The sequence below is a fragment of the Gopherus evgoodei genome, chromosome 3 (assembly GCF_007399415.2).
Source record: "Gopherus evgoodei ecotype Sinaloan lineage chromosome 3, rGopEvg1_v1.p, whole genome shotgun sequence".
In the NCBI taxonomy this organism is placed as follows: domain Eukaryota; kingdom Metazoa; phylum Chordata; order Testudines; family Testudinidae; genus Gopherus; species Gopherus evgoodei.
The window spans coordinates 17,300,092-17,401,165 of NC_044324.1; the positions used below are offsets into that span (position 1 = coordinate 17,300,092).

Below are 101,074 nucleotides of genomic sequence, written 5' to 3' on the forward strand. Positions count from 1 at the left end.
ATGGGAATCAGGCAATCTGGGATCATCTAGTGCCCCGGTTGGGCCTGGCTGTGTGACTTTGCAAGCGTCATTCACTATTGCTACACCTCACTTTACCCATGTGTCAAAGAGGGCTGATAAGGATAATAATAATACTCACTCCTTAGGGGTGAGGTGAGGCCTAGTGTAATAACTCTGAGACCCTCACACGAAAGATGAACAAAGTATTAGTATTCCTCACTCCCATCAATCGGAATTCATCTCTAGAAGCCTCAGGGCTGTTAAAATCTGCCCTCTAGAGGTTCATGATGGGTCCTTGTCCAAGACTCATTATCGCCAACTCCGGCGATTATGGGTGTTTCTGTCCATCTCATGAAATCTGATGAAAGGCCCTGCTGTACAAATATTCCCATATTCAAAATGGCCACTGGCCCCTATTACTATCAATGGGACTAAAGCCAGCAAATGGCCGCTGTTTCCCTACAGCCTATCTGCACATGCAGGCAGTCCTTGCTAGTGCTGGCTGCCACCTCCCACTGTTTTCGGTGAGAGTGAAGCCAGGCCCAGAGATGAAGGCTGCCACACTATGGTTCAAGGGCCTGGACAGGACACAGGGAGTGTGAGCAGCAGTAGAGATGTTGTGAAAGGGGGATGGGAGAGTGGGGGGGGGGCAGGAGGCAGATTTAGAGGCTGCAGGGAGATGTGGGGGGGCAGGTGAGAGGCTGAGGGCTGAGAGATGTGAGGATAGCAGGGAGGCTAAGGGGCGCAGTAAGATGTAGGAGGGAGGCTGAGGCACCTACAGGAGAATGGGGGGAAGGAGGGAGGCTGAGGGGGTGCAGAGGACAGTGATGGGGTGGGAGAAGAGGGGATGGAATGGCTGCTCCTCCAGCTTGGGATTGTGGTAGGGAAGGAGACTCCCCTCCAAGCAGCCAGAGGAAGACAGCATTGACAACTCTCCTGAACAGATCGCAAGTCACAGGATTTTGGCACTGTCATGGTATAATTCCCCACTCTGAACCTTAGCATCCAAAAGATGGGGTACCAGCATGAATTCCTCTAAGCTCAATTACCCGCTTAGAACCTGTAGCGCTGCCACCAACCAGGAATTCCAGTGCCTGGTACACTCTGGTCCCCCTAAAACCTTGCCCGGGGACCCCCAAGACCCAGTCCCTCTGGATCTTAACACAAGGAAAGTAAACCCTTTCCCTCACTGTTGCCTCTCCCAGGCTTCCTCTCCCTGGATTACCCTGGAAAATTACTGTGATTTAAACTCCTTGAATCTTGAAACAGAGAGGAAAATCCACCTTCCCCCTCCTTCTCTCTCCCCCTCCCAGACTCTCCCTGAGAGAGAAAGTAATCCTAGCACAGAGAGAATATAACCTTTCTCTCCCCGTTCCCTCCTTTCACCCCACCAATACCCTGGTGGATCCAGACCCAGTCCCCTGGGGTCTCACCAGAATAAAAAAACAACCAGGTTCTTAAACAAGAAAAGCTTTTAATTAAAGAGGGAAAAACAGTAAAAATTATCTTTGTAAATTTAAGATGGAATATGTTACAGGGTCTTTCAGCTATAGACACTGGGAATACCCTCCCAGCCTAAGTATACAAGTACAAATTAAAATCCTTCCAGTCAAATACACATTTGAACTCCTTCCAGCCAAATACACATTTGCAAATAAAGAAAACAAACACAAGCCTAACTCGCCTTATCTACCTAGTACTCACTATTCTGGACATATAAGAGCCTGTATCTGAGAGATTGGAGAGAAACCTAGTTGCACGTCTGGTCACTCTCAGAACCCAGAGTGAACAACCACCAAAAACTAACAGCACACACAAAAACTTCCCTCCCTCAAGATTTGAAAGTATCCTGTCCTCTGATTGGTCCTCTGGTCAGGTGACAGCCAGGCTCACTAAACTTGTTAACCCTTTACAGGCAAAAGAGACATGAAGTACTGCTGTTCTATTAACCCTTAACTATCTGTTTATGACAGGGACCTCCCCAAGAAGCAGCAGTTAGGTTGATGGAAGAATTCTTCTGGCGACCTAGGGCTGTCTACATGGGGATCTGGGTTGGTCTAACTAGGCCACTCAGGTGGGGAGTGAAGTTTTCACACCCCTGACTGACGTACTTAAACTGACCTAATTTTCTAATGCTGACCAGACCTGCTTTTGCAACCTGAAGCTATCACAGAGACATTGGCAGAGGACTAGAGGGGAGTCAACATGGCAAAACACAGATTAAAAAACATGGTTTGGCTTTTTAAGAAAAATCTCATGATTTTAGGGTGATGTCGTGTTTTTTGAGCTCACGCGCTTGGTAATACTTATGACTGGGACCCGGAGGTGCTACAGCCATACAAAGAATAGAGTAACAGCATTAGGTGGAGCACAGAAGTCAGTCATGGGGGCATGTGGACTAAGGTAGCTGTGAGACACCTTTGTGCCCCTCCTGAGTCTGGGCTGCTGGAGAGGCCTCTGGTGTGACTTAGAAACCTCTGGGGGCCTGTCTACATTACAGCAGCCGCCTGGGACTGAAGCATTGCCCAGAATCTGCATAGTGATGCATGCAGCCACAGCATACCCCCAGGCCACCTCCCGGCCTGCCCCCTACTCCTGCCCTTGCAAGGCAGTACCCAGGAAGCAGCCTTATAGGTGTTGTTCACGTGTGTGGGGGTATGTATCTACACTGCAATAAAAGACCTACAGTGGCTAACCTGGATTAGCTGACTCAGTCCTGTGGGCTCGATCTGCAGGGCTTTAAAACTGCAGTGCAGATTTCAGGCTAGGGCTGAGTGCCAGGCTTTGAGGCCCCTTGCGAGGGGAGAGGGTCTCAGAGCCCGGGCTCCATTTTACAGACAGGGAGGTAAGTCACAGACGGTATGTCTACACTGCAGCTGGGAGTGAGCCTCTCAGCCTGGATGGACAGACTCGCGCAAGCTCTGATCAAGTTTTGGCTGAAACATTCCAAAAAATTCAGACTGTGGCAGACACCCAGTATGGGAAATTTCAGGCCAAATTGTTAAAAGTTTGGCAAAATTATCAGCAATTGAAAATAGGGTCTTATAATGGAAAATGTCAGGTAACCTTAATAATAGGCGGGGCCATAGGCGCTGACTCTGTGCTTGCTCTGGGGCTAGAGGACCCACAGCAAAAAAACAGGATTGCCCAGAGGGGGGGCAAGTGGGGCAATTTGCCCTGGGCCCCACAGGGGCCCCCACGAGAGTTTTTCAGGGTCTCTGGAGAGGGGTCCTTCACTTGCTCCAGGTGCCCCGGAAAACTCTCTTGGGGCCCGGGCCGCTGGAGCTACTTCCGCTCTGGGTCTTCGCCAGCAATTCAGCGGCGGGGAGTCCTTCCACTCCAGGACCCGCCGCCGAAGTGCCCTGAAGACCCACGGCGGGGGGTCCTTCCGCCCCGGGACCCGCCGCCGAAGTGCCGGGTCTTTGGTGGCAATTCGGCGGCAGGTACCCCCCACCGCTGAAGACCCCAGGCCCCCTAAATCCTCTGGACGGCCCTGGAAAAAACAGTGGTCACTCAGCACCCACTTGTGAGTCCTGCAAATTAGCTCCTCCCTCTCCCCCAGTGCCTCCCACCCACTACTGATCAGCTGTCTGTTCAGCGGCGGGCAGGAGGCGCTGCAGGGAGGGGGAGGAGCGAGGGCAGGAAGAGGCGGAGCAAAGGCAGGGCACACTCGGAAGGGGGTGGAAGGAGGTGAGAAGAGAGGGGTGGGGTGGAAAGAGGTGGAATGGGGGCAGGAAGAGGGGGGGCTTGGGGAAAGGAACAGAGTGGGGGCAGGGCCTGGTGGGGTGCAGGAGTCGAGCGCTCCTGGGGAAAAGAGAAAGTCGGCACCTGTGAGTGGTGCTTCCAGTGCCACCTATAATTATATCTCTGAGTATAATGTTATAATTTCCTATTTTCCCATGTTTTATGGTTAGTTCTTTAAGTTTTACCTGGACTTGTTTCCTGGCTTTCCAACGGTTTTAACCCCCTTCCCCCCGCACCCAATTTAGTTATTGATACGTATTTATAGCCTCTAAGTATTAGCTTAATGTTTTGTTGTCACTGAATAACAATAATACTTCCTCCTTTGATAGCACCTTTCATCCAAGAATCTCTAAGAGCTTTAAGAATATTACTTAAACAAACAAACGAATCAAACCTCCCAGCATCTCAGTGACGCAGACATCATCCCACGCAACATATGTGGGGTGAACTGAGGCCTGGAGACATGCCCTTGGTCACCCAGACAGTAAGTGGCAGAGCTGGGATTCCTGACTCCTGCTGTAACCTGTAGCCCCAACGTCTTCCATTGTTCATTTGGAGAAAATGTTCTACTGTCAATCAGTGCCAGAAACAAATCTGAACTCCACACAATGGAAGGGATTTCATGGCACGTCTCAGCAGACGTGTGGTCTGGATTGTAACAGCCTCGGTTCGCCTGGTACTGTATGACGCCTGAGAAAACAAGGATAGAACAGGCTATGGAGAATTAAATGTCTCTTCTTCCCAGGAGCTGGTCCCTCCAGGTCCGGGCTTCAGGACATTAGGGATCTGATCCAAAGCCTGCTGCAGTCAGTGGCCTCAACGGATTTCGAATCAGGATTCAAAGGCAGAGAGGGGAAGCTTGTCTTGCTACTACCCAAATTGCACCTGAGCTGTGGCTACCGCAAGGACTTCCCTCTGCAGAGACTGTACATCTAGCACTTTTCACCTGCAGGAAATTCACAGGGAAACATTAACCACATTTTTGAAGATCTCAGGGCAGGAAGATGGGAGCGAAAACCAGATTTTAGGGCCAGGTATGTGAAGAAGGGAGGCATTGCCAAGCTGTTCCCTAGGGGCCCTGCCACCCCTGGATGTGTGCTCCCGACAGCCAGCCCGGCAGCAAGGCGAGTCAGAATCTGCCACCTCCATTGGTGTTTGGTCAGCAGCCTCCCCTGCTGCCTGGGATCCTAGGGAAGGAGCGGATAGAAATCTGACTAACCCTGTCACATGGGCAGCTTTCCTTCCTGAGTGCACAGACTGTGTCTGATGTTTTGTTAGCTCTGAAGCTCTCGGGGCTGAGTGACACGGCAGGCGCACGGGGGCCTGCAAAGGAGAGCAAATAACAACAGGGCAGGGCTGAGCTGGGCCAGGGAGTGTCTCTTAGCAATGGTGGCTGGGACGGGCTAGCGGAAGAGCGTGTGGCGTGCGTGGGTGTATGGGCTGCAGGCAGTTCAAAGCTCCATCCTGATGCTTTAAAAACCCTCATTCTTCACCACAACCCTATGTCCAGCAGCTTGACTGCTATTCGGCTGCACATTACCTGCCACACATGCCTCCCAAATCCACAGAACTCCCCCCGCACCTGGGATGGTGTCCATGGAGATCCCCCTCACCCCAAGCTGTGACTGAGAATGGAGAATGCTGTGGAGCTGTCCCTCTTCAAGGCCATTTCATCTCCTTTCTTCTGGCTCCTCTCTGTGCCCCACAATGGGTGAGGGGGGAGATCTCTGCCTCTCTCTCCCCCCGCCCCCGGGTTAAAGTAAGAACATAAGAACGGCCCTACTGGGTCAGACCAAGGGTCCATCTAGCCCACTATCCTGTCTTCCAACAGTGGCCAATGCCAGGTGCCCCAGAGGGAATGATTAGAGCAGGTAATCATCAAGTGATCCGTTCTCTGCCATCCATTCCCAGCTTCTGGCAAACAGAGGCTAGGGACATCATTCCTGCCCACCCTGGCTAATAGCCATTGATGGACCTATCCTCCATGAATTTATCTAGTTCTTTTTTGAATCCTGTTATGGTCTTGGCCTTCACAACATCCTCTGGCAAGGAGTTCCACAGGTTGACTGTGCATTGTGTGAAGAAATACTTCCTTTTATTTGTTTTGACCCTGCTACCTATTCATTTCATTTGGTGAGCCCTAGGTCTTGTGTTATGAGATGTAGTAAACAACTCTTCCTTATCTACTTTCGCTGCACCAGTCATGATTTTATAGACCTCAATCATATCTCCACTTAGCTGTTTCTTTTCCAAGCTGAAAAGTCCCAGTTTTATTAATCTCTCCTCAGACGGAAGCCATTCCAGACCCCTAATCATTTTGTTGCCCTTTTCTGAATATTTTCCAATTCCTATATATCTTTTTTGAGATGGGACGACCACATCTGCATGCACTATTCAAGATGTGGGTGTGATGGATTTATATAAAGGCAACATGATATTTTCTGTCCTATTATCTATCCCTTTCTTAATGATTCTAAGCATTCTGCTGGCTTTTTTGACTGCTGCTGCACATTGAGCAGACGTTTTCAGTGAACTACCCACAATGACTCCACGATCTCTTTGTTGAGTGGTAACAGCTAATTTAGACCCCATCATTTTATACGTATAGTTGGGATTATGCTTTACTTTGCATTTATCAACAATAAATTTCATCTGCCATTTTGTTGCCCAATCACCCAGTTCTGAGAGATCCTTTTGTAGCTCTTCACAGTCTGCCTGGATCTTAACTATCTTTATGTGTGTTGAAATGTTCCACCTGTCCACCAAAGACAGGCTTCCCGGATCATTGTTCTGATCTTACAGCTTCCCGGAGCAGCTCTGTACAACTGAAAACACTTAGGGTGAAATCCAGGCTACTCTGAAGTCCACAGCAACACTCCCATTGATTCCAGTGGGTCCAGGATTTCACCCTTTCAGGACACGCAGCATGGGACAATGCAAGTGACTGGGTTCCACCTCCAGCTCTGGAATCATAGAACCATAGAATATTAGGGTTGGAAGGGACCTCAGGAGGTCATCTAGTCCAACTCCCTGCTCAAAGCAGGACCAACCCCAACTAAATCATCCCAGCCAGGGCTTTGTCAAGCTGGGCCTTAAAAACCTCTAAGGATGGAGATTCCACCACCTCCCTAGGTAACCCAGTTCAGTGCTTCACCACCCTTTTACTGAAATGACTTGGTTATGTGATCTCAGGCAGGTCCGTGCCCCTCAGCTTCCCCACCTGTGAAGTAGGGTTAAGGAGACTGCTCACCTCTGCAAAGCATGCTGAGATCCAGAGTGGAAGCCTGAAGGACTGTCACCATAACGGGCTTTGCCACACGCGCTGCTTTATCAATGACACCGAGGCCCTTCACCGTGCATACTCTATCTACTAGGAAGAACGTCATTTCACGTCCATCTAGGAATGGCAGAAGTGTCATTCTGCTTTTCACAGCACTGTCTTGTTCTGGAGCCCAGCCCTGCTGCATAAAAGAGAGAGGGAGGCAGCACAAAAGGCTCAATTACAAATAAAAAAGAGGTCCCAGCCTGGGCTGGTGTTTACAGATTTTTAGAGAAATTATGGTATTTGCCTACTGAGTTGGGTGCCATTCCCTCTCCACCCACCAGCTGGCTTCCCCTGCTTAAAACCTCCCAGACAAGTGTTCCCCACTCACCATTCCTCAACAATGCTTCTGTCACCCACTCTCATCTTGCTTATTAGTCACTGAGGTCCTTTATCTCAGAGATGGGCCTGAAGCCAATTTCCAGCCCTGGATCTGGGTTGGGATCAGCATTCACAGCCTAAGCCTCTCTCTGCAACAGAATCTGAACTCCAAATGTGAACACTGTGATTGCTGGGAAAGTTCCCATTGGAATCTGTGCGTTCAGGAGTCATCAGACTTGAGTGCTTGTTTCACCCTATTATAAAGGGATGGGGGCAGATCACACTCTCTGTTAACATGGGGGGCACTCCAGAGTAACTCAACTGATTTCAGTGAAGTGACTCCAGTTTTACACCAGAGTAACTGAGTACAGAGTCCGGCCCACTGCATTCAGATCCACACTCTTGTTCTGCCCGACTTCTGCTTCATAACAGACATGAGGGAGTAGGGTGACCAGATGTCCCAATTTTATAGGGACAGTCCCAATTTTGGAGTCTTTTTCCTATATAGGCTCCTATTACCCGCCACCTCCTGCCCCGACTTTTCACATTTGCTGTCTGGTCACCCTATGAGGGAGGGGCCCACCATTTGCACATTTCAAGGAGCGCCTCTGTGCTTTCCTCCATTGGCACCCAGCTCCTGCTTTGTGCCTTTGAGCCTGTTTTCATTTTCCCAGCATTTTGTCCCGGGGAGGTGAGAGGGAGCTAGCAAGGGAAAACTTGGGAGTTCCAGAATTGTATGGAGGGAGAAGTTATTTTTTCTTGACATAAACAGCCAGGTTTTCCCTCGGTCCTTTACTTGAATCGTGAAGGTAGGACCCGGACTCATAACATCCGGCAGGAGGGGCTGGCGTTATCAGGCAGGAAACACTCAGCTCTGGGCACATCCTCCCCGCACTCCCTGCAGCTCCCATTGGCAGCGCTCAGCAGGAAAAGACTCAGCAGCTTGTCTCATTCCCTCCTCTTAATCAAGGGAGGGCCTGAGCCTGATGTCCTAACTCAGGGAGAAAACTCTCATTGTCCAGACCGGGAGAGCTCCCGGAGTAAGGGCTTGCTGGGCTGGTATGGGACAGGCAGGGCCAGTGCAAGGATCTTTTGTGCCCTAGGCGAAACTTCCACCTTGCATCACCCCCCACCTCCCCCTCTCAGAGCATCGTTTATTATATATAAACTTTCAAAAATGAATACAGTAGTGTAAAAAATATGGGGGACACTGCTTTTTGGCACCTCCAAATCTTGGTGCCCTTGGTGGCTGCCTAGTTCACCTAGTGGTTACACCGGCCCCGAAGGGAGGTGTGGCCCCACAATAAGGAGCGAGAGAAAATCTTCCTGTTACGAGTTCTATTCCCCCACCAAAACTCCACTCCGAGTGAAAGGAGAAAACAACCCCACCTCATTGTATTCACAGCATTCAGCGGGTCCAATAAAGCAGGGCCTGTGGCTGGGAACCAGAAGATCAGGGGTCTCCACCACTGACTCACAGTGCAAGTTCAGGCAAGTCCCTTCATCTCTCTATGCCTCCATTTCCATACCTGTAATACAGGGACAATGATATCCCCACTCCCTTGTAAAGGACTCAGAACTCTAAGGACCCTGGACGGGTTTGTACACGGGGCAGCAAACCCAGCCCACCAACCATACAGCTGCAGCCAAACTGCTATTTTTAGCATAGGTAAGTCTACTTCAGCTGGGAATTGCACCTCCAGTTCAAGTGTAGACATACCCATAGTAAGAGACAATCCTTGCCCCAAAGAGCTTAGCGTAAGGCCATACCTGTGCTACAGAGCCATACTGGCACAGCTATGTCGCTGTAGCCTCAGCCTGCACCAGCAGACAGGGAACACCACTACCCCAAACAAAATTAGCCCTGTTGCCACAAGCAGTCTCCTGTCAACCTAGCTGTGCCTGCACGGGGGGAGGGGAGTGTCAGCAAAGCTGTGTCAGGGCAGGTGGGTTTTTTTTGTACCCCTGACCAACATATTTTTTCAGTGTAGACCAGGCTTCAATAGAGAACACAGACAAAGGGATCATTCTTATCCCCATTTTATAGATGGGGAAACTGAGGCACAGAGAGGTGAAGTAACTTGCCTGGGGTCACCCAGAAAGTCTGTGGCAGCACTGGGATATCATAGATTATTAGGGTTGGAAGGGACCTCAGGAGATCATCTAGTTCAACCCGCTGCTCAAAGCAGGACCAATCCCCAAATGGCCCCCTCAAGGATTGAACTCAAAACCCTGGATTTAGCAGGCTAATGCTCAAACATCTGAGCTATCCCTCCCCACCAACGCAGAAGCAGATAGCTAAAAAACTACTGCCAAAACCCATTTCCTGCTGTTGAAAAGCTGGCGTGTACAATATGTACCTAGTTCTCCTTGACCACAGCACCAGCCTTCTTTCCAAATGATAGGACTGCTGCGATGAGAGCCTCTCCCACCCGTGAGGGCGTTGCCTATGCTTGACTGATTTTGCTATCCAGGCTGCTGTTGCCACTTGCAAATCATAGAATCATAGAATGTCAGAGTTGGAAGGGACCTCAGGAAGTCATCTAGTCCAACCCCCTGCTCAAAGCAGGACCAACCCCAACTAAATCATCCCAGCCAGGGCTTTGTCAAGCCTGACCTTAAAAATCCTCTCCTCCTGTGACAAATGGTCACTCCCCACCTCGAATTAAGCCAACTGGGGTTCCACTGAAAATATCCACCCCCAACTTGGGATTCGGTGAGCAACAGCAACCCAGCATATGGTGCTTCTGAACTGTCGGGTCCCGCTTTAGAATCTAGTCTCCTTGGGGCTGGACTGTGCCACGTCCACACTAAACACACAGGATGCAAGACAGCGAGGCCATGTTACACCAGCTGGGCCTACTGACTACTCAATAAATGACCCCCCACATAGCTAGGTTGATTCTCACTCAACCTTCTCTCCTCTGACATCTCGGACAAAATGAGATCTGGTCAGACGTCAATCAAAGAGGCACAGAAAAGGGTTGGTGGCCCCTCCTTCCCCATAGGGGCTGAGTTAGGACAGATTCAGCTTCAGCAATTCTGGCCTCAGTGACTGAGAAGAATCACCACCTGTTCTGTGCATTTAAAGGAAATTGGTTCTCCTGGGAGGCCAGGCGTATGACACACACTAACTCCCAGACGGACTGAATTCCAGGGCTATCCGGGAAGGGTGAGGTCATGATTGCTCAGAGTTACTCACAGTGCAACTTGCACAACAAAAATATTGACTGCAGCTTGAATGTAGTGTAGAAAACCGCTGCCCTGCTGGTTCAAACAGTGGTCTTTGAGGCCCCAGCCCAAGGCTATAGGTGACTTTTCCAATTCTCCTCCTCCTCCCTTCCATCCCTGCCCTGGATCCATGCCAAAAACCTGCAGTAGAGATAGGGTTTGAATTCCCCCTGGGCTTATTTTCATTTTCACTTCCCACCCAGTGCAACCCGGAGGAGACGCCCGACGCATCTTAGGAGCAGGAGATGGAGAATCATTGCCAGCCTGGTGCAAAGATGAAGCCTCACGCTAGGTCGTTCTGGGGAGAGTGGCCAACTGCTGCAGGGGAAAGACAGACCCGCATAGGGTATCAATGTGGAACAAGCTGAGCTCTGAGATGGCCACATCACAAAAGCCGCCACCACAGTAGGCTCGTACTGGGCTCTCCTTGGTATTTGCAGCACAGGCCAAGGACTGAGTGGACCTAGAGATGGCAGGATGTTCCTTACCATGTCAGATGGCTATTTATTTATTTGCCAGTAGCCCCCATCTCAGATTGGAGCCCTATTCTGCAACGTGCTGTACCTACACAGAGTGAGGGATTGAGAGTCCCTGCCCCACAGAGGGGAAATGGTCCCTGCAGGTCTGATTTGAGAAACGTTGTTGGAGGACTGAGTGGGAGGCTACCACTTGCTCATGCCCTGTTTGGCGAGTAAATAAGGGACTGTGCCTTCCAGGGTGCCATTCCGGCACCACTGAAACCCTACAGCTAGAAATAAATTCCCAAGAGTGCTGACTTTGCAGAGTTAGCTACCTAGGACGAAAACAGAAAACTCAGTTTTGCTGTGACTATTAAGACGGTCAGGAGATGGGTTGATGGCACTGATCACGAATTTTTCTGCTGCAGAAACCACCCCCGTGACCAGGCTCTGATACAGAAACAGATTTCCCCAAAGTACGGGTGTGCCCAATGTGCCAGTTTTGTCTATTATAGAGTCAAACCCAGCGTTCGAATTCAGATCCAAATTCTCCCAGCATCCAAGGTTTTCGATTCAGCCCAGCTCTGCTACAAGTAAGGTGTGTGGGAGACTCACACTGCTTTTCCTCGCGTTATTCTGTTTTAAAGAAGGGGGCACAAAGTCATCCCTTCCATAACGTCACAGAAGTCAGCCGAGTTAAATCAAGGATTAAGCTAGCTTCTGCCCTGCAAGATGGATTAGAGGGCTTAAAAAATACCTGTTACATCTTCAGACCAATAGGTAAGTTGCACCGGATGTGATTTTTCTGAGGTGCTGAGCACCCATTGCTCCACGTGACGTCAATGGGAACTGGGCGGCCCAGAAAATTAGATCCAATATCTGCATTAGATACAAATAATGTAATACCTGGTTATAACTTACCCAGAGACTCATGATGGGAGCTTTGTTGGCTTGTTACAAGCCCCAAGCTCTAATTTCCTTGTGAGGCTTTGGTGCATGTCTGTTGTTTGTACCGTTGCTGGGCTGGGAGACCGATTGGTTTGGATAAAAGAGCAGTTTGCATCCTTGCACTCACCAGGAATCCAGACTGCCTTCAGGGGGCGCTGCTATCCTTACCTCCTTAGACAGATCTACTCCTAACGTAGGCCGCTGGTGAGATGCTCCTCGGTGGTCATTACATAATCTCTGTTCAGGAAACAAGACTCTGCCTATGAGATGGGAGGAGAAATCAGGCTGCTTCTTTACTATCAAATCAGATTGCAGGCTGTTTGGGACAGGGAACACGTCTGTCTCTGTGCTTTAAGCCCCTAGCTCAATGAGGCCCAATACTGATTGGGGTATGGGTTAGGGTGACCAGGTGTCCTGATTTTATAGCTACAGTCCCAATTTTTGGGTCTATAGGCTCCTATTACCCCCCACCTCCTGTCCTGATTTTTCACATTTGCTGTCTGGTCACTCTAGTATGGGTTCTACTATAACCAACCCTGCTCGGTCTGTTTGCAGCATTTAAACCTGCAATCTCCAGATCTACATGCATGAGCCCTCACTACTTCAGCTGAAAGACTACATGGGGGATTTTCAAAAGCACTTAGGTGACTTAGAAGTACAAAACCCACTGACTTTCAATGGGGCTAGTGGGGTAGGATTTGCAGAAGCACCAATCTGACCCAGGAACAGAAGTCACCTTACAAGTCAATGGAAATCTTGTTTTTGAAAATCTCACCCTACATTTTGAATTTTGCATGCACCCTCTTCTCTTTCCCAGGAGCTGACTAGAACTCCTGAATCAAAGAAGCCCCAAAAGCTGGGGTATTCGAAAACTAAATCCAGATTGGATTTTGCAGCTTGAGTTCACTTCCAAGCTACCCTATGAATTTGGAATCTATCCCACATTTGATAAAGGAGACTTCCTTTTATGGCTCTGATGCTCTCTTGCTTTGAAGTCATCCCTATCATCTGAGTGTCAGCCTGGTATTGTGGTTGGAGCATGGAAATAGGAGTCTGGAGGTGTAGGACCCAGTACTGACTCTGCTCCTAACTCGCTATGTGACCTTGGGCCAATTACTTAATTCCTCTATGCCTCAGTTTCCCAACTTGTAAAATGGGGTTAGGAATATCGACTCTGCAGGATTGTGAGGGTTAATTCACTCATGATTGCAAAACATCTTGCAAAGTGCTCCTTCTGGTATAGTTCTCTCAAACCACATGCAGAGAGTTTGAGCGTAGTATATTGTGTCCCTAATACTTATCAAAACTCACTTGAACAATACAGACGCATCATAGCCACAGAAGTGTGTATGCTGAGGAGCAGAAACCAAAGAAGAGGCTGTGTCAGTGAGCAATGGATTTCTAGGTAGCTTTCCTTAGTGTCGGTCACCCTTCTGGCCTTGTTGTATAGATATTAGGGTATCATGAGAATGCTTGGTCTGGAGCATATAAAGCCGGTGAAATTGATTAGTTTGGACTCCCCCAAGACTCACTCCTCTCAGAATTCATAGTCACCCATCACAAGATGTCTCGGAAAATTGGCTCCTGACCCATGGATCTGAGGGGAAGAAAGAGGCCTTACAGACGTATATGAGTCCATGGACCCGATTTCAAAGTCCTTACAAGGCAAAGCTTCAAGTAAAGTTTTGCATGGATGGGCTGTAGGTTTGGCCTGCAGGATCAGGTGAGGGATAAGGGCTAAACTCTCGTCTGTTACACTAGTTGAGTAGAGAGCGATCTGGCTCTGTCTGTAGAGCTCTTCACCCACTATGTCTCAGAGTTACAATTTGAAACCCATCCATCACACACCCCTGCGTTTCTTACCTCCCCTCTTTCACACTTCTTACATTTCACACCCACAACTTCACCTTTGGAGACTATTCGCCCTGATTCTCCAAGGCCCCTTTACATCACTCTGGCAATGTAAAGGAAGGCTCATAAGGGGTGTAAATGTTTAGTGTAAAGTGTCCTTAGTGCAAATAAGAATCGTGCCCTATAGACTCATATTATATTCAGCAAAACAGTCTACATATTTTGAGGTCCACTCCTATGCCAAGTCAATGGCAAATTCCCCATTAACTTCAGTGGACCCCCAAATTGTGCCTGGATTGGATCCTGCAATCCTCACCTACACAAAACTCTGATATCGAAGGGTGCTTTGGGTAAGCAGGAATGCACAATCAGGTCCCTTAATGAGACTTCCACTGATACATTGGAAAGGGAAAAAATATTTCAAATTGTGACTTAAATTAGTCCCGGATCACACAATTTTTAAAGATGGCCACAGGCCCCTTTTATTAAAAACAAACAAACAAACAAACCAAAACAAAAAAAGAAGAAAAGTTTAGCTGAAAATTAAAAAAAACCCAAAGCACCATCGAGCACAATAAATGCTTTCCCTTTGAGCAGTTTTGTCCAGCAATCTAAATGACAAAACAGTCATTGTATAAAAACATATTTATTTAAATTAAATATTTTATGCGAACTCATATCTACACGCATTCAAAATGCATAAGAGTCACACACAAAAAAGATGGAAAGTGTTAGCTTAAAAGTTGTGGTTTTTTAAAGTATTATTTGCAATTATATTATCATTTGCAATTAATTACGCACTCAGGATTGAAACCAGAAAATCATAACCATGCTACTAACTAATCATAACCAAATGTCATACAGTAACCCTAAGATTAATCATGATACATAACTGATTTAAAATAAAATGTCATCTTTATGAAAAAAGAGCAATACAAAATACGACGGAGAAATAATGGAACATACAAATCAATGTACAGTTATATTACAACCAATAATATACTGATGTAAAGAGTGGGCATTTCATTTCTAAACATTAAGTATTTGCCTTCAAATGATGCTTGATACAAATGTGTCTGCTCCGTATCACCTCTTTTCCAAAGTGCTCATCACAATAAATTCTTTCCAGCTGTAGCCTCAGGTAAAGGGGACATGATGGGATATTACTCAGGTTCTTGGCCTTAAGAGTAGCTATTACGAAGGCCACCCATGGCTACGTACATGGGAAATTACTTGTAGTGACTCAGGCAGGGACCGATCTTGCTCCCATTTAACTCAGTGAAAGCAGGATCAGAGCTCAGGGAAACTCTGTTTAAAGAAAAGTCAAGCTGAATTTTATAGAGTGCGCAAAATTCAGCTTCAAACAGAAGCTGAGCCACAACCTTAGGACTGGAGCAGCTAGCAGTCAGTCTATTGTCACAAGATCATGTTGTGTCACTGCACCACAGTTCCAGTTATTGTGAACCTCCTCTCCCACTCAAGTTGTTCAGGGGGGTGGGGTGGGAATGACATCAGGGTTCCACCCTGGGTCAGACCTTTCTTTCTTTGGGTCTGATCTTTCCTTCCATACATCCTCAGAGTTCCACTGAAATCCACAAAAAGTTTCAGGAGCCAAAGGGACACAGAGCAGGGCTATGTGGGCGCAACAGATTAGATTAGATTCCTTTGCATACACAGGACCAAATACACTGCTGGCACTAGGGACTGTAAGTCCAGTGACTTCACCGGAATTGCATTCCTTATGCTAGTGCGCACTCGAAAACTCCCGGCCACTTCCGGGAGTACATAGGGAATGCAAGACCAGGCCAACAGAAAACACACATGGCTATGAATGAAAGCCTCAGAGCTGTCTCTGGTTAAAGCTCTTCACAGAGGGTAATTACGGGAGAACAGGACATTCACGATCACCTGGTCGTATTCTCACTGTACAGCAATAGCTGGTTGTGACAGTCACCATCTTAGCCAATACTGGGACCGGAATTGGAAACCTGCATTACTGAAGTAGCGACTACAGCTTGAAGAGCCAGGTTCTGTAGGTAGGGACAGTAAAGGAGTCACGCCTGCAGGCCCAGAAGGCGGCACACACTGACCAGAGGGTTACATTAACTCCTTTGCCATGTCTTTGCTTTTCCCCCATCCCTACCACAAAGGCATAGTGCGACACAGAACAAGAGGCAGGGGCTGATTTTTCAGAGGAGCTGAGAATCTGCAGCCTCCATGGGATCCAGCTGGAATTGAGGGAGCTCTGGGCTAGATCCCTGGAAATTAGAAGCCTAAATACCTTTACGGAGCTGGGCCTCGGTGCCACTGAAAAATCAGACCCACCATCCAAAGACTTGCCATGCTTATACAATAAATTGGTTGGAGGACTGTAGCCAGTGACCAGCTGGCTTGGAAAAGGGACTTGACCACAGACCTTTTCTGAAGCAGAATATCAAATACCTTTTAAAGCAGGATATTTAATATTGATGCCAGTGGATGTCCGAGAAGCAAAATCCATTACCTAGGACAGAAAGGAGGCCCCCAAACCGTTTCAGTTCTGATTTGGCAACCCTGAGGTGAGGAGCGAGGTGTCCACCAGCTGTTGTGTACATGGAGCCATGTCAGTAATACTGTAGGGTCTGTCCTCAGCCAGTCCACAGGCCCTGCTCCTTCTGGCCTAAGAGACGCTGTAGTTGTTGTAGTAAGTAGCAGTGGCATCTGCTAGGACGGAGATGAGGCTAGTCTCTGTAGAGGGTGAGCCACCTGCAACCTGAGACACCTGGACGTGTCCATTGATTATCACCCCGCTGTGGTCTGAGTGGCCGGGAGTGTTGAGATACTGGTCAAACTCATTGCGGTCCATCTCCCCCAGAAGTTCTGCCTGGCTCAGCTGGTCCAGGCTGTCAAAGCCATGGTGTTCAGGGGGTGGGGAGAGCTGACCAAGATGGGCATGGAGGGTGGGGGGGTGGATAGGGTGGAATGCTGGCGTGTAGTAGGTGGGAGGAGGAGGAGGGGGGCAGCTGGGGATTGGGGGGATCATGGAGGTGCTGGGTTGAGGGATGGACATGGGGCCAAGGGGATGGTGGTTACACTGGAGGGGGCTGGGGGAGTACTCTGGAGAGTAAGGGGCCCCAGTCATATCGGGGTGGTGATGCTCCTCCGGGCACGGGGAGGAGAAGAAGCTCTGCTCAGGGTCTATCACATCCAAAGGGGACATCTCAGGCGGGGTGGGCAACCCGTAGGGGTAGGTGTCCATGTTGGTGCTGCTGCTGCGGCTGGCCTGGGCCTCCCTGTAGCCCCTGATGCTCTGCAATACTGGGCCAGGCGAGTACTCACCCTGCCCCTCCTTTTCCCCCACTGTCCTGCCGCAGGCCCCCTTCTCCGGCACCGAGTTCTGATCCCTGGAGAGGTTCCCCAGCAGAAAGCCTGGATCCACTCGCTTGCAGATCCGCTTGACCTGCTTCTTCCTCCTGGGCCGGTATTTGTAGTTGGGGTAATCTTGCATGTGCTGCACCCTCAGTCTTTCCGCTTCCTCCACGTAAGGTCTCTTCTGGGAAGGGCTCAGAGATTTCCAGGACTTGCCTGCAACAAGGAAGGAACAAAAATCTGCTTAGAATCCACAGCTGTGGCATCTGCGCTGGGCATGGAGGGCCTGTTTCCCTAAGCACCCAGAGCGCACTGGCTGGGACCAAGGGACAGAGCCTAGTCTTGTACAAACAATAGTCAAACACCCTCTGAATCCAAATGAAGTGGGATTTGGCCTCAAGGCAGGATATGACCCTATACAAAATGTTGGGTAGGGGACTGCACGAATCCTACAGCTCTAGGGAGTGGGCACCCCCAGGAGAACAAAAAATTAAGAGGTTGGAGAGGGAGGGCGAGAGCCACGTGTGGCTGGTGTCCCCTTTAAACAACCACTTTGATCAGATGCTCGCGCCCTTAAACTAAATCACAGCCCTGCCCAAGCTGCGGGGAAAGCCCCTGGCTCTGGAATCAGACCAAGCCGAGTTCCTGCAAAGCGGGCAGCTCGTTTCGTGCCCTCCAGCCCCCGAGTCTGACCACGAAATAAAAGGAAACAGACCCAAACGCTGGTGGCAGTTTCCAAGGGGAAAGATGGAAATAATCTGCCCCTTCCCCCCAGAGCCTGCGGGGCTGGACACACATAGACAAACAAACCCAATGAAGGAAAGTTAGTTACACCCTGGGAAGCCACCCGGGCCAATGAAGGGCTGCGGGCAGTTCGGGAAGGGCATTTCCCCCCGAGCACACAACTGGAGAAAGGGAAAAGAAAAGACCGAATAAATCCCTGGTTTTGTTTTAGGATTAAACCCCCATGGCCCCGAAGATCCGCTTCCCCTGGGTCAGGCAGTGTCTCTGGGCCCCCTGGGGCTAACGAACGGGGCGGATTGAAGAGTTCGCAAAACTAACCCAACGTGACAACTTCAATAAGGCGCCTCGGGGACTTCTTTCTGCCCCCTGTGCTCCGGGCCCGGAGTCGGAGCGGGGTCGCCCAAACCCGGCCAGGATCCGGGACACAAAGCGCAGAACCGGGGCCGGGAGTCGCTCCGCCCGGGCTGTTGTGTCTGGGCCAGGCGAGCACCTGGGAGTCCAGCCCGGCAGGGGAGGTCACGGGGGGCGAGCCCAGTGCAGAAGCGTGGGGTCCCCCCCCTCCCCGCAGGTCTGACCCTGGTCCCTGCGGGGCCACCGGGGCGCGGATCCGGGCCGCCAGCCCCGCGGGCAGCCCGCGGGCTCCGGCTCACCGAGCATCTTGCTGAGCTCCGCGTTGTGCAGGTCCGGGTTCTGCACCGCCAGCCGCTTCCTCTCGTCCTTCGCCCACACCATGAAGGCGTTCATGGGTCTCCGGATGCGGGGCTCCGAGCCCTTCTCCCCCGCGGAGCGGTGCGCGGCCGGCGGGGAGAGCCCCTCCGGGAGCTCCGCAGCCAGGCCGGGGCACTCCAGGCTCTCGGACCACGGGCAGGAGCCCAGCAGGGAAGCCATGGCCGGGACACCCCCCGGGGCCCCTAGCGCGCCCCGCCGCCTGGCTCCGGCCCCGCTGCAGCGCCCGGGGCTCCCTGGCTGCCCCCTCCGGCACCGTAATCCAGGGCCCCCGGCCGAGCTGCACCCCGCAGCCCGGGCTCGGTATTTATGAGCTCCTCGGAGAAGCTTCCTCCAATGACACCGAAGGTGCCTGCGGCTCCTCCTTGTTTTCAAACTCCGGCGCCCCAGCCAGGAGGCCTGTGAGCAACTTCTCCCTGCGACCTGCCCGCAGCGGAGGGGCTGGCTCAGCCCCCGGGGGGGAGCCCCCCCCCAGCCCTCCTCCAGCTGCTTCTCCCACCTCGGATCGCTGGGGCGCCCTTCTCCTGCCCCCAGGGGACAATGCAACCAAGCGAGCAAGGCTCCAACTCCGCCTGCCATTCACAGAGCAAGTCTGGTGCTGGGGGCGCGGGGGGGGGGGGGGGGGGGACAAGCGTCCAGGTTCAACATCCAGCCACCTGCCTACTCCAGCCTGCAGGAAGGTGCCCGAGGGAAGAGCCAGGGCATAAAAGCAGCGACGCGTGGCCCCACTGGGCAGCTCTGCTTGAAAGAGGGAAGAAAAGAAGACGCGGAGCTTTCAAAAAGATCTGAATTCTCCCGCCTTAGTCTGACTGCAAATTCAGAATAGAAGGACAAAGGCTTGGTGTGTGTGCACACACACACACGCTCTCTCTCTCTCCCACACTTCTCTCGGAGTCCAGGATCTCACGGCCCTCTGCAAAGCGGAGAGCTCACGTTACCCTTTACTTGCAATATAGGTAAACTGAGGCACGTGGACGCGACGTGGCTTGACCAAGGCCCAGTCGCCAATCAGCTGCAGAACCAGTCATGCCCTGGTCCCCGCTGCCCCAGCCACCAGCCAGTGCGGCCGGTTGTCTGACAGTGCTTGTTTCTGACGGGTCGGGCGGGCCCCAGACCCCAGGAAATCTCCGCGGTGTGGATGCCTGGGGGCCGCAGCCCAACAGAAATCAGCTGAAGGCACCTGCCAGCTTTATGGGGACCTTTAACTAGACCGAGACCGACTTGCCACCCAGCTGTTTATAGACTTTGCTTGAGCTTCACATTCGCCATGCAAATAATGAATCCAAGGGGCCCTGAAGGCGACCTGGCTTTTGCTACCCACAAAGACCCAAGCAAAGTCCAGGCTCCTGCTTTCCCAAGACACTGGGAGCTAGGGGTGACCAGACAGCAACTGTGAAAAATCCAGAAGGGGGATGGGAGGTAATAGGAGCCTATATAAGAAAAAGACCCCGAAATCGGGACTGTCCCTATAAAATCGGGACATCTGGTCACCGGACTGGGAAAACCTCACAAGAAGCGCCTCCCAGGGAGGCAGGAAAAGCCAAGCCTGCAAAAATAAACGAGGACACACCCTGGTCCCCCAGCCCTACAGATCCCCCCTTCTCTCTCCAGAAGCATGAATTTGCCCTCTACAATCCAGCCGCTGTCACCCCCCACCTCAGGTGTAAGATTTTGTCTCTTTGACAACCCCCCGGGTATTTTGCACCCCTGCACATCCCTGCTTGGAAATCCAGGATGTCTCAAGTGAAAACAGCATCACCCCAAACCTGTCGCTTAACAACAAACCAACCAAGAGCCAACAGCAGGTGCTGCTTGTGGGAAAGAGAACTGGGGATGAGTTTTAAGAATTGTTTGGAAAGTTTCACCCAGAAATGTGGGGTGTAAATACCGCCCCCCCCATGCACCAGAGACCGAGGTGCAGCCAACCCCAGCCTGCAAAGGAATCGGAAATCCTCCTCGGGGGCTAGGCTGTGGCAAGAGAACTAAAAGCCAGCGCCTCTGCCGCGCTGAGAGGGTTCTGGTTAGACCCTGGGTCCCTGTATGACTCTGACCCCCTGACACGATTTGCAGCACTTGAGCGGCTCCCGGTTGAAAGCTGGAGGATTTCCTATGCGTGCTGCCAGCGGCCAGGCCCCGAGCTGGGGAGGCATTTCCTTCAGCCGGGGGTCAGAGGCGTTTCAAAGGGTCGGGAGCCCCCTTGGCTGCTCTGCACGGAGAGTCCCAGCTAGCCCGGCGGGGTGGACAGGCGGGCCGCAGACAGGGCGATTTCAGACACGTGTCTCGGGTTCTGCGGACACTTGCCAGGTTACAGGTGATCTAACTGGTGGCGTGTAAACGTATTGCGCGGGCCCAAGATCCGGCGCAGCTTCCTGAGCCCTCGACACTCCTGTGTGCATCCTCTGCAAGTAGTTCGAGCGGGTAAACTAGGAATTTTATTACGACGATGGGGGCAGAATTGCTGGAGAAACGGGGGGGAGTTATTTAACACCCTACAAAAACAACCGCTGTTACGAGGCTCTCTCGGTAACCAGACTTTGAAAACTGCGCAGAAACATCAACATTTTCCAAGGGAAACTGATTAAATCTAGTTATTTACGAGTGGGTTTGATCTCAGTCTCTGTTATCGGAGAACACAACAGGAAGGCAACTTCTCTGAAGTCTAAAAGGCCCAGGAGATTTCCTGGATGTCAAGACAGATTTTTAAATTCCTTTAAAAAACAATCAAGGAGGTAGTTAGTCCCCCAGTCGGCGTTTTGGAGGTCTGGTCTAGAAAGAGCAGCAGCAGCAAACTTCCGGGGAGGAATCCTACCCGTGCAGCCTGTAACTCCCGGTAGCGATTGGGCTCGCAATTCAAATATGCCCCGGACTCATTTACCTGACTCTTATCTGTCTCCAGGCTACAGTGCACGTGTGCAGTTAGTGCCTTCAGAGTAATCCAACAGGGAATATGCATAGCTCTCACGGATGCAGTTTGCCCACTGCAGTTGCTACAGAGGGACTTGATCTGAGATGCTTCAGTTTTTATATGTGGCCATTGGGAACCATTAGGAAAGGGATAATAGACAGAATATCACAATGCTACAGTATAAATCCACCGTACTCCCACACTTTGAATACATCGTGCAGTCCCGGTCACTCCATTTTTTAAAAAAGAGATATTAGAATTGGGGAAAATTACAGGGCAGGCTACAAAAATGATTAGGGGATGGAATGGTTTCTATGTGAGGCGAGATTAAAAAGACTGGGACAGGTCAGTTTAGACAAGTGATGATTGGGAGGGATATGACAGAGATGTATACATTAAAAATGGTGGAGAAATTGCAATTATTTGTCCCTTCACATAACACAAGAACCAGGCCTCACTGAATGAAATTAACAGGCAGCAGGTTTAAAGCGCACATAAGATAACGTTTCGTCACACAATGCAGTCAATCTGTGGAACTCATTGCCAGGGGATGTTGTGAAGTCCAAAATTATAACCGGGTTCAAAACGGAACTAGATACGCTCCTGGAAGATAGGTCCATCAATGGCTATTAGCAAGGATGGGTAGAGATGCAACCCTGTGCTCTGGCATCCCTAAACTTCCCACTGCTAGAAGCTGGAACTGGATGACAGGGGATGGGCTCACTGGCTAAATTTCCCTGTTCCGTTCATTCCCTCTATTGCATCTTGCATTGGCTGCTCCCAGAAGACAGGGGCCTGGACTAGACGGACTACTGATTTCACACACTATTCCATGCTTCTGTTCCAACTTTAAGCCAGCAGTTTTGTCACCCCTAAGAGGAGAGTGAACTGTAGCTAACAGAGTTCTAAGCCAATTTCAGAGAAAATTCAGTGCCTGCCTTTCAAACAGATAAGCCTCAGCGCCTGCAACCTTGAGCAGGGCATGTTATAGATGTGGGGTGCCGTTGGCCACAGTTCACTCAAGATGCCCTCACACTTCTCCACGCACAGGGACTAAATGGGGCAGCCACAGTGCCTCTGCTCTTATCTGCAGGGACTCACCTCCCAGGAGTGGCTTGATTGACAGGTCCCTTTCTGGCTGAAACCAAGTGCAGGACCTCAGCCACCTGCCTGCCCTCTGCTCCAAACACTGTAAAAAAGGCAGGAGCATTTTTGCCAAGTCTAAAGACTTAAGCCAGAGAAACTACTGTAAATGTACTTTATTACCTTCACTGCCATTCTGGTCAATTCCACATCCTTAGGATTTGAAAATTGGTCAATTTCATATTTTCAGATGTTTACACCTGAAATTTCAGGGTGTTGTGACTGTGGGGGTCCTGACCCAAAAAGGGTTTCGGGGGCCCCAAAGCTGCTGTATGTGAGGGGGAGGGGTTCGGTGTGCAGGATTGCCACCCTCAGTTCTGTGCTGCCTTCAGAGCTGGGCTCCAAATGCAGCAGCTGCAGAGCTTCCTGTAGCAGGAGGCTCCCAGGTAGATCCAATCTCCTCCTTGCTAGGATGCCCCACCAAGGGGCTCCTAGCTGCTAGCCATGGCCAGTAGCAGATTAACTGTGCCCAGGAGCTCCAGCCAATTTGGGGGGCCCTAGAAAAATGGGCACCCCAATGCCAGGCTGTAACCACAGGGGACAAAGCCCTGAGCCCAAGCGCCCCGAGTGGGCCATATGGGGTGGAAGCCCCAAGCTAGGGTGCCCTGAGCCCTGGCAGGAGCTGCAGGGAGCAGAAGCCCTGAGCACCAGAAGAAGCTGCGGGGGACTCAAGCCTCAAGCCCAGGTAGCCCAAGCCCTGGCAGATGCCATAGGGTGCCCAGATGCTGACAGAAGCTACACGGATGGAAGCTCTAAGCCCAGCTCCAGGGCTGCTGCCACCCTCACTGCTGCCTCTGGAGGTAGCTCCAATTTCCCCATTGAAAGTAGTGGTGCAAGGGAAGGACAAGTCCTATCCCTCCCCAGCCCAGCCTGGAATAGCAGTTAGGAGCCAGCTGGGACACTCCCAGCAGCATGGGGAGATGAGATTTCATGGGCAAGTGCTTAGTTCATGGTCCACATCTTTACATGGCCATTGAATTGGTAGAGCCTTAGTCATATAAGCAGATAGATCTAGGTTTGTATAGTGCACAGTGGGGTCCTGGTCCATGGGAGCAACTCCTAAGTGCCACGATAATGTAAAGGAATAACTACTACTGAGATATGGAATTTCTTCCGCAATCTTCCTCTCTGTCTCTACCACATTTGAGGGGCTTCGCAAGGATACACGAGAAGGAAGGAAAACATTGCATCTCTGATTTTTTTTGTTGTCAGACAATTTGATTGCCTTTGAGAGATAAGTTCCATCCCGCACCCTGTTTAAACCTGCCCTGTGGGAACATGTAACTTTCTGAGTTACATCAAGGCAACTATGGCCATGTGAAAATGTCACTTTTCATGGTGACCATGGCAGTATGATCAGTAGCAGTCTGGAAAGCCAGCACCACATTTTAATAGCTACCGCCTTGATTCTGGCACTGTGCTCTGCGGGAGCAGAACCCTGCACTCACATGGGGCCCCACTGACTTCAACAGGACACTGCACTGCATCTATGTTGCTAGCTACCTAACTGCCCCTGGAAATTAGGTAGATTGGGGCGTAAGTTCTAAGAGCATTTGCATCAGCAGTTAATTATAAAACAAACAGCAAAATACAAAACTATACTTGCAAAAATGGAGGCCAGTTAGAGAACACCTTTTTCAAAAGGCTTTCTCCACTTCTGGACCATTGTTAAAGAAATATTCCTCTTCATGACAACCCAGATTTACTTCAGCTTTGTAGGACTTTCTAGTATGTAAAATTGCACACTCTTCCTGGGTTAGTATGAAATTTACACTTCTTCTTGTACAAGCAGAGAATCTTTGGGCCAGATTTTAATTTCAGTTACATTATATTTAACTGCTGTAAATTCACTGCCTTAAAAAGAAGTTACTCCTGATTTTACACTTGTTTTGACTGAGATTAGAATCTGGCCTTTTGTGTCTCCAGAAACGTTAGTATCTCAGTGAAGTCCAATACAGAGAACAAAAGATCAAAGTTAATTGGGGAAAAAAACATTCATTTAATAGCATCTTTGAGTTTTAATTCATCCACGATAAATGCAGTAACACTCAGCCAATGCAGAAATCAAAATCAAGGTCAAAGGTCAGATTTTGGCCCTCAATAGGCAGCACTCCTATTGGGAGCAGTAAATTGCCTGTGCCATTCTGCTTTGCTGCTCAGAAGTAGGCCCACACCACTTAAAATGCTCACGCCGCAAATCACAGCATGTTTAGCTGGCCCCTTTCACTGAGAAAAATGACTCTTTTTTCTGCCTCAGGTCTGCAGTTTATTTGGAGTTCTGTAGTAGACTCACATTGTGTAAGTGACATGTTGCTTATGAAAGCCATGTAGCAGCACCAGCCATAGCAGCATCATGATGGCCAATATTTGCATAGCGCTGAAAAGTAAATGTTACAGGGATTAAAAGGCAAACAGTACAGTGTGGAACGTAGAGGTAGCCAAAGTCTGCTTTTCTATTGATGTAAATCTGGAGTAATCCCACAGCAGGAAATGGCTATGACCAGATGGACAAAGAGGCTGCATTTTTCAATTGTGTTAGCTTGACACAATTGCAAAGGCCCAGTGAGATGAAGGTTAACAGGTCTGAAGCAATGTTAATGGGCCGTGTTGCAGCACAGGCTTCTTTCAGGCTACAGCACGGCCAGCTAATGCAGGTTCATACACGTTAGCCTGCACCTCAGTGGGGTTTTCAATCATGTTACACTAACACAATAAAAAAAACAAGCCCTCCCCTTTTCTCTGTCAGGACAAGGCCAGTGGAGTTACTCCAGATTTAAAAAGTGGTGATATAAAGAGAGACTGGCCCAGACTCAAATGCACAGCTGCAATAAAACAATATTAAAAGCCAAGCTATACCTGGTTACACTGACTGAAATCCAGAGTAACTCTCCGGACTTCAGTGGAGTTCCTTCCTGGTGTAAATGAAATCAGAATCAGGCTCAAGGTTTGTAAAAGGGTCCAAGGGAAAATGCTTCTTTAGGCCCTGATTCTGCCACCCTAACTCCAGTATCTCTTGGCGATGCCATCACTCTATCTGAGTAAGTGCACCGGAATCTGGTCCTCAACATTTACACTTGTGTACAAAACTGCTCCATGGGAGTCGTGTGTCTCAACATTAGCTGTCCTCTATTTCAAATGAATAGCCAGTTTAAAAAGAATAAATTTAAACAGCTAAATTGTACTAATCAATTAGGTTTTCCTTGTACAAATGGCAACTCCTTCCCTCAATGCATGTGAACAGCTGCATTTGTTTACATTTTTTTGCTAACAGGTATGCCACATACAAAGCTTCTCAGGTGTGACATTCTGAACACGGAATGGGTCAATGTAAATACCAGAATTGCGGCCTGAAACTCAAAGTTAAGCTACATGGACGAGGCTACTAAAAAGAATTCTTGTGTAGCTCTGTAACAACATAATACCTACCTGGCAATAGTTAACTACTGGCTAGGGAACAAAAGGAACTATTTCATTCCATTCTCCTGCACTGACACATGGGCATAATCCTTTAATTAGAGCAGGCATTTTAAGAGGAAGCAAAATTCATTTTAGCTGCAAAAGGAAATCAGTGAAAAGGTTCTACACATCTATATGGCACATGCTCAGACTCACAGAAGGCAACTGCACTGGCACAAAAGAAACCGGGTGATAAAAAAATGCAACAGAATTAAATTTTTGCATGGCTGGGAAGAGGGCAGTGGATGGGGTAGTGATCTGCAGGCATTTTTTATTAGAACACAGTCCTGTTCTTTTCTCACAGTAGCAACTGGTGACTGACTTCAGTGAAATGATACCAGTGTAAGCGAGAGTAGATTTAGGTGACTGTGCTAAAGTATAGCTCTTGCTGGTGTGTGTGTGAGGGGGGGTGGGGATGTGGATTACTCGAGCACAGGCAGAGCCTAACTACATGTATGAACTGTTGTCCAACAGTTAATAGCATGCTTCATCCCCACCTATGACGAGACAATGTATTCCCGCCCTGCCAACAAGCGCTGTGTTTAAAGAGTCAGTACTGACAGAGTGCGCTACACATGGGATGAACTACATTTTGATGTCTGGCTAGCATTTATAGAAGGCTTCATATTCAACATGTCGACCTCTAACTAATTCTGAAGTCCAAGATGGTGCTAAGTTAACTCAAATGTTTCTTCTTTTTTCTCTGCATTCCATCGACATACTCAGCTGCCTCTTTTTTCTGCTTTTTGTGTTTTTTCTTATATGGTTTCTTTTGCTTTATCTCAGAGTCTTCTTCACCAAGATTTTTCCTGTCAGATGTTCCAAGGTAAATTTCTCCACTCCCCGGGAAAACACAGGAATTTCCATCACAACTGACATCTTCACCTTTGCGTGGATCTTTAGCTTTCTTTTTCTTTTTCCTTGATTGGTATTCGGTGTTTGCTGTCTCCAGTTCTTCTTCCCACAAGCCATCTGTTCTGGAGCGTTTCACCTTTGGTTCTTCATAACTGTCCACGTTCTCTGCCTCAGCATTTTTCCAGCTTTTCTTTTTGGATCTGGTTTTCAGTCCTTGTGAAGACTCTAAGTCTTCAGCCGCAGTCGTGCCAGGATCAGCTAACTCACTCTCTGGTTCTTTCTGGAATTTCTTCAGTTTTGCCATGCGCTTGGCAAAATACTCTTGCACTGTCATGGTGCTGGTCACTGTATTACTATGGTCCACTGGGTTGGGCATCCCACGGTCTTCTTTTCTGTCCTCTTCCGGAGAATCCGCACAGGTGTTGTCCTCCTGGGGGAAATAATTTAAAGGCCATCAGGGAAAAGATTTTCAGCATATGAATTTAAAGGGTTTTTTTTTTTTGCATTTCAACATCTAAAGAGAAAGAAAACAAGAAAAGTATCTCGGGTCAGACCCTAGCCCCTACTCAGAGTCATGGCAGAAGTCCCATGGATTTCAGTGGGAACAGGAACTAGAAATTAGTGCAGTGTGAAGGGGACAGGGAACCAACCAATCCACCTTCTTAAACTGGCAAGGGAAAGGAGAGACCATACTACAGTTTTTGTGAACATTGCCAATGTTTTGGTATCACACAAGGGGGTATATTGAGGAATAAGGAGATAAAATTAAGGCAAGGAACATTTAGAGACTTAAGGGGGCCTGATTCTTTATTGGTTTGCACCATATGCAGTCATCTTCACAAATGCAAAGCATGTTTAAAATGCTCCCAAATCCGAATAGTGTATTACACTCACTTTGCACAGGTACAAATGTCTCCACAAGATGCAAAATAGTGAGGAAAAAATACAGCAAGCTCTATTAATCTGTGGCATAGTCTCCCAAGGGAAGAGGTGGAAACCTCATCCCCAGAAGATACTTAAAGCACTAGAACATATGTTGTAGGGAACACTCCAGCACTGGCAGGAGGAGACTGAAGTAACAAATCTCATCTAACACCTGTGATCATTTGAAAAGTTCTTTCATAACTGTTTCGTATCATTTCCCATCATTTCCCATTTGACCATAGTACCGCACTACTTAATATAGTTCATTAAGGTTGCCGGACGCTTCTCATTATAAGACCATTTTCTGTTTTTTCTAACTTTGCCAGGCTGACATTTTCCATGCCACGTGTCTGCCTCAGGCTGCACATTCTGGGAAGATTTCAGCAAAAATGGCTCACTGCTGATAATGAGGCTGGGGGAAAATAATTTTTTTCAATAATGCTCAAGCAACCTTAATTCTCGCATTTCTTAATTTCTGAGTGCTTGACTTTGCAACCTTAATGTTCCCTTAATATATTACACACACAGCAAAACTATCAGAAGGAACAAACTCCATTATAGGCCAGATTTAGCAAGGCTTTCACACCAAGAACCACTGCTGAACTCAACAGCGGTTCTACACACTCATAGTCTGAGAAGAGATTCTGTATTTAGACAATATACATAAAATAAGAAGCAAATAACCACTGGGTTGAGTAATGAACATACTGGATTAAGAAAAGGATTAACTTTTTAATAAAGCGATAGAAATAAACTGGATTGAAAATACAAAGCATGTTAAGGTGTCCATTATTTACAAACAAGCAAGAAACAGATCTTGGAGTCACTGTGCATAATTCTCTGAAAACATTCACTCAGTGTGCAATGGCAGTAAAAAAAGCTAGCCGAACATTGGGAATTATTAGGAAAGAGATTGATAAGACAGTAAATAGCATAATGCCACTATATAAATCTACGGTATACCTACACCTTGAATACTTTATGCAGTTATGGTCATCCTGTCTCAAAAGAGATATATTAGAATTGGAAAAGGTACAGGGAAGGACAACAAAAATAACAGCTTCCTTTTGAGGAGAGATTAAAAAGACTGGTACTTTTCAGCTTGGAAAGGATACAACAAAGGGGGGATATAACAGAGATCTATAAAATGATGACTAGTGTGGACAAAGTGAATAAGGAAGCGTTATTTACTCCTTCTCACAACATGAAAACCAGGGGCCACCTAAATAAATTAATAGGCAGCCGGTTTAAAACAAAGTTTTTTTGTTTTTTTTTTAAATGGAGATATACTTATCTCATAGAACTGGAAGGGCCCCTGAAAGGTCATTGAGTCCAGCCCCCTGCCTTCACTAGCAGGATGAAGTACTGATTTTGCTCCAGATCCCTTAAGGATTGAACTCACAACCCTAGGTTTAACAGGCCAATGCTCAAATCACTGAGCTATCCCTCCCCCCCAAAAAAACCCTAAAGTATTTCTTCACACAACACACAGTCAACCTGCGGAACTCGTTGCCAGGTGATGTTGTGAAGGCCAAAAGTATAATGGGGTTCAAAAAAGAATTAGATAAGTTCATGGAGGATAGGTCCATCTATGGCTATTAGTTAAGATGGTCATGGATGCAACCCTGTGCTCTGGGGGTCCATAGCCTCTGACAGCCAGAAGCTGTGAGTGGACAGTAGGGGATGGATCACTCAATGATTGTCTGTTCTGTTAATTCCCTCTGGGTCACCTGGCATTGGCCATTGTCGGACGTCAGGATACTGGGCTAGCTGGACCCTTGATCTGACCCAGTATGGCCGTTCTTATCTTGTACCAGCACAAAGTGGGTGTAAAATGCAATCAAATCAGAATGGTAGCTAGCATTTTATAGCCACATCGATTTAAACTGCTGCACAGGGTGAAGGGCAGCAGTGAATGGGGAGAATATAAAACCACTGATCTCAAATACTGTAGTTATTGTTTGGTGGCATACACGAGTGGGCTCAGTCCTCTTCAGGGTATGATATTTAACTGGCTAGCTGAAGTGGGGTTTTCTAAGTTTTGAAGTGAGGATTTCCAGGTACAGATCTTTACTCATGTCAGTAATATTTACTCGTGTGAGCAAGAATTTGCAGGTTTGTGTCATTACCAACGTATCAAGAGTGGCTACTTCCTCATATCTGCTCTCAAGAGAGTTATTCTAGTGGAACGAAAATAATGTTACACTTGAGATTCCAGTAATGTTTGCATGGGCACTTAAAAAAAATTAGGTACTTTTTCCTCTAGGAATACACCTTGTTTAAAAGGGGGAATTTAAGCACACTTAACGCAACTGTAGGACTCTGTTATTAAGAAATGTTATTTAAAGCTGAATTCCTCCTTCTCCCTCCACAATTTTTCTACATTTGATGAGGACAGATGCTGGAAAACCTTGACAAGGCAGAATCCACAGAATAAATTGTTAGATTGTTAGCACAGCCCAGTCTTTGTAACAAGGTACCTTCCAGTTTGAGTCCTATCAAGCAACATTGGTGCAGATCAAAAATAGCTGCCCTGGTAAAGCAAATTTAAACAGGTCACTTTCTTTTCTTTTTCCATCTACCTGCAAGATGATTTTGACAACTTGCTCTACAAAATGACAAATGGTCTCCCAGTTTTCTCTGCAATGGACACAAGCCAAAACTGGCCCTCGCTGATATACAAAATGTCCTCATGGACAGAGTGTCACTAACCCTGGGGCAAACCAGGAAAGGATTTGTTAATTACCTTGGCAAGTTCTGATTCCGACAATTTAATTACTGTAATTGAATGTGAATATTAACTGAACCTTATACATTTATTTCTAAAAATATGGCACAGAAACTTGTTCTTTGGCTAAGCCGATAACTTCAGAAGGCATTTGAGATCCCAGAAAACAAGCACACTCCACAGAAATTCCTGTATTGATAAGAATTTTAATAACCATGGGCCACTGAACACAAAACTAGCAGGGCATGGAGACAGGGAAGGAGGTGCCAACCCTAAAAAAAACCCTTCAGTTTAGGGAAAGCTTATGTAAAATCGTAAATCATCTGGAAGGGCAGTTAAGTGCCAGAAATGTTTCTCCTCCCCTCCTATGTTGTACTTGATTAAGAAACCATGGAAACATCCTAGAACTATACACATGGCTTCTGTCCAACCTCTAGAAAGGTGAGATGCAGAATTACTTAAGTTTTTTGCACTCTAAGAAACATGCTTTGAAGCACTAAGCATTTACTGATATTCAAACTTTTTACTTTTTTTAAAAAACAAAAAGCTGATTTCAATAATAGGTTAGCAGAACAACAACCTTACAGTGTGAAATCCTGGATCCTCTGAAGTCAGTGGCAAAAGGCCAATTGACTTCAGTGGGGTCAGGATTTCCCCCATGTTACCTTATACTTACCTAGCACCTTTCAGCCCAAAGTGAGTTACCAGCTATGTATAGGAAATATTTCACCCACCACTGAAATGCAACCACCTTTGGTAGGGAAAGGGTCAGTTGTTAAAAGACACACAGAAACTTGACAACAGCAGAGGAGTGTAAGAGTTGCGTTAGTGGCACAGAAGTCCAGACAGAAAAAGTGGGTCCCACATGTTTCTAGGAGGGAAAGCAAGGCAGTAATAAATCAATCATCTACAAAATAACTGGTGGTTACTATGTAAATAACAGTGGATCTTGTGTTAGTTCAAACAGGTTCATGAACTCTGAACAAGAGAGAAAGCTGTTCTTAATGCCTTAAGGACAAGATCAGGAGTTAGAAGATCCAGATTCTAGTTCAACCTCTGCCGCTGACTCACTATAACACCTTGGTCAAGTCACTTTACCTCCCCATGTCTCAGCTTCCCTGTTACGTGACTTAACAGGAGTTGTCACTTACATGACTATCAGAATTGCATGGAATAAAAAGTACAGTGGCACTGAGAATGGCATAGTAGAATAAGGCAGAACATATTTTTAATAAGGATTGTCGATTAGTTGCAGTTAACTCATGCGGTTAAAAAAATTAATCATGATTAATTTCAGTTTTAATCACACTGTTAAACAGAAGGCCAACTGACATTTATTAAATATTTTTGGATGTTCTTCTACATTATTAAATATATTGATTTCAGTGACAACACAGAATACAAAGTGTACAATGCTCACTTTATTTTATTTTTATTATAAATATTTGCACTGTAAAAATGATAAACAAAAGAAATAGTATTTTTCAATTCACCTCATACAAGTACTGGAGTGAGATGTTTTATTGTGAAAATGAAACTTACAAATGTAGATATATTTGGTTACATAACTGCATTCAAATACAAAACAAGGTAAAATTTTAGTGCCTTCAAGCCCACTCAGTCCCACTTCTTGTTCGGCCAATCTCTAAAAGACACAATTTTGTTTACATTTACAGAAGATAAATGTTGCCTGCTTCTTATTTACAATGTCACCTGAAAGTGAGAAGCAGAATCAGCATGGCACTTTTGTAGCAGGCATTGGAAGGTATTTACATGCCAGATGTGCTAAACATTCGTATGACCCTTCATGCTTCGGCCACCATTCCAGAGGACATGCTTCCATGCTGATAACACTGATTAAAAAATGTGTGAATTAATTTTGTGACTGAACTCCTTGGGGGACAATGGTATGTCTTCTGCTCAGTTTTACCTGCATTCTGCAATATATTTTGTGTTAAAGTAGTCTCGGATGATGACCCAGCATGTTGTTCTTTTAAAGAACATTTTCACTGCAGATTTGACAAAATGCAAAGAAGGTACCAATATGAAATTTCTAAAGATAGCTACAACACCTGATCCAAGATTTAAGAATCTGAACTACCTTTCAAAATCTGAGAGGAAGGAGGTGTGGACCGTGCTTTCAGACCTCTTAAAAGAGCAACACTGTTGTGCAAACTACAGAACCTGAACTACCAAAAGAGAAAATCAATCTTCCGCTGGTGGCATCTGACTCAGATGATGAAAATTAAGATGCATCAGTCCACACTTGTTGGGATAGAAAAATATTTAAATAAATGATATTCTATTATTGTTTAACAGCGTGATTAATTTTTCAATCATGCTATTAATTGCAATTAATTTTGTTAATTGCTTGATAGCCCTATTTTTAATAGACGCTCTTTTAAACAATAGAAGTTGGGATTGGTGCACAAATTACTGAGTATATCTATGGTCTGTGTTACAAGACATCAGATTGCATGATCATAAGGGCCCTTTCTGGCCTTAAGAACCTATGCATCCTACCTCCTGACTCGTTGCTCTGTCAGAGTGGAGAGGTGATTTCCTTGTTGAGGAACCATACCAATGAGATTTAGAGAATCTGGAGTCATGACTGCTACTTTAGGTCCTCATTGCAGAGATGAGTTTGTACAACTCCTTTGGAAGGAGTAAAACTTGTCAGAAAAAGCTCATGGCTGCCTAATGTCTTTCAACCCCAGGTCCAACGCTGATGTAAAGAAGCACAGCAGACAAACAGATGTGCACAGCACTTTATGGACATTAAAGATGACAAGGTCTCTGCTCCGAGGAGCTTGTAGGATCAGGGTGTAGACTGTAAACACTTGAGGTAGGCATGTGCATAACTGTTTGCAGGATTGGGACCAAACAGACAACACAGCAAGTAATGGTTGTAGTGGTGTTTTTAGTTTAAGCACCGTATTTTTAAAATCTGTTCCCATAGTTCTGTAGCCAATTCTCCCATGTTTAACACTAAATTAGACAGTAACTGGGTTATGCTAACACCTTTGGCCTATATATTCTAGCCACATTAATTCAACAGACCCTATTATCCAGAAGAAAGATCTCAAACATTCAGTCTTTTCTTTCCCTAATATCTTGTTCCTTTTCTGCTATTCATTCAGGGCCGGCGCTTCCATTTAGGCGGCAGAGGCAATCGCCTAGGGCGCCAGGATTATTGGTGGGCGGCACTTTGCCGGAGGGGGCGGCAGGCTGCTCCGGTGGAGCTGCCGCAGTGGTGCCTGTGGAGGGTCCACTGGTCCACGGCTCCAGTGGAGCTACCGCAGTCGTGCCTGCGGACGGTTGGCTGCTCCCACGGCTCCGGTGGACCTCCGCAGGCATCACTGTGGCAGCTCCACCGGAGCCGCGGACCAGCGGACCCTCCACAGGCACGACTGCGGCAGCTCCACCAGAGCCGCGGGACCAGGGTGCGGGGCGGCAAAATTGCCGTGCGCCTAGGGTGCTAAAACCCCTAGCGCTAGTCCTGTATTCATTGTTCTCCTTCATTTCCTCTTGGGCCCTCACATTACATTACAAGGATGTAATGGCATATGTACATTAGTCCTGAACTATAGAATCCACTTATAAGTAATCTTCAAGCATGAAAATTCCATTTATTGTGAAGCAGCATTAGAATCCCGAATGGTGGTGGCATGATTGAAAAGGACTTTAATTCTGGTTACTGCAATCAGTATAGCTTTACTATTTTTCACCCTCCTATAAGCAGATTCTACTGTGCTAGACACCTTGGAAAATACGTTATCCACCAGTTAGACGCTAAAAGCTGCATTCCATAGGCATCTCCTTCTCCCGCCCCTCTGTTCGGACTAAGCAGACAAGGACAGGGGTTCGGGAGTAACCTATGGAAGAAGGGGAAAGGAGGAATCTGACTTCCAGCCTTGATGCAGCTGTTTCCTGCAAGGAGAGAAGAGGAACCAGTTTTGCTACTACTGCTTCAGCTCTGCAAATGGAGAGGGCGAAAAGAGGTGCTGCCACTACTTTTACGGTATAAAAGGTGAGGGATCTTTTCCAGATAGGTCTTTGCCTATTATAGTGAATCCCTGCTTACAAAGCAGTTTTTGGACAAGAAAACAAAAGAGCACTTCACTATAAAAGTACTACTGCATAAATCCAAAATTACTTTGCTTTTAAGTAACTGTTAAAATATGGATTCCAAGACATTATTTAGACACTCCTGCACATTTATCGAACAAATGTCGTATTTATTAAGTCTTTTTTCCTCTTGAATTCAGAAATGAGGCACTTCAGTTAAAAGAGTGTTAAGCATCCCAGGTTGCTTTATAAACTTTCTGTCAAGAGCTTGTGCCAAAGATCTCAGCAAATAGACAATTTCAGCTTTTATTTCTCTTTAAATTCAAATGTGGTTTCAGTTAAAAACAGGAAGATGTCATCTTACTCAACAGATGTGAATCCTACGTATCCAGAATTCTATTTTCTTATTTTAGAAACAACACATTTTTATCGCTGACCACTCCTGTCAGTCCTAAAGAGCGCACACAGCTCCCAGAGACTGAGCTGGATTCTAATCTGCCTCATGCATCATAACTGACTTGCAAGTAAACTCTAAGTGCAGAGCCAAATTTTGCCTTCAACTACACCTGTTCAACCCCACTGAACACAGATGTAACTCATGGCAGAATTTGAAGATGACAGCGTTGCACAGGTGCACCAAATAAAAATTTGGCCAGAATGATTTTAATTACTGGTGATATAACAGCCACAAAGGACAAGCTTTACTTTCAGATACCAAGCTGGGCCAATAGCACTGGCAGTCAGGACAAACAGTTTTTTAATATTTGCTTAGCAAATGTGATAGGGTGCCACAAAAAATTCTTATGGAACCTCATGCTGCCGTTCTTAGAGGAGAACCGCACGTATTGTAGTGTAAACAAACAACGGCATCAGGCAGGATATGTAAACCCAAAGATGAACACAGTGGGAGGAGATAACATGTAACATAACATGATGGGGAAAATGTTCAGGGGATAAGGAGAAGGGAAAAGACGGTAAATTGATGCACTGCTTACAGTAATAACCAAGCTGTGAAAAGGAAAGCAAAGAAACCTAGACATTCTCGTGGCATCCCAATCCACTCTACCTACACAGCTGAGGTCACAAAATTCCTCTTCCTATTCATTTCCTTGTAAATTACAGCTGCGTGTTAGATTTACTAAACAAGGCTAAGGAAGATATTTCCCTTTGGATTCCTCTACTTGTACAATATAGAAATCCAAACAGTGACCTCATCTTCCCTCTTCCAAGGGACTTATTTAGAAGTCTTAATCAGTGTGTTCTCGCCTTGCATAACAATAGAGGAAATATGGTCTGGTAATCAGAGCACAGGACTGGGAGGGCCAGGTCTCCCATACGCCATTCCTAGCTCTGCTATCGACTCACAGTGCAGTCTTGAACAAGAAGTCACTTACTCTATTCTGTGCTTCAGGCTATCCAGCTGTAAAACGGGTCTAATAATCCTTAATTGACTCACAAGGGAGTTGTATGTTTTTCATGAATTAAATGTTTGCAAAGTGCTTTGAGATCCTCAAAGGGAAGAAGGAGAAAGAATTATGGAAATATCAAGACCGTATCTTTATGCAGCCTTAAGTTGGCAAGTTTGAGTGTTCCAAAGATACCCCGGTTAAGGATGACCATGCAGCCTTAGGTCACTCAAGTCCCTTTGTACATAAGCAGTATGATAAGCTTCAATAATATGACCACACATTATTTTTCAAATACAATTAGAACCCTAGATACACACGGCTCACCTCAGATTAATCTTGACATCATTGTACACTTACACTAATTTCAATGCTATAATGGTCCAATATAGCCTTCCAGACAGGGCTAGACAGCCCTGAATTCTTTATTACTCGTATTGCAGTAGCATGCAGAGACCCCAATCAGGATGAAAGACCTCATTGTTACACGTGCTGTACAAACGCATAGAAAGGCATGGCCCCTGCCTTGAAGAGCATACAATCATCTTCTTATACATGCCAAGCACACATTTTCACTACGCTGTAATAATTCACCTCTAGAATTTTCTCCAAGTCTGTGTCCTCATCATATGACTTACAGGAACTGTTTAACTGGCACATACAGTCCTGCAGGTTCACACATATTTGAGTTGCAGATAAACTGGAGGATATATTATTTGGGAAATGTGACCATGCAATTAAAGATTACCATACTACAGTGGCAGAATTATAAAGCAGCCTCAGCTTTTTAATTTCCTGATGTTTAAGTTTGCAATAATGTAGTTTTATTCCCCCAAGGAATTAAAGATGGTAAAGATGAACTGAGAATAGAACCTTCTTCTAGGGGCAATTATGTTACCTGCATGTGATTCTGCAGGAACTGATCAGCTGTACTTGGAATGTGTCTGTTTAGACATAACTGTTAATCCTTTTAGTCAGACTCTAGTACACCAAACCCGCTTCAATTGTTGGTTGAAGAGAAGGATTTCGGTGTGCTCCCCACTGTCAGACACGGCACCGGTTACATGGACTGGATGGGACACGTCAGCGCATTCGGGTAGCCAAACCACAAGCAAGGATATCAGAGGATGGGGGTGTGGGGAGATTTTGTTGAGATAAGCAGTTGGGAGGAATGATGCCGTAATGCACTTGAAAATACCCAAAAGACGGAAAAGATTTCTGCCAAGATTATCAGAGGAAGCCATGTCAACAGCAGGGCTTGGTTTCTAAAGGATGAGGAAAACACATGTATTTTGAAATCTGAAAATAATATGGACCTATGGGAACCTTCACTTGTACCTCTTTGGTCACGTAAAATCAGGAATTAAAGCTCCTTGTAGGATTATAAAAACTGTATTGCCCGATTCTCTAGGGGCTTTTCCTTAAAAAGTCTTTCTATGAAGGAAATACACAGTTGAAATTACTCCGTAAGGGGATAATTAGCTTCGGAGATGATCCATATAACCAGAATCAAGTCAGAGTCCTTGCCCTGGGGATACAGACATTTCCTGTTTTTCAGTGAGTGGCAGCAGAGGAGCTGTTAAGAAAGTCTTTGTCACCTTTTAGTCACATATCTGCTTAACAAACCATCATTGCTAACTAGTTCCTCTCCTTTGCACGGTGCCAAGGTGGCTATCCTCCTGGTTACAGTACGGGACTGCCAATCAGGAGACTGGCAAGCTGCTCAGACAGGGCAAGCAACGGAAACACAATGTACTCCCCACCCAGGAGAGCTTGTAGTCTAGGAGGTACAGAAAGACGAGATGCGTTGGGAGAGCAGGAAACTGAGTGTATATGCAAAATAAAATCATATGCATTCTTACCTTTTTTTGGGGAAGGGGAGATTTGGGGGCCTCATGGACAAAGTGGGTCTTCATAAAGGGTTTGAGTGCAGAAAGGGTTCCAGGCCCAGCTCTGACAAAGACGTGATGTGTGGCCGTGGGAAATTCCCTTGTGAGCTGTAATTCATTTTGTATGTGATTTTCTTGTTCTTGCTTTCAAGGACTTAGATCACACATTCCCTGCCTACATTTCTGACTGGGTCTCCTGGTGACCATCCCAAGTGCTCTGCCAGAGAGATCAGCTGGGACACCTCTTGCCTTTTTTCATAAATGTTTCCATGCTTCTGCAAGCTTCCCCTTATACTTGGGGCACCCTTCCAAAATGACAACCAAATCATGGGCCTCACAGGATTCCAGTCCCTCCGAAAGACACATTTCCACACCAGCACCTACAAAACATGACCGTTTTAAACTTAAAAAACAAATGAACAAAAACCAAGACGTACATATGCCCAGCTGAACATCCACTTAACCAGTGTCCTTCTTTACCCCAACCCTTGTGTACGCTACACCCTCACTTGTCATGTCCATCTCCTGGATTGTAAGCTCTCTGGGGGATGGATCTGTTTTCTCTGAAGCAATCAGCAGACATATGGGCACTATAAATTAACAAATAAACAACAACAGATGTGGGACAGATATGCACAGCATTTTCACATCACCTTTTCTGCAGAGACTCCATACTGCTTAGTGTGGAATAATGCTACCTGGCCAGAACCTCTGGGCACAAGGATCTAGGTCCTGCCCCCGATGATCACTTGGCATTAGCGAATGGCTGCCAGACTAATTGCTGCTGGCCCTGAAAGGACTCCAAACCTCCCTCGCTGGGAGGAGGGGGAAAGCCCTTCCCAGCCCTCAGACCGGAGAATATCTGCTCCCAGCTCTTCAGCCTTTTAGGAATAAAGTGAAGCCACCTCAGTGGTTCCCTGGCTACTCCTAAGCATGGCGCCCACTCCCTCTAGTGCTGCCCCTCTTCATGGTATTGAAAGGAGAGCGACTGGGAGTCATGACCCAAAGCAGCTGTATGGGGTTTCCAATTAATCCCAGCCAGGCTGAGAAAGCTGAGTCTAGACCCTGCCCGGGGGGCAAGTGAGGCACGAGACTGGGAACTGAGGAGGTAGAGAGAAGGGTGCAGAGAGTGGAGGAAGGGAGAGGATGTGTGCCCAGGGTGAGCAGTGGAAGGAAGGCAGTCTGTTCAGAGATTACACTGGGGGAAGATTGTTTTGGGGACTGGGTGTTTCAGAGAAGGAACAGTGGGGGATGGAATGGAACACACACTGCAGTACTGATCACAGATCTGGTGACAGTAGTTCTGGCCTTGAAATAACAGCTTCTAGTGCTCTCTAATGACAGCCCAAACCACGGTCAATGTCAGACTTTTCCCAGCCACCAACTGCATGGCCAACTTGCCAAGAGGAGGTTGCAGCTATTGACATTAGCAGTGACGGGGGTGGGATGGTCTTTGGAGCTCACAGCTCCTAATGAGCCATGCTCCAGTTTGATCTGAGCAGCCTTCCCACTTTGAGCAAAATGGAGCTTGGCATGCTGAGAACGATAGTTTCCATGGGTCATTCCCCAGTAGTAAAGATGATGGGATTCATAAATAAGGGTTGACATCTGTCCCACTGGAAGAACACTGCCCTGTAAAACATACACACTGACGACTGTATACACTTCAGTCCTATAGGGATAAGGGCTGTTATATCAGCCTGTACATATTTGTTTCTTTGGTCTGTTTCACTTCTGAGTATCATACAGACTGTCAGAGACTCGGCTTCTTTGTTTTGGTCAATAAGACTTCAGATATCCATGACACACTGGAACAGATATCCTGAATAAGGGGAGGAGTTCTGATCCCTGTGTAGATTAATTCAAGACCTGTCCTTTATTAGAGCGGAACATATTCCTTTCCCTCACCACTGCTGAAAACCTGTCTCTCTCCTTGCTTCTCTCTCACCTAGATTACTGTACCCTTCTCCTTTCCAGCCTCAACTCTTACTTCCTCCTACTTCAATCTATGCAACAGCCTCACCCACCATTTGGCAGATCACACCTTTAGTCCCTTCACCAGCTCACTGTATCTTTCAGCATCAAATACCCGTACTCTTCCCCTGCCTGATTCTACCTATCCCCCCCTTGTGTCCAATGCTCATTGATTTTAAAGACAGAAGAGACAACTGCAACCGTTTAAGTCTGATCTCCCACTTAGCACAGGCCATAGAATTTAATCATTTGGTCTCCTCCTATTTGCAGACTTCACAATTTTTTTCAGGCTGCCCTTAGGCCAAGGGTAGCCTCTCTCTTCCAGAAGGCCAAGTGCCTTCACTTTCTGCCTCCAATATCCACCTCAAAATTCATTTCCAGGGACTCACTTCTGACAGCTGACAACTGCTCCATTACATTGCGCTTCACTTCCTTATGCCTTATTCTCAAACTTCAATGCGTCACACAAGTTTCAGTTAGTACCTTCTTTCGCAGTTACCCCGGTCCTCACTTCCCTCTGGTACTGTCATTCCCAGAGTTCACCTAATTCAAAATGATCAACTCTTTGCATTTTTTTAAAGTCTATAAAGCGCCAGGCATATGGCATTGCATACATATTTAGTAACAGTGACCAGAAGAGGATGGGGAAATACCAATGCCTATAAACCCAAATAGATGTATTGATCTACCGGGATTTTATTATTACAATTTATATAGTGCATTAAGATGCACACGAGCACAGCTGGCCAATGTGCCTCACAGAGCTCACAAGCTAAAGCCATGAGTGGGTACAGAACAATACAAGTTATTATGATACACAGAAGTGCCACGTAAGCACACCAGTATGGGTGATCCAATGTCTCTTGGTTAGGTTCTTAAACTGTTTCAGGAATAAGCAGCAGCATGAGGAAAGATGCACAGATTTGAAGGGAGATGTCAGGAGTGAGGGCATGATGAAACAGGAGGAAAACCCAATATTTCATCTGTCAGAAATGATTTATTGTAATGAGGCAAGTGTAGATGCTGTCAAGAATTGATGGAGCTTTGTTTTCAAGTTAGTGCAAAAACACAGGAGGTGCTAACTCTCCAATGAGAGACCGAGTAATTTACTTGACTCCCTGTAATTCAGTGTAGCCAGGTAGTTCACCGAGAAGCAGGATCTCACTTAAGAGCAGATGCTAGTTAGAAACATTTTTTATTATATGTTGAGACATTGGTAGGGTGCTTAGCATTGTGGAGAACTCACAGCAGCAGTGTTGCCAACTCTCATGATTTTATCACGAGTCTCATAATTATTGTTTTCCTTAAAGTCCCAGCTCCTGGAGTCAAGTGGATATGTGATTTCAGCCTTCATTCTTAAAGAAAAAGTAAGTTTCTAGCCCTTGTGACTGTGGAGAAAGCTTCAAAATGTGGCCCCATGTGTGCTAAAGGCTCAAAAGACAGAAGACAGACAAAAATCTATTATTTTTACATAATCTCATTATTTTAAAGCCAATCTTATGATTTTAGTGAGCCTGACACGATTTTTTTTTTTTTTTAACATTTGGGGTTGGCAATACTGCAAAAGGAAACTGCCCCTGCCCTGAGAAGTTTACCAGTCTAAACATTAAAGGTTTTTATTAGGGCTGTTGATTAATCGCAGTTAACTTGTGCAATTAACTCAATTTTTTTTCATGATTAATAGCAGTTTTAATCACATTGGTAAACAGAATACCAATTGAAATTTATTAAATATTTTTGGATGTTTTCTACATTTTCAAATATAAAGATTTCAATTACAACACAGAATAGAAGTGTACACTGCTCATTTTATATTATTTATTACAAATATTTGCAGTGTAAAATGATCAAAAGAAATAGTAATTTTCAATTCACCTCATACAAGTACTGTAGTGCAAGCTCTTTATCCTGAAAGTGCAACTTACAGATGTATATATTTTTGTTACATAACTGCTCTCAAAAACAAAACAATGTGAAACTTTAGAGCCTATAAGTCCACTCAGTCCTACTTCTCATTCAGCCAATCGCTAAGACAAACAAGTCCGTTTACATTTACAGGAGATAATGGTGCCCACTTCTTGTTTACAATGTCACCTAAAAGTGAGAACAAGTGCTCTCATGGCACTGTTGTAGCCGGCGTTGCAAGATATTTACATGCCAGATATGCTAAAGATTCATATGTCCCTTCAAGCTTCAACCACCATTCCAGAGGACATGCGTCCATACTGATGATGGGTTCTGCAAGATAACAATCCAAAGCAGTACCGACCGAGGAATGTTCATTTTCATCATCTGACTCGGATGCCACTAGCAGAAGGCTGATTTTCTTTTTTGGTGGTTTGGGTACTCTAGTTTCTGCTTCAGAATGTTGCTTTTTTAAGACTTCTGAAAGACACCGCATCCCTCTCAGATTTTGGAAGGCAATTCAGATTCTTAAACGTTGGGGCGAGTGCTTTAGAAATCTCACATTAGTACCTTCTTTGCATATTGTCAAATCTGCAGCGAAAGTGTTCTTAAAATGAACAACAGGTGCTGAGTCATCATCCAAGACTACTTTAACACGAAATATATGGCAGAATGTGGGTAAACTAGAGCTGGAGACATAATTCTTTCCCAAGGAGTTCCGTCACAAATTTAATTAATGCATTTTTTTTTAAACGAGCATCATCAGCATGGATGCATGTCCTCTGGAATGATGGCTGAAGCATGAATGGGCATATGAATGATCAGCATATCTGGCATGTAAGTATCTTGCGACGCCAGCTACAACGGTGCCATGAGAACACCTGTTCTCACTTTCAGGTGACATTGTAACCAAGAAGCAGGTAGCACTATCTCCTGCAAATGTAAACAAACTTGTTTGTCTGAGCCACTGGCTGAACAAGAAATAGGATTGGGTGGACTTGTAGGCTCTAAAGTTTTGCATTGTTTTATTTTTGAATGCAGTTTTTTTTGTACATAATTCTAAATTTGTAAGTTCAACTTTCATGATAAAGAGATTGCACTACAGTACTTGTATGAAGTGAATTGAAAAATATTATTTATTTTATTTTTTACAGTGTGAATATTTGTAATCAAAAGTGATCACCGTACACTTTTTATTGTATTGTAATTGAAATCAATATTTGAAAATGTAGAAAACATCAAAAATATTTAAATAGTATTCTATTATTAACAGTGCGATTAATTGCACAATTGATTTTTTAAATCACTTGACTACACTAGTATTCACCATAGATTCCAAAGCCAGAATGGAACACTGTAATCATCTAGTTTGACCTCCTGTCTGACACCAGGCCACAGAACCTCCCTCAAAACAATTCCTAGAGCAGGTCTTTCAGAAAAAACATTCAATCTTGATTTAAAAATTATCAGGGATCGAGAATCCATCACAATCCTTGGTAAATTGTTCTAATGGTTACTTACTCTCACCATGAAAAATGTACACCTTCTTTGCAGTCTGAATTTATTTAGCTTCAATTTCCAGCCATTGGATCCTCAAATACCTTTCTCTGCTATGCTGAAGAGAGCCCATTATCAAATATTTGTTCCCCACATAGACACTTACAGCCTGTAATCAAGTCACCCCTTAACTTTCTCTTTGTTAAGCTAAATAGATTAAGTTCTTTCATTCGCTCTCTATAAAACATGTTTTGTAATTCTTTAATCATTCTTGAGGCTCTTCCCTGAACCCTCTCCAATTTATCAATACCCTTCCAGGTCTAGATTAAATAGCCAGACCACCATTAAAAAGCTATTTTTACTTTCATTTTACTATTCTGTCAGTCAACTTTCCTACCCTCCCTCCTCCTTTATAGTAGCAGCTCTTCCATGTCATCCCTGCCCCACCCAGTCAGCTACGACAATGTAAATCTCCTGAGTTGTGTTTTGCCCACACACCTGACAATTCATTTAGATTTAGATCTCTGCAGTGATTCAGCAGTACCAGCTCATTTTTAATTCCTCCCTCAATTACCCCATACTTCATGCCACAAGAAAAGCTGCAGGGTGGGGCTCCTGACCTTTCAAAGAAATCATTTTGCATAGAGATTAAGGTCCTGGATACTTTGAAAGTCAATCTGCACCTCTGACTTAAAAAAGAGAAAAAAAAAGATACATTGCTTATATTGCATAGAGCACTCACACCAAGAAACGTAAGCTTCTTCAAGCTGTGACACCTTGGCCAAGTCATATCTCCTCTCTGTATCTCAGAATTTCTTTTCTGCAAAATGATAATGGGGATGGTAATCCACTTTTTTAAAATGTACAGAAAAAAATAATAATAGAATTAGAATTGCAAGATTTCAGAACATGATCAGGTGCTGTATACACTAGGACAAGGGTGGTCATGTCTAATGGTTAGAGTCCAGCGCCCAGGGTCACAGTCCGGTGCCAAGCCACAGGTCAGAGCTGGAGCCAGTCAAAGCTGGATTCAGTGTCTGGGGTAGGGCGTAGGAGCAGGGACATGAAGTGAGGTGAGGCAGGAAAGCAAGAACCAGAAATAAACGGGGGCCTGGGATAAGGAGGAACAGGTTGGGAGGCAGGAACCAGGAACAGGCAGGGCTCAGGAGTCAGTGAAGTAGGCAGGGTCTGTAGCAGCTGCCAGCCAAGGATTTACCTAGTTGCTTAGACAACTTCCTGAGTTTCTTTCTGGCTTAAGTAGTGTGTCCCAGCCAATCAGGGAAGCTGAACTCCTCCCTCCATTCAGGAGTTTTGTCCCTGCTCCTGCCCTGAAGGGCTTAAAACAGCCCAGGAGAGGGCTGTAGCTGGGGCAAGAAGCATGGGCTGATTGGGGAAAGTAGGCTCACCTGTGGCCATGCCCAAATCAGGCCCAGCTGGCCCCTATAAGAGACTGTGAGCCAGAAGCCCAGGCAGTCTCTCTCTGCATTCAGAGAGAGAAGGGCCTGGCTGTAGGGAGCAAGAGACAGAGTACCTGAGTGGAGCAGGGCTGGGGAAAGGCTGAGGCGCTGGGGAGCTCCAGCCTGGAAAGCCCCAGGCTCCAGCCTAGCAGAAGGCCAACGGGTATTAGGGGTTGCAGAGGGCAGTCCAGGGGTAGGCCAAGGCAGCAGGCCCAAACCCTCCTTGCCAGTGATGAGTGGCTCATACTGCAGTCTGCCCCAGGGCATGGGGCTAGACGATGACTGGCAGTAGCCTTATACTGAGGTGAGGTGGGAATAGTAGGTTGGGGTTCCCCAGGGAGGGGAGACCCTAAGACTGAGGAATTACTGCCAGGGGGCAGCACCCCAGCTAACGGAGCACCAGGGTCCTGGGAGGGACCCGGGGCCAGAGGACAGGTGGATCACCGGCCTGCAGAGAGCACTCCAGAGCTAATTCTCGAGGACAACCAGCAGGAAGCGCCGCAGGGGTGAGTCTGCATGTCTACAGGCCCTTTGTGAGCTAGAGCTTTGCTAGCCCCTTTCTCCAGTGGTTCGGGTGAGCTGCCTGAGGGCCTGGGTTTAAGGCCCACCTTCCCTCACAGGTAGTTCAGCTGGCCCTGAAATAACACACATCTTTGAAATCTAAAATGAGATACACAGTATCAACAGGACTCCTTAATCCATATGGACACAGATACAAAACAAACTTATTTCTGTAGTGTAGATAAAAGGAGTCCGAATTTAACAGCTGGCAAAAATAGTCACACGGTCCGTGCTTACTAGTAATGTAGATTTGTACCACCATTGCCCTGGCTTCCCAGGGATATTCCATCTCTTCCCTGCGAACATGGCCTTCATTAAGAGGCAGGTATTTGCTTGGGGTTGAAGTGAAGTTTATAGCACTGAACCTTAAGCAGTACTAGCTAGTACAAGGTCAATGTCTCGCTGTATATCAGGGCAATTGTTAGGTTTTATTCTGAATAAAAATGCTAGAACTACAGATGCTTCCATCCATGTTACAAATGCAGCACATTGGTCACATTAAAACTGAAGCTACACCACCTAAAATCCATTCTCAAAATCTCCTTCCTGACCAGGGTCTTCCAATTACACAGGTTTAGCCATGGTACCGCAACACCAAAGCAAACTTATTTACTTCCAGCGTGAGAAGGGATTTGCTCCCTTTCAAGAGGTTACACTGTAACACATTCTGAGCAGAATGAAAACTCACCCTGGAATTTAATGCTGAGGGATAAGGGGGGGAAGTGAGGCATAGAGAAGACGGGCATTAAGGGGGAAGCCATAAGTAAAGGAGGAGTGACTAGATGGTAGAGATTTTATTGAAGAAACTGATTCAATAGGACAACAATTTGACTGTGCATCTTCCAAGAGCTACACTATAGTGTTTTTAGAATATGAACTCTTCAGGGAAGACAACTTTAACTTAAAATCATAGAATATAAGGGTTGGAAGGCACCTCAGGAGGTCATCTAGTCCAACCCCCTGCTCAAAGCAGGACCAATCCCCAGACAGATTTTTGCCCCAGATCCCTAAATGGCCCCCCTCAAGGACTGAACTCACAACCCTGGGTTTAGCAGGCCAGCGCTCAAACCACTGAGCTATCCCTCCCAAAAGGTCAGAGCAGTAGTATCTTTCGTACATTACAAATAAATCAACAACAAAGACGGCAAAACCAAACAATTTCTATGGCTTGCTGTGTCTAGTCTCTCTAGAACAAACTGTAAATTATACGGATTCAAACTTTGCTCTGTCTGTCTGTATCTGTTGCGCACATCTGCAGCATTTAATTATTTTAATTATTCAAAACACTTTTATCATTTACATTTCAGTTAGAATGAACTCAGCATTGTGATGCCCACCCACAGCTCCAGGAGTCTCTGATGCACATTTAGAACCACAATAATGTAGAACAGGAGTGGCCAACCTGGGGCTCCGGAGCCGCACGCGACTCTTCAGCAGTCAATATGCGGCTCCTTGTACAGGCACTGACTCCGGGGCTGGAGCTACAGGTGCCAACTTTCCAATGTGCCAGGGGCGGGTGCTCACTGCTCAGCCCCTGGCTCTGCCACAGGCCCTGCCCCCACTCCACCCCTTCCCGCCCCCTCCCTTGAGCCTGCTGTGCCCTCGCTTCCCCCAGCTGAGCCTCCTGCACACCATGGGAAAGTTGATTGGGAGGTGCAGGGAGGGAGGGGGAGGCACTGATTGGCAGGGCTGCTGAGGGGTGGGAGGTGCTGAGAGCGGGATGGGGGCTGCTGACATATTACTGTGGCTCTCAAGCAATGTACGTTGGTAAATTCTGGCTCCTTCTCAGGCTCAGGTTGGCCACCCCGATGTAGGAGGAGGATTAAGTACCCAAAGCAGCAGAGCTCTTCTTCCCACCCTACCACTCATCATATAATCACCAATCAAGAGACCAATACAATTCAAACCTCCTACCACATTCTCCCAACAAACAGAAATCCTGCTCTCAATTGCCTAAGTCAGGGATCGGCAACCCAATGGGGGCTGTAGGAAGTGGCACGGGCCGAGGGATGTGCTGGCCACCACTCCCCGCTGCCCCCATTGGCCTGGAGCGGCGAACCATGGCCAGTGGGAGCCTCCATCAGCTGAACTTGCGGACGCAGCAGGTAAGCAAACCGGCCCACCAGTGTGCTTACCCTGGCAGGCCGCGTGCCAAGGTTGCCCATTCCTGGCCTAAGTCCTCCCATTAATGACCACAAAATGGGCTTTGCTGTATGCCCAATCTTTAAAACACGGTTTTAGGTCTTGGTATTTCTGGAGCAACACAATTGTTAAAAGCTACTTACTAAATGATTAAAGAAACCAACCATCATAATGGTGCTTTTAAATAATTGTGCTATAGCACCTTACATCCTGGTACCCAGATGCCATGGTGAGTGGCATGTTGGAAATGGAGAGGGAGGGATTTCGAAATCTAATTAAAAAGTTTTTAAAAAATTCAGATTTGGTACATCTTCACCTCTGAAAAACTCCTCCACCAGAGTTAATTTTACTGCAATAGTTACAAGAAAAAGCTGCCAATGTTAACATCAGATGGCAGATACTAACAGTTTCTTATGTTTTTTTTTTTTTTTTTTGCCTAGTCAGATGCTTGTATTGCCAGCCAATTAGAAAAGCCAATACAAACACGTTTAAAAGGCCACTTTCTATAGCAACCACTCCTGAAGTAACTAAGGAATTTCCCGACAACACTCCATCTCTAGGAGAGGGATGGGAGACAGAGGAGTTGACTTCCCGCCTTTCTAAAATATCCAGAGGCACGGAAAAGCTGCCGTGACTCATGTAACAACGGTTCATAACATACTGCTAGGCCCAAGTTGTTTGAAAGATAAATGACAGCTTCCCCAAGCTGAGGAACATACATCAGAAATTATCGAAACTAAGGCACAATGTCCTTTGGGATGGAAGCCAAATCAAATCAAACGGTCTATAAATTATAATTCTGGGTCAAGCAGTCTCCTTCTGAGAGGACAGATGTACTTTGGATCACTGAATAATGGCCACGGGATTCTTAGTTAAGACTAGAAAGAGTATGCCAAGTTTCCTTTAACATCTTATATACACAAAAAAATTATGAACATCTAAATAAAATTAACAAACAAGCAACTAATTTGCCTCTTATGTATCCCCGTCTTATAAGAGGATTGCAAGGCACTTTACAAGCATTAATAAGCCTCACAATCCCCTTGTGTAGTAGGAAAATGCGATCGCCTTTTAAGATGAAGAAACTGAGGAACATGCCCAAGGTCAGCCACACTGGGAATGTCTACACTGCAATTAAAAACCCGCAGCTGGCCGTGCTAGCAGACTTGGGCTCATGGGGCTCGGACTAAGGGACTGTTTCATTGCAATGCAGACATTCAGGCTCAGGCTGAAGCCTGGGCTCTAGGACCCCGTGAGATGGTACGGTCCTAGAATTCAGGTTGCAGCCGGAGCCTGAATGTTTAGACAGCAATTAAACAGCCCCTCAGCCCAAGCCCCACCAGCTCAAGTCAGTGGGCATGGGCCAGCCACAGGTGTTTAACTGCAGTGTAGACATACCCTCAGTGGCAGGAATGGCAACTAGAGCCCAGAATTTCTGATTCTATCTTGCACTCAAATTACTAGCCCATGCTTTGTACGTTACGGTTGCCTATGTATCTACGTCAAACTGAGTGATGTTAAAATTCTCCTCCCTTAAATAACCCATTTTGGCCTTAACCCAATCTCCTACTCCCCCACCCAACACTGAGTCAGGATCTGAGCTCAACTCAAAGCTCTCTAAGGTGATGAATGTGAACACTGCTAGATTTGGATACGTTAATATTCGTAGCTCAATTATGAAGCCTTGCCTTCAGGAATTTTCAAATGCTGGGTTCTGGTTTGGGCCCATTCCTAAATTGAACAGAAAAGAGAGAGGGAGGCAGGTGAAAGACAGAAGGAAAGTGGTAATCACAACAAGATTAGTCTACTCTGGTCTCAGGTCCACAGCATCTTTAGAAGCAGATTGTTATTTTTGGCAGCTATTAGTCCTGCATCTTAAATCAGAGCTAAAGCTAATTTAGCAATATTCTGCATCCCTGAGATTCAATATAAAAGTGGGAGAGGAAAGCGTTCCATAACAAAGTCTCCAAGATGATCTTTTAAATACTAGAATGAAAGGCTTTGCATTGTTAATGAAGCTTGATGAGTAGATGACATAATCTGCTATTCACCAGAGGCAGGAGCAGACAGATGAGAGCCCTGTAGAGTGCAGTTCGTGTCTAGTTCACAGGGACTGGAAATGAACCAGAAGATTCAAACTTCAATTTGATCAACTCAGAATTCAAAGGGGAACCCATCTCCATTCCTCGTTATTTAAAGGCCTTCGGAACACTCCTGAACTTAGATACACTCAGGAGAGCATCTCGGGGTTTGTTCGGAGTGAGGAGGTAGCTGATGAAGTGGGGAATAAAGTTTGCTGGCTTTCCAATCAAAGCCAATCTCTGACAAACTTTTTCAGCATGGCAGAGATTCAGGAATGCAGCAAACCTCAAACTCCAGGCTGAGTCTGAGTGGCTTGGAGAGACTGCTAATAATTCATACTGCTCTCACACACATTATTAGGAGTCATGGTTTAAAAGACAGAAGGACAGACAGAAGAGGGAACCGTTCTGCATCAGGTACTGAAACAAAGGGGAACGATGAGATCATACGCTAATACTTCGGCGTTGGTGAGATCTCACTGCCAGTGTGTGAAACATATTATGAGACTCACTCTTCTGCAAGGTGTGCCAGCCAATAACATAGCAATAAATTAAAGTTCAAATAATACTATAAATAAGGCTGCACCTGTAGTTGAGGTGGCAACACACTACACAGCTGTCAAACATGGGTAGCCTGCATAGCAACCATTAGAATTGAGATCTTTCGGTAATTGGAAACCAGGCGCCATGCTCACCTGACATGCTTGATCTACATGGTAGACTTCAGACTGCAGTCACTGTATGGGTGCCCACCTGCCAGCTGGTTAATTAGAACAGAAATACTTTGATCTCATGCAGTAAGCCCTACACCACTATGGAGAAATAGATATTAAGGCTATTTTACAGATGGAAAAATCGAGGCACAGAAAGTGATAAAAAGATTTGCCCAAAATCAGTGGTAGAGTTGGGAGCAGAACCCAGAAGTTCTGATTCCCAGTCCAGTGTTTCAAGCATTAGGATGTACACTCTCTTTCAAGTTGGTCTTAAGGGAAGCTGCATGTTCAGCCCTTGTGCCCAGTATGTATGTGCTGCAGTACTGGCGACAGTTTGTGGGGTGGGGAAAATGAGAAGGGGAAAAAGAGAAGGGGAAAAAGAAGCATAACCAAAATGTACAGGGAATAGCTAAGGTGAGCTTTGCTCATATACTTCTAGGTTCTCTACCCTTCATAACTATACACACATCATTCCCTGAGTTATTTAGTATACCACAACCATAAGAGATCCTGGTTACAGCCTGGCTAATAGTTAAGTCCCATGGGCTCTGTATTTAAGTCTCTGTAACCAAGTTAAAACCCTGAACAGTTCTGGTTTCAGGACACAGTCCCATCTACATTACAACTTTAAACTGGATCCTCCAATTCATTTATATTTCTAGTAAAGACAGTGGTTAAATCAGCCACATGTTCTTTTATTCAGAGATGGGGACAAACAAACTCACTCCCTGTCCAAATATTCCCCCTAACTTGGGAAAAGTTCTGATCTGAACCCGGATCCAAACCTTGCAGCTCACTTGTTATTTTAGTAGAATTGGCTGACTGAAAAAAAGTCAACTCCTTTCTACTTAATTCATCGCCTGGTAAAAGTCTAAACAAACAATCAAGAGTTGTGCTGAATTTATACTTTTCAAATAATATATACAAAGTCGTCTATTGACCCAGCAGTTATCAGAACTTTTCGCTGGCACAAAAACCGCTTTCTAAACAAGCGGTGACCCACTTTCACCTAGCTGGCTTCTGAAGTTGAGAGAAGATTCATACCCTGTAGACGTTACAGCCCCCGTTTGAAGTCGCTACTGTCAGGAGATGGTCAGTTTACGTCTCCTGTCCTAGGACAGGAAAAGGATGCACTCTCAGCTCCATGTGCTGCAGTGAGATAAGCACAAAGATTTCTGTCCTGTGGCCTTATCAGCTTTTCCTGCTACTCTCCGGCACAGACACCACCAAGATTGGCAGTAAAATGCAACTAGCTCAAGACAGACAAGAAAAGAAAAATAAAGAGACTTTAACATTTCTCATAACAGTTTGTACAAAGCCTGGCTGAAGCTACTGCAGGTGGAAATTTCGTGAATCTCTCAAAATATCTTTTGAGGTTGGCAAAAACTAGTTGGAGTTTGAACGTCCCCATCCCCTAATTTAAGCCCATCTCTACTCCTCCCACTCCAAGGATGAGTTAGCATTAAAAACAAAACAAAAACAAAACAGTTCTTAGTAGCTAAATGGCAGTTTGTACTATAGTGAAGAAAAAGTGTCTCCTCCCACCCCCAATGCACACTTGCATGTCCTATATATGGTATTGACTTTTTTTATTAGAACTTCTCTCACACACTCTTCTCTCTGCTTCCTTTTCATTCTTTTATTTTGTTGCTGCATTTCTCACATTATATTACTGCTGTCCCTTTCTTCTCTGCGTCTCTTAAGTGTTTTGCAGTATGGTCCAGTGGATAGGGCACTGGGCTGCAAATCAGAAGCCCTGGGTTTTACTCCAGCTGTACCACTGATATGCTGGGTGAGTGGGGGCAAATCATTTAATCTCTGTGTGCCTAAATTTCCACATCTGTAAAACTGAGCTAGCATTATTCCTTTGTCAAGCATTCTGAGATCTACAGATGAAATGTAAACAATAAATAATAATACCTGGATCTTATAAAGTGGAATGCAACCTCAATAATATCTGAATTTTGAACCACTGGTTAGAACGGATTCAACCTCTGGGAAAATGATTTCACCCCCATACCTAATTTGTACAAAATAGACTGATTGTTTCTAAATCTCCCAAAAAAGTTTATATTAAAATTACTGCAGGATTTTACAATATTACCATCATATTTTCAGAAGGTGTGAGGAGTGCAAGAGAGGTTTCATGCTTCCTCCAGGTCCTCTCAGCAGCCTCAAATGTTCTGGATGGCAGTGACCATCATTCTGGGCAAGAAGTGCAGGAGGTGTGCACGTGTCTGTCTCAAACTATAACCCACTCTCCAGGTATGAAAGCTTATGCTCCAATATGTCTCGTAGTCTATAAGATGCCACAGGACTCTTTGTCGCTTTCTTCAGGTTCTGTGCATTTTGCTTCTGCAATGCTGTCCCAAGAATAAGATCCCCAAGCCCCACACCTGAATGCCAACCCCCCATGCGGCAAGACATTGCACTGATGCCTAGCACCAGACTGACCTGATGTGTCATTTTTAACCAGAGTACCAATTCCGTAGGATGGACTATGGCTCATCATCCTCCGGAAATACCTTTCACCTATGAGAAGATTTAGACGGTAAACACCTCAAGAAAGGGACCACATCTTCAATGTCTCTGGGAAGTGCCACACACACTATTATACAATATATACAAAAGCTATATACAAAAAACATCCCTACTAATAAACAACACTATCATGGTTCCATTCCCTATGTGATATCCACGCAGATACTCACTGTCACATAATACATTTTGGAAAACCAGCCACTGCTCCTACATCATATCCCTGCCCCTTGGATACATCACTATGATAGCTGCCAACAATCTAGCAAAGCCCCTTTGGCAGACACCCAAGTCCAGCCCTATTTAGTCAAAAGGGAGGATTACAACTTCATAACAATTTAGTGACTATATAGTGCTTTACATGTTTAAAGTGCTGTACAAACATTAGGTAGTTCATCATAAAAGCTGTCAAATGGAAACAATACAGCCCAAGGGATATCACTAGAAACTGTGGATGATCTCAGTATCGTAAGGGTTGCCAAACCATGCAAGTGACCACAACAGCAAAGTAAGTTTGAATCTAAGGAGGAGGATGGATGGATTTATGATTCAGGATACTTGAATTCTAGTCCCAGTTTTGTCACAGACTTCCTGTGTGACCACAGACAAAACACTTTGGTGCTTTTAAAAATTTTATCCAAAGGGCCTGAGAGTTTGTCTACATGGGGACACTCAGGAAAATTAATCCAAATTAACTAAAGGTGTGAAATGAAAATAGATTAGTTAAACTCCATTAAAGCACTATGTGGTCACTCTCATTCAGTAGCCTTAATTCAGTTTAGTTTTTACAATAAAAAACATTGAGGCCACACAAGAATTTAAATGAGGTTTGCCTAACACATTTTCAAGTCACACCTTTGGTTAATTCGGATTAATTTTTCTGAGTGTCCCTGTGTAGACAAGCCTTTAGTTACTTCTGAAAATGGGATTTAGGAGACTAAGGGCTTGTCTACATGGGGACAGCCAGCAGAGTTTATTTGGATTAATTTAAGGGGTGAATATGAAGTGGAATATGAACCTCATTAAATCTCTGTATAGACACTGTTAATGAGAATTAAAGGGCTTTAATTCAGTTTAGTTTAATTCACTTTGGAACTTAATTGAGCTAAAATCAAATTAAGGCCACTTTAACTCTGAAAGAAGGTGTTCACAAAGGGGTTTAATGCAGTTTAACTAATCTACTTTCATTTCACCTCTTTAGTTAATTCAGATTAATTTTCCCGGATGTCTCATGTAGACAAGCCTTGTATCTCACTGAAAGTCAACAAGACTAAAGCTTGTCTACATGGTGTAAAATAAGGTGTGTACGTAAACCAATATAATTTTAGGTCAGGTCTCCAATCAAAAAAGTCAATCCAGCTACGTCACTCAAGGGTGTGAAAAATCCACACCCCTGAGGGTCATAGCTAAAATGACCTAACCCCAGTGTAGAGAGAATTCTTTTATCAACCTAGATACTGCCTCTCAGACAGGTGGATTAACTATGGCAACAGGAAAATCCCTCCTATCGCTGAAGTGAGTGTCTACACTGAAATGTGATTATCAGTACAGCTGCAGGTGTGCCACAGTAGCCTTTCTAGTGTAGACAAGCCCATACTGATATAACTCCCCATGTGGACACACACATTTCAGCACGAGTATCTTTTTTTGGCTTAGAATTCCAAAGCCACATAAATTATAATTATAACTGATAAAACCCTCTCATGTAAACAAGCCCGTAAGGCTCCTAAGTAATTTTAGAAAAGTGGATTTAGGCACTTTTGAGAATTTTACCCTTAATCTCGGTTTCCTCATCTAGAAAATGGGGATAAAAATTCCCTATCTCCGTGATATGTGGAGGCTTAATTCACTGATATTCGTAAAGCATACTAAGATTTTAGAAAATGGCTAAATTACTATTACTATTAAATTACTTTGCCATATCCAATCGGTACATTTTCGGTGTTGCCAAATCTTAAAACAACAAATCCAGGCCCTTACAAAAGTTTAAAAATTTAAGAAGGCCTGCTTAGAAAACAGGTAGATTTTCACCAATGTTCCATAATTTTTTTTTTTTTTTAATTTTAAATTCACTTCAGGAAGAGTACACACAGATTCTTTATAGGCAGAAATACATGTCTCAGATATCACACTTTCAAAGCAGCACAGGTCTAAAGATAAGCTTCTTGTGGTGAGATAAACATCCTTCACGATCTCACAATCTTGTCAATTACTAAGCCCTCTTTCTGCATGATGCACAGATACTATGGTGTAGAGCACCAATATAAAAACATAGATGATGAAGTCTCCACTGTTCCTCCAAAATAAAATCTCAATTAATTGAAATTATATTTTTTTAAAAAAAAGTTACTGATTTTATAGAACAGACAATGTGTCTGTGTGTGTTTATCCCTAGATATCAGAGAGAACAGGAAAGAAAGGAAGATTTGACAAGCTCAGGAAGTCCTCAGAAAATAAAGCCAGGCCAAATTTAGTACCTCCACATAGCTGCAATATCAAAGGCAGGATTGGTTGTAAAAGCATTCGCCTCTCAAGAGCGGCAAAATAAACTCATGAAAATCTCAGGAGGCAAAAACTGATCAGCGACTGGATACTGTTACTGCTACTGTTTTGGTTAAGCGAGCTCTCCTTTGACAACAGCGAGATAGTCTTGTCAAAGAACAACAACAATGAAAAATGAAAGACAACTACCATTTGAGTGGGGTTCTGTTTGGCAAAGCCCCATTTTCTGTGGTGGAGTCTGAAGAAACAAAACTCTGAATGAACTTCCTAAAAAGTTTTGTCTACTTCAGATAAGGACTACAGGACCTTTGGAAAATTAACTTGTCTGAGTGGCAATTTGGTTTCTTAATTATGGAGAAAGCCAAAAAAACAGTGGGGGAAGGATTCTACAATGAGTACAGAGCAATGCTCAGTGCTAGAATCTCACTGGTTCTATAGCCAGAAAAATATCCATATAAGGAGATACGCAAAAATGCAAATGGTCTAAATAGCTAAAAAATGTTTACTAGGATCATCATGGCCAGGTTAAATCTCTCAGAAAACAGTGTACGCTCTCTCTTACATAGAGGAGGTAAAATATACGGTAGATACTTGTTCATTAGTCCATTCGTTTATAAGCCAACCCCCTAAAACAAACAGGGAAAAATAGCAAAAACTGTATGACCCTTTTATAAGCCAACCTTATATTTCAGGGATTGGAAGAATTTGGCTCCCGGCCCGTCAGGGTAAGCCACTGACTGGTTGGAACGTTTTGTTTAATTGGAGCGTTTGCAGGCATGGAGCCCCTGAGCTCCCTGTGGCTGCGGTTCGCCATTCCCAGCCAATGGCTTCCCGCAGCTCCCATTGGCTTCGAATGGTAAACCATGGCCACAGGTAGCTGAGGGGTTCCATGCCTGCAGACACTCCAAGTAAACAAAACAACAATGTATTAGTTATTCAATTCAATGATTCTACAGAGCAGGGGTAGGCAACCTAAGGTGGCACGTGAGCTGATTATCAGTGGCACTCACACTACACCTGGGTCCTGGACACCGGTCTGGGGGGCTCTGCATTTTAATTTAATTTTAAATGAAGATTCTTAAACATTTTAAAAACCTTATTTACTTTACATACACCAATAGTTTAGTTATATATTATAGACTTATAGAAAGGGACCTTCTAAAAATGTTAAAATGTAACCCTGGCACGCATCCAACAAAGTGGGTATTCACCCATGAAAGCTCATGCTCCAATACATCTGTTAGTCTATAAGGTGCCACAGGACTCTCTGTTGCTTTTACAGATCCAGACTAACATGGCTACCCCTCTGATACTGGTATGGAAAACCTTAAATCAGAGTGAATAAATGAAGACCCGGCACACCACTTCTGAAAGGTTGCTGACCCCTGCCACAGAGTTTAAAATCATCAGATTTTGGTGTAGATCTGTTTATAAGCTGACCCCTGCTCTTTGATGCGTCACTTTTTTACCAAAAATATTCAGCTTATGTACGAATATATATGGTACTTCCTACCAAAATAAAACCATCAGAGATTGTATGAAGTGTGCCTGATGCAGTTAAAAGATGTGGATTTATCTGGACACCAGTGTGCAAAAGCCTCCATTTAAAACGGTATGACCTTCCGTAATCCTCTTCTACGACAAGGGCTGAAGATATTCTTACTTTATTTCTTATGATTCACAGAACATATAGTGAATAACTTGGACTCTAAAATACCAAGATCTCTTCTCTTACAGAAGCCATGTCATAAGAGGCTCTTCTTTATGCTCTGCCTTCTGATACAACCGGCAATTGCCAACTTATACTAAAAAAAGAAACAGATGTTTAATTTGGTCAGTAGCACTTGGAATTGTCTCTGCTTCATCTGTAAAAGTGCATTTCAAGGATTTACTAAATCATGTTAGTATTTATCATGTTTATTATGGTAGTGCCTACAACCAACCAAGAACGAGGCCCTATTATGCTGGATGTTGTACAAACATGGAAGCAGACATTCCTCGTCCCGAAGAGCTAATTAGACAAGACAAGACAGACACTGGCTGGGGATAGGGGGCAGAGTGAACAATGTGATGGTGGCAAACATTGTGCTAGTGTCACAATTTATTTAATTTATTTAACTTTTGGTAGGTTTAGTCCAGAGGCAATAAGCTCAATGGAAAAAAAGAGTGAAGGACGAAGGGAAAGAGGAGAGGGGGACAGGCATGGAAGAAGAGGGTAAAAGGGGGAGATGTGAAGCTGAGGTAAACAGACTGAGGGAGGGTGAGCAGAAGAGTTGGCACAAACAACCAATCTGCACAGGGCAGAGAAAGTCCAGTTAAAACTGTAGGAAGCTCTTTAAATATTCGAAGATCCCCACTTTGGCTGCTTCTACCAGCAGGAATCTCTGCCTAGCTTTTCTGTCCCCAACATGGGGGGATAAGATGAGGAGAAAACTAAACCATGTAGGTCCTGGAGCCCACAGAGTGTGTGTGTTGGGCAGGGGTGTGTGTGTGTGTGTGTGTCTGTCTCCCCTGTATAAGTCTGAGGGAAAGGGTTGTCTTAGCTGGGCCCCATCCACTTTACTTCCTCCCTTCTTCCAGTGCAGCAGTCCCTGCTTTGGCTGTTGCTGCAGCCGCTTCTATCAGCTGGAGTCTCTGACTGGTTCCTCTCTGCTGCTCCTCCCCTAAGACCACAGGCACTAAAACTAAAATCAAGGCATTTTTGTCTACCTGGACGAAGCTACCAATAGGCAAACCCCCACATCTGGCAATTCATCCACCGAGTGCCAAACTCAAGCAGTCTAGATTTTCAGATTAAGTGATATCAGGTGATTTCCCTTGGCTACAATAACGATGCTAAGAGGCAGCTGTTCTGACACCAAGACAGGGTGATGGCAAGATAACATGTGCCTCTCATTCTCTGAAGAACTGGACGGAACTGCTTGCATATCTTTTGTGGAATTAACCAAGATATGTCAATGCATGCCAACATGCATCTCTGCACCTTTCTAAAGACAGTCTCAAGGGAAGACAGCCAAATCATGTAGGCTCATCAGGTCCACCTTAAACAGCTCCCCAAGACACAAATCCTTCTCTTTCTGTCTTAACTCTTCATGAAAATACTTATCTTGTTTAGCAATGTGGGGAGAAACAGTCATATGAAGGAGACCCATTCAATTACATCATGTAACGGCAGACAGCTAAAAAGTGCTTATATACAAATGCTAGAAATCTAAATAATAAGATGGGTGAACTGAGTGCCTTGTATTAAGTGAAGAGATTGATATAATAGACATCACAGAAACCTGGTGGAATGAGGATAATCAATGGGAAACAGTAATACCAGGGTACAAAATATATCAGAAGGACAGACCAGGTTGTTCTGGTCAGAGAGGGGCACTATATGTGAAAGAAAGCGTAGAACCAAATGAAGTAAAAATCTTAAATGAACGAAACTGTACCACAGAATATCTATGGATAGCAATTCCATGCTCAGATAATAAGAACATAGCAGTAGGGATATGTTACCGACTGCCTGACCTGGATGGTGATAGTGAGGCAAAATGCTCAGTGGGATTAGAAAGCCTATAAAAATAAAAAACTCAGTAATAATGGGGGATTTCAATTATTCCCATATTGCCTGGGTACATGTCACCTCAGGACGGGATGCTGAGATAAAGTTTCTTAACACTTTAAATAACTGCTTCTTGAAGCAGCTAGTCCTGGAACCCACAGAAGGAAAGGCAGTTCTTGATTTAGTCCTAAGTAGAACACAGAATCTGGTCCAAGCGGTGAATATAGCTGGACGGCTTGGTAATAGTGACCATAACATAATTAAATTTAACATCCCTGTAGTGGGAAAAACACCACAGCAGCCCAACACTGTAGCATTTAATTCCAGAAAGGGGGACTACACAAAAATGAGGAAGTTAGTTAAACATAAATTAAAAGGTACAACGCCAAAAGTGAAATCCCTGCAAGCTGCGTGGAAACTTTTTAAAGACACCATAATAGAGGTTCAGCTTAAACGTACACCCCAAATTGAAAAACATAGTAAGAGAACCAAAAAAGTGCAGCCCTGGCTAAACAACAAAGTAAAAGAAGCAGTGAGAGACAAAAAGGCATCCTTTAAAAAGTGGGAGTTAAATCCTAGTGAGGAAAATAGAAAGGAGCATAAACTCTGGCAAGTGAAGAACAGTTAGTCAAAGACTCAAAAAGTAATAGCAAATTTTTTTTTAAGTACATCAAAAGCAGGAAGCCTGCTAAACAATCAGTGAGGCCACTGGACGATTAAGATGCTACAAGTGCACTCAAGGACGATAGGGCAATTGCAGAGAAACTAAATGAATTCTTTACATCCATCTTCACGGCTGAGGATATGAGAGAGATTACCAAATTTGAGTCGTTCTTTTAGGTGACAGATCTGAGGAACTGTCCCAGACTGAGGTGTCATTAGAGAAGGTTTTGGAATAAATTGATAAATTAAACAGTAATAAGTCACCAGGACTGGATGGTATTCACTCAAGAGTTCTGAACTCAAATGTGAAATTACAGAACTGCTAACTGTGGTTTGCAACCTATCATTTAAATCAACTTCTGTACCAGATGACTGGATGATAGCTAATGTGATGCCAATTTTTAAAAAGGGATCCAGAGGTAATCCTGGTAATGACAGGCTGGTATACCTGACTTCTGTACCAGGCAAACTGGTTGAAACTATAGTAAAGAACAGAATTGTCAGACATATAGATGAACATAATTTTTTGGGGGAAGAGGTTTTTGTAAAGGGAAATCACGCCTCACCAAGCTACTAGAATTCTTTGCCGGGGTGTGTGTGTGTGTGTGTGTGTGTGTGTGTGTGTGTGTGTGTGTGTGTGTGTGTGTGTGTGTGTGTGTGTGTGTGTGTGTGTGTGTGTGTGTGTGTGTGTGTGTGTGTGTGTGTGTGTGTGTGTGTGTGTGTGTGTCAGCAAGCATGTGGACAAGGGGGATGGGGGAAAGGTATAGATAATAAGATAGAAAATATCATATTGCTGCTACATAAATCTATGGTACACCCACTTAGATTTTCAGGAAGCCTTTGACAAGGTCCCTCAACCAAAGTCTCTTAAGCAAAGTAAGCTGTTATGGAGTAAGAGAGAAGGTCCTCTCATGGACTGGTAACTGGTTAAAAAAATAGGAAACAAAGGATAGGAATAAATGGTCAGTTTTCAGAATGGAGAGAGGTAAATAGTGGTGTCCCGACCAGTCCTATTCAACATATTCATAAATGATTTGGAAAAAGGGGTAAACAGTGAGGTGGCAAAATTTGCAGACACAAAACTACTCGAGATAGTGAAGTCCAAAGCAGACTGAGAAGAGCTACAAAGGGCTCTCAACTGGGCAACAAAGTGGCACATGAAATTCAATGTGGATAAATGCAAAGAAATGCACATTGGAAAATATAATCCCAACTATACGTATAACATGATGTGTTCTAAATTAGCTGTTACCACTCGAGAAAGAGATCACAGAATGTCAGGGTTGGAAGGGACCTCAGGAGGTCATCTAGTCCAACCCCCTGCTCAAAGTAGGACCAATCCCAACTAAATCATCGTAGTCAGGAATTTGTCAAGCCTGACCTTAAAAACCTTTAAGGAAGGAGATTCCACCACCTTGCTAGGTAACCGATTCCAGTGCTTCACCACCCTCCTAGTGAAAAAGTTTTTCCTAATATCCAACCTGAACCTCTCCCACTGCAACTTGAGACCATTTCTCCTTATTCTGTCGTCTGCTACCACTAAGAACAGTCTAGATCCATCATCCTCTTTGGAACCCTCTTTCAGGTAGTTGAAAGCAGCTATCAAATCCCTCCTCACTCTTCTCTTCTGCAGATTAAACAATCCCAGTTCTCTCAGCCTCTCCTCTTGTGTCGTGTGCTCCAGCCCCCTAATCATTTTTGTTGCCCTCCGCTGGACTCTTCCCTGATCTTGGTGTCATTGTGGATAGTTATCTTAAAACATCCACTCAATGTGCAGCAGCAGTCAAAAAAGTGAACAGAATGTTGAGAATCATTAAGAAAGGTATAGACAATAAGATATGATATTTTCTATTGCCTCTATATAAGTCTATGGTACACCCAGATCTTGAATACTGTGTGTAGATGTGGTTGCCCCATCTCAAAAAAGATATACTGGAGTTGGAAAACATTCAGAAAAGAGCAACAAAAATGACTGAGGATATGGAACAGCTTCCGTATGAGGAGAGATTTAAAAGACTGGGGCTTTTCAGCTTGGAAAAGAGATGACTAAGGAAGGACATGACTGAAGTCTATAAAACCATGACTGGTGTGGAGAAAGTATATAAAGAAGATTTATTTATTCCTTCTCATAACACAAGAACAAGGGGGTAACCAAATGAAATTAATAGGCAGCAAGTTTAAAACAAACAAAAGGAAGTATTTCTTTATACAGAACACAGTCAACCTGTGGTAATCCTTGCCAGAGGATGTTGTGAAGGCCAAAACTATAACAGGATTCAAAAAAGAACTTAGATAAGTTCACGGAGGATAGGTCCATCAATGGCTATTAGCCAGCATGGGCAGGGATGGTATCCCTAGCCTCTGTTTGCCAGAGGCTGGGAATGGGCAATGGATGACTTGATGATTACATGTTCTGTTCATTCCCTCTGGGGCACCTGGCACTGGCCACTGTTAGAAGACCGGGTCCTGGGTTACATAGACCTTTGGGCTGACCCAGTATGGCCGTTCTTATGAGATTGCAGCAAACATAGGAAGCATCATCATCAGAAGTGCGGGACTGTTATTAGCAGGTGTATTGCATCAATAGCCCAACATGCTTCATGGATCTGAAAAGAAAAAGATGAACGCATAGGAGAAGAGAGTCTCTAACAGAGCTGAAAGATCTCAAGTGACATTGTACTCTCAGAGAACTCCAAGATGACTACCGTATTCCAGAAGCCTTCACACATCAGGAATTGATGTTCCAAGGTTATTTCTGGGAGAGACACTGAACTAACATTGTGACCAATTTGTCTCAACCTGAGCTAATGTACAGTGCTAAAAGGTTCAGATTAGATGGAAGATAGAGAATTTATGCTGAAGTACTTTAGTGGTGGCCCAAGTAAAACTCAGCCAGGAATATCAACTGACTGAAAAAAAACTCATTGGTTAGCCACATCTCCTCTGTGTAGTAAGGTGTTCCAAGTGGGCTGCATGCTTTTATAACCAATCCTGCCTTTAATATTTCAACTTTTTATCATATAAAAAGTCTCTCCCATAAGGAAAAATATTTTCTGTGAGGAAGAGACCCACATAAAGGTTCCCCTGAAGGTCCAGAAAAGTAACTCATGATGGGATCAAACTTTGGAAAGTGAGGACTGACTCAGATAAGATAGACTTCTGAATCCGCTATGCCAGTGTTTCATGCTGCGACCCACTCTGGGCTCAAGTGTGTTAACAAAGCCCTCTGGGGCAGTGGTGGAATTCAGATATGTCTTGAGGGTGTCTGACAGGATGACCCAGTAGGCAGAGTGGGACCTGGGTGCCAGCTGCGCTTCTTCCAGAGCCCCTGCCTCTCTCCCCTCGATGTTCTTCTCATCCTGCTCCTTACCTCTCCTCTCCCTGCTGGCTCAATAGCTCATGACCATCCTGCCCCACCTGGTACCCAGAGTTTGGGAAAGGCTATTCTATGCCTTACTCAATACACTACAGCAATTAATGCAGTTGGCAGCCAAGGTCTAAGATTTCTTTTGTGCATTTAGTTTTATCCTCCACTGAAAATGAAGTATCATTGCAGTTTCAAGATGATGTCTAACCACACAAAGATACTTAACTCGTAGAAGTCATATACCAATAGACAAACCGCTCTATGAAATGCTTTGAGATGCTCAGAAGGAAGGCACTGCACATGCAAAGTATTAGATTATTGCTGCCTTTGTATGTGTGTGACCTCGGTCATTTCCATGCATAGTTATCCCTGCACTACTATTGGGTCAACCCACAAATAATGGTTGGTGTGTGAATGATCTATATACACTTGCTAATGAGAGAGGACAAAAAATGGCACATAGAAGTAGTTACATGTGTAAAGCAGTGCACATGTCAATGGAGGCTGGATTGAGCCCTTGCTGAAAGTTTAGCCCCAAACTCTGTAATTTTACAGAAAATAAAGTCTTTGTTAAAAGCTTTTATTCTCAGCTTTCTCACCTGTATCATTCATGAGGTGACACACACAAGAAGCTTCCCTGATGGCAGGGATTAATAGAGTGGCTTCAGAGGCTGAAATTCTGCCTAAGTATTTATATCGTCTCTCACTGTGATTGAGCCTCCCACTGAGCTGACCGTACTTGCATAGGAAACAGGAATCCAAAAAAGGCAAAAATGTAAGTGCATCATAAAGTGAGTCAAACAGGAATAGAAAAATTCCTGTAATGGTGCACTTCCTTTGCAAGGCTACACGCTGAGCACTAATTACCCTTGTAAATGTTAGATGAAATGACTCAAAAATTTCCCCGCAAGAGTCACAATTCCCCTCTCTGATAGGACAAGAATTGCCCTCGCACAACCAACCAGGAATAATATGCATAATTGCAATGGACAATAGTTAAAGCTGACATTGTCAAACCCGACTGCCTAAATCCAAGACACTTATTTAGGTGCCTACATAGCAATGAATTTGGCTTTCATTCTCTACAGTTATAATACTGTTCTATAGCAAGAGACTTCTATGTTACAACGTAGATATTGGGTACTAATATAACACTTCCCACAGTGGCGTCCTGACCCATGGCTAGGGCTCTCTGCGGTTTTGCAATCATACAAATAACTATACAAATGTAAAGCACGTGGGTTAAGTGCTATGCAAACAGAACAAAGATGTACTTTACATATAATTTAATGTTTGTATAGTGCTTAGAATATCAGTCTGGCAATGCCCCTGTGAAACAGGTACTTAAGTGCTGTTATTCCTGTGCTGAGAAGGTGAGACAGGGAGTCAAAGCATCTTGGTTACAATCACATTGAGTCGGGGCAAAGCTGGAAATAGGGGCTGCTAGCACTGCCCATTAATAAATTTGCCTGACACTTCCCATTATAAGACCCTGTTTTCAATTGCTTATAACTTTGCCAAGCTTTAATCATTTGGGCCGAAGTTTCCTTGCTTGGGATGTGCCTTGGACTGAATATTTTTAGAAAATTTCAGGCATAATGGCTCAGCCATTTCCCAGAAGCATGCTAGGAAAAAAACACCTTGTTCTGTTCAAGTCAACAAATACTGGTGACATTTTCTTTAAGCAGCTCTAGCGCCTGAATGCTTTGGAGCCAGAACTTGAAATTTGGCAAGGGGTACCCTTTGTGTCAGTATGTGACTTCTGTCACTCTATGATAGGGTGATCAGATGAGAGCCATGAAATATCAGGAGCCGGTGACGGAAGAAAAAAACAACAAACGAAAAAGAGCTGCCGTAGTACAGGAAAAATTGGTGGGGGCAGAGCACTTACCGGCAGCTCCATTTCCCGCCACCGCGCACCAGCACGCTTCCGCTGTGCCTCCACCTCTCCTGAGCTGGATGCCACGTCCTGCTTCTCCCTCCTCCCTCCAGCGCTTGCACCGCCATACAGCTGATTAGCACAAGTGTAGGAGGGAAGGGTGAGGAGGAGGAATGCAGCACGTTGGGGAAGAGGTGGGGCAAGGGCAGGGATTTGGGGAGGGATCCAATGGCTGGGGGCGGGGCAAGGGTGGGAATTTGCAGAGGTATCCAATGGTGGAGGGAGGGGGCAAAGTAGGAGTGGGGCCGGGGGGCACGAGCCCCCTCTGCCTGTGCACTGGAGTGCAAAATATTGGGACAATTTGCATCCCGACCGAACATTGTTCAGGACACGGGACAAACAAGTAAATATCGGGACAGTCCCGATAAAAATTGAGACATCTGGTCACCCTACCCCAGCGGTCCCCAACGCGGTGCCCGCGGGCACCATGGCACCCATGGGGGCATCTAAATGCGCCCGCATCCTGGCTGGCGGTTGAGCATCCACCGAAATGCTGCCAAAATTCGGCGGCATTTTGGCAGATGCTCATCTGGCGCCTGCCAGACGAAAAAGCTGGGTATTGCTGCCCTACCCTGTGAAAGTCCAGCAGAATTTGGTCAAGTCATATGCCTCTGAAAAAATCACTGTCTGCACATGCTCAGTAGACACTTGCTAGAGCCTCACAACTAAATTCCCTGAAGATTCCATCTGCACTGCTCATGCTCCATTCTAGGCCAGAGCAGAACTTTCTGTGCAATTGCAGTGCTGGGTGCTGCGGGCTGTGCTGGGGCAAGGCACTGGAATTCAGAGCCAGGTAAACCATCTCTCCTGTCTCCTCAGTACCCCTCCGGAGGAGGCAGCTGCCTGATTCAGATGCAGAAGGGACCAGAGCTGGACTGGTGAGGGGTGGAGGAGAAACAGAGACTTAGATAGGAGGCTAGTGGGTTATGTGAGGGGGGTGATACTAGGAAATTGGGATAAAAGATACTTTGCAACATAGAAACAGCACCAAATTAACTAAAAGTGTAAACCAGAACTGTTACATAAAGGCATATAATGCTCCATCAAATCACAACAGCCTCAGAAAGACTGCCTTCTATTCGTTACACGCACTTTGACACTGTCTGGAGGAGTGGATGTTCTCGAGCAATACAGGCTGTTCCACTGAAGCCCATAAAGACGCTCCCCGACTTATGCAAGCGTTCCGTTCTGGAATGCCTTGCATAACTCGAATTTTGCATAAGTCAGAAACGTATACCCACCATTACGAAAAAAAACCAAACTAACCAAAAAACCCCTCCCATTTCTAGCTTACAGAACTTTTCCCATAAGTGCGGATTTGTGTAAATTGGGTTTGCGTAACCCAGGGGGCGTCTGTATTGTTTAAATGTATACACGGCAATCATTTGATACCAATCTTTACTTGCTGGAGTATGTGATCCTGACTTTATGTAAGCGTGAATGTGTAACTCAATTAAGAGCATATCTAAGTGTCACTTGCAGGATACCCTCCCCAGTATGTCATCTTTGGATAAATGTGTACAAATGTTGAGAATGTCAGCAGAACAAAGTGATTCTCTGGAAAGTCTTATCTGCCTGAAGTGCTACTATACATAATATACTGGTGCAAAACAGTACAGATTTTTAATTCATGATCTTTCTATCTCTTCTGTTTAAAAAAAATGTAAATGCCGTTCTTGTCAGGCAGGACTTATGAAATACACTTTAGGAGGATCAGGTATACATTAATAAACATTACATGAAAAATGTGTACTGGCCTGTGATTTTTTTTCAATTGCAAATTTTGAATTAGTGTTATGCTGTCAGGATAACAGAGCTATGTAGACAGAGTGCACGGTATTCAAATATCATAACACAAATGCCGATAGTGTTGAAATTCTGGGCATCTTCCTATATACGTTCTTCCAATTAGAGCAGAAATTATTCTTACAGGTAAACACTGCATCTTGTTTCAAGTAAGTGATCCTTTCTTGTTAGGGGTCTCAACGTGAAAACAAACTCTTCTGCTAAAAAGGACATCAATCTTTTAAATCCTCAAATATCAGGCAAAGAACGGACAAAACCCAAGACATTTTAAAACAAAACCAATTACTTTTCTAAGGAGAACAGTTTTTACTCATGACATATCACATGGGCTAGCTGCTGAAATCTACATCGGCAGGGCTTGCAAAAAAGAAAGTCACTCCTCACTCAAATGCTAAAATCAGTCTGTAGCCTCGTTCTTTTCAGACTCTTCAAAGCTATTGGGTGCTCAAGTAGCTATAGCAATAAAAAGTGCCTATTTTCACTGCAATTGGCCAAAACAAACTTTCATACTGGATACAGATATGGCCATGGCAAATCACATGTTTGTGGCCATCAGGCTCAATTATTTAACAACTCATATTTAGGTGTACAGCCACATAATCCGTGAAGAACTCCTAAGATTAATGCAACAGCTAGTTTGCTTGGCAAGACAGGTCATGATGAAAACATCAGCCCAGTGAATTGCTCTTTGCACACTGGCTCACCGCTGTATACACAATCCAGTTCCACGTCTCAGTCTTGATTTTCAACAGCTGCCATGGGATTAGCCCTGGCTTCTTTAGAGACCCCTTTCCTCCACAACAGCGAACACCAACAACAGCTCCATTCCATTCCAACAGGGAAACCTTTAACTACTAGGAGGCAGCTCTCAGTCCAGAAGACAGAATCTTCAAGAGAGCTGGACCTAGTGCTTGGTCTACATTTAAAAATTAAACCTAACTATGTCACTCAGGGCTGTGAAAAATTTGGCACCCTGAACATTGTAGTTAAGTCAACCTAACCACTGCTATAGCCAGGAGTAGGTCGACAACAGCATTCTTCTGTTAACCTAGTTACCACCTCTTGGACAGGTGGATTAACTACACTGGTGGAAAAACCCCTTCCGTCAATATAGAAAATACTTATGCTACAGCACTTCATTGGCGTAGCTGCAGCAACCTAACTGTGTCATGTAGCAGCTGTAGTGTAGGCAAACCCTATGGAACTGCCTGCTTCAGGATGGAAGAACAAACACGGAACTAATCGCTTCAGAACTACACACAACACTCATTTCTTTGACTTCCCCTCGGTAATTCATTCACACACCCCAGTTAAATATGCAAACAAAATAATCAAGCTATTTCTCCTACAAAGGAAGGAATCAAATCTATTGTTTCTAGGAAAGAAGGGCTACTGTTATTTCTATTGAAAATTTTCCATTTACAACGAGATCACAACCTATCTCACAGGAGAGTTGTGAAGCTTAGTTAGCTAGGCCTTGTCTACATACAAACTATATTGGCAAACTTACACAGTACAACTGCCTAGTATGGATACAGCTGAACCAGTATAAGGATGTTTATACCATAGAGCTTATTACTATGCGGGAAGGGAATAAACTATATTGGTATAAAGCACTTTTACATCAATATAACTTGGTCCACATAAGGGTGGAAGTGGGGCGGGTGGATTAGGGGGTTGTACCAGTATAATTATTTTGGTTTAAAAAAATCAGCCCTCTAACTGAAATAGTTATATCAGTAGAAAAACTATGGCTACATCAGGCTCTAAGGTCTGAATGTATCTGGAACATTGATTGAAGGTACCAAATTATGTGCCAAGTATTACTGTATGATCAGATATTTTATGTAAGACTAAAAATCTCATTTTCATTAGCAATCAGTTACTAATTATCTAACTACTGTACAATCACTGTGCAGTCCTACTATTGATATTGCACGTGTGCAAGCATTTGTGTAGAAAAGTGTGCATGCGCACACTCTATTGCCCTCTGCTGGATGGAATCAGAACTGCTCCATGGTCTATCAGAAGCACTGTACTTGAGAGGCTCCTTTAATTTACGTGGCAGGGCTTTGCGCTCTAGGAGCATGAGGATCAATATTCTCTCTCTGCTGTCTTGTGATTTTCTGAGTGGCCACGGTGTGCAGCACAGGGCCTACTGTGAAGCCCTAGGTAACCAACAGATTGTTTAAACACTGCACACAAGTACACCATGCACTTTTGGCCAGTGAATTTTAAAAGTCTTTTTTTTTTAAATGCTTCAAACATTTACTAACTAATCTTTGGAGCTTAAGGCACAAAGCAAATAGCAGCAAACTACATCAAAGCCTCTCTATTATCACTCCCTACTGAACTGTGAAAATATAAATTCAAAGCTGACAAGCCAGTTAGACTTTTAACTAAAAAGTTAGTGCAATTAACTTTAAGCATGCCACTCTGCTACCATATTTCTGGCAGTAGCTTTGAGAAGTGGCCCAATTCTTCTGAGGAACAGAAAGACCATTTATCTACTGTATTTATTCAGGGCAAGCCTCCTTCTTCATGTCAAACCGAGGAATGCAGTGCTGCTGAAGATGATTGGCAGTGATAAAGGAGTTGGTACGATTTTCAAATGAATATGTCATGCTTTTCCACGTCTTTAGACAAAAGTGAATAATATGCCTTCCAAACAACAACCAGGCAACAATTCTAAGAAACACTCTAGGCTACAATGCTCATAAATTACTGGACATTATCAAAACCACAGTCCTAAGCAAGGCTACTACCTGGATCTCCTACACACACGCCATTTTATTAGCTACAATTGTGGAAATAGTCAGCATTACAATTGGATGGGAAAGGGTCATCTTTCACCAGATAATGTCAGAAAGTGAAGCTACTTTACAGAACAATTTGTTTCCAGATGTACCTTTTCAAAGAGTCACGTTGGTCTATGTCCATTCTCAACACCTGTCCCTTTCAAGTAGGGTGATCATTTATGTATTACCAATTGTATCATAAACCTATCACCATCATGTGGCACATCTAAGCACCAGTATAGAAAGGAAGAAAAATATCACAAGATAAAACCAGAGTATTCCCATTGATAATACTCATCCAAGTAACAGAGCAACCATCTTTACTCAACCATCAGCAACACAGCAAGAAATTCTCCCAGAAGGATAAAATGGAAAGTTGAATGGATGGATCTGGCACAATATCAGTCCTGAAGGTGGCCTCGCCCTGGCATTAGGGGATTTTAACAGGGACCAAATTCCAAAGGGAAAGGCTCCCCTAGAAGAATATCTCAGTGCCCTCCCTTAGTGAGTTTAACCCTGGGGACAGACAGAAGCAGCATTCTTCTGCTGTTCTGGCTAATAGCAATTCCCACCGGGCTGTATATTAATTGGCAAAAAGTGTATTGCCAGCTCTCAAGTTCAAAGCATTCAGATAACTCCATATCCAGAGGAAGTATTCTCAGTTTAAAAGATGATTTTTTCTAGCTGCCAGCCCTGCAAAGTCACCCTGGGATCTGACAGTCAAGCTGGATTCTTTCCCTCTCAAGGCTCACCTACATTACACTGGCACATCTATGTCTCTTAGGGGTATGAAAAAAATCACAATCCTCAGATGTAGTTAAGCCAACCTACTTCCTGGTGCAGACAACGCTAGGTCAATGGAAGAGTTCTCTAGGGGAGATGGAATACCTAGAGCAATGGGAGAACTCCTCCCGTTGCTGCAGTAACTGCCTACACTGAAGCGCTCCGGCTGGGCTGCTGTAGCATTTTAGATGTAGACATAGCCCCAGCCATCAGCAATAAGGGTTCTACGGGCCAAGACATAACCTTAGTGACACTCCCCTGTTCACTCTCTCTGCTTAGCACTACTTGTGCTGGGCCACACTCCTCAACGCAGCTGTTTGGCTCAAATTAGAATACAAGAAAACTCCTAAGATACAAACGGAGAACATTTTATGCCATTGTATTACAAATGGCTGCTAACTCTCATTGAAGAATGGGTTGTTGAAGATTCAAGAGAATCTAAGAACAGCCATATTGGGTCAGACCGAAGGTCCATTTAGCCCAGTATCCTGCCTTCCGACAGTGGCCAATGCCAGGTGCCCCACAATACATTTTTTAGATAGAGGTGAGAGACAGAGACAGATGAAAGATAAAGACTTTAGTTCTATTCAGTAGCTTGAGCAGTGTCTGCAAAGGCTCATGGTGCGTCGACAGTATGTTCTGGGCTTGATGGCCTATTTAAACCAGACTCTAGACGAGGGGATGGCACACTGCTTGAGATGGAGCTCTGGTAAGCAATGTACCTGAGACAGGCACTTTGCATCTGGGAGCAGAGGGGGAACATGGCCACTGGGTCACCTTTTCACAGAGCATATAATGAGCTCCCCACATCCAGGGCCAGCTCCGTAAGTTAATGAAGAAGTAGAGCAGGGTCATGTATGGAAGGTGACTGTCACCACTATCCTGGAGCATTCCCAGAAAACAAGCACCGGCTAGGGCTCAGCATAATGCCCTTTATTGTATGAGTGTTTTTGCAAGGCTAGTTTCCGAGTGTGACAAAGTGTGGGTTTCCTAGTAGCAAATGTTAAAGTCAGAATCCCCAGGGTTGGGTTGGTTTTTTTTTTGGTTTTTTTTTTTGAGTGGGGAGGTTGGCCAAAAAAATGAGGGCTATTCATGGGCATCCTAAAACAAGAGAGACTTCCACCCCCGCGCAAAAAAAACAAACAAAAAAACGACCCCATGGACCATATTCTGAGCCTTTGGGTAACAGCCATTACAATTACTACGTGTAACATTCTTTCACCATTTGGTAACTTAGAAACACTAGGCTTATATTAAAGATGGGGGGCGGGGAGGGAAAAAAGAGGTGTTCCACTCTGCAAGACCTATTTTGGAGGAGGTCTGTTGTAATGAACAGATGTCAGGGAATCAGCAGCCCAAATGATGCATTAAGTACTAACTGTCAAAACAAGGGCTGCTACTTCACTTAACCAGAAGCAACGGATTATACAAACACTCCAGCAGGTAGATACCTCTTCACTTGTTATATGATCTCAGCTTTCTGAGACCCAAAGATCTAATTAGAGTAACACCTCATTCCCCCTCCCACCTCTGCTCCACATATGTGAATTTTAGTGCTCTGGAGCACATTCCCTCCTCATCCTAATATTATGTAAACAGCGTTGCTTTTGCAAGTATTTCAGGAAAGCTGGAGCCAGTCATGCTTTAGGAATTTCAGAAAGTCTAATTAAGTTAGGATATCCTAAACCCACTGCATTGAGTTTACAGGCACTATGGCTGTAGAGTTCAAAGATAAATACATCTCTGCCTCGATATAACGCTCTCCTCGGGAGCCAAAAAGTCTTACCGTGTTATAGGTGAAACCGCTTTATATCGAACTTGCTTTCATCCACTGGACTGCGCAGCCCCACCCCCCCGGAGCACGGTTTTACCACGTTATATCCAAATTTGTGTTATATCAAGGTAGAGATGTATGTACATACACAAAGCATACTTCAGACAGCTTTTTTGTTCTCCAGCAGCAGCCGCTGTTAGTAAATAAACATGCACATTATTATATTATTGTAGAGCAGTGGTCCCCAACCTTTTTTGTCTGGCGAGCGCCAGACAACGAGCCACGGAGGACCGTGGCGGTGGACGAGCATCTGCCGAAATGCCACATCCAGAAGTGTCACCACTGAAATGCTGCCGAATTTTGGTGGCATTTCGGCGGATGCTCGACCTCCAGCCAGTACACGGGAGCACTTCAGACATCCCGGTGGGCACCATGGCACCCATGGGCACTGGGTTGGGGACCCCTGTCATAGAGCCATGGAGACCTAATCTTGCCCCACAACCCCACTGCTAGGTGCTGTACAAACACAGAACAAGAAGAAAGTTCCTGGCCCAAGGAGCTTACAGTCTAAGTATAAGACTTGAGACAACAGATGGATGTAGATAGGAGAGGAGAAGGAGACAGCATCCCCTGCATTCATCACAGCATCCCAGTAACCTGACTTAAGTATTTTGTAGGCATCATGGCAAAGGAGAGCTTTAAAGAGGGATCTGAAGGTGCTTGATGAGGCAGATTTGCGGACGTTTACAGGAAGTGTCTCCCAAGCACATGGGACAGCATGAGAGATGCACAAGGGTGCTTGTTTGAAAGTAATAGTATAGCATTACAGCCCGAGATTTAAATAAAGCATCACCAAAAGCAGGATTTATACAAAAAAGCTATGATGTGATGGTCTTCTAAGAACAGTTTTAGGTTTGTACTACTACATAATAGGACAGAGTGAGACTGGTGATAGGAAACAGCTACTTAAACAAGCTATAGTTTATCCTAAAGAAATTGTTTTTTTTAAATTAAGGACTTGATCCTGAGACGTGCAGAGACTGTGATGGGTTATGGAACAGCTTCCATTTGAGGACAGATTATAAGATTGGGACTTTTCATCTTGGAAAAAGAGACGAATAAGGGGGGATATGATAGAAGTCTATAAAATCATGACTGGTGTGGAGAAAGTAAATAAGAAAGCGTTATTTACTCCTTCTCATAACACAAGAACTACGGGCCACCAAATAAAATTAACAGGCAGCAGGTTTAAAACAAACAAAAGGCAGTATTTCTTCACAAACCACAACCAACCTGTGGAACTCTTTGCGCCAGAGGATGTTGTGAAGGCCATGACTATAACAGGGTTAAAAAAAGAAATAGATAAATTCATGGAGGATAGGTCCATCAACAGCTATTAGCCAAGCCAAGGTGTCCCTAGCCTGTGTCTGCCAGAAGCTGAGTAACAGAGGATGGATCACTTGATGATGACCTGTTCTGTTCATTCCCTCTGAAGCACCTGGCATTGGCCACTGTCAGAAGACAGGATATTGGGCTAGATGGACCTTTGGTCTGACCCAGCATGGGCATTCTTATGTTCAAGCACTGCAGGATCTTAGCTTGAGAACTATTTCATTACAGAAGAACCTCAGAGTGTCTCACTGACACTAAGGTATAACGCTCCAGAATGTTGGTATAACACTTTCCATCAACAGTTGGCTAGGAGATTCCATCCCACACCAGTGGACTATGACCCAGCCTCTGTTATACAGGCCTTTGTCACCTCCTGGCTGGCCCACAACAATGTGATACACCTGGACATGCAGCCATCAGCTGTTTGGAAACTCCAACTAGTATAGAACACTGCAGTACATCTCCACAGCAAGACGGGCTACCGTGAGCATATCACACCTGTGCTCTGCTCTCTACAGTGGCTATCCAACGAATATACTGAGTCAAGTTCAAGGCCTCTGTCAGTTTCATACTATGGGTAAGTCTACACAGCAACTAGACACCCGCAGCTGGCACGGGCCAGCCGACTTGATCTTGCGGGCTCGGACTATGGGGTTGTTTCATTGCTGTGTAGACTTCCAGGCTTGGGCTGGAGCCTGAGCTTTGGAACCTTCCCACCTCGTGGGGTAGAGCCGGGTCAAGTGTCCACTCTACAATTAAACAGCCCCCGAGCCCCATGAACCTGAGTCAGATGGCACAGGCCAACTGTGGGTTTTTAATTGTAGTGTAGACATAATCCCAGGCCACAGAATAAGACTGTGACTAACATCTCTGCTCCTCAGGCACCATAGAACTTTCTACCATAAAGGTAAAGCTCCCCTGTGCAGGAGACAGCAATTTCTCTGAGGCCTGCCTGAGAGTGTGGAATGAACCCCTGCAAGGAACCAGCGACCACAAATCTCACCACCTTCTGCTCCAAGGGCAAAGCACACTGCAACTAGCCTTCTCTAACACAAATACACTGTGCGCACATAAAACCTGCCAAACCAAAACACTCCACCATCCACATAATTTCCCTCCCTGCTGCTGCCCTGCCCCAATCAGCCACAGCCCTACCCGTGTCTCCCTGATAACCTCATCATCTCCTCACACGTGGGTGCACCCCAGTTTGAAAACTAATGTTCTGCCCTATGCCACGTGTGGATAGCAGAGTGCAGTGTACTTTATCAACCCAGGGCCAGACAGCAGGTCGGGGAATGGAGGAGTCTGCTATTCTGGCTGTACATTAAAAGGGACCTAGGACTCCATAAACTAATAGCAAAAGGTGTAATTACATCACAGTATGATATAAAAATTCTGTGAGGGACAGATTAAAACTTCAGTGAACTTTTCTCATCACTTTATTTCCCGTCCAGCAGACCAATTTTCTAAAATGAATGTCTGAAATCAACCAAATGTTTTTAAAAGATAAGTTAGAAACACACAATTTTGTCACAAAATTGTAATGTCCATAATAAGGGCTATGTCAGAAATGGGTTACACAAGACAAAGTCAAGGCTTATTAAGCTCTCCATGCGCCAATCCAAAATTCCTATATGATGGCTGCAGCTCTCTCATAGTTTAAAAGCTCCACAACAGCCAATTAGGAATTGTCATCTCTTGGTTTACATGACAAATTCAACAAGTAAACCTTCTGTAATATGCTTGTTTTTTATGGTTCTTTACATGGCTGCACTGCTCCAACCTGGGTTTACCCTTTCCTCCTGCATGGAGGGATCTGGGTCATATTATTTTACACCGTATCAAATTAACTTGTAAATGCTAAGGGTCCAATTCTGCCACCTTTTTGCACAGAAAGTAATACCTCACTCTGGAAACAGACCTGCTGGGAAATCAATGAGACTGTTTGCGGAGCAAGAGCCCATTCAGTGTATGGGTGGCAGAATCAAGTCTTAATTATATTGGGCACTTTATCCCATAGGTTCTTCCACTGATGCCACTGGGCCTGATCATGGAGTAAAGTATTGTTCATTCAATGATGATATGGCCTGTTAAACTACTGAAATGTACATAAACGTGAAAGCCACAAACCTTTCTGACCTGATATACTATCTAGTTTCACTACCAATCCATGGCAAGGATTTATGTTTTGAGGTTGCTTTGACAGAAGGGGGCCTTTTGCACTTTAGAAAGCAGACATGAGTGATAAATGCAGCAGGTGGTTATATCTGGGATTCTCCCTTTAAAACGTTTCACCACCCAAACCTAAAAAGCACTCTTCAAAAAGCAGCAGCAGCAAAAAATTTACCTCCCAAAAAAATGCAGTGCAGTTTTCACAGAGTGTAGTTAAAAAATGACTAAGTTTTCTTGATATATGAATTTGTGGGCAAACCATTTATCAACGGGCCTGTTTACCTCTGCAGCAGAGTCCCTCAAGCCAAGAGCCATGTCATTCCCCTTTGACTGATTAATTAGCCAATCAGAGGACATTTTTCACTGTGAGGCATGATGGTTTATTCCTGCTAATGCTTGGTCCCTAACAGCGACACATTAAAGCCAACTCGGCTCTTTTAGCCTATCGAAGTGACCAAAAGGAAAGGAGAGAAGATAAATCAAAAGAGCTCCCCCCAGTTTCACTGCAGTCCCTAACTAAACCCCCAAGGAATGAACAGATAGAGGCAAGACTCTTCACCAATGAAGGAAAAAGAAAAAGTACAGGTTCCTTGACACTGGGAGATGTCTCTCTATCTGCTGATTTCTGAACAGCAATAATTTATCCTCAGTTGATTAACAGGGTGCTTACAGAATAGGCAATGAAACGTCAATACTTGGCAGTTCTCTTGATAGAAGGAAAGAAGAGCTAAGATACCATGCTAGATAAAGGAATGTTTACCATTGCTGCCGCAATAACGGCCCCGGTACTGAGAAGCACCAAACATAACCCCGATTAAAAACTATGGGGCCCGATTCACTGCTGCCCTGCAGCTGGCAGTTGGATACACTAGCACAAAATGGGTGAAAAATGCTACCAGTACTGCTTTGTACTGGTGTTATGAAAGCACAAGGTGCAAGGCTGTGATGAACTGGGCCCTCTATTTATAGTTTAACGAATTAGCTAGTATTTGTATGTAACACTGCCCTCTATTGGATGCAGCAGAATTGCTCAAGTGGCAAAGTGCTCAAATGTGGGTCAAAGGCCCTATACTGCTAACAGCTGACAAAGGGGCTTTTGTCTCTGAAGTTTCACAGGCCATGCTTTGCAGTGTAGCAATATCTGAGAGGCCACAGATTTAATACAATACATTCACAAAACCTTTTCTCTTTCCGAAGTAATATTAAGGTAATTCATTCAAATGGTCAAAAGGCAGGAAATGCAGAACTTAAGACTGAATGTACAATATTAACTCTTTCCCTTTGTGCCTATGCCTCTGGAAACATGGTCAGCTCCCACTGAAGTCAACAAGCGTTATCATTGCCTTTTAATGGGCGTTAGAGCCACCCCCTGGTCTAATTACATAAGATTCAATTTCTCAAATTATACATATAGGCACACACACCAATCATCTGTACTGAGTAAACCATGATGGTCAAGGCAGACAAAAATTAACAGCTCACAGGGAGGGCTCCTACCAATCACTGCCTTCAAAGTTTGGTTCTCCTATTTAACAGCGTAAAGCAATTTCCCACGGCTACTGATAGGGTGATAGAGTGCATGTCAATCACTTACCAGAGTTTACTGTAAGTGATCAGCATTTCTCCCCTCCCCTCCCCTCCCCAACTATGGATTTTTGAAGATACAAATGAAAAACCATCACTGATGTACAAATTGCAAGGAGCAGCCATCACAAAAACCAGAAGCTGTGAGCAGAGTCTGAGTGGTGACTATGTTGTTACTGGAGTGTTTGGTCAGTGTTTACTATAGAAGTAGTTCAGTATTTAAACATCCATTCAATATCTGACACTTCATTACAGGACTATTTATTCTCATTTACTTCCCTTACTGATATTAAACATTGCTTTAAAAGCAATGAACCTAATATTTACTCCTCGACAATACAGAATGCATTAAACATTCTTGCTGTAAACATGAAGGGCTGACTGATACATATGAGACAAAGTCCTGTGCTCAGAGTCCGAGAGCCATGAAGTCCTAAATTTTAATCTCATCTCTGATAAATTCCCCTTGTGGGCCAAGTCACAACCCCTGGGTCACAGCTCCTCACCCTCGAATACTGGGGATATTATAATATCAAATAAATACAGCAGGAGAGAATAAATGCAATACATATTAGAGACCACTAGAGAGTGAAGAAGGAAGATAATGCTGTGGGAGCCACCACATTTTTGTGAGGTATTTCAAATAAACCAATTTATAATTCCCCACCCCTGACATATTAAATCCAGTTTTTCTTGACTTTATTTACTTTAGGGGCTTGGATTTCCCTTCGGAGAGTATTCCACTGACATTGCCATTAGGAAGCTTGCAGAAGATCTGGCATGTGTCTTCTTTTTCCTAACTAAGTGCCTGCTCCCTGTTCTATTCCCAGCTTCTGACCACCCTGAATAGAAGAAGCCTTTCCTTTTCCTTTATTACTCCCCCACATCCAGATATTTATAGACTTTGTGATAGTCTCCTTCTGCCTCTTCTCTAAGACGAGCATATCCAATTGCTCCACTCCCACCTTCTAGGACATGCCCTCTAACCCTTTAGCCATTTTACTAAGCTCATTTTGGACTCTCTCCAGCTTTTCAGCATCCTTTTTGTACTGCACATTCCCATTCTGAACACCCTGTGCCAGCTGTGATCTTGCCAAGCTCAAATAGCACTATCAGTAATTCTTATCTGATAACCAACTTCTGTCTTATGCAACATTTAACGTCCACAGACAAAGCTGTGAAGAACACAGCTAATGAATCCTGACACCCCCCAGTGACACAGGTATTAACTCCATTTTACAGATGGGAAAACTGATGCAGAGAGAAGTTGTGACTAGTCTAAGAAAACATTAGTTAAGCCTCACACACCCTATGTCAGGTAAGTATCAGCATTCACATTTCACAAAGGGGAAAACCAGGGCACAGAGGAAGAAAGGGGTTTGCCCACAGCCTCTCAGTGAGTCAATGGCAGAGCCAGGATTAGGCACATTTTCAAGTTCTTGATTCTAACCACTAGGCAATGAGGTCTTTGATAACTGCTGGGAAATGCAATTCAATTGAGGAAACTCTGGAAAACGTGTGAGAAGCCCATTTCCTGATAAAAAAGTGAGACAGCAATGGGGACGAAGGCTAAAATTCCGGATGATGAACAGGAAAGGGATCACACCAAACAGGGAGGTAAATGGGCAACTAGTCTTTGGCCATTTAGGGGAACTCATGCATGATAACATCTATGTTAATATAATTTAAGGAAGCTGTTTACTGATCAGATAGCCTGAGACATGGAAGTGAGATGGGCTTAAAGCACTCAAGTTTTCTATGCAAGAATCTGACTTATTAGAAGCATCCCAGCAAATCAGGGCTTCTCCCCTAAACCCCAAAATTAGTCAGTGTCAGAATCATGTTGTTTAGCTAATGAGCTGGGACTGTAATTCATTCCCAAATCCTCAGTCACACTCAGGAGTATTTTCTCCTGTGATAAGGCTCCATCAGGAAACACAGCTGGATGGAGGAAGGAAATTCTGAGAAGAAAAAAAAACAGTGGGGGTTCCAGGAAGTTCAACCAGATAGGAACTAATGGATTTTGTTTTTCTGTCTCCCCAGCTCCGAAGCGAGTGAGAAAATTAAAGGGGGGTGGGGGAGAAGGCTGGCAGGCACTGCCCTGCAAGCAGGTCCCCACCACAGGTCTCGGGAGAGTGCCATAATTACAATTCAATATTTTCGATCACTCATTGTCTCCCTGAGAAAACTGCAGACGTTTCCAATTTAGGTGAGCTCCAAAGCTCAGCCATTGTTTTCACTTGAAGGGAGACGGTTCCAGAGGTCCCTCTGTAGTTTATTAAAAAGGCTTTGTTTGACCACACAATCTATCATGAAGGAAACATTTATTTTAGATTTTAAATAATTTAAAAAAGACGCCTATCAAAGGCTTTGGGTACCTTCGCATCATCAATACATATAATGAAATCCCAGCAGCACTGACATGATCACTTTAACAAGATCTCAGCCAGCCAGACACCTACCAAAAAGCCTTTCCACCCCTTCATGGGTATGGGGAGCAAACACACAACCCTCTCTAAAAACCTTACCCAACATGACGTGTTTTTTTCAGCTTGCCTGAAAGGTGGCTAAATTCAGGCTACTTGGGACTGGGAGTGGGAAGCAAGATCCAATCTCAGAGCCTTCACAGAGAATGCACTGCCAGCCACCTCTCTCTTTCATAAAGAGGGGGATCCAGCTTGTGCATCCCTGCTGACTGCAGAGGAGGCAGAATGAGGTAGGAAGAGAGGTGGTCCCTCAGGCAGGTAGCCTCAGACCATTCAGGGCTTTACAGGGTATAACCAACATCCTAAACTCCACAAGCAGCCTAATGGGCAGCCAATACAGTTCCCAGAGCTCAACGGTTACATGGTTCCAGTGATATGTCCCGCTCATTAAATGAGCTACGTCATTCTGTGTCAGCGTCAGTGTCCGAATGGTTTTAAGGTGCAGCCCCAAGCAGAATTTGTTACAACAGTCTAATCTTCAGGTGACAAAAGCATCGATAACAGTGACACGGTCAACATTTGAAATGAAAGGTCACAGCCTCCTAGCCAGACGCAGGTGGTAAAAAGCTGACTGATCTAACGTGGTCATCAAGCAGCAGCTGGGAGCTGAAACCACTCCTAAATTGCAAACACTAGTGACTAATGGTGGATGTACTCCCTCACAGGGACGTGTATTATCTCCACTATCTCCTTTAGCTGCTTCTCCCAGCCCACCATCATCTCAGTCTTGTCTACGCTGAGCTTCAACCAGGTTGCTCTGACTCATAACTCAATCTTACTGGCTGAGGCGCTGAACTGCATCAAGAGGGTGGGACAAGAGAGAGATACAGCTGGGTGTCATCAACATACTGATAATGCCCCCATGCCTCCTTAATAACCTAATCCTCCTAATGGCCCAGACTCAGGTAGAGTGGGAAAGGTGACAGATTGGCACCCCATGGCACCCACACCTGAGAACTTTTCAGGAAAAAGCAATGTGCCCACAACTACCCATTGAGACCTCTGACAGAAAAAGACTGAAGATTTATTCAAGGATAGGTACGTAACAGGCAATTGCAATGTAAGCTTCTCTGCATCTCTTGACTCAGAGCTGGTGGAACCATCTCTAGGAATAAGAAGGGAATTTAGTACTAAGGACTGAGTTAACCTGAATGCTTTCTTAGAGGTTGTGAGATATGGACAGTTGTCCAGCAGGAAATGGACTGAAACCACCTCACACAGATCACCAAACAGCTATTACATGTAGAAGAGTTTTGATGACTCAGTGACCTGAGTTGGATTCTATGAACTAGAGGCAAAATATTAGACATTCTATTACCAGTTCCTTAAAAGGGATCTCTCTGAAGTACACATGGTTTGAGAATGCAGGAGCAATACAAGACGCACTAGCACTATACAAAGCGTGGTTACAATAAGGCTTTAGAAGGCGATAAGACTCCTTGGTAGCAGTAGTTCTAGCACCTAAATCCACCTGTCCTGACTTGTCCCATGCAGAGATGACAGCATGCAACTGCAGAAGGTGAAACTGTAATGAAAAGACAAGGGACCAGAGACTACCAGCGTCCGATGGACACCAGGACTCTTCCTACTCTCTCTCTCTCTGAACAGAAACCGATATAAACTACTGTCCAGGAGAATTACAGCATCTGCAGTGCTCTCTCTTTGCCACATGAGGGAAATGCCCAGTGTCCAGGAATTGTAGCAGAGACCACATCATTGTAGGATGTATTAAAACTGTGGTCGTGTATAAGACATGGGAGGTCCCACTCTGCTCAGCACTGGTGAGGCCTCAGCTGGAGTACTACGGCTAATTCTGGATGCCGCACTTTAGGACAAATTGGAGAGAGCTGAAAGGAGCTCAACAAAAATAAAAGGTTTAGAAAACCTAACCTATGAGGAACGGCTGAAAACACTAGGCACATGAAGTCTTGAGAAAAGAAGACTGAGGGGGGACCTGACAATCTTCAAATATGTTACAAAAAGGACTGTGATCAATTGCTTTCCATGTCTACTGAAGGTAGAAGTGGTAGTGTCATAAACAGATAGCTAAGGGTTAATGTCTCTTTCACCTGAAGCACCTGACCAGAGGACCAATCAGGAAACCGGATTTTTTCAACTCTGGGTGGAGGGGAGTTGGTGTCTGGGTCTTTGTCTGTCTGCCTGCTTTCTCTGAGCTTTGGAGAAGTAGTTTCTGCTTTCTAATCTTCTGTTTCTAAGTGTAAGAACAAAGAGATCAGATAGTAAGTTATATGGTTTCTTTTCTTTGGTATTTGCATGAATATAAGTGCTGGAGTGCTTTGATTTGTATTCTTTTTGAATAAGGCTGTTTATTCAATATTCTTTTAAGCAATCGACCCTGTATTGTATCATCTTAATACAGAGAGACCATTTGTATGTATTTTTTCTTTCTTTTTTATATAAAGCTTTCTTTTTGAGACCTGTTGGAGTTTTCTTTTCTGGGAAATTTCAGGGAAATTGAGTCTGTACTCACCAGGGAATTGGTGGGAGGAAGAAATCAGGGGGAGATCTGTGTGTGTTGGATTTGCTACCCTGATTTTGCATTCCCTCGGGGTGAAGAGGAAAGTGCTTTTGTTTCCAGGACTGGGAACGGAGAGGGGGAGTCACTCTGTTTGGATTCACAGAGCTTGTGTCTGTGTATCTCTCCAGGAGCACCTGGAGGGGGGAAGGGAAAAAGGATTATTTCCCTTTGTTGTGAGACTCAAGGGATTTGGGTCTTGGGGTCCCCAGGGAAGGTTTTTCAGTGGGACCAGAGTGCCCCAAAACACTCTAATTTTTTGGGTGGTGGCAGCAAGTACCAGGTCCAAGCTGGTAACTAAGCTTGGAGGTTTTCATGCTAACCCCCATATTTTGGACGCTAAGGTCCAAATCTGGGACTAGAGTTATGACAGGTAGTAATGGGCTTATTCTGCAGTGAGGGAGATTTAAATTATTAGGAAAAACTCTCTAAGGGTGGTTAAGCTCTGGAATACACTTCCAAGGGAGGTTGTGGAATCCTCAACACTAGAATTTTTTTAAGAGCAGGTTGGACAAACACCTGTCAGGAATGCTCTAGGTTTACTTGGTCCTGCCACAGCACAAGGGGTGGACTTGATGACTTCCCAGCGTCCCTTCCAGACCTATAGCTCTATGATTCTACAGTGAGATCACTCTTTGGGTAACTCTGGGCAAAATGTGATCCACGAGTTCCTTAAATTTAATGTGGTGATGAAGACCATAAAAAGACGGCAAGTCCCAGCAGGTTCTGCTACACCTTGAGCTATCAGGTGGCAGCACCTCAGCAAGAGGACCCATGGCCATACAGCTAATAGGAGAGGTTAATCAAGGGGGCTCAACTACTGAAGGCATATGATAGCTTAGGCCGCTAGTGGCTGCTATAGACTTGAAGTCCAAAAGCTAATTTCAAAACTGCAATAAATTAATGGATCATTAAGACCAGCTGCATTGCGGCTGATGGAGTCTCCCCAAACTGTTATCCATCAAGGCCAAATGATGTGCTTGCAAAATGAAGGTCTGGATTATGACTCTCAGTTGCTGACAAGACAGGACGGTTCCTGGTTTTAAGTCTCTTCTAGCCTCAGTTATTTCAATTAATGGTAGCGCTTTTCTTTCAGTTAGGGGAATTCTTATCATAAGAAGCAGATCTGATACCCACTCTCTCTCCCTGTCAAGATTTCATTTATTTAAAACCAAAAAAAATTGTAAAGCTACCTAGGGGAACAGCAAGGCAGTGTATCGTAGTTTGGGTTACACCCTGCAATCTCAAGGGGGTGCTATAGTTTTGATAGCCTACAGATCTTTACCGTTACAACACTCACCAGAGACAGGATCTCCTAGCATACTATTCCCAAGCTCTCTGTCACTGGCTTCCCGTGAAGCTGTAGAACAGCTTTAAAATGTTTTGGATTGGAGCTGGCACAAGGCTCTGCATAGTCTAGCTCCATCACACGGTATTCAAGAAATCCTCTCAGTTCAAACATAGGCTCCAGACTTCCCTCTAACCACAACCAACTTTAGAGTGCCCACAGGATTAGCAGTATAATTCCTGTGGCACGTTCTTTTGTCCCTTCTGTGTGTGCACGCTAGTGATCATCAGTATTGCCAAAACCCTTGCCTGGTTGCACTAGTCATGCTCCTGCACAAGGGAATCACTGCATACTCATAAGACAGACACCCTCCCCATAACAGCAAAATGCTACTGAAACATTAAGTGCAAACCTAGCTGTGACCTACAAAACTCACATCGGTGAGTCTATAAGCGCCAATTTGGACTTCACATTTTACCTCCCTGAAGGAACAAAGAGTCCCTGGGAGATATTTAATAGCAGAACTTATTTATGCCTGCGCGTATTGCATACCAAACAACAAAAGTGAAAACCAAGCCACCATATTTAAGGTGACATTAAAAAAGCTTCTCAGGTTTAGAATTTGTAAATATTCAGCTCTTTTCTGAAAATATAAGAACAATTTGCTGTTTTGCTGAGTTTGGTCAGTTTTTGCTAACTATTGTACTTTATATTTACAGTAAGTACATAATCTGCAACTCGAACAACGAAAGATAGCTACTATGCATTCTATACTGCAAATAAGAGTGTAAAAGGAAAAACAAAATTCTTAATACTGACCGATTTGTAGAGAAGTTATACCATGCCCGCAGTAGATCATTAAAACATCCACTAAACTCACTCTTTTCAACCAACAGTTAAAAGATTGCCCTTCCATTCAGAACTTTAATGGGGGCTTTAAAGCCATTGCTCTTGAAGAGTACGTAAAAATCTCACTTTCACCAAGGCATTTGGATATGTGCATAGGTTTCTTTAAAGGGAAAAATGTTAAAGGAAGAGGAATGATTTACACTATTGAACCCACGATCAAGAAAGACGTACTGGCCTGTTGTCCTGCAGGGATATGCTGGCCACCACTTCCTGCAGCTCCCACTGGCCAGGAACGGCGAACCGCGGTCACTGGGACCTGAAGGCAGCCGTGCAAACGTAAACAAACTGTCTGACGGCTCACCAGCGGATTACCATGATGGGCGGCGTGCAGCCCGCGGGTTGCACACCACTGCCCTAACTAGTTTTGAGATGGAACTTGGTACATTTATAAATGAGCTTTTATGACAGGGTTGTCTGTGATAGCAGGGGACTGGACTTGATGACCGAGGGGGTCCTTTCCAGTCCTACATTCATATGATTTACCTCAGTTTTTGTATTCTGTCGTTTCCCAAAAATGCAGGACAGGTCATCTTCACTGCGGGAAGAGAGATCCTTTCCTGGGGAGGTGGGGAGGGAAGAGCAAAGAAATGCAGTCATTATTCATTTGGACAATATCAAAAGTGAACAGTGGGATTCCAGAAGCCTTGGGGGTTGGGGGAGAGACAGGGACAACATGCTAAATGCTGATTGTCCTTGGCCCTTTTGTAGAGGGAGGAATGGGTAGGGATGAGGCAGCAAAGGGGCACAAGAAGCCCACTGTAGTGCCTGTCCTCAGACAGACAAAAAATGTCTCTCTGCACTCCCTCAAGTCATCCCAAAGGGGCCAGGGAAGGGGTAGAGTCCTGGCCCTACCCCCTCTCCCTCCACCTTGATGGACATGCTGCTGACTGGATGCAGCAGAGTGGAGAAGGCTGCACCAAGCTAGAGGGACGCATGCTCTGTGTCCCCCTACAGACGGGGCGAGTGCAGGGAGAAAGCGTCTCCTCGAACACTCGCTGGATATCCCTGCCTCTGACAGCACTGTATTCTTCTCTAGATACAATGTAGCCATCGAGGCTGGGAGGTGGGGTGGGGATTAATCTTGGCTCATAAAGAGCAAAACTTCTACCGTTGGAAAGTACCAGACTGCCCCAGCTCACAGGTCTCTAAAAATGTTTTCAAGGGCAGGGCAATGATGCTTCAGGCCCTACAATAAGCTTTATCTGCATACTACGCTGTCTGAATACAGGAGTGGTAGACAAAGCAGAGGAAGGGGAAGAAAGGAGGAGTGATGTGACATCTTGAGATGCCACCAAAAGTTAGCTGCAGTCTTTGGTGGAGCCCCAATACCAAAATATGGCCCCCATTCAGATGTCAACTGCCACTATTTTATGTGATGTATTCACTAGTGTAACACAACATTATACTGGGTATTATATTTTAACAAAGTACCCATTAGTGGAAAAGAGTATGTATGGGTAGAATCGATTCCAATGACATTTTTATCTACTTACACACACACACACACACACACACACACACACGAGAGAAATAGGATTACTATTAAAAAAAAGCCAGAAGCAGAGGATGGCTGTTATCAAGATATCACCAAGAAAAAAAAATCAAAACTTCAGGAGTTAAATTCAATTATTTGGGCGACTTAGACCAATGATCAACGATAGAGAGAAGACCTGGTAACAGGACTTTCCTCTTACTGCAATCAAGTGTAAGCTTATCACTGATCTTATACACATGATCACTAAGAGGGGCTATCATGATTGCACAGGATATAGCTGTACAGATGTCCAAGCAACAACTTTTAGTTAGTTCTTTCAACACGTGGACCATTGTGTTTTTTCTTTTATACCATTCAAAATAGTCACCCTTCCTTATTAAATAGCAGCTTCCTACAGACAATGATTGAATTATTCAAGAATATCAGCCTAAAGCCAACAAAAACTGACAAATAAAGCAGGAAGGCTGTATTATAATTTAAAGCTGGTTGCCACATGGATGTGTCTAATGCCAAATGTAAGTCAGAGGGTATGTGTCATCCTGGTACATAGATATTTATAACCCTGCAGTTCATGAAAGAACAACAATGTGCCCCATACCTTTTGCAAACTTCACATAATGAACACGTTTCCTGGAGGATCTGGATTTCTCTTCAAGACTGAATGTCTTCTTCTGCTCACTAGAGGGCTCTAAAACACAAAGGTTATGTTTCCATTAGACAAACGCTAACCACTAAACTCAAATGTCAGTATATTTAACACCACAATTTAGGGTCACGTCCCAACAACCGGTCACAACATAACATCAAAGGAGTACGATAAGTGCTGTTCAAGATACGTTACCAGATGATCTTATTACCCCACTTCCCAGCTATTGTTACCCCTACTTGTCATAAAAGTAATTTGAAAAAAGATGCAAGTTCTTCAGAGCAGGGACAGTGCCTTGTTACTAAACATTTATATGGCAAGAGTGCCTAGAACAATGGCCCACCAACCTGATTGCTTCTAAGTGCTTTACAATGTCTTTATGCACAACCCCTAGATAGAGTCTGTTGTTATCATTTGTTGCCCACCATACCAATTCATCTAAAAGAAATTCTTGAAGACAAACACACTGATATATAGGATCGACGTTAAGTTAGGATACTACCCTGAAAAGTGGCTAGAAACTGCATTGTGAGGTTTTGTGATCATCTCTCAGTGACTCTCATTTTTCTAGTGCAATCACTCACAGGCTGCTTCTCTTCCTTTCCAAGGCTTTTCATGGCCAATTCCCACCCTACCTAGCATCTCTCATTTAGCATCAAGAGGTTGCTACTCACCTCTGATCAGCCCATCATGCCAGTCTCCATCGTCCACTTATTCAATTTTCAAACAAGCACCTTCATGCCTTCTCTCATGCTGCCCCACACGCTTCAGAGGAATTCCCCATAAACATCCACAAAGCTACCTCATTGTTCACCCCCAACTCCTACGCTGGGATGCTTAAAAAAAAAACCCCTGATAACAGTTAGGCTGCAGATGTGCAGAGACCCTGCCTATGCTGCTGATCAATATCATCTCACTGTTTCCTGGTGCTCCCTCATCTGCCTGTACCCATCTGTTGTCTCATCTTATTCTTAGACTGTAAGCTCTTCACGGCTTTTTGTTCTGTGTTCGCATAGCACCTAACAGTGTGGTCCTGGTCCTTGACTAGGGTTCCTACCTGCTACCACAATACTATCACAGAAGTGTTATCATCACAGAATATCAGGGTTGGAAGGGACCTCAGGAGGTCATCTAGTCCAAAGCCCTGCTCAAAGCAGGACCAATCCCCACACAGATTTTTACCCCAGTTCCCTAAATGGTCCCTTCAAGGACAGAACTCACAACCCTGGGTTTAGCAAGCCAATGCGCAAACCACTGAGCTATCCCCCTCATCGTTGTTAGTTTACAAGTTAAGATGTATTTTCTAACTGTGTATTTTCTAACTGCTAGGCCTGCAGATTCAGCCTGGGTACCAAGAACCAAGCTGGATTCCTTCATTCTCACGTACCCTCACCTGTAATCAAGGATCTGCAGACAAAATTAATCCCTTGGTGAACCTGTGCAAGCCCGTTACCCTCCATGGACTAGAACAGGTGGCATTGTCTGGAATTCAGAATGACTGAGCTGGAGTTAAACTAGCAACCTAGAGGGGAAAAGCTAATAGCCCATGATCACTCCCTGAACCATCCAGCCCCTACTGCATTTAAACTGAAAATCAATAATGAGGGGAACTAGTGACTCATAGGTCTAGCAAATCTGAGGCTATAAAGAATTTGCTGCAGACAGAGCTGAAAGCCCTCAAAGACAGGTTCTGTGTGGAAACAATGACGCATTTGTGAGTCCACTACTGTCTAATCCAGGGGGAACACAAAACATTCTCACAAATAAGAATTCTCAGTGGAGCGTCAATCGCAATCTTACACTTCCAGCAAGAGTGACATCAGCACCCTCTTGTGGCTGTAAGGTGGAACTGCAGTATCCAATATCAGGAATTTTATCTATGGAGCTTTCACTGGAGAGATGCATCATCACCTCCTCTACTGACTACTGAGACTCAGTATGAGGGCTGGGCGAATGCTGCAGAAATATTCACCCCCATTTTAAAAACAATTTGCTTTATGTCCGTATCCTATTCACTTTTCGTGAATACTGAACAACTAAATGGGTGCTCAGATACCATGGGGGTGAGCCAAGTATAAATATCTTTCGAGATCAAGGGTCTTCAAAACTTAGCACAGCATAGAACTGGACTAGGAACCAGGACAGCTTTCTTCAATGTCACTGACTCACTGTGCATCCTTGGATGAGCCATTTAAGCCTCTCTGGTCCTCAGTTTCCATATTTGTAAAAATGGGGTTAGTGACACTTGCCCACCACTGAAAGCACTTAATGGATGGCATCAACTTACAAAGAACATTAGGGTCTTCCAAGGGGTTACAGCTAACGGATCTTCCTGTAGCTCCATTAGGGTCTTCCAAGGGGTTACAGCTAACGGATCTTCCTGTAGCTCAGTAGGATTTTATGATCAGATTTTTAACTGTATTCAGATTCCCGAAGATGTAGAGAGGTTTCCAGTGGGATCTTTAAAGGCACCTAAACCCAATGGTAGTTAAGAACTAGGCACTTTGAAAATGACCCAGGCACCGCTCTATATCTTTAGACACCTAAATACCTTTAAAAATCTGGCCCTTAGAGTTTGAGGACCAGGATACCAGTCGCAGCCCTTATTAAGGGGAGGTTGTAGTTTCTCCACTGCAAAAACTGATTTTGATCTTCCCTGTAACTCCAAAATAACCCCACACTTTTGCTGTCATTTTTAGGATTAATTCATTAGCAGCTACAGTTTGCACTGAATATTTTGAAAAAACTCACTAAGGCCAACATATTGCAACTGATAATTTGTGGCCAGATGCTGCACCCAGGCAGAACCCCAATGACTTTAATGGGGCTCCACCAGGGAACTAATGGTTACAGACCTGGAGCCCAACGGATTGTCAGCACATAAAAATTGCCCCAGTCAAAGTAAAGGCAGGATGGTAGATCGAGTTAGTTAAACTTATGCAGCACTATGTGGACGTTTGCACTGTTTTAAATCTTGCTTCTATCAGTTTAGATTGTGCCTATTATTTAAACCAGCATGTGCATAGATCAGGCCCAAGTACTTTCTGAGACTAAGAGACAGCTCTTTTCGGACATTTTTGACAAGTTTCCTGCTTCTGCATGTCCTTCCCTTTCGCCCAACTAAATCACATTACCCCACCATATTTCAAGAGTACACAGGTTTTGACCCCAGCTCATGCAAACAGCAGTTTCTCAAGGGCAGAAAAAGGGAAACGCTGAAGAAACTGCCACTAGGTAAAAGCCAGACACAATTCTTCATCAATAAGGCTGACAAGAGGTAAAGTGTGCCAATGGAGAATGTTTGTGTCACACGCCTTTGAACTGCCTCAGGCTGTTTTTCAGTGGCCAACTGCTGCTTCTGCATATCCCATCAGATAAAGGAAACACACCCGTCTGCCTTTTCTATTGAAAAGCCCTACCCATTACAATCTATGGAATTTAATGTAATTCATATGCATTCTCATCAAAATTAACACCCTGGTTCTGTGTGGCATTGAGCCCTCTGTTCCCATTCATTTTAATGAGAGTTGAAGGGGGATAAGCATCATGCAAGAAGTATTGCCAGCCCACAGGATTGGACCTTAATTTGCCTTTTAAGAAATGAAAAATAGAAGAAATTTTCAGTGAAACTTCCAGCACCCAATATAGCGAAGTATTAACATACCTGATTCACCTTGCCTGTGGCAATTATTCAGTTCAGCCAGAAGTTGGTTGAAGTCATCTTGATGAGCAATCCAGTTGTCCTGTAAATAGCACCCAAGTGAATAAGAGGCAAAAGATCCTATCAAAAGGTCTATCAGAGTCTCACTCTACATCCTCTAGCTCGAAACACCAAAGGATAACTAGGAATCCCCTAAAGTTTCACAGGCAGAAACACTAACTACAGCTCGTTAAGTTCGCTCCAAGTGCCTACGAATTGGGTTGTAAAGTCTTCAAACAATACTGAGTTGTTGTTGGCTCTGTCATGCCCCAGTCTGGGCAAGTTGTTTTCAGCTACAGGCAGGAAATGCTAACATAATTTTCCTGCAGCACAAAAGATGAGAACACACAAAGTCAGTTCAGATGTTGACTCAGACAGCGCCTTTAGGGCTCACTCCCACATTCTGTGCAAACCCATGACTACCAACGGGAAATGGGGACTGTTCCAGGAATAGGGAGCAGAATGACAGGAAGGCACAAAACCAGGCCTAGTAAAAGGAGATAAAGGGATATCTACCAGCAAACAAACATTTCAGTTGTCTATGGGAAGTGGCATCTCTGAGCAGCCTACTCTCCATTATTCATTGCTGCCTCCTCACTCCAACATTCTCCCCAAAAACACCCAAGAGGACACAACTGTACCAATACTGCTGTTAGCTGGTTTCTCTCTTCTATGAGATGTTCATCATTATCCTGACACCACATAAACTTAATGATAGATTTCACTCCCTTCCCATTACATAAAGGGGCTGTCAAGAATCAGCACATTCTTACCTGGGTTGGCAGCAAAGCTAACCAGTACTCACCTCATAATTTATGGCTGCTCCTAAACCAAGTGTGTTGTTTTTCACTTGAACCTTGATATGCTCTGTGCTCCCTTGTTCCTGAACCCCAAGACCCTAATGAGAATATAAGACAAATTGTAAGTGTTTTTCAGGAGCGACACTAAAGATAAATATAGGTATTATACTGAAAGACCATTTGTTTTACAGACAAGATACAATTTATATTATTTATTTTCTAGCCTATGATTTAATTCAGCACATTGAGAATTTGTGTATTTTTAACTTATTGTTTATGTCCCTCTCAAAACACCAAAGTTGTAGTATCACTGAGTTGTGCATGATTAATCAGGACACCACCTTACATTTCTAGGTGATCCTGCAGTGCTTTACAACTCTGAATATAGAAAGAGAGCGCACACATCGGGAATGCTTCTTTCACCACAGAAATGCATCCACCTCAGGGGTGGAAGATGTAATTGTTGTGCTTAGTTAAAGAACTGCCAACAGGAAACGAAGAATACTGAACTTGCAGAGAGAGGTTAGAGTGAGGCAAATAAAAATGTAAAGGACTAACTGGAACTCAGCAGGACCCATTTCCTTACTTTTTTTTCTTCCTCCATTGCATTCTCACACATAATTTTGTTACTATTTGCTTGTCCATGAAGAGTCTGTGGGCAAGTCAGAACTTCAGATCTTGGCTTTGTCCATACTAAAAACTAACAGTGTTTAAATTCAGTAAGGAAATATGTTTGGGGCCCAATATGTATTTTCTTGCCCAGGTGACAGGAAAACCAAACATGCTAAGCCCATGCTAGGATACCATGTTTTAGCCAAGGTACCTATCAAAGATAAGACCTCATTCCCTAGCCTGTTTATTATTTCCTACCCACACAGATAAGGAGAAGTCACATAAGAACACTCGTAGGCCACATCACGGTATTTGGGAGTAGTGTAGATGAGGCCTATGGTTGAAAACCTGTTTTATGTAGCTATAACTCATATTTAAACATGACTGTTGCTAACATGGGCCCAGCAGATAGTGAATTTTGTTTTAAAAACTATGCTGGCCAGATTCCTCTTGCTACCACGTACCAGGCGTATTGCCTCATCTATTGGGACTGTGTTGTAACCAATCTTCCCCACTTTAGCTGTAATTCCAGTGTAGGCAGGACTTATAGCATGGTTTTAGGACACTTTGGAAAAAATTCCTGTCCACTTTAGTAAAGGCAACAGCTGTGCTTGGGGTTTTTGCCAGCATGATTTTATCCAATGTGAGCAGAATGTTTGACAGCATCCTTTCAATCTCAGTTTTAAATTTTCATGGCTTTCATACTTATTTTCACATCAGATTAAAAGCACTAACAAATGTGCGTTTGTGCTTACAAATCAAGAAATTAATTAAAGACAGTTAGAAAACCCATTGAAGCCAATGGACTCATTGATGTCCATGGGTTTGGGATCAGGCCCTCCCTGTTGCAGTTGGTATGTGAAATTCTGCTCCAGCAACTAAGTGCAAAATCAGAGCCAGTTAAAAACCTCTTTTCTTTAAGCAACTTCCCCAAGTCAACACAGTTATTGTGAGAGATTCAGGAGTACCTCTTTTCTTTCATCAGAAGTTCTGTGAGTCTCCTAAACTCAAGAAAGCCACAACTATTATTTTTTTATAAATGGTGGATGAGGAATACCCGAGATGAGATATGCCTTTAAAAACAAAAACAATGAAGACCATTCTCTTTTGCGTTTAGTCTGGTAACTAGCACCTGGAAATGCTGAAGAGACACAAGCCTCAGTTCTGGGCTCTGTGGGGTCTCTACAGAAGCTGAGCCACTGTAAAGAGGTAGCAGAGATGTCTTCACTGGCCAACAGAGAACATTTCTGGCATTGGAAGATCACTGGCCTCCACCCAGAGCTCTCTACCATAGGAGCATTCCTGGGGTGGGAAGAGATGTGGCTTGATGCAATGCCCTGGCTATTCTGTGTGGAAGAGCAGATCACAAGGGTCATTGAAAGCTGTCGAAAGTTAGAGAAGCTTCAGGAGCTGCTCCATCTTACACCCCAAGCAGCTGTCAGAATTTGGGAGGCCCATCTGAAGCTCCTGCAGTTCTGAATCGGGGTCACCCATCTCCTTATCAAAAGACAGCAGAACAGGAAAAAAAAAAAAAAAAAGGAACCAGGACAGCAGGAGAGATCCAGAAATCAGTAGCGGGGGGGTTACAGTAAAGTACCTACTAAAAAGGATATGGCCCTATCAACTATAGGCCTAAGAGCTGCCTGGAATTCCTGTATCCAGATCTCTCTCAGTATTTCAAATTCTGCAACACCGGAGAGTTTGCTTTTCTGCAAGTCCACTTACGTCTCTTTAGACCCTACCTTTCCTTTGGACCATCCCATTTTTTCCAATATCTTCTGGCCAAATTTGGATTCATCTTTACTCCAGGCGCTGTTTCTGGGATCCACGGACCACTTCTGCTTTTTACGGGCTACAGCAGGGGGGAAAAAAATATTATGCTCCATTTAATATCACAGAAGCTGATAATGCAATTAAAAAAAAAAAGTCAAGACATTATTTTCCCTCCAAACAGAATCTAAAATAGACTTACATAGTCCCTATTACCAAAGTATCTGAGCATCTCAATCTTCAATGTATTTATCTTCAGAACACTTCTGTGAAGTAGGGAAGTGCTATTAGCCTCACCGGTCAGACAGGTAGCTGAAGCAGAGAGAGATTAAGAGACTTGCCCAAGGTCACACAGGAAGTATGTGACAGAGCAGCAACTCAAATGCAGGTCTCTCAAGTTCTAGGCTAGTGCCCTAATCACTGGACCATCCTTCCTCCCTGAATGTCAGAATATAGTGAATCTAATCACTGCATTAATTAAAAAAAACCAAAAAAACTAAACATAACCAGTCACAGACACCTGCTTATTCAAACAAGTACAGAACAAGCACCAATGTGATGAAAACTTTCAAGGGCTGCACAGAGAATGGCTAATTTATCTGAGAACTCAGATGACATTATTATTTGTATTACAGTTGCTCCCACCTAGAGTCTCCAAATGAGGATCAAGGCCACATTGTGCTCAGACAAAGTAAGAAAGATCCTCTGCTTTGAAAAACTTGCAGTCCTACAAACAATTATGCACATGCTTAACTTCCATTGAAACCAATCAAGTAAAGCCGGCACAGCAAAGTTAAGCATGTGCATAACTGTCTGCAGGATCAGGGCCTAAACAGAAAAAGGAAGTATTATTCCCCTCATTTTACAGATGGAGGCAAAGAAAGACAAATGGCTTGCTCAAGATCATAAAAATTCTGTGGCTGAGCCAGGAATTGAACCCAATTCCCTCGAGTCACAATTCCCTGCTTTAATTACAAGACCATCATTCCTCTAAATGCACCTGTGGAAAATAGGAACAAGAGTACAGGATTACAATCTGGTTTTCGACCCAATTCTGGTTCTTCTAAAAAACACTCTGACTTAAAAAAAAAAAATCCACAAAGCACAGCGATGAACAAAATTACAAAATTGTGTTTTTTAACATTAGCTTTAAAGTTCCCAGGCAGCATTAGAAGAGCTAGTAACTACCCTGCGCAGCACAGGAAAACCACTCTCAAGAAAAGTCCTATTGGATTTAAGAGGAAATTATACCCTGCTGATGGAATACCCCAAAATTCCATCAGATGGTTAAATATCAGTAGAAAGGATCTCATTCTCTGGAAAACTTTAGAGGTTTCTAGAGAGATCTCTGTGTGACTTCTGGTATGCTTTTCCATAAGTGAAACTGACCAGCCTGTTTTCACTATTCAGTTTGAGTAAAAATTCAAGCAGTTAATAGAGCGTAAAGGGAGAAAAGTCTAAAACTCTGTTAGTGTTGATAATCTATAGTGATACCAATAACATAGGGATTGTTTGTGTTTATAGATAAACACAAAGTGGCTGAGATGATCAAAAGGGCCTAAATATGCCAAGTGCCTAACACTCCCACAGATCTTCACTGGGAACTGGGCACTTCACCTCCTTAGGCTAATTTGAAAATCTCAACCAAAAGGAGTTATGTGGATGCTGGTCAAAATTTACAAAGCTAACTAGTGATTTTGGGAAACCAACTTAACACACCTCAAAGAAACCTGATTTCAAAAAATAATGATCACCAGTCCTCTGAAAATTGAACTGAACATTGAATCTCACAACATTTGAAAATCTTGGCCACTGTCCCTTTAAGCCACAGAAGGTTGTACTTTTCAAAGTCAACCAGTGCAGCTTAGGAGGATCAATTCAAGAGGACATAGTCACACACATACGGAAGGTTTCAAGTACACTAATGCCTCCTTCCCAATTCCATGCCTTACATTATCCCTTTTCCTCTACCCCTTTAGCCTGAAGTCTCCTCATCATTGTTCTCCTTTCATCTTCCTCAAATCACTATAATCCCACCTGTAATCAGCACTTCTTACCAGCTATAACATCTGCAGAACCCTACTCTTCTGCCTTTTGTAACTATTATGCAGGATAATGGCTTAACAAAACCGGAGGAATTAAAATAGGTACATCCTACACAGGTGAAAAGCTGCCACATATATCTAAGATGCTTTACAGTTCACACTCCCCAGAGACCCTTGGTTCCAAGACGTAGTAGAGTACCTTCTCAAAGCTGAAATCTGTAACACTTTCCTGGCACCTTAAATCACAGGATCTCAAATCACTTTACAGACAAGGTATTAATCTTCACATTTCTCTGAGGTAGAAGTGTTTGTCCTATTTTACAGATAGGAAAACTCAAACACAGAGAAGTGAAGTGACTTAGTTAAAAACAACAAGAAATCTGTGGCAGAGCCAGGAATCCAACCTCTGTGCTGCAGCCATCATAGAATATCAGGGTTGGAAGGGACCTCAGGAGGTCATCTAGTCCAGCCCCCTGCTCAAAGCAGGACCAATCCCCAGCTAAATCATCCAAGCCAGGGCTTTGTCAAGCCTGACCTTAAAAACTTCTAAGGAAGGAGATTCCACTCCCTCCCTAGGTAACCCATTCCAGCACTTCACCACCCTCCAAGTGAAAAATCCCTTCTCCTCCAAATGAGTTTTGGAAAGAACAATTCTCTTTGCCAGAGATGTCTGTTCACTATAATCTTTCCAAAATGAAGAAGTAAACTACCTATCATCCTGCAAGCGAAAAGTAATTCAGTTCCCACACTAGCACTCTGCTGTACCAAACTGCCCCTGGAGAATTACACTATGGAGGTGCTACTGATATCCTGGACAAGCAGCACCATCCAGTGGAGAAAAATTTCATTGACTCAGATACTTTTTGCTATTCCACTAACTCCAGTTCTGTGCACCTTTTTGCCCAGCTGCAGACCTGAATGTGAAGCTGAACTAGCAGTTCTGAAACTGTGGTCCATGGAGCACTCAATAATTATGGGCCGAGAGCTAGTTGGTGATGTGCTAATGGCTCTCCTCCGTGTCTCCAGCTGCTAAACTGCACTAAGAGATAGCTAATAACATTACTGTTCTAGGCATCCTCTCCCTGCCCTCTCATCTATCCATCTGTAGTCTCTTGTTTTAGATTATTCTTTTTGAGTCTGACGAAGTGGGTATTCACCCACAAAAGCTTATGCTCCAATATGTCTGTTAGTCTATAAGGTGCCATAGGACTCTTTGTTGCTTTTTACAGATCCAGGCTAACACAGCTACCCCTCTGATACGTAATACCTAGGAGCTTCACTCATGGATCAGGCCCTGTTGCGCTAGGTGCTGTACAGAGAACCAAACCAGTCCCTGCCACAAAGAGCTTACAATCTAAATAGACAAGAGACAACAGACGGCTACAGACTGACAGGGCAGTACAAGGAAACGACATGACAATATTGGACAGCATGATAGGCAGCATACTCTGTGCACCAGCACCCTGACCAGTGTCAAATTTTTTGTAGGCATCATGGTATAGGAGAGTTTTGAGAAGGATTTTAACATAAGAATGGCCCTACTAGGTCAGACCAAACGTCCATCTAGCCCAGTATGCTGTCTTCCGACAGTGACTAGTGCTAGGTGCCCCAGTGGGAATGAACAGAACAGGTAATCATTAAGTGATCCATCCCCTGTTGCCCATTCCCAGCTTCTGGCAAACAGAGGCAAGGGACACCATTCCTGCCCATCATGGCTAATAGTCCTTGATGGACCTATCATCCATGAATTTATCTAGTTCTTTTTTGAATCCTATTATGGTCTTGGCCTTCACAACATCCTCTGGCAAGGAGTTCCACAGGTTGACTGTGCATTGTGTGAAGAAATACTTCCTTTTATTTGTTTTAAACCTGCTGACTCTTAATTTCATTTGGTAACCCCTAGTTCTTGTGTTATGAGAAGTATTAAACAACACTTCCTTATCTACTTTCTCTACACGAATCATGAATTTATAGACCTCAATCATATCTCCCCTTAGCCGTCTCTTTTCCAAGCTGAAAAGTCTAGTCTTATTAATCTCTCCTCATACAGAAGCCGTTCCATATCACTAATAATTTTTGTTGCCCTTTTCTGAACCTTTTCCAATTCCAATATAACTTTTTTGAGATGGGGCGACCACATCTGCACGCAGTATTCAAGATCTTGGTGTACCATGGATTTATACAGAGGCAATATGATATTTTCTGTCCTATTTTCTCTCTCTTTCTTAATTATTCCCAATATTCTGTTTACTTTTTTGACTGCCGCTGCACACTGAGTGGTTGTTTTCAGAGAACTATCCACAATGATTCCAAGATCTCTTTCTTGAGTGGTAACAGCTAATTTAGACCCCATCATTTTATATGTATAGTTGGAAGTACGCTTTCCAATGTGCATTACTTATCAACATTAAATTTCATCCGTCATTTTCTTGCCCAGTCACCCAATTTTGAGAGATCCTTTTGTAGCTCTTCGCAGTCTGTCTGGGTCTTAATTATCTTTAGTTGTTTTGTATCATCTGGCAAATTTTACCACCTCACTGTTTACCCCTTTTTCCAGATCATTTATGAATATGTTGAACAGGACTGGGCCCAGAACAGACCTCTGGGGGACACCACTATTTACCTCTCTCCATTCTGAAAACTGACCATTTATTCCTACCCTTTGTTTCATACAGTTGTCAGCGTAGATATAGCCTTTGAGACTTCCATTGCAACAGAAGAGCAAAGTTGCTGACCACAGTCTTTATCTTGAAACTTTGGTTGATCTTTTCCATATCCTGGGTCCAGGCCCTTGAGTGCTTTGAAGATATGTACTGAGACCTCGAACTTGATTCCACCATCCAGCAGCATTAAATAATCAAACTGTGATAATAGTTTACCGCACACTCAATTTAAAAAAAGCCTCTCCCACAAGAACATATACCCCCCTTATGCAAAAGCTCTATAGTGTTAATGTTTAACATTAAGCACAAATCTTGTTTGAGTTCAGCGGGACTATGTCAAGTATGTTCTTAACTTTCTCCATATGTATAAGTATTAACACAGTCAAGGTACTCTCACTCAGATACTACGAAGTTTTGTTCTGACAACAGAAAATCCCTCTTGCTAACACTGGGAATAAGGCAGTGTTCGTTTCCTGTCCTAAATTGCTGTGCGTCGTTAAGCGGTTGCCACCCTTCCTCGCCAGAGACGGCTGTGTTTCACCACTGCATCCTTGTGCGCACTCACACCATAGTGCAGTGTCGGGGCACACGCCAAGGCCAGGATGAGAAGTGTTTTCCGCTCTGATGGGTGGCTCTTTTAGTGTGGGGGTGGGGGGAAGAGAGACGCTGGTGTGGGAAACAACCCCAGGCTGGCCCAACAACACAACTTCAGCCCCCACCCAGCACCCTGCCCCTCACCACAGAGGGGCTGGGGCCCAGTGCCCACCCTGCCCAAGGCCCCACAGAGGGTCCCAGCAGGCAGGACCCCCAGAGGGGCCTCCCCATTCGCTCCCCCAATGCCTGGGCCAAGGCACGTTCCTCCCTCCCCCCTCCTCATTGCTTTGGTAGCGCCCAGGGGCTCCTCCCAGCAGCCCCACGGCTGGGCCGGGGCCCCAGAGCACCCCGGGCGGGGCTGGGAGCCAGGGTTCCAGAGGGGAAATCACCCAGCGGGACACAGGAACGCAGCATGGAGCGGCGCCCCCACCCCCCGGAGGGATAGTGGTATCTCCCTACCCCTCAGAATAGTTCCTTCCATCTAGTCCATCCCCCCCCATCCCTAGTGGTGTCCACCTCCTCAGCGGCTATGGTTTCTCCTCACACCCCTCCTGCGTAGAGAGTGGTAGCTCCCTTTCCCAGACACATAATGGTTTCTCCCTTCACCCGCCTTGCCGGCTGTAACCCCCGCAGCAGTCCCACTACTCACGCTCTGCCAGCATCGCCATCTTTGGGGCCTTCTGAGCTAGCGGCGCGCAGAGCCCCCAGGGCACCTGCCAGCGCCGCCATCTTGGGAGAACGGGGCCTTTCTTCCCCTGGGGCGCAGAATAGAGCGCCCGAAGATGTGCCTGACTTAAAAGGGAAGGCAAATCAAAACAGGGAGCTTTTCCAAGGGGGAAGCGGGGCTTGCTAGGGACGTAGAATAAACCGAGTGCTATTAAAACGCTCACCCACCCCCAGCGCGGCGTGGAAATACACCGGCAACTGCCGGGCAGCCCTACGGCTGTCGGATTGAGCCTGCCTGGATCGGGGTTGGGCCCAGCGCCGGCTGGTGCCGTGGTGCCCGCTCGCCAGCCCACCTGACACGATGGCCTCAGGCCACCTCCGATGGTTGCTAGGTGACGCTGGAGCCGGGGCCTGGGGCGGAGCATCCGCGCAGCGTGACTTCCGGCCGCGGCCGCCGCCGTCTTCGGTATCCAAGTGCCCTCGGGCGGAGGCGTCCCGCCAAGTGGCCTTGTCCCACGAGGGAACGTCCACCCGCGTCAGCGCCCCAGGGCGGCCTAGCTGCGCTCCATGGAAACGTTGCGCCCTGGTAGGGCATGACCGCCCTGGGCGGTGGGGCTGGGATCGCCTCAGCACGTGGAGCACAGCTCAGAAGAGAGGTTTTCGCCTAGACCCATCTCGCTTCCCCTCCCATTTCCAGTCACAGAACAGCCTTGTGGCTAGGGTGACCAGACAGCAAATGTGAAAAATCGGGACGGGGTGGGAGGTAATAGGAGCCTGTATAAGAAAAAGACCCGAAAATCGGGCCTGTCTCTATAAAATCAGGACATGTGGTCATCCTTCTTGTGGCAACAATAGCGATTGCTTACTTGACACCTAATGTCAGGGCTACAAAATAGGCTTGTAAAAGCAGCAAAGCGTCCTGTGGCACCTTATAGACTAACAGATGTATTGGAGCATGAGCTTTCGTGGGTGAATATTGACCCATGAAAGCTCGTGTTCGAATTAGTCTGTTAGTCTATAAGGTGCCACAGGACTTTTTGCTGTTTTTACAGATCCAGACTAACACGGCTACACCTCTGAAAATAGGCTTGGTTATAAGAGAGCATGGGAGAGACCAGTGAGGTACAAGGGTAAGAAGATTTAGGCTGTGTCCACTGTGCAGCTTACAGCAAGTCTTGCAGCTGTGAGGCACGGACAGTGTAGCCACTCTTCGTGGGCAGGAGAGCTCCTGCCAACAAAATAAAACCACCCAGCAAGGGGCGGTAGCTTTGATGGCGGGATGCTCTCCCGCCGTCAAAGCACTGTCCACACCAGTGCTGTTCATTGGTAAAACGTTTGTTGGTCAGGGCTGTGTTTTTTCACACACCCCCCGAGCGACAAAAGTTTTAACCAACGAAAGTGCAGCATAGACAGCCTTAATTTAATCCATTTTCTAGGAGCCGATACCGGCTTGTTTTGTAAAATAAATAGGCCCACATCCTCACAGGTGTTTAGGTGTCTAATTCTCATTGATTTCAGTGGCAGTTAGATGCCTGAAAACCTCTGTGGATCTGCTTCCTAGCACTTTGTCCAATCTAGTTTTAAAAGTCTTAAGCA

At 44.7% G+C, this 101,074-nt stretch overlaps 2 protein-coding genes across 2 annotated transcripts; both read right to left on the reverse strand.

Annotated features, from left to right (window-relative positions):
- Positions 1-14,502: 14,502 nt before the first annotated feature.
- On the reverse strand, positions 14,503-18,893 carry SOX7 (SRY-box transcription factor 7). Its single transcript, XM_030555196.1, has 2 exons — positions 18,618-18,893; positions 14,503-17,439 (listed from the first exon to the last, which is right to left on the reverse strand). The coding sequence occupies exons 1-2, from the start codon at positions 18,853-18,855 to the stop codon at positions 16,535-16,537; spliced, it is 1,143 nt and encodes a 380-aa protein (XP_030411056.1). The 5' UTR covers positions 18,856-18,893; the 3' UTR covers positions 14,503-16,534.
- A 5,827-nt stretch (positions 18,894-24,720) lies between these two features.
- On the reverse strand, positions 24,721-99,777 carry PINX1 (PIN2 (TERF1) interacting telomerase inhibitor 1). The gene is made up of 7 exons (XM_030555198.1): positions 99,462-99,777; positions 93,483-93,592; positions 91,134-91,226; positions 90,293-90,371; positions 86,581-86,670; positions 84,971-85,044; positions 24,721-27,482 (listed from the first exon to the last, which is right to left on the reverse strand). Exons 1-7 carry the CDS (start codon positions 99,478-99,480, stop codon positions 26,874-26,876), a joined length of 1,074 nt encoding a protein of 357 aa, XP_030411058.1. The 5' UTR covers positions 99,481-99,777; the 3' UTR covers positions 24,721-26,873.
- Between the last annotated feature and the right edge of the window lie 1,297 nt (positions 99,778-101,074).

What these genes read in the sequence shown, in the direction of transcription:
- SOX7 (XM_030555196.1), bottom strand. Translation starts at nt 18,855, where the DNA reads ATGGCTTCCCTGCTGGGCTCCTGCCCGTGGTCCGAGAGCCTGGAGTGC. An exon ending in GGAGCTCAGCAAGATGCTCG is followed by an intron (nt 17,440 to 18,617) that starts GTGAGCCGGAGC and finishes TCCTTGTTGCAG; the next exon opens with GCAAGTCCTGGAAATCTCTG.
- PINX1 (XM_030555198.1), bottom strand. An exon ending in TGGGATGGTCCAAAGGAAAG is followed by an intron (nt 91,227 to 93,482) that starts GTAGGGTCTAAA and finishes TATTCTCATTAG; the next exon opens with GGTCTTGGGGTTCAGGAACA. An exon ending in GACAGAATACAAAAACTGAG is followed by an intron (nt 27,483 to 84,970) that starts GTAAATCATATG and finishes TATTTCCCCCAG; the next exon opens with GAGGACAACACCTGTGCGGA.